This window comes from Sorex fumeus, unplaced genomic scaffold, assembly GCF_029834395.1.
Source record: "Sorex fumeus unplaced genomic scaffold, SorFum_2.1 ptg000034l, whole genome shotgun sequence".
In the NCBI taxonomy this organism is placed as follows: Eukaryota; Metazoa; Chordata; class Mammalia; order Eulipotyphla; family Soricidae; genus Sorex; species Sorex fumeus.
Window position 1 is genome coordinate 25,501,244 of NW_026606091.1, and position 136,563 is coordinate 25,637,806.

Consider the following 136,563-nt stretch of genomic DNA (forward strand, 5'->3'; position numbering starts at 1 on the left):
CCCAAACTTAATGGAAACAAAGAATGTGAGAACTGGTATTCTGTAGGAAACATACCACTTGAGGGGCTGAGGAATTAGACAGAGAGGGGGTAACATCTATGGTAGAGTGAAGCATTCAACTTGGAGAAGGAAGTAGTGCTGAAAGATGGTAAAGCACAATGTACGAGACCAAATAAGCAATAGTATTGTAAGCCACAGTGAAAACACACACACACACACACACACACACACATATATATATATATACATATATATATATATATATATATATAAAGAGCATCTTATAGAGGCAAACTGTCAGGTGGGAGGCAAATGGGGTTGGGACTGGGCATTGGTGGAGGAAAGTGGACACCAGTGAAAGGATGGATGTTGAAACAGTGTATGCCTGAAATCCAATAATGAATAACTTTGCAATTTCATGGTGACTAAATTTTTTAAGTAAAATGAAATTTATGATACTTATCTTTGATTTATTTGATTTATTATCAGCATAATACCTTCAGATTCATTTATGTTGTTAAAAATGGCAAGATTTCATGTCTTCTGGTTGAGTAGTATTGTGTGTGTGTGTGTGTGTCTGGGAGAGAGAGAGAGAGAGAGAGAGAGAGAGAGAGAGAGAGAGAATCATCTGTCCATGGGCACTTAGATTACTTTCTTGGCTCCTATAAACATAGGAGTACATAATCCTTACCATTGTGTTTTATTTTCTCTGAATAAATACTCAAAGTGGAATTGTCAGATCATATGACAGTTCATTTTGAATTTTTTAGTGAACTGCCATACCATTTTCTACAGTGGCCAACTTATATCTTATACCTTGCCAACAGGGTATAGGGATTCCTCTTTCTCTACATCCTCACCAGAACTTGTTATTTCTCATCTTTTGAGTAATCGCCATTGGACAAGTGTGAGGTTGTGGTTTTGATTTGCATTTACCTCACGATTTATCATGTCAAGCATCTTTTCATGTGCATATAGGTTTTCAGTCTTCTGTATTCTTCTTTGGGGGAAAAAAAGTCTATTTAGACTTACTGCCTATTTTTTTTTGTTTTGTTTAGGGGCCATGCCCAGCAGTGCTCAGGGGTTACTAATGAAGTAATGAATCATTCCTGGCAATCCTGCACATTTTAATCAGATTGTTTATTTTTTTAACACTGGGCTCTATGAGTTCTTTATATTTTTGCATATTAATTCTTTATCATTTTGTGACTATCTTCTCCCATTCTATAGATTTTCTTTTTGTTTTGTGGATGGCTTTCTTTACCATAAAGAAGACTTTTGATATGATTGTTCTTTTAATTTTTGTCTTTGTTGCTCTTTCCTTTGGAATTATATTTAAAAAATTATTAAGGATCAAGGGATGTGGTTCAATGATAAGAGTGCATACCTCAAATGTGTGAGAACACTGAGTTCTATTCCCAATACTGAAAAAAAATTCACTAAGACCCATGCCTAGAGCTTACTTTCTTATGTTTCCTTACTTTCTATGTTTTCTTGTAGTATTTTCATGGTTTCAGGTTTTACATTCAGTGTAATTTTTGTGTATAGTATAGTGGTCCAGTTTCATTCTTTGTATGTTCCTGTTCAGTCTCTCAAGCACATTTATTAAAGAGACTGCTCTTTCACATTGTTTATGCTTATGTAGTCTTGTCTCCTCTGTCATGAATTAACTCACTATGCATAAGTTGGTTTGTTTCTGGCCTTTGTGTTCTGTTTTAGGGACATATGGGTCTGTTTATATGCCATACCATGCTGTTTTGATTACTAATATAAAATGGATTTATTGTAAATCATTTTAAATACAGAAAACATCATGCTTTCTGTTTTGCTTTATTTTTCAGAATGGCTCAGAATATTTGATATGTTTTGTGGTGCCACAAAATTTAATAATTGATCTTTTTATTTCTTTGAAGATTTTTTCATTGGAGTTTTGATGGGGATTCCATTAAATACATTGATTTCTTTGGGGGAATATAGACATTAGGGAGTGAGAGCCACATCCAGTGATGCTCCAAGTTACTATTGGCTCTGAACTCAGGAATTACTCCTGGTGTTGCTCGGGGGACCAGATGGGATGGTAAGGATCAAATCTGAGTCAGTCATATGCAAAGTAAATGTTCCACCCATTGTACTATCACTCTGGTCTCTGGGGAATATATACGTTTTAGCACTATTGCTTTTTCCATTCCATGAGCATGGGGGGAGATTCATTTCTTTATATTTTTTTCGATTTTTTTCATCAGTGTTATAGATTTGGGCATACAGGTATCCTTAGTCAAATTTATTTCCTGGCCTCTCCTTCTTTTGATGCAGTTGTTAGTAAGATTATTTTCTTGATTTCCCTTTTTTACAGTTCATTGATAGCTATTCTAGTTGAGGTAAGGTGATATTTCACTGTAGTTTTGATTTGCATTTTCCTAATAATTAGTGATAATCACCATCTTTGTGTGTTTTTTGACAATTTGTGTACCATCTTTGGATGCTTCCATTTCAAATTCTCTCTTGCATTCATATGGATAGTGAAAGCAGAAGATACATATTTAAGTTTTGGTAAATTGCTGAGTCAGAAAGTGAAGACCACAGTCTAATGTCCCTAAGACTGCAATTGTATTTTCTCTGTGGATGCAATTCTAAGACCAGGTTAATTTAAACCTCTGTAGTTGTTACTGGCTTTCTTTCAAACATAGGTGACAATTTGCCCCCAAGCACATGCCATTCAATTCTTTGTCAATTGCAGGGTTATCTAAAGCAGCAAAAGGGGGGAAGTGACTGTTGTGTATACTTAAAATTAATTTGCAAGGGGGAAAGTGATTGCTGTGTATACTTAAAATTAATTTGCAGAGTTTCAGTTGATATAATTGATATAAGAGTCTTGACTTTTAAGTATGTTTTTGGGGGGCTCAAGTAGTAGAGATATGGCTGGCATATGCAGGGGCCTGAGTTTTATCCCTGCACCATGTGGCCCTAGAGCACCACTGGGTGTGGCTCTGGTGGTATCTGAGCATTCACTGTGAACTCAAGCACCAAACCATAAACCTGTAGTGCCAGGAATGAGCCTGAACCTCTAAGCACTACTGGGTATGGTCTCTACGAAAAGAAAGAAAGAAAGAAAGAAAGAAAGAAAGGAAGGAAGGAAGGAAGGAAGGAAGGAAGGAAGGAGGAGGGAGGGAGGGATTGAAGAAGGGAGGGAAAAATATGGAAGCATTAAATTAAAAAGTGGAAAATTTTGAAAATCATCTGAAAGCCAGACAATGTACTAGTCATAAGCAGGAAGAACAGATCCTGGAAATCAAATGAAAATCAAATGACAGATGTCTCTGTCTAATCAGTGCTATTTATAGATTAAAGCTGAGCCATGTGTCTGCATATCTTGTGTCTTCAGAAAGTTCCAGGAAGAAAGAGACTCCCTTCAACTGTCTCTATCGTGAAACTGGATACCTCAGACACTCACAGCACTTGACCCTGTCTGTTGAGGCCCCAGGGTATAGTCACCAGGCTCTAGTTCTTCTTTGCACAGCAAGTTTCTATTACAATATGATTTTCCACACAGCAGTCTCATTGCAGTTCTGGCCAACTGTATGTGTGTGTGTGGGGGGGGGGCACGGATGGAGGGTATTGGATACAGTGCACACCTGGCAGTGCTCAGGACTTAATCCTAGCTCTATGTTCAGGGATTGCTTTTGGCTAGGCTTGAAGGACCATATGTAGTGCCATGAAGAAACGCCCTTCTCCAGCCCCAGTTTTCTTTCTTTTTTTTTTCTTTCTTTTAAAATTTTTTTTTTTATTGAATCACCATGAGCTACAGTTACAAAACTTTCATGTTTGAGTTTTAGTCATATAATGATCGAACACCCATCCCTCCACCAGTGTACATTTTCCACCACCAATATCCACAGTATACCTCCCTCCCCTGTTCCACCCCTCTCCCTGCCTCTGGCAGACAATTTCCCTCTTACTCTTGCTCTACTTATGTCCAGTTCCAGTTTTCTTATCTCCTTAACAGAATGCTTTATTTTTTACCTTTTCTCTCTCTTTCTCTCTCTCTCTCTCTCTCTCTCTCTCTCTCTATATATATATATATATATATATATATATATATATATATATTTGGAGGCCATACTCAGCAGTGCTCAGGAACTATTCCTGGCTCTGTGCTCAGGGATCACATTTGGTGGTGTTCAGAGGACCATGTGGTGCTGGAGAGCAATCCAACCACCTATAGTGTACAAGGCCTTCACCCTGGACTATGTATCTGGCAGAACAGGTGTGTTTTTGGTTGTTGTTTATTTGTTGGGTTGGAGCGATAGCACAGCAGTAGGGCGTTTGCCTTGCGCGGCAGACTTGACCGACCTGGGTTCAATTCCTCTGCCCCTCTCCGAGAGCCCGGCAAGCTACCAAGAGTATCTCGCCCGCACAGCAAAGCCTGGCAAGCTACCCGTGATGTATTCGATATGCCAAAAACAGTAACAAGTCTCACAATGGGGACGTTCCTGGTGCCCACTCAAGCAAATCGATGAACAGCAGGAGGACAGTGCTACAGTGTTTATTTGTTTGTTTGTTTGTTTGTTTTTGCTTTTTGGATCACACCCGGTGATGCTCAGGGGTTACTCCCAGCTCAGCACTCAGTAATTACTTCTGGCAGTACTCAGGGGACCATATGGTATGCTGAGGATCGAACCCAGATTGTCCACTGGTTGGCTGTGTGCAAGGCAAATGCCCAACCCATTGTAATATCGTTCTGGCCCCTCTTGCAGAACAGTTTTATTTCTTATTATATCTTGTCTGTTTGATACATCTGGACTTGGTAAGTTTGTTTACTGTGAATCTACCTCACCTATCTCACCCTCTTTGAATAATCTGACTGAATTGAATTTCTGGAACTGTGTTTTGGAATATGCCCCACAGCATCTCCAGAAGTCTGATCTGCAGAGCAGGCCTTGTGTGGTTTCTCCTGTAGCCATAGTGTTGTCCACACCACAGCACTCACACAGGTAATTTAATTCAGGCTCACTGTTGGAGCCTGCTCCTAAACCACACCCGAAGTCGGGGTTGGTAGGCCTTAAATCACATGCCAGCCAGTACCACACACCAACACATGTAAAGATATCCAGCCTCCCGGAATACCCAAAACCACCCCATGGATCATGGTAATTTTAGTGCCTGAGATTAGGAACACCAAAGGTACTCTTAGGATGCCCCAAACAACTTGGGGTCAGTCAGCCTAACACAGCCAGAGTGCTAGTTAAAAATATAAGTTTCTAGAAACTGGAGTGATAGTATAGTAGGTAAGATGCATTTGCCTTGCACACAGCCTATCCAGGTCCAATCCCCGGCACCACATATAGTTCCCAGAGAACCTCCAGAAGTGATCCTTACATGAAGAGTCAGGAGTAAACTTCAAGCATAGCCAAATGTGGTCCCCAAACCAAAAAAAAAGTAAAATTCCGAGTTGGGGTTGGAGTGATAATACAGAAGGTAAAGCACATGCAAGCATGCAGCTGACCTGAGTTTGATCTCTTGTAGCACATATGGCCCCTTAAGTACCATCCACAGGAGTGAGTCCTGAGCACAGGGTCATGAATACACCCTGAGCACTACTGGGTGTCTCCCAAAACAAAAACACAGATTCTTGTGCTTTTGTCTTGGGCAACACTCCTGTTCTACTGAATCAGGATCCTTGGGAATGGGACCTAGCAATCTGTGTGTGAGTGAGTGAGTGAGTGAGTGAGTGAGTGAGTGAATGTGTGTGTGTGTGTACACATGTTCTCTCTGTGTTTTAACATGCCCTCCAGATTATTCTGATGCATGCATGAATATCTGAGAAGCCAATGTCTTTCTAGACTTTTCCTAAGATTGGAGTCCCAGTGTTTCCTTTGCAGGAATCTTAGAGTAGAGAGGTTATTTCTTACTAATGTTCAAGGTAGATGCCTTAAATTCCTCGACTCTGAATCCAGCTTCTTTCCTACTCCTTGCTGGCCGTAAGCCCTGAACTTTTCTAAGCCTTAGTCTAACTTCTGCTGACCTACCCTGGGTCACTAAATGCTGAGGCATTTCGTTCTCTCCTGCCACCAGTGAATCTCCTTCCTATCCTTAGGATCCATGCCCGGTAGGTTCTCACATGAAGCAGATAGACCCCTGGTTGCAAATACCCCCGACTCAGTCCATTTCAAGCTCTGGAGTTAGAGCATGGCAGTTGGGAGGAGATGTACAGGTTCATTGAGCAGTTCCAGCAGCCTTAGCACACACGGAGCTCAGATTAGCTGCACCTGCAGCACTGTCCTGCCTCCCACGGACTTTCCCTAAAGGTTTTCCCTCTAGTGTTCTCTCTTTCACATCTTCTTATTCTCTTCTCACCCAATCCTTCTCCTGCCATTAGGGAGGCCTTTCACAGAGGGCAGAGCCAGGCCTCCTCTGTATATTTCTGCTTTCTAGAGGTCCACACTCAGCCATCATTTGATGAATGAAGACAACTCACTCTCTGGTCCCCTTCCTGTTCTGGATCTCATTCTGTCCTTGACTCTCACGAAGTCTGAAACCACATACACAGATAATGGGAAGTTGATAGGACAGTGACTTAGACAGATGTTGAAAGAGGATGAGAAAAGAGATGGTAGGTCTCTCCAAAGAGCCTTGTTCAATGAGTTAACATTTAGAGGGAGAACATGACTTCTACGGGGACACTACCCTCCCCCCCCCCACACACACACAGAACACTGCATCATCAGAGATTGGGAAGAATGGGGATGGAACAGGAAAAGAAAATCTGGGTGTATATGAATGGGTTGTGTGATCACGGACCAGCTGCTCTGTGCATAGGTGTGTGGCTTTTGGAGAGAAGGAAGGGAGACAAGGAGGGAGGGGGCAAGCAGCGAGTCTCCTCCAGAGCCCTCACATAATTGGATCTTGGGGATATCATCCCAGAGGAGATAAACTTTTTAAACTAAGTACAACTCACTTTCCAAACTTTTAAATGACTTTGGGGATGGAAGTGATCCCAAAGAGCAAACTGGAGTTTAAATGATCTTCTAAAGGGGTGACTGGTCCTTTCGTGCTTGTCCCTGAGCACGCAGGCAGGTGGAGGGGAACAGGCTGGTGGGCACTCCTCACCCACTGCGCCCATCACACACTCTGCTCCCTCATGAATCCTGCAGACCTGGGCTTGCTCTCTGACTTGCGGCCTATCATCTCTCTCTCTTAGGAAATGGCTCACTCTTGGTCCCCTTGTGTCTGAGAAAGGTGAGTGTGAATTTTGATCCTGCCAACATCTCACAATTGAGTTTGTACCATATGACTTGACTGGAGTAGGTTGGGAGCTTATAAAAGATATGTAGCCCTATCATTGGCCTGGTTTTTTTTTTCCCGAGTCTAGCGAACTCATCAAGCAACAAGGGTTTCTGCCATCAGCTGCTTTGGACAGAGGGGAAAGGGCTTGCTCAGGATCACATAACTCATAACCATGAGTGCTATTTCCTTTACCAGTGCAGTTATTTCCATACAGATTTTGAAACTGGTATGTCCTTTCTCCCTTCATACTTGAATCTAAAATCCAACAATTATTAATGAACACTGTGACTGGATCCACCAAAATGAGATGGAGGAAAGTTTCTTCTCTGATCCTCGCTCTTGGGAGAGGTTAGCAGACTGGTCAACAGGGAGTGAAGTCCCAGCTTGAGGCTGATCGTCCCCAGCAAACCTCAGATGGACTCCAGGAGCCACCATCAAGCATGCTGGGGTGACAGAGTGTGTGTGTGTGTGTGTGTGTGTGTGTGTGTGTGTGTGTGTGCGCGCGCTTGTGTGGCGTGTGTTGCTTTCAGTACTTACTGATCTCTGCAATTAATTTCTGTACGGTATATTTGCCTCTCAGAGATATATTGTTGAGTTGTGAAGGTCCTGGAAGAAAAATGGGAGTGTGATCTTTATTTACCTTCATGTTGAAGTGAAACTGTTACTACATCTTTGGAGGCCTGCGGTATGAAAGAGGCATTAAAATCTCAAAGGAGCAGATTTCTACTCAATATAAAAGAGAACCTCTAGGATGAAAAGCTACTCTGCCAGAGGTATGGAGCCCCACATTACTGAGGGAGCCAGGCCTGGGCTGGAGATCCATGAGGCGTGTAGCAGGGGCTCTCTGCATTGGAACGTGAGAGCAGTGAGCGATAGATGCAAGGCGGTTTCAGTAGCATTCAGGTAATGTTTAGGATTCACAAAGAGGGCACAGCCAGCAATGCTCAGGGCTTACTCTTGGTTCTGCATTCAGGGATCACTCCTGGTGGGCTTAGGGGACTATATGGGATGACAGAAATTGAACCTGGGTGGACTGAGAGCAAGGCAAGCGCCCTCCCTGCTGTACCATTTCTCTGGGCTCTTTACTCATTTTTGTTGTTATTGTTGTTGTTGTTGTTCTCCTACTGCCTTCCTTTCCCCAACCCTGTAGGATTCTGAGCTCCTGAAGCCAGGGGCTATACCTTTTCTTGCTGTGTCCTAGCATCTAAAATGATCCCTGGTGCAGAGCCAATATTCAATAACTTCCAATCAGAATAAAATGGTGATGGCACTGACTTGGTCACTGCTCCAAAGCTAAGCTCCAATAGAGGAGATGCTCTGAGTCCCCAGGCAGGAAGCACCCCTGTTCCCAGAGGAAGTGGCTGGATTAGAGAGAGCTCCCGGAGAGGTGCATATCTGAGAAGTCCAAGACTATTACAGATACACTGGGACTGGAAATTGTACAGAAGGTAAAGCATTTCCCTGTTGTAGGACCGACTCTGATTATTATATATCCCTCAGCACCACATTTAGAGGCCTGTTCTCTTGCACTCTTTCTTTATTCCACGTATGAGTGAGATTGATCATTCAGTATTTGTCTTTCTCCTTCTGATTTATTTCACTTAGCATAATTCCTGCAACAATATGCAAGGTTTTATCTGTTCTTAGAGCTGAGTGGTATCCTTTTGTGCATTTATCACAGTTTATCCATTCATTTGTCATCAAACACTTTGGTTATTTCTTGATCTTGGCTACTATAAATAGTGCTACAATGCAAGCAAATGGACGTGTATCTGTTCAAGTGAGCACTTGAAATGGATACCTAGGAGTGGAATTTCTGGATTCCATGTTTGTTACATTTTTAAATTTTTTTGTTTTCCAGAGAGGATGAACAAATTAGATCCCCGCCAACACACTGAGGAATCTTTTTTTTTCCTCCATACCAGCACTTGCCATTTCTGGCCTAAAAAAGGCCATACCTCTTTGTCCTTACAAGTATGAATGGATAGCTCATTGTTTTTATTACCATTTTCCTGATAGTCAGTGGTGGTGAGAACTTTTACATATGCCTGCTGCCCATCTGTCAGTCTTCTTTGGAGAAATATCTGTTCTCATTTTTGATGTTTTCCTTTCATTTCTGAGCTTTATGAGTTTCTTTTATATCTTGGATATATGCCCTTTGTCAGATGTTTGGTATATGAATATTTTCTCCCATTCAGTACAGTGGTTTTATTTTAGTGATAATTTATTTCACTGTGCAAAAGTGATTTCATTTGCTATAAATCCTTTTGCTTATTTTTCCTTTCTGTTTCCCTTGCCCCTGGAGTCAAATCACTGAAGACACCATTGAAGTCAATATCTTGGAGTGTTTCACCTATTTTTTTTTCAAGCTATTTTATGGTTTCGCGGGTTAAGATCTATGTCTTAAACATAGATCTTAAACCTGCAAAACATTTTGAGTTCATTTGTGCTTGGTGTGAGATAATGATGCACTTTCATTATTTTGTATATGCCATCTAGTTTCCCCAGCACCATTTGCTGAAGAGACCCTTCTTTTTCCATTTTATAGAGTTGGCACCTTAGTCCAAAAGTGACTGTCCATGTCATGAAGATTTAGTTCTGGGATCTCAGTTCTATTCTATTGGTCCGTGAGTCTGATTCATTCCATGAGGCACCAGAATAAATGCAGACACACCAATGGCTTTTTGTTTTTTGATATGTTCCAATGTTTTATTTGCAAAACACCTTGTAGGTATGACTTAGAGATTGGGATGGTTTTGTCCCTTTTTAAAGTGGGTTTATGTTTGCTTATATTAGATATGTGGCAACACCAAAAATCAGGAAACACTGTAATGCAATTTTTTTTTGGGTGGGGGAGCCATGGCTAGCAGAGCTTAAGGCTTACTTCTGACTCTGCGCTCAGGGATCAGCCCCAGAGGTGCTCAGGGTATCATAGGGATGCTGGGAATTGAAACCAGGTCAGCAACGTGGAAAACAAATGCCCAACCTGCTATATTATTGCTCTGGCCTTGCCATAATGCAATTTTAAAGCTTGAGACAGTTGAAGGTGGATTACAAAACTTGCAAAAGCGTATTTCTTTCTTATTTACTTATTCCTCTGGCACTGCCCTTTGATGTCCCCTCCCAATGAAACGAGTTTGTTGGGGAATACTTCAAAGTGGACCTCATGCTTCAAAACATTTCCCCACTTCCCCGAGTGATCAGTTGGACTTCCTAGACTCCCAGTGGCCACCTTCAGAAACCCAGGGTGCAGGTGCCCCAAGGGGAAGGTTCTGAAATATTACTTCAAATAATGGATTTACTTCTCCAAGTTCCTCTTCTTTTCCAGAATCATGAGCTATGACTCCTCACTGTCTATTTCAACAATGTTTTACATTGGTGTTTTATATAATTTCCCCCAGTTATTCTCCTGCAAGGGAATTCATCCAAATTAACTTGTTCATTCTCACTGGAAGCAGAAGTTAAATGTTTATCTCTACTACATATCTACCTGACATTTCAGGGATGGCCAAATGATCCTGAGCTTTTCTTCAGTTGCTTGGCCACGTAGACACTTTAGTCTGGATGCCCTATAAAGATTGCTCAAAGGTAACCTCAGTTTCTTCAAGTGACAGAGCATATGCACCATGGACAGGTCCAATTGGACTGCTTCTGGGTTAGGGTTCATTCTCCTGGGTCTCTCAGCCCACCCCAAACTAGAGAAAACACTCTTTGTGCTCATCCTGCTGATGTACCTGGTGATTCTGTTGGGCAATGGGGTCCTCATCCTGGTGACCATCTTTGATTCCCGCCTCCACACACCCATGTACTTCTTCCTGGGGAACCTCTCCTTCCTGGACATCTGCTACACCAGCTCCTCTGTTCCCCTCATTCTGGACAGCTTCCTGACCCCCAGGAAGACCATCCCTTTCTCAGCCTGTGCCTTGCAGATGTTCCTCTCCTTTGCCATGGGAGCAACCGAGTGTGTGCTCCTGAGCATGATGGCATTTGACCGCTACGTGGCCATCTGTAACCCCCTAAGGTACCCTGTGGTCATGAGCAAGGCTGTCTATGTGCCTATGGCTATCAGCTCCTGGACAGCTGGTATCATTAACTCTACAATTCAGACATCTCTAGCGATGAGACTGCCCTTCTGCGGGGACAATGTCATCAACCACTTCACCTGTGAGATTCTGGCAGTCCTGAAGTTGGCCTGTGCCGACATCTCCATCAACGTCATCAGCATGGTGGTGGCCAATATGATCTTTCTTGTGGTCCCAGTCCTGTTTATCTTTGTCTCCTATGTGTTCATCATTGTCACCATCCTGAGGATTCCCTCAGCTGAGGGGCGGCGAAAGGCCTTTTCTACCTGCTCTGCCCACCTCACAGTCGTGGTGGTCTTCTACGGAACCATCCTCTTCATGTATGGGAAGCCCAAGTCCAAGGACCCCCTCGGGGCTGACAAACAAGACCTTTCAGACAAGCTCATCTCCCTCTTCTATGGGGTGGTGACCCCCATGCTCAACCCCATCATCTATAGCCTGAGGAACAAGGATGTGAAGGCCGCAGTGAGGAACCTGGTGAGTCAGAAGCACCTGACTGAGTGATTTTCATGGATCCCAGATTCCCAGAACACAGAAACCCTAAATTCTTCATCATACTCCTGGGAAACTAGAAAACCAGAGTAGAGAAAGGATGCTCCTCTTGTGTGACAAGAACTGAGAAAGGGAACTGGCTTCCTACCCACTTTACGTGTGCCTATGGAGGCCAGGCTATGAAGGTCTTCTATTTAAGACCCTAGAAGGAAAGAGCTTTCACATTTCTTGAGCTACTGTCTAGTGATTGTCTTTGGGCAGAGCTGCAGAGATATCATATAAAGCTATTTTAGGCTGCCAAATTGTAGCTCTTCCGCCACCAGAAGCTGATCTCTATTGTTGAAGAGACATTCAAGTTGGAAAATTTAGAGACAAATAAAGAACTCAATTTGGGCACCTTGGAGTGTACTGCTGTGCCATATGGTGTGGAGTTGCTGATTGCTAGAGGTGCTTTGGTATTACCCTAGAAGCAAGTGTTGAGTAAGAATAATGTGAAAGGAGGAAAGAGAGATAGTGCAGGGATTAAGGCCTTGCATGTGGCCAACCCCAGTTCAATCCCTAGCACCATATATGGTCCCTGAGCACCAGCAGTAATGATCCCAGAGCAGAGATAGGAGTAATCCCTGAGTGCTGCTGGATGCGGGTTCCCATGGGCTTACTCCTGGCTCTGTCCTCATGGATCACTGCTGGCTGGGTTCAGAGGACCATATGGGTTGCCAAATATTGAACTTGGGTCAGTCAAGTCAGCCAAGCATGAAAGGCAAGCTTTCTGTACTATCTCTGTACTATCTCTCTATACCCCACACCCATTAAAAAATAGAATAAAGTGGATTTATGAGAAAGTGGGGCTCATCTCCTACCTGGCCAATGAGACTCCATCTTCTTTGCTCAGAAATTCTGGAATCTTTGCTCTTCCTCTGTCAGCTTTGTTCTCAGGCAGATTTTTTTTCTCAGGCTGGCTGCTGCAAACTACCATTTCAGTCCCCCCTGCACTTATTGGGGAGAAACTATTAGCTCACACAGCCAGAGAACAAGTTTCTGAACATTTGCTCCAACTGGCTGAATGCAAACCAGGGACCCATCTCAGAGTCTGGGGAAATTATATGCACAGCTTTCGAAGGCCAGGCTAGCCCCTGGCACTCCAGAGAGGGTCAGTTTCACTTAAACTTAATGCTGCTCCAGGAACTAAGGTCTGAAACTGTTCAGAAAGGGGGTAGGGTAGGTGTCAGGAACCAGGTGTCAAATCTCACCACTGCCCATCATTTGGGGGGTGAGGTGGGAGTGAGGCTGGCTAAGACATCCTGACTCAAAGTCTCTAGGGGTTCAGTAGTCACTGCCTGATGGAGATAGGACATTCCCCTCAGCGTGGAGGCTTGCTGCAGACCTAAGGTTATTAAAGCAGGTAAGTATACAGCTACTTCTTGCACGTCTGAGTTTCAGTCGATCCTCGACTCCACGACTTTAGATGTGCTGTTGTGTTGCTACCTGTCTCAGTAGCGAGAACAGTCTCTGGATTCTTTGCACGTTGAGGTTAATCACACCTCTCCCTGGCTTTGTAATTTAAGATTCTTTTGGGTTTCTTATTTTTTAAGAATCTATTTTATTTTAAGCAATGAAGTTTATTAAACTTAAGACTGTCTTTAGTAAGGTTTTATACATGGCACATTCCCACAGCACCCCTTCCATCTGTGTCCACTTAGCCTCCACCATTGTCCCAGTGCGGTTCTCCCAACCCCTGCCAGGGTGAAATTCCCACCAGAGCCCAGTGCTCAGTTTCTACTGCCTTTGGGTATTTGTCATTCCCCTGCTATGATTCTTTGTATCCTAGATATGAGAGATATAATTCTGTTTTGCCCTCTCTATCTGGCTAACTTCATTCAGCATGATTCATCCGTGTTGCAGCCCACTGCATGATTTTAACTTTTTTCTTAGGGAAGGGGGCACACCACGCAGTACTCCTGAGCTCATCCTGGCTCTGCACTCAGGGATTACTCCTGTTGGGATGCAGGGGACCATTTGGGATGACAGGGATGGAACCTAGGTTGGCAGCATGCAAGCAAGTGCCCTGCTGTCTTATCTCTCCAGCCCAGTTTCATTGCTCTCTTTTCATCTATCAAAGCTGAAAGGGTTAGGGGAAAACACAGTTATACAAACATCGGCTTCCATGGACCCCTAAAGTATTCTCATTTATCACCACCATCTCACCTCCCAGGCCCTGGAATTCAATGTGTTATAGGACACTGTGATTATCATTATTTCCACATGTAGACTTTGATTCCCTGAGTGCAAACCTCTGTGAGCAGATCTCTGAACCTTTGTCTTGGGCATCCCCAAATGTAGGTCTAGACTGTCAATCACACATGGAGGAGTCAGCTCATTCCCCGATTCTGGGTGGTGGCAGAAACCCTTTTCATGGAAGATTGCCCGAAGAATGCCAGCCTATGCCAGGGATGTGTCTGGGTAGCACAGAACTTTGTGGGTGAGGGCCTGGTGTCAAATCTCACCATTGCAAAAAAAATTTTTTTAAATCCCATTAAAAAGTGGGAGAAGACTTAAGTGACTACAGAACATGTGCTCTGCATGCCAGGAGACCCAGGCTTAATCCGCAGGACCCCATGTGCCCTGAGAATCCAGCTAGGAATAGCCCCAGCACTGCCTGGTCTGGCCCCAAGCCCCCAAACAGAACTATATGCAAAGCTTAGGGCTTTTTCTGAACTTTCCTAGGAGTAGAGGGGAAGAAAGAAGAAAAGCATGCCATATTGTTTGTTTCAGGTTCAGGGTGAATGAGATGGGGTTTGTTAGGACTTTCCTCGCTGGAAACCTTTAAGATTGGGTTCTGCTTTTGACTTGACCACACTCCAACCTTTCTTTCCATCCAGAGTTGGGTAGAGCCTGTACCAAGAAGAAATTGACTGTTCCCCAGGAGATATAAGCAGGGATGCACAGGGGAGATCTGGGTCCTTTGTGAGTGTTTCTGCTTCTATCCCATTCTCTGTGCTATTTTGCCCAGCACTGGCCTTCATTTTATGGTCTCCAACTCATCTGACTCACTACCTTAACCATGTGGTATGAGCAAGTTTTATGAATAATTGATAAATAATGGGTGGAGTTCATGATATTACAGCCCTTTGCTTTACTTGGCCTGCTTGAGCAAATCGATGAACAATGGGAGGACAGTGCTACAATGCAGTGCTTCCTCCACCACCTTCCCCAGATTTTTAAAAATTTCCTCAGTCTGGACATTCATAGATCAGACTCAGTCTATTCAACTCCATTAAGACCCAAGCTTTAGGTGCTTTCTTCCCTCAATCTAAATTAATCCGCACTTCTGAAAACAAAAAATGGTTAATACTAATTTTACTTGCAGTTGTATGCGTAAATCTTTGTTCTTCCAAGAGCAAAATGAAAAAGGTCAGGATGAAAGTGTGTTGAGGAGAAAGTGGCTTCTAGGTCCATGTTTGCCAAAGCCTTGGGGCCCATTAAGATTCTCAAGGGTCCTTTAAGAGACCAGGACTAGTCCTGGTTGTTCCCAATTAAGAGGAATGTTTAGTTTCCTTGGGGAGTTAAGTCCAGGAGCCTGAGTACTGTGAAAATCCCATTAACATTCCAAATTGAATTATTGCAATAGAGCCTTCTAGCATGCCCAAAGAAAACAAGATGGATGTTTCCAGAGCATTTTAGTGGGGGATTGTGGGGGCAAGGAAGGCCGAAAAAGCGAACTGGCACAGACAGGCTGTGCCAGCCGCCTTGTCCCTGTGCAAAGGGCTCAGTGCACGCCAGGAAGTACGATACCTGCCACCCTATTCTAGGCTACTGCCTAGCCATCTGCTAGTGGTTAGCTCTTTGTTCCATTTCTTTGAAACTCTCAGACTCCTTTGCAAAACGAAGATGTATCTGCCCATGCCTCTCTTTAGAGAGATCTGTGAAATCTGCATAACCACTGCCTAGAGGTCTCCTCTGGGCTTCCTCCCTTCCTGACCATTCGTGCTTCCACCAGCTTCCCTGCCCCCCAACCTTGCTCAGGCACTTTTGAAGGAGTCTGGGAGGTTGCCTTGAGCTCTAGCTGTCAGTGTCTGCTGCAAAGCTGCCATCTGGTGGGAAGTTCTGAAAGTTGCTGAAATCCAAACTGCCCCCAACTTGAAAATGCTCCTGAATCCCTGGATAAGAGGACTGTGAAAAATGCAGGTTTGAACTTAATGACGCTGAGGGAGGGCTTGAAATTCACCTCTCTGAAAGGTTCCCAGGTGAGGCCCACAGGGAGGAAGTGGCCCTGCCACGTGCCAAGTTCCCCAGCACCAACAAAGACTCCAGGTTCCCTGGTGACCTTCCTAGGACGGATCTAAGATGTGTCGTATTTAGCAGGTGCTTCAGCATTTCACATGGTGGTTCAGAGTAGTAGCTTTCCAGATGTTTTCAAACCAGATCAAAAAACCAGTCATTAGATTCCTAAAATTTATTCAGAGATAAAAGGCTAACAGTAAAATCAATTCACAAAAGTTAGAGCAAGAAATAAGTTCTCAAAGATCAATATTATGCCTATGCAAGTATCAACTAATTTGGAATATAACTCCAGACCTGGCAGTTAGGGGAAAATCTGAGTGTTGTCAGAATAGAAACAATGATGAGCAACTTCGCAGAGGCCTGAAAAAAAAGCAATTAAAATCCCTAACTGACCAAGGTGGAATATCTAGAACTGTAACAAATAGAAGAATGTCTTTATTATGCATTTTTTGGGTTGTGCCTCCAAAGATTTAAATTTCTGTATGCCTGGACAAAAGCCAGGAGGAAACTTCAGATTAGAAGCAAAGTTATTTAGTGTTTTAAATCACCCACAGATATTCTACTCATCTACATAAAAGCATAGTGAAGGTCAATAGTAAAAGACAAGGATCTTTCAAAGCTAACAGTGTCCGATTCTGCCCCACCAAGGTGAGCTTATTACAAAATAACAATTACTTAACCACACACCATTGATTTTTATTTAAGTATTATGAGATCACTGGCTAATGAGAGCTACCAGAAAATTAACTTCAAGTGTAAAAATTTAATGAGGGGCTGGAACGATAGTATAGCAGGTGGGTCACTTGCCTTGTAGCACTTGGCCAACCCAGGTTCGATCCCCAACTCCAATATGGTTCTCCAAACCCCACCAAGAGTGATCCCTGAGCACCAGAGCCAGGCATAAGCCCTAAGCATAGCCAGGTTTGACCCTCCCCCAAACAAACAAAAATAATTAACATTTAATGAATTTTGTCATCTGAAACTAAGCATGAATAAATTGCTGTTTAATAAAAAGCGGTAAAGCAACAACATTCAACTGAGTGAAGTCGAATTCAACTCTGTGCCTTTGATCCACACACCACACCATATGCTGCCACAAAGTTCAGCTGGATCAGAATTAAACAAATGCAGCCATGATTACAAAATGGGAGGAAGAAAAAAGAGAGGGAGGGAGAGACCAGGATGACATATTTATTCCAGCTGTGGAAAGAGAGAGTACTTCATTATTTTTGAAGAGAAATAGGACATCAGAATTAAAATAGACATGGCCAAACGTAAGTTATACAAAACACTAGAATTAGAACATCTGATCAAAGAATCTCCCACGGGAAATTTGTCAAGTTCAACAAGTGTTTGATTTGAGTTTTAGATTTTTGTTGTTGCTGCTATTGCTGTTTTTGGGTTTCAGGCCACATGCCTAGTGCTCAGGACTTACTTTTGGTGCTGTGCTCAGGGAACACTGCTAGAGGTGCTCAGGGAACCATATGTGGTGCCAGGGATAGAATCTGGATTGGTTGCATGCAAGATAAGCACCTTGCCTGCTATGCTCTCTCTCTCTCTCTCTCTCTCTCTCTCTCTCTCTCTCTCTCTCTTTCTTTCTCCTTCTATGTCCCCTGCCTTGAGATTTTTTTAAAAAAAGAAACATACATATATATGTAAATTTTAAAACTAAATATGTTTATTTAGTATGTATGTGTAGTACTTATTTATACTAAATATACATACTAGATAATATAATAAGCAGTAAAACAAAGCACATACAAACGTGTTACATTTTACTTTGGGTGACACATTGGAGTGTTGAGGGGGCTACATTTGGCAGTGATCGAGGACCATGTAGTGTCAGGGATTGAACCCAGAATTCTGCATGCTAAGCATGTGTTCCAGCCCTCTGAACCATCATCCAGGTCCACACTTTACTTATGGAGATTGCTACCCCTTTACCATGTGTGCTAGCAAATTGATTCCCTTTTGAGTAGACCTGGAAATACCTCTTTACTTATCATCTCTGTGAATGTATCTTGATCTTCTTGAAATGTGCCCTTGATTATAAACAGTGTAGTTCTGTGCTGATCTTTTCTTTACTTCCAGCCTAAGTACATCTGTTCGCAGATGCTCATCTGCTCATACCACGGAGCATACATGTGGACTGTTCTCAATTAAATGTTGAGCAAGTTTCAGAATCATCTACTTTGTGCATGTTCTCAGTGTGGTGTCATAGCCAATTGCACAATCACAGTGGATATGTAGTTGGTCATGCATTAATAATGCCACAGAATAAATAGTATTGAGTTGAGCCATGAATTTAGGGTGTTATTCCTATGATTTTATACATATGGTAAGGAATGATAAGAGCAAGTTATCTAATCTTATTAGCGAATCATCATTTTCTCCTGATTTTTTATGTCTAACTGGCATTTTTTCATGAGTATATTTTAGGCTATTGATTAGCTTTTCTTGTTGTTTTGGTGTCACACCCTAGGGAGCTCAGGTTTATTCCTGGCTTCATGCTCAGGAATTACTCCTGGCCATACTCAGAAGGCCATATGGAGTGCCAGCGATTGAACCCAGGTCAGCTGCCTACGGTATAGTTGAGTAGAAGAATATACAGCTCCCCTCTATAACTCTATGTCTTGATAGCTTGTTTTGTGGTCATCAAACTTTCTGAATTCTTACTCATTATCAGTGAACCAATTTATAAATCTTAAAACATAATTGTTGCAATAAAACACAGTCTTATTTCTTATTCTATATAGAAGAACATTGTAAGATTTTGCTGGAATAGGGAGTCCACTGCTAAAAAGATTATTTCTAATGGTTTAAAATTTGAAAAATTACTAAACAGCAAAGAAGCATACAAAATGGGGGCAATTTCATACTCTCAAACTCTTCTCTTTAGAGGGCTCAGTGAAAGTGATCATAAAAACACAAACTTGGTGGGTTGAGGATGGGGTGATTGGGTGATTGGGCCTCAACTGACTACTCAGAGACCATTCCTGGTAGTGCCCAGGGGGACACATGTGGTGCAGAGGATCAAACCAGGGTCAATTGCATGCAAGGCAAATGCTTTAACCCCTGTGCTATCTCTCCGACCCCAACACAGTGCTGAATTTTATAAGCACAGAGAACATAGGTACTTTGGGGGTGAAACTTCTCTACCTTCTCTGAGATCTCACTCACTTGATGGTGGGGGGGCATTGGGTTATCCAGATATACAGGGTTGGCTCCCAAGGTACAGGGATCCTCGGGTTCCCAAAGTCAGGCTCCAGTTCTTAAATGAATAGTGAACCTGAGAACAAGTCGCATTCCTCTGAAGGGACAGTTACTTCCAAGCAATAACTTCTAGAAGGATGGGATGAACCTATGACAGCCAGCTAGCTAGCTAGCTATCTCTTGCAAGCCCCCCTCCTGCAGAATGACAATTTCAGCTGACAGTTCAGCAAGATCTCAGTCTAGCCATGGCCTCTCACCCACTTCCTCCTTAGTTTTGAGAGAAATACGCAAAGCCAATCCTACCCGCTGGGATAAAGATAGAACATCTGGTCCTCAGTTGTCATCACTGGACACCTGCAATTTCTTAGGGTATTCGGTAGTACACAACATACAAATAACAGTGACAACCTCCTTGTCCATTGTTCATTTGGTTGTTTGGATTTGGGGTTTTTTTGGGTGTGTGTGGAGGGGTCACAACAGTAGTTATCAGGGGCTACTTCCTGCTCCATTCCAGGGATTCCCTCTGAAAGGTGCTCAGGAGACCTCGGCTGCTCAGATTGACCCAGGCCTCCTTCATGCAAAGCCTATTTAAAGGTAAAGGTAAAGGCCCTCCCATTGATCGTCGATTTGCTCGAGCGGGCCCAGTAACGTCTCCATTGGAGACTTTGTTGTTACTGTGTTTGGCATATCGAATACTCTTGGTAGCTTGCTGGGCTCTCCGAGAAGGGCAGAGGAATCGAACTCGGGTCGGCCATGTTGGCCGCTTGTAAGGCAAACACCCTACCGCTGTGCTGTCGCTCCAGCCCTAACGCCTATTTATGCTCAGTATATTGAGCTATTCCCAGGCCCTCCTTGCTATCTCAAGGTCTCTTTGAAATCTCAACTCTCCCTCCAACCTTGCTTTCTCCCTTTGAAGGGCATAGATCATTCAGCTTCTCCTCTGCAATATTCCAACAGGAACAGGACACGCCTATAGCTATGTCTCTTTTCACACCACACAGAGCACAGACAAACTGCGAGGCCGGTCACTTCCCTGAGTTCTACAGGAAATGAGACTTGGATCCATCCATATTCTCAAGCCTTTCTAGTTTTCTATGTCCCATCCTACTGCACCCCTTACAAAGGATCCATTATTTTCTCAGAGACTCATCTCCTGCCTCATCAGAATGATTCAAATTGTTTGGGAACTAACAGCAACAGGAAGCACTGTTCCTTACTGATCACAGTATTCTACCAAGTCTATTATAGTTAGACACAGTATATATCATACTATCTAAATATATACTTCTGCCTTTGTGTCTAGGTTCTCATACCTCAAAAGCTTTTGCTTTTTGCTTTTTTTGAGTAGCCGAAGTAATAGGCACTTGACTTGCATGCTGCCAATCTGGGTTTGATCCCTGGCATCCCACAAGGTCCCCTTCACTGCCAGGAATGATGCTGAATATAGAGTCAGAAGCAACCCCTGAGCATCACCAGGTGTGGCCCAAAAACAAACAAAAAGTCTTTTGCTCTTAGAGTTATTGTTTCTGCCTGGAATTTGAATGGAAGGATTAATTCGAAATGAGTCTTAGCTAAGGAACAGCACAGATTCAATGTAGAACCTACAAAATACTCATAACTTTTAAAAGATATAGACTAAATACTGTTGAAATGTATATGAAGAAATATCTTACCCAACCCCCACCCCCAATAGCCAAAGCCACTAGAAAAAAAGAATATGGGAGGATGCTTTCATCCCAACTTTAAATTAGACTATAAAGCTGTAGTAATTGAGACACGGAACCCGGCTTGCTCGCATGGTTGTCCTTCGTCTAGTGTTCTGCCAATCCTATTTAGGATGACTCGAGTGAACAACTTGTAGATGACAGACAATAGGCAGATGGGGCGATAGTTGCCAATGTCATGGATGTCTCCCTTCTTGAACAGTAGTACGGTCCTGCTGGTTTTCTATTGGGATGGAACCTTGCATTCAGACAGTGTGTGAAGAGCCGAGCCAGTGTATTGATGAGTACTGATGGCAGGTTCTTCAGGTGTTTAGGTCTGACCTTGTCTGGGTCGGGAGCTGTTTGTTTCTTTACCGACAAAATGGTGTGTCGGATTTCGGAAGGGAGAGTGTTGGGAACAACATATCCATCCTGTGGAATTTGGTATGTCGGCAAGTGGACATGGCTATCGAAGAGATTTGAGTAGAAGTCATGGATAATCTTCTCCATTGTCGTTCTGGAGGATGTGATGGATCCATCAGGACGTCAGAGGGCAGTCATCTTGGTCTTGTAGTTGGCAAAGGACAGGCGGGCGTTACAAATACTTTTCCCCGCTTCTGCCACATCTACCAGCACTTCTGCTCTTCTCTCTTTGAGTCTTCCTTGATCGCATCTCTGCACTGCTTTGCGAGCTCGGACATTAGCTTGCGGTTGCCTGAGGCATGCGCCAAACTGTTGGGTAACATTGCTTTGTCCTTCAAGAAGCTTAGGTTTATCTGGTTACACCCATCACAGTGCTCCTGAAGCACTTCCACTTCCATTGTGTTTATCTGTAAACATCTTCCCTATGCTCTCCTCCTCATCCAGTTAATCAGCCTTCCCCTTAATCAGACTTTGTTAATTTGTAAGATCAGTTTCCCAGAAATCTATGATTTTATATTTATGAGTGAAATATTGCCTTTCTCCTCACCTTATGCCTTATGAATAGTTTACCTTAAAGTAATATCCTTTTTGTATAGATACAGGAAGACCGTTAACATTATGCTTTGTAATTCAGGATTTAATTGGCCTTGAATATTATTCACTCCTGGGCATCTTTCTCGACTTAAGCCTCAGTTGCCCTTAGTTCCTAACACCCCAAAAGCAGGGTCCCGACGAGGGACTGAATGGACCCAGGGCAAGCAGTGAGCTACCCTGGCAGCGAAATGGGCCAGGCCAAAGTGCCACGATTCTTAACTATAAGTTAAGAGTTTGATCATGGACAAATGCTGTCATGATCCAAGGTAACGACAAGACTAGGATCCTGCTAGGGGTGGGAAAGACTATCTGGCCTGAGCACCGTAGTCTGAGATCAAGATGGCCCTAGGAGAGCAATTCTATAAGTTTAAGATATTTCTTACTGTATCCATACAAAATGATTTATATTATATTCTTGTACGCTTGTCAGACAAGGAGAGGAGAGGCACGCCCATGGGATTCTGCTCTACGGTGGGTCCTCCTGCTGAGGAAAGATCTGTCCTAGGAGCGGTCTTCCCTGAGGCTAAGATTTCTACCCCTGTTGATCTCCACCCCTATTGATTGTGACCGCACCTATGTGTAATTGTTCCCCCAATTCCTCATGGAGAGAGGATTTAACTGTACTGTAGGAGTGGGGCAGGGGGCAAAAAGAAGGAAGAAGAGAGTTCAGAGAGGATCAGAACCCAGACTCCAGAGAAGGAGGATGAAGGGGAATGGAGAAGGAGAATGAAGTAGCTGGGGGAGGAAGAATGGGGGTAGAGATAGAGAGACAGATGAGGAGAGAATCAGAATAAACTACGACTAATACCTACCAGCCTGGCCCTCGTTCCTTCCTCTGCCTGACCATCACCATCGACCTCTCCGGGGTGGGAGAAGGGTGAGACTACCGAACGCAGGCGGCGGGAGAGATAGAGCCGCCACCGTGTGGGTGCCGTGCCCCCCACCTTGTGTGAGTTTACACACCAAACCATGCTGGCGAATAAGCTCAAGAGTTTTCGAAGACAGGCATTTTTTTTGTGGCTATCTCTCTCTTGGCATTCCTCGCACATTTATGGAGGTGCTGAACCAGTCGATCGTATTCCTCGTCAATGTTGTCAACAATGGCATCTTCCCATGTTGCCGCAATAGTGCCAAAGAGCTCCCAGTTGGTGGTCGTTCTGGGAGTTCTTTTTTTAAACTTTGCAGCCCTTTCTCCCCGCTGTGTGAAGTAGAATTTTGCACGAAGGAGACGGTGGTCCGATCCCGTTCGGAATTTTGGGACAACAGTGACATCGGTCAGGCAAAACCGTTGATTGAATATGATGTGGTCTATTTCGTTGTGGAATCATCCACCGGGAGACTCCCATGTCCAACGTTTAGATTCTGCCTTTTGGAACTGTGAGTTACCATGGAAGGTCTTGGTCGACATGATGAACTCAGACAGTCTCTCACCCTGTTCGTTCCATTCTAGGCCATGGGTCCCGATGTGAAGTGCTTCAGCTGATCTTCTCGGTCCTATCTTGGCATTAAAATCACCCACAATGATCTTGTAGAAGGTGTGGTCTTCTTTATAGAACTTCTCCAGCTCCATGTAGAACTTCTCAATTTCTCTTTCATCATAATGAGATGTTGGTGCGTAGACAACGAAGATAGAAACTGCCAGCAGTGAGCCACATTTATTCAAATGTAAATGTTCGATTCAGGTTATTAGGCAATGGATTCAGCACCATCGACCATATCCACACGATAACCAAGCTCATTGAGGTTTCTCGGGAGTTCAAGATGCCGCTCTGTTTAACGTTCATTGATTTAAAGAAGACCTTTGATTCTGTTGAGACGGAAGCGGTCATTGAAGCCCTAGCCAATCAGGGCATTCAAGCCCAATACATCAAGATCCTCCGTGAGCTGTATTGCGGATTCACTACCAGGATCTCACCATTCTACAAAGAAGTAATCACTGATGTCAAGAGAGGGGTTCGGCAGGGTGATACCATTTCACCGAAACTCTTCAGTGCCACCCTCGAGAACATCATGCGATGACTGGAATGGGAAGGAATGGGAGTGAAGATAGATGGTCGGCAACTACACCACCTCCGCTTTGCTGATGACATTGTTTTAATAACACCAAACATCAGCCAAGCGGCACAAATGCTGGCCGACTTTGACCGTGAGTGTGGAAAGGTAGGACTACAGCTGAATCTTACGAAGACAATGTTTATGAGAAACAGCCTCGTTCCTGATGCCCCATTCGCTCTCAACGGAACGACCATCTCCGAATGCAACAGCTATGTGTACCTAGGTCAAGAAGTCAACATGACAAATGACCTGGCACCCGAGCTGCGCAGGAGGAAGAGAGCGGCTTGGATTGCCTTCAAGAACGTTGAAGAAATAGCTAAGAGGATGAAGAACCTCCGGCTCCGGGCACATCTCTTTGATTCCACTGTTCTTCCTGCATTAACATATGCCTCAGAGACCTGGGCCCTATGCAAACAGAATGAGAACGCTATTCAGGTCTCCCAAAGAAGAATTGAAAGAGCTTTGCTTGGATTATCACTCAAATGAGAGAAAGAATCCGGAGTTCCGACATCCGTCGACGATCAAGAATCAGGGACGCTGTCTCATTTGCCAAGGTGTCAAAAATCAGATGGGCTGGTCACACAATGAAATTTAAAGATGACCACTGGATTAGAGCTGTTACCAACTGGATTCCACGGAATGTCAAAAGACCGCGTGGCTGCCCACCTACCAGATGGTCAGACTTCTTCATCAAGACCATGAACGATCGGTTTGAGGCTCTTCATGTTCCCAGAGCGAACAGATGCCATTGGGCTACACTAGCATGCGACAGGGACAAATGGAGACGTTACTGGCGCCCGCTCGAGCAAATTGACGACTAACGGGAAGTTAAGTGATTAAGTGAAGAATTGAGACACGGTTGTACTGGGAAAAGAAAAGACAGAGTCTCAGATAAAGAATAAAACGGAGAACCCAGAGGCAGATCTGCAGGTATATAGATAGCTAATCTTTAACAAAGGAGCTAAGAATACGAAGTGGAATAAACAAAATCTCTTAAACAAATGGTGTCGAAATAAATGGTCAGTCACAGGTTTAAAAAAAAAGGAGGAAAAAATGAACTCAGACCTCTTTCTAAACTATGCACAGAAGTCAATTCATAACAGATTTTGATATCATTCCTGAATCAGAAATTATAATGAGGAAAACAGAGGCAGAACCTTTTATGACATTGAATCTAGAAGATTTCAATGACTCAATGCTATTAGCCAAGCAATTGCAAGCAAAGATAAACAAATACAGCTACATCAAATAAAGAAATCTCTCAATTACAAAAGAAATGATGAGCAGAGTAAAAAGACAACCCAAAGACTGGGAGAAAATATTTGTTGACCACTTGTACGACAAGGGTTTAATACTTAAGGTCCATTTTTAAGACCAAAAAAAAGCAGCCAAGTAACCCTCTGTCTACTTTTCTATTCAAAAGATCACCCCTGTAGACATGAAGGTAGATGTTCATCTACCCTCATGTTTTAGTTCATTGAAGAAATTACTGTCAATATAAAACATATTAATATATTTTAAAAGGTTTTCTACATACATATGAGACCAGATGCAATAAAGAAGAGTGAAAAAAAAATACACCTTCCTTACCAAAACTGATCAGCTTATTATGATAAAATACGTTTAGGGCTGGAGTGATAGTACAGTGGGTAGTGTGTTTGCCTTGCATGCAGCTGACCCAGGTTCAATTCTCAGCATCCCATATGGTCCCCTGAGCACTGCCAGTAGTAATTACTGAGTGAAAAGTCAGGAGTAACCCCTGTGTATCACTGGGTGTGACCCAAAAAGCATATATATATATATGTGTGTGTGTGTGTGTGCGCGCGCACATATATATTATATATAATATATTGTGTCTAGGTTCTCATACCTCAAAGCTTTTGCTTTTTGGGGAGCTGGAGTAACAGGCACTTGACTTGCATGATGCCAATCTGGGTTTGATCTAAATATATATATATCTTTTCTTTTATGAGGTCATAATCTTTCTTTTTTTCCCTTTTTTAAAATTTTTATTAGTGAAACACCATGAGGTACAGTTGTAGACCCACAAACTTCCATGCTTGGATTTCAATCATACAATGATCAAACACCCATCCCTCCACCCGTGCCCACCCTCCAACCACCACGGGTCCCAGTATCCCTCCCACCCCCCATAGCCCCCATCCCACCCTGCCTCTGTGGCAGAGCATTCCCCCTTGTTCTCTCTCTCCTTTTGGGTGCTGTGGTCTGCAAAAGAGGCATTGAGTAGCAATCATGTTTGGTCTATAGTCTATTTTCAGCATATATATTTAGACTTGGCCTGATATGGGAGTAGGCTTAAGGGGTTGTTGGGAAAAATTGAAGATAATGGTGAAAGGAAGGTGTAATGATGGTGGGATTAGTGTTAGAATATTGAATGTCTGTAACAAATCATCAAGAACAGCTCTGTGAGCCACAGTGTTTATATAAAGTGTAAGAAAACATATTTTTAAATGTATTTAGTCTTTTTTAAAGTTAAAAGCCAGAATTTTTTCCACTAAAGATTAATGGAAACAATGTCTGGGGTCCTAGTTAATTTTTCAAGCCAACAAAACTTGCCATATTCTTAACCAAAAAAACTTCTCTCCTTTAGAGATTCAGATTCTGCTGCAGGAAAAAAATTAAGGGGAAAAAAGAGTCTTAAACAAAAGGCCCTGCTCAAATAGAGCAGGAAGCCAGATGAAGAAGAACAGCAGAAAGGTCAATGCAATGGGTGAGAGGGTGATAATGACATTTAAAAAAGTGAAACAAGAAAAGAATGCAGAGTGAGGTGGGGTTGTCATTTTAGGAAAAGGAGGAAAGACAATTGAGGAAGATCTTAAAAAGTTGAGATCTTATAGAAGACTGAGAATTATGCAACTATCTAGAAGAGGAGTTTAGACAAGAGGACCTATAAGTACGGGATGCTGAGGCTGGAGGCACATTCAAAAGTTAAGGGAGGCATAGAACAAGGGGCTGGAGCCCATCAATGATGAAGCTAGTAGCAAATGATTTCAGGGAGACACAAAGATGAAAACACTTTGCAGGAACAGGTCAAAGTGATGAAAAGATGGCTAGCATGCAGGAGTCCCTGAGCTTGATCCCTATACCACCTCATTCCAACCCCTGGCCTCCAGGATACCCAAACACAGCATGTGGTCCTTGGCTCCACGCTGGTGGTATCCAACATTGCTTGGAATACTTCCTCCATCTTCCCTCTATCCCCTGCAAAATAATGAAGATTAAAAACCTTATAATAAATTTGACCTGTTTTGAGCAGAGATCCTCTGCCTGCTTCCCCAGTCTCCGGTGACCCAGGGGTCATACCCATAAGCCACTCCCTGCCAGTGCCAGATAATCTCCTCATCAGCCACCCTCCAGAACTCACAGCTGCTTCTCCAGAAGGGAGCATAAAACAAGGCTCCCATAACCATGCCACTAGACTCCAAGCCAGGCTGTTTACACTCTGGGCGCCCCAGAGGAGGGTGGGTGAGAGCCCTCCTTGCCCCAAGGGACCTGGCCCCGGCAGGCAACCTCCACTATCCAACCGCTGCCATGCTCCAGGCCGCTTTCCAAATGTGCACACATTATAAGACACTTCCTACCCATTTAACATAATTAACACACCATGTCTTATGGGGATCAGACAGTAGGCAACAACATCATCAACAAATATATATATATATGTATATATATATATATATATATCACTGTCACTGTCCTCTAGTTGTTCATCAATTTGCTTGAGCGGACCCAGTAACATTGTGAGACTTGTTACTGTGTTTGGCATATTGAATACATCACAGGTAGCTTGCCAGGCTTTTCCATGCAGGCGAGAAACTCTCGGTAGCTTGCCAGGTTCTCTGAGAGGGGTGGAGGAATCGAAGGCAGAGGAATCTGGTCGGCCGTGTGCAAGGCAAACACCCTACTCGCTGTGCTATTGCTCCAGCCTATATATATACACTCAGCTCCTGGGAGAGAACAAGGCAGAGTCTCCTACCCTGTGCCTGACTGTCTCCACCAGGGCCCAACAGCTGAAGACCACTGGGGCCCAGCCAAGGCCATGCTGGGACCACTCTCCGCACACTTGGATGAGCCTCACGCATAAAAGAACTGGCAGAGGAACCCAGGTTGTGGGACCTGGGGCTGAGATCTCCAAGCCTGCACGGTTTGGGACTGGACCTGCCAGTAACTAGACAGTTATACCCACCAACTGCCGTGTAACTCCAACAACGGCCAGGATCCAGAGATTATCACACTCAGCTCCTGGGAGAGAACAAGACAGAGTCTCCTACCCTGTGCCTGACTGTCTCTACCAGGGCCCAACAGCTGAAGACCACCGGGGCCCAGCCAAGGCCATGCTGGGACCACTCTCCACACACTTGGATGAGCCTCACGCATAAAAGAACTGGCAGAGGAACCCAGGTGTGTGGGACCCGGGGCTGAGATCTCCAAGCCTACATGGTTTGGGACTAGATCTGCCAGTAACTAGACAGTTACACCCACCAACTGCCGTGTAACTCCAACAATGGCCAGGATCCAGAGATTATCACACTCAGCTCCTGGAAGCGTGCGGCCGCATTTGCGGCCATGCGACATCTTATCATCTCATTCCTACTTTGGACAAACTGGCAGGCTACCAGATGTAACCTGCCCACACGGCAGAGTCTGGCAAACTCCCCGTGGTATAACCAATATGCCAAATACCAGTAACAGTGATGGGTCTCATTCTCCTAACCCTGAAAAAGCCTTGAATATGGCACTTAAAAAAAAAATCTCAGGGCTAGGACGAAGAAGACGTTACTGGCACCTGCTCGAGGCAATCGACGAACAACAGGGTGGTCATGATCGTGATCGTGATATATCAGAGAGCCCGGCAAGCTACCAAGAATATCCCGCCCACACAGGCAGAGCCTGGCAAGCTCCCCATGGTGTATTCGATATGCCAAAAACAGTAACTATAACTCATTCCCCTGACCCTGAAAAAGCTTCCAATCATTGGGGAAAACGAGTAGGGAGAGGCTGCTAAAATCTCAGGGCTGGGACAAATAGAGATGTTACTGGTGCCCATTTGAGTAAATCGATGAACAACGGGATGACAGTGACAATGACAGTTTGAGTGATTTGGAAGACTTTGGAGAATTCCGAGGGCAGCAATGATATAAATGGAATCACATTTTTATAGCTCACTGATGGGTCATGGCTCATTGTTGAAGCACCTGACCCGAGACCAAGAATTCAATCCTCGGCATCACCCCACACAAGGAGTGCAAGCCCAGCGGCTCTGGGGTTTGTCATCTGCCACAGTTCAACAAGAAGGGTGATTTCCAGCGAGCACTATAACCATGAGATGGCTTCCCTTGTTTTCAACAACAAGGGAAGGGAAGGTGGGAAAACCAAAATAAAACTTGAAAGATAAATGAATGAAAGGATCCCCCTAATTGGCTGTAGGGAGTGAAAGGTGAAGAAGAGGAGACCCATGTATAATATTGAAGGCAGGAGACAGTGGTCTGCACTCGTATGTTATCAACAGACTCATGCAACTATCTGGGAAAAGAGGAATCCAGACAAAAGTTCCTATAAGTACAGGATGCTGGGCCTGGAGGCGCTTGAAACAGTTCTGTAAGGCTATTGTTACGAGTGGCTGTGGTAATTTCTGATGAAATGAATGCCCCAACAGTTACATAATTTTCATATATTTAATGTCATTTTCTCCCCTCCAACCAATTTTAGGATTTTATCTTTAATTTCCAGCAGCGTGGATCTTAGGTTAAAGTTTTCTTTGTATCTACCCTATTTGGGGTTCTAAGCTCATGGGATTAAAAACATGGCTGTTTTTATCGAATTTAGAAATTTCAATTCTTCTTCTTTCCATTATTTTCTGCTTCATTCTTTTTTTCTATCTTCCTGGGAATCTGATAAAACATACTTATTGTCCCACAAATCACTAGAGATCAGTTCTTTTTTCCCTCCCCCACACTTTTGATTTGACAAATTTTGTTAACCTAGCTTCAAGTTACAGGTCTCATTCCCCTGACCCTGAAAGAGCCTCCAATCATTGGGAAGGGTGAGTAAGGAGAGGCTGCTAAAATCTCAGGGCTGGGAGGAATAGAGGTGTTACTGGTGCCCACTTGAGTAAATCAACTAACAATGGGATGACAGTGATACAGTGATACAGCTTCAAGTTAGTGAAATCCATTTCCAGGGTGTGAAATCTTGAATTTATATATTGCGCTTTATTTATGGGTCTATAATTTTCTTTTGTTCTTCCCCCTCCCCCTCCCCCTCCATAGATTCCATTTTAGCAGCCATTCCTCAGCAGTAGGGATCATGTCTGTATAAAGGAGTATGGTCTATTCCCAGTAAAAAGTGGAACTTCATGAGGCTGGAGAGATAATATAGAGGGTTAGGTGCTTGTCTTGCACACAGTTCACCAAAGTTCAATCCCTAGCACTCAATATGGTCCCCTGATCCCTGCCAGGTGTGATTCCTGAGTGCAGAGCCAGGAGTAAGTCCTGTGCACAACCAGAGATGGCAAAAAAAGAGGAGAAGGGAACTTCACTAGAGGTGGAAAAAAGGCAGAAATGTAACCAGTTATAAGGGTTAAAGTCAGTCTACAGGGAACATCCCCAAGATCATCCAGAGGATGGAATTAGAAGGCAAGGAGTTTAAAGGCCACACAGCTTGTTAATGGTATTGCGCAGACTGGACCCAAGTGCCTTCTTTTTTTTTTTTTCTTTTTGGGTCACACCCAGCAATGCACAGGGGTTACTCCTGGCTCTGCACTCAGGAGTTACTTCTGGCAGTGCTCAGGGGACCATATGGGATGCTGGGAATCGAACCTGGGTCGGCCAGGTGCAAGGCAAACACCCTACCTGCTGTGCTATCTCTCCAGCCCGTGCCTTCTTTTTTTAAAATTTTTATTATTATTTTTTTAATTTTGTTTGTTTGGGGTCTGGAGTGATAGCACAGCAGGTAGGGCGGTTGGCTTACACACAGCCACCGGCTGCGCCAGGGTTCCATTCCTCCACTCCTCTCGGAGAGTCCGGCAAGCAACCGAGAGTATCGCGCCCACATAGCAAAGCCTGGCAAGCTACCTGTGACGGATTGGATATGCCAAACACAGTAACAAGTTTCACAATGGAGACATTACTGGGCCCGCTCGAGCAAATCGATGAACAACAGGAGGACAGTGCTCCAGTGCTCCCGTTTGTTTTGGGTCACACCCCACAGTGCTCAGGGCTGACACCTGGCACTGCACTGAGAAATCACTCCTGGCGGGCTCAAGGGACCATATGAGATGTCAAGGATTGAACCTGGGCCAGCCTTGTGCAAGGCAAGTGCCTACTCGATATAATATCTCTTCAGCCCCTCAAGTGTCTCTTAAGTCCCTGCTCTTTCTACAAGTTGCATTGCTCCTCTCTGTTGGGGGACACTGTTTCTGGAGGTCTGGCAGAGGAACCCAGAAATAAACTATTGACTTCATGAAACGGATGTGTTCTTTGTTCAAGCTGACAGACTATGTCTGAGGCCACTTGCCTCAATAGACAGCATTCCATTAAAATCTCCAGATCCTGTTTATTTTGTACACACCCCTCACGGGAAGGCTAAAAGCCCAAACAATGGGTAAGGGAATGTTTGGTCAAGAAGGACTTCAATCTCCATGTTTCCCAACTTCACCAAAGGATACACAATTCTAGTCATCAGATGTCTGTCATTCTTCTAACAGTCCCAGTTAATCATCTGGGTGATAAATTTTATCTATTACCCAAGACACTCAGCCTCACCAATATAACAGCACTGATTTGCTGATCTAGAACAACTTGCCTGGAAATAAAGTTATTTGTGACTTTATTGCTGAGAGATATCCAAGCACTCAAGCATTTACTTTGTACATAAAACTGTAGATCATCTCTGTGAGTCAGAGTTGAATTCAACTCTCTGGTTATTGGGAAACTTTATCACCAGTACTTTATCTTTTTCTCCTCATCTTCTCCTTCAGTGTCAATGATTCTGGAAGATGAAGAAGGTGGACGGTCTTTCATTTAGGAACTATTAAAGGTTGAATTGTGTCTCCAGTTAAATAATATTCCAACTTTAAGAAAAGGTGGAATGTTGCCATTTACTCAAGCATGATTAGAACTGAGGGTATTATATGAAATGAAGTAAAACAGAAGGAGAAAGACAAATACCAGATGATCTCATTTGCCTATGTTATGTAAAGTAACTAAGCAAGAAAATAGATAATGTCCCAAGAAAAGAAACCCTTAGACTCTGACAACATAACCGAGGTTATCAAGGGGCGTGGAAATGAAGAGGAAGACCAGAAGAGGCTTAGAGACAGCAGTTGTGATATTTTTAGCACTTTAGGGGTGAATACAACAGAGTAATATTTATATCTAAAACATAAGCACATTGCAAATCACATTAACTTAGTAATTATATGTTAAACAAAAAGAAATTGTGATTTCAACTCCCTCAGATACTAATCCCCTGTACCTCAGAATTTAGAAACAGGTTCATTGCCGATGGAATTACTTAAAATAGGATAAAACTGAGTGGAGTGAGTTCCTAAATCAGAGACTGGTGTCTTTATAAGAAGAAAATTTTGGCCGTAAGAGCCTGTACACACACAGTAAAGTTGAAAGTAGAAATAAAGGTGATGTACTTACAAGCAAAAGAATATTGAAGATCACCAGCCAACCAGCACAAGCTAGCAGTGAGGCATGAATCATAGCTTCAGAAGGTACTGGACCTGCTAGATATTTGATTGAGATTTCTGACTTAAAGGATTACAAGACAAATTTTTGATGTTTTAGCCACCCAACCTGTGGCAGTTTGTTGACTTCAGATACTAATGCTAAGATTCTAATGATCGGACAATCCACCCCTGAGGTCTATAGAAATCTGTTCATAATTGGGTTTATCTGGAGGTAGCAACTCTATGACCAATTTTTTTCATACAGAAGCACCTTTCTAGGCCTCCTTTCTGGTATTTTATAAGTTAGACAGAGCTAACATCGAGATTTTCATTTTAAAATGGTTCCACAGTAGACAGAACCCACTTCCTACTCTGATCCCTCCAGGGTGCAGATGAGACCAGAGCAATCATCTAAGTGCCCTTGGTTAAGCCAGGTTCTCAAAGGAATTGGGAGGTAGGGAATGTTTCTGGACACATGTTGTGACAAGAGGGGTGGAAGGTAACTGCAAAGTTCTGGAACAAACTAAGAGGTTCTGAAAATGAAAGTACTGATATGACACTTGAAAGCTACTGATAGATACTTTTTCATAAAATAAGTACTGATTTTTTTAGGTACTTTAGAATGGAAGTGCTGTTGAGGACTTCTTTTCATATCCTTCATTGTGAAAGGTGCTGATATGAAGGATATCAGGAGGTCTGCCAGATGGATGTGGAGATGCTGTCAGAGATAAGAATGGGGTCCAGGTGCTAAGAATCCAGGATCCGTATGAAATGTTCATCATTCTATGCTTTGAGAGAAGAGATCTCCTGGAGAGTTTGAAACAAAAGTCCTCCTCAGAGTAGATGGTCACAACTGATTCAAACTTTCCTTTTGTAAACTTAGAAGACAAAGTAGATACTAAGAGACTGTAGAGGGCCTGGAGCAATAGTACAGTAGTTAGGGTGTTTATGTTGTATGACACTGGTAGGGTTTTGATTCCCAGCATTCCATATGGTTCTGGAAACCCCTGAGAATCTCTGAATGTGGCCAAAAAGCAAAATAACTAGAGAGAGAGAGAGACAGAGACAGAGACAGAGACAGAAAAGAGAGAGAAAGACAGAGATATAGACATAGAGACAGAGAGACGTTAGAGACAGATAAACCAACTTCTATTTAGGGAATTCGGTTTATGAAAAACTAGTGAGAATAAGGATAGTGAGACAATAAGGAAAATGTAGACAAAATATTTCTTTTAAATCTGCAATTATGGCCGACTGTTAGTACAGCAGGTAGGTGTTTTCCTTGCACATGACTGACCCGGGGTTCGGTCCCCAGCATCCCATATGGTCCCCAAGGACCGCCAGGAGTGTTTCCTTAGCGTAGAGCCTGGAGTAACCCCTGAGCATCGCCGGTTGTGCCCCCCCCAAAATGAATTAAAGAAAATCTCCGATTATGCTTTTTTTTTTTTAAACAAGGGAAGAGGAAAGTATTCACTAGAGAGGGAGAGCTATAACAGGGGATCCTCACAATTTTCCTAAGTAACTGAGGGGCGTGGAGTCGCGTCGCATCTCCAGCTTCGCTTTAGGCGGTGCTCAGGGCTTACACCCGGTTCCGTGTTCAGTGGACCATGCACTGCCCGGGAACCAAACCTGGTAGGCAGCACTCTCACTGGCCCTCCGACTGGCCCTTTAGGGTATAAACTCCGTCTGATTTCCAAGGCCCGTATCTAAAACTCTCCCCTGTGTTGGAACAACTGCATTCCTCTCCTGCTTCTTCCCGGGGAGGAATTGGAGCTGAGAACATATCAAAGACACCTGGAGGATGGGCTGTTCCGAGGGAATTCGGTGGTGAACCCATGCCTGGGCCCTGCTCAGCAGCTCTGGGCTGACACGGTCTCAAAAGGATCCCCGAAGGAAGCAAGTCCCAAGTCCCTGGGCTAGCCCCAGGTTAACCCGCGCGCTACCAGCGCGGTCCGGGCAGTCCCCACTGCACAGCGCGGCGGTGGTCGAGACTTGCTAGGTCCTTTTCCAGCGCTGACAACCTCTGACTCCCCTTTTAGGAGAACCGGGCTGCGGAGAAACTGCCCGAGAAGCGGACGCCCCGCTGGGCCATAACAAAGGGCAAAGCTGGGAGGTTGGGGAGGGGTGGGTGGAGGGGGGGTGTTCCCGGGACGTTCCCGCCCCCTGGAGGTTTTTTGGAATCTCCGTGCTGCCGGGGGCGGGGCCTAGGCGCGCCTCAGCCAATCATCGGGAGGCCCAGGGCTCCGGGCGGGGCCTGCGGGAGCGGCCGCGGCTGCCAGGCTGGGTCCGAGCATCCCGCGCCGCTCCGGACCCGCCCGGCCTGGCCATGGCGACCGTGCGGGCGTCGGCGCGCGGCGTCCTGCTGCTCCTCGTGGCCGTGGCAAGGGTCGCGGCGGTGGCAGGGGCGCTGGCCCCGGGCAGTGCGGGTGAGTAGCCGTGGCAGCAGCGGTTCGGGCCGGTGCGGAGCGGCCGTCTCGGCGCTCCAAGATGGCGCGGGGCAGGGGGGACGGGGGGTGGGTGTGCGCGACCCCCCAGACCCATCCCAGGGCCGGGGACCCTGAGGCCAGAGCGTCCGTGCAGGCGGGCCGGGGTGCCGGGGCGGGACGGCCGAGGGCCCAGTCTCGGACCCTCGCGCCGGCCCGCTTTGGAGGTCGGCTGAGCTGGGAGCGGGGACCCGGGTTCGAGGCCTTTGCTGTCATCCCCTGGGCGAGCACCCCCAACTTGGCCCTGACTCGCCTCTCCCGTCGGCCTAGAGAGAAACACACACACCCTCGTTTCGAGCTCCCCGGTCGCCACGCGTGTTCGATGGCATTTCCGAAGTGCAGCCGCCTTCCCGCCGCCCCGGGTCGGGGTGTCCCTTGTTCCTCGACCCTCGGCTCCCGGAGGCCGACCTCGGGCGGCGAGCTGTACTGGGGGGAGCGGGGGGTGTCTCCTCGGCCTGCCTGAGCCGTGGTCTGCGCCTGCCGCTGGGGTGGGGGTGGGGTAGGGTTGCGCTGCGTGCGCTCGAGACCCCGTCGGCTTGTGGGGGGCGCTGCGGGACGGCAGCGGGCAGAGCCGCGCGGGCTGTGGGTGCCCCCGAGGGAGGGAGAGGTTGTGCATCCTGCCCCGGGTGGGAGGAAAATAGAGCTCCGAGTATAGTAAGCATTCCCGGGGTGATGTTCCATGCAAAAACGGAGACGGAGGGGCCTGCTTGAAAGGGCAAAACCACCCTTCAATCTCAAGGTTTATCCTGTTCCGACTACTTGGCAACAAAGTATTAAGGAGCTGGGTTAGGAACCTGCAATTAGATAGCTCGTTGTGATTAGGTTCTAGATGTAGCTGTCAGGGGATCCAGAGAGATAGTACTAGGGTTAAGTCCTTGCATGCAATTGACCCGGTGTTCAATCCCCAGCACCGCACACTGTCCTCCAACCATCCTTTCCACTTCCCCGACCCCCACCACGAGTGATCCCTGAGTGCAGAACCCAGAGTAAGCCCTGAGCACTGCCCAAAACAAAGAGAAACAACAACAATAATAAATTAGCTTCCATAAGATGGAAATCCAAGGGGAGATAATGCAGTGCTGTGATTTGTTGGCCAAATCAGTTTGCCTTGCTTCAGTTTAAGAGGTTGAATTATTGTGGGCCATGGATTTTAGTTGTTGATTCTAATTCCACAGCTACTCACGTCAGTGGAAGATAGTAGTTGCAAGTAGTTAAGAATCCTAAAGGTTACTCATCCCAGCCCTGTGTGTGCAGGCCTGCACATAGTTGCTTTAGTATCCATAGTTATCATTATTGTATCTTCTTGTACATGTTATTGCCGAAATTGAGGTAATCTCTGTGTAGCCTTTAGAATAGTATATAGTAAGCACTGAAATGTGCACATTGTATTTGCCTTTGAGATCTGAGGATATTTTAAGATCTTTTATTAAGGAGACAGTACAGGGGATAAGGCGCTTGCTTTGCATACAGCTGCCCCTGGGTTCATCCCAGATTCCATCCCTGCCAAGTAAGATTCCCCCACTCACTGCTAGGAGTGATTCCCTGAGCACAGAGCCAAGAATAAGCCCTGAATACTGCCTGGCTCAAACCCCCGACCCAAAAGATTCTTACTGATTTAACATTGGTCGGTTCATTATATAGGTTTCAGGCACAGGGCTTGATAATCCAACATCTCTTTATACTACATTAATTGTTACCATGAAGTCATCTACATCTTCCACCAACAATTGATTCCATTTACCCAATTTACACCCTTTTTCTCTCTCTGATAATAACCGTTTTGTTTTTAACATTCTGAGTGTGCTTTTCTTGTGCTTTATTTCTGTATCTTCCTCATTTTAGTGAAATGATATATTTGTCTTCCTCCTCCTCTGAGTTACTTCACTTAGCGCTAGCTGCCCTAGTCTGCTTCTGAATTCCCTGAATCCCTTAGACTCACAGCAAAGGTTCCAGCTATTCCTATGGTGAAGAAACTTGCGGGGTGCAAGGAAATGACAGCTAATGGATATGGGGTTTCTCTTTAGGGTGATGAAATATTCAGAATTCCAGTAGTGGTATAGTTGCACAAATATGTGGGTAGATTTTTTTAAAAAAAAACTGAATTGAACACTTGAAAGTATGAGTTTTGTGGCATGTGATTATTCAAAGATCAACAGGGATATTAGAAATTTTATGTCTATTTGAATGAACAAAATATATAATATGCAACTTTCATAGTACTGTATTGCATCTTTGAGAATTGCTTATAGGGTAGATCTTAAAAGTTCTCATTGGGGAGCACTTTATTCAGAATTACCCTCATCTGCCTCTTCTTTGCTTTTTTCTTTTCTTTTGTAGCTGGGTCTCTCTCTTCTCTCTCTGTCACTCTCCCTGCCCCATCACTCTTTCCCTCTCTTCTCTCTACTCTCCCTCTTCCCTTCTCTGTCCTCTCTTCATTTTTCTATTTTCTAAGTAAGCTATTTACTTCAAAAGTTCTCATCACACACTCAAATTTTTTTATTTCTGTGTCATCATTTCACAGTGTGTACAAAAGTGATGCTGTACAGTTGCATCTAATACAGTGTTAAATGACAGACATACCTGATTTGAAAAGAGGGTGGGAAAGATAGTACAGGGGATAAGGCACTTGCCTTCTAGGCAGCTGACTCCGATTAGATTCCCGCCACCACACATGATCCTCACCACCAGAAATAAGCCCTAGACACCTTTGGGGTGGCCAAAAAAAAAAAAAGACAAAAAATTACTTGGTCAAAAATCAACTTCAATGGGGCAGCACCTAGCTGGAAGTAGCAGGAGTTATGAAAAGGACTTCATGGAGAAGAGGGAGCAAAGCAAGGAAAATAACTGGTTATAGCTAAAGCTGTTCCCTTGTTTGCGTGGATGGCTGTGATCGGTCATTCTTAGGTTTCGGTTTCTTTTATGGGGGTCATTCCTGTCCAAGAAGGACAGGGAGGGGTGCCTGGGCCCTGTTTTCAATTTCTCTCTCTCTCTCTCTCTCTCTCTCTCTCTCTCTCTCTCTCTCTCTCTCTCTGACCTTGCAGGGAATTGAGCCCAAGCCCTCACACAAGTCAGTTCTCTCCCACTGAGCTCCATCCCAGGCCCTTTTCCTCTTAACTTTGACACACTATAGGCTAGGTTTGGGTATGCTTAATTAGGCTTCAACTAAAGTATTAAAGCCATCTCAGTCTAATGGCCACACATTATTTTGTTATTTTAACTTGATCTATTTCTCAGTGAAGTTTGTCAATGAGATTACCCTAAGAGTTAGGATCGGTACTGGGCCATAGGACAGTGTATCCCAGCATTCTGCTCTGAGTCCTATATCCATCAATTTAAATGTTTTTTCCTTAACTTATTTTTCACCATGTGAGTTGATACCTAGGAGGTGATTTTTGTCTAGTATAAATGTGATTTTTTAGAGGGGTTTGTTCAAAAGCATTGGATGTTTATTATGTCAGACTTTATTCTAGGGACAAATTTGCTGCTCCTAAAAAACATACACTTTGAGAAGAGCAATAGGGGCTGGAGAGATAGCACAGCAGGTAGGGTGTTTGCCTTGCAGCCGACCTGGGTTCAGTTCCCAGCATTCCATATGGTTCCCTGAGCACCGCCAGGAGTAACTTCTGAGTGCAGAGCCAGGAAAACCCATGTGCATAGCCGGGTGTGACCCAAAAAAAAGCAAAAAAAAAAAAAAAACAATAGACAATAAGCAGATAAATAAAATGGTTTCTGGTAGTAGTATTGAGTGTGCTGTAAAGAAAGTCATATGATAACAGAATTTATGATCAGAGGGATACTGTTTCTTTACATAGAGATGACAGGGAGGCTTCTTTTTTTTGTTTTTTCTTGGGGGGGGAGGGGTTGGGGTTGGGTACATCCAGCTATGCTAGTGGCTTACTGCTAGGTCTGTGCCCAGGGATCATTCATGGCACTGCTTAGGAGACCATATGGCATGCTCAGGATCAAACCTGGGTTGGCCATGTGAAAGGCAAGCATCCTATCCACTGTACCCTTGCTCCAGCCCCTAGAGATGTTTCTTTGAGATAAAAGGTTTAGAACTTTGATCTGAATGTTATCCTTAGGAAAGATAGAGTAGGAATGTGAAATGCAAAGAACCTACCCACTGCAAGAAGCAACAGGAGGTCAGCGTGGTTGCAACAGACAGAGCAAGAACATGGGCTAGAGCTGCCTGGATCTTGGCCTTATAAGAAGTCGTGTGAAGAGTATGGGTTTTAGTCCATGTACAGATAGAAACCAGTAGACTTTTAGGTATGAGATGTGCTCTTTGATTTATAGCTTACATTATGGTTTTCAACAACCGATCCAAGGACAGCTTTAGAAAGTTGAAAACCACTGGTCTGCCTCTGTGGTTGTTAAGACTGGGCCCTGGGTGAGTAGCAATCGAGGTAGTAATCCAAGTAGGAGATAACAGTGACTCAGGGGTGTGAAGACAGAAGAGAGACCCAAAGTATTGAATGGTGATGTGGGAAGTGAGGAAGAAGTAAAGATAATCCATAGATTATGCTTCAAGCAGTGTAGTCTAAAAAGGGATGTCATTGGGGCTGGAACAACAGTACAGTAGGCAGGGCACTGTTCTCCCTAGATACAATTCCCAGGACCCCATGTGATACCTTGAGCAACACCAGGAGGATCCCTGAGCACAGAGCCAGGAGTAAGCCTTGAGCACTGTTGGGTGTGGCCCCCAAACAAAACAAAACAAAAGGGTGGGGTGCTATTTACAGAGGGAAACTGAAGAAGAAAAGTTAGAGGAGGACTGGCAGTGAACCAGGGAGAAATGGGGTTCGTGCAGGTACGGGGGTATACCTGGCCATTTTTAGGGGTTACTCCTGGCTCTACACTCAGGAATTACTTCTGGAGGGGCTTGAGTTACCATATAGGGTATCAGGGATCCAGCCCTGGTGCAAGGCAAGTGCCCTACCCACTATGCTATCACTTGAGCCCCTGCGGTTTTTTTTTTTTTTTCCTTTTTGGGTCACACAGGGCAATTTTTTTTTCTTTTTGGCTCTGCACTCAGGAATTACTCCTGGCTATGCTCTGGAGACCATATGGGATGCCGGGAATTGAACCAAGGTCAGCTGCGTGTTAGGCAAATGCCCTGCCTCTGTTCTATTGCTCCAGCCCCCACCTGGAGTTCATTTTTATGTATATTTAAGATGGTTATTAGGAAAATCAACCCCAGGCCCACTGCTAATGGAACTGAATCTCATATCTGTCGGTTATCCATTTAGCAGATCTTTGTTGGGCTATAATAGTGCCAGCACCAGAATAGGGCCTTGCTATAAAATATTAAGGCAAAAAATGGCCATATTTTCTATCTTCTTAGGATTTATGGCTTTGTGGGGAATTTGGACATTCACTATCACTCTCAAAATATATAGTATCTGCATGGCAGAAATCATTGTTATTTTGCCACATATCCATTTATTGTCTAAATAAGATTGTGTTTGGAGAAAAGTCATGTGATTTAGTCATGTATATTGCAAATAAACTGATGACTGCTATGAACTGCACCTCAAACATATGAAGATGACTTCCAGAAAAGATGCCTAAAACAGTAACAAGTCTGGGACTGGAGTGATAGCACAGTGGGTAGGGAGTTTGCCTTGCACGCGGCCGACCTGGGTTCGATTCCTAGCATCCCATATGGTCCCCTGAGCACCGCCAGGAGTAACTCCTGAGTGGAGAGCCAGGAGTAACCCCTGTGCATCTCTGGGTGTGACCCAAAAAAGCAAAAAAAAAAAAAAAAAAAAAAGTAACAAGTCTCACGATGAAGGTGTTACTGGTGCCCATTCGAGAAAATCGATGAACAATGAGAGGAGAGGACAGTGCCACAGTGCTACAGTGGTGAGAGAAACATTCTGGAGGGCCAGGAAGATGGCCCAGTGACCAACACTGCATGGTCCTCTGAGCACAGAGCCCGGTATAGCAGCCGATCCCTACCGGTGTGGCTCAAAAACAGAGAGAAATACTTCGAATACAGGAGGGATTGTGCCATTAGGAGTGACAGTCATCTTTTTCCATCCCTTGTTTTATAGATTGGAGGATCTGCAGCCTGGTATGGGGAATCTGAGAACACTAGCTATTAGCATTGAGGGGGAGGACTTCAGAAGAGCAATTTGTTATGCTGTCATTTCACAATCATGAATACGTTAAGGCTCTTTTTGGTTTTTCCCCAAAGGAATAAATACTAAGATAGCTCAGGAATGGGCTATTTCCATAGCATCTAACCGAGAAGTGTATAGAAATCTCCAGGTAATGCCACCTCTCAGCTGCTGTGGGAGTCACTCACCTGCCAGGACCCAAGACCCCTTTAAGAGTCCCTCTCTGCCTCTCTCTGCGTCTCTGTGTGTCTTCTGATACCAACAGTTAGCTTCTTACTTATGCTTTCTGTACCACCTTAAAATTTCAGCTTTTCTAGCCCCAACTCTTTCTGACATGATACTGAGGTCAGTTGTGTGTGACCACCAACTGACAGCATACCTGGGTGCCTGAATATAGGACTGGATCTGATTTATCTTTTGACTGAAGTCTGAAGCTTGCTACATTAAAGGTTGGTCATATATACTATGTTATTGGACAATAAAGAAATAAAAATTTTGGTACATTTTATTATGAAAAGGACATTTTATTCTATTTTTATTTTTTGGATCATACACAGCAATGCCCAGGGGTTATTCTTTGCTCTGCACTCAGGAATTACTCCTGGTGGTGCTCTGGGGACCATATGGGATGCCAGGGATCAAACCTGGGTTGGCCATGTGCAAGGTAAATGTCCTACCCATTGCACTATCACTCCAGCCCAGAAGAGGACATTTCAAAGAAATTGCTTATTAATTAAAATTTCTTTATCAGAGCACTGTGCTAAATGGGCATAAGAAGTTTATACTAGTACAGCAGGTAAGGCGCCTGCCTGCTTTGCATGAGGCCAATCTGGGTTCAATCCCCCATATGCTCCACATATGTTCACCTGAGAAGTGCTTGTTATGATCCCTGAGTATTTAATGCATATGGAATGATGAGAAAAAAGTTAAGTACTGAAGTTTCTAGGTTAGACTAGATTAGCAGAGTACTAGATAACTGAAAAAATCAACATGATTTGGAATTGTCAGGAAAGAAAGCGCTGTGAAGAATTGAGAAGGGATATGGACCTTGGAAGATGTTTAGATTGTCAGGAAGGTTCAGTGTTGCTAGCAGAAAGCCATATTCAAAGTTAATGTAAGTGTTCCTTGTTAAAAGCAATTAAGGAAGTTTAGGGAAGGAGCGGTCAAAAGAGAAGACTTGGAAAATTGGAATTAGAATAGCATGAAGATATTGTGGGCCCTTCAGTCGAAGTGTGAAATCACAAAAGGTCTTTTTAAAAATAGGCAGTCATATTTGAAATTGAATAAAGTGAACATCATTTTCTCTTTCATTAGCTTGGAATGAAGCTAACAGTGGAGAAAATATAGCGAGTAACCTGCTAGTAATTCAGGAAAAATAAGCAGAGCAAGGAATATGGCAAAAGGTAAGCCAAGTTAAATGTAGATAGGGCTTTGTGGGTAACCATTTAACTGTTCAGCTCTTCCTTGGCTGGTGATGTGTGTGTGTGTGTGCGCGCGCGCACACACACACACACACACACACACTTTTTATTATTGTTTGGCAGACCTCCCAAACAATGCTGGGGTCCTCTCCAAAGATACTTGGCTAAGCAGACCAGACAGTTTTGTGTTCAAGCACAAGAGTCCTGGGACCACTGAGGCCACCCAGTGATGTTCACTCCTTGGTGGTGGGGTACTGAGGTGGTGGGTATTAGAATTCCAGGCTTGGTGCATGTAGGTATGTACTCCAGCCTATTGAGCTATCTCCCCAGCCCACAAACAGATATTTTTAGCAGGATAAATTTAATCATTGAAGAATGTGTTTTGGAGAATAGAGAAATAGTACAGGGGATAAGACACTCACCTTGCATGAGACCAACCCAAATTTGTTCCCCAGCACCACAGTGTGATCCCCTGAGTACCACTAGGAAAGACCCCTCAACACAGAGCCAGGAATAAGCCTTCAGCCCCACTGTGGTCCAAAAAACAAAAAAAGAAAATGCATTTTGTAAGTTAATGTTTTAAAAGTGATGTCATTTTTTAGCCTGTTTTGAAAATGATATTTTGATTTAAAATAAGATTTCACAAATAATAAAAGTAAAACCAGAACTTTTAAATTAGCATACTTTTTCTTTTGTTTTTTTAGAATACTTTTTTCTAGAATCAGTTCAGATTTAATTTTATCAGTGAATATATAGTGCATGTGTGTGTGTGTATATACTGTTTTAGTACTCCATTAGGAAGACATTAAAGGAACTCTATATTTTCTTTAGGGAAAAAATACCAAGAATGGCTCTTAACTAAATTAAATTACAGCTTTTGGGTGCCTTCTGTGGCAAAAATCTCTCCTAACTTCAAAAAACCCTATACTTCCGTGACTATTTCTTAGTTTTACATTAGGGTGTGTATGTTTTTTTAAGTTGGTTGGTCTTAGAGGTCACAATTTTCTGGTGTTGCTGGTGCATGTACTTCTTGCTCATTATTTCAATCTTTAGTACATATGATCCAACCCAGCAGCCATATTTGATATTTTTGATTATTGGACAAGCTATCATGTGTATTTCTCAGTTACATAAGTGCTGCATGAACTCAAATATCCATGACCTTTAGAAGTCAGCTTTTTAAAATTAATTTTATAATTTTGGACTTTGAATAAGAATGCATAATATTGCATCATGTCTTTAATGATAATAACAGCTGTGCCTTTTATTTTATTCATTCAGTTTCATTCTTCTTTGAACCATTTTTACCTTTATCAGTTCAATTCCATTTTTATGAGAATAAGCAGAGCTTCAAACTTTTTAAAGATAATGTTAGAATCAAATGACCAAAACTAAACATTTCTTATGGGGAAGTCTACAGGGAAAAAGCAGAAATAAGGTATATTGGAAACTTTAGTCAGTTTTGCTGTGAACCTGAAGCTTCTTTGAAACCAATAGTCTCTTGATTTGGGGGGAAAAAAACAATTTTTTTCTTTAAATAAAAACAAGACATAACTACAATTCATTGACTTCTCCTGTGGAATACATTAGGCTTTGTATAGTGTTTTTGCACTGTAAGAGATCAATGACCCAATTAATCCATTTTCTAGTTCATAAAAGAGAGAGAAAAAGACTTTTAATTGCCACATTAATTATATTTTAGTTCCTTCCTCCCATTTCTTTCTTTTTTCCCCCTCAAACAACTAAGCCAGATGATGGTTCAGTGCAAGGGCTTGAGGATGTGATGGTCCTCGAACCCATAGGTGGATGCTGGAGGTTTCCGGGGCTGCACCCCGGGTGCCCCTCCTCCTTTTCTTGTTTTCTTTGGGGGCAGGCCACAGGCAGGGCTTCTGTCAGGCTCTGTGCTCAGGGATCACTCTGGGTGGTGCTTGGGAGACCAGGTGTGGTGCTGGGGATCAAACCTGGTTTGGCTGTGTGCAAGGCAAGGACTCTACCAACTGTATGATCTCTCCCCCACCCCTTCTTCCCTTACTTAATAAAAGTATTTCAGTTGCTAGGCCAGAGCGATAGTACAGTGGGTAGGGAGTTTGCTTGGTTGGCATGCGGCCGACCCAAGTTCAATCCTCGGCATCCCATATGGTCCTCCAAGCACTGCTAGGAGTAATTCCTGAGTGCAAAGCCAGGAGTAACCGCTGAGCATCACTAAGTGTGACCCTCCCTCTCCACCCCCCCCCCCAAAAAAGAAAGAAAGAACCCTAGTAAACCCCAGTGGCCCTGGAATTTCTGGGCCCAAGCAGCTGTGCATTGCCCTGCCCCAATCTGAAACTGAGTATGGATGAAAGCATCAGTTGTGCTTTGCTTCTCTGAGTCTACCAGAGTGGCCACTGGACTATGCTGCTTACTTCCCTCCCACCCCCCCAGAAAAATACATATAAAAGTATTTCTATTGCTGTTTATTTGCAGACTCCTTTTTCTTTGTTTTGGGGCCACACTCCACAGTGCTTGGGGTTACTCCTGGCCTTGTGCTGGGGGTTGCTCCCAGCAGTGCCCAGGAGACCGTGCTGTGCTAGGGATCAGACCTGTTCCCCCTGATTGCAAAGTTTAGGTGTAGCCCATTGAGTTATTTCTCCGACCTTATCGACATTTGTTTCTTGAAAAATATGCAAAGCTAAAAATTCTGTTAAAGTTTATTTGTTACAAAGAAAGAAAAAAGAAATGTGTACCAGTTATAAAATGACAAAGGTTAAGAAGATACGGAAAATGTGATGGCGCTTCAGCCTGCTAGGGAGGGTGGCCGTGGTCTAGAAGGAGGAAATGTGCTATTACAGAGGAATGCTTGGCTGGGAGGGGGCAGGGAGTTACTACCAGAGAACTTTCCGCTGTCCTCTCTAATTCTGTTTTGTTAGAACTCTTAGAAGGCCTTGGAAGAGAGGGGATGGGAGGGGGGAGTGGGGGTTAAGAATGCCAAAATGTCAACACAGTTTCTGGCAGGCCACTGGGGTTGGAGATCACTTTTTTTCTTCTGTAGTTCAGAGTAAAAGTGTGTGTGTGTGTGTGTGTGTGTGTGTGTGTGTGTGTGTGTGTGTGTGTGTTTGTAAGAAAAATATTTCTTTATAAAAATTTGTATTGGGGGCATTACCCCTGGCCATCACCATTAAATTGAGAAGAATTATATAGGCTTCTCTCTTTCAACAAAACCTTTAGTACTATAGTTTCAGCTGTAACGTGCTTTCTGGTATTTGTTCTAAATAGACCTTTGCTCCAAGAAACTGTTTTTCAAATATTCCTCGGCCCGAATCAGGGCCTCGTCTGCTAGGTTGTTTGCCCTTTTGCCTGTGCTTATTGGGACCACATGTTACCCTCAGTAATCTTTGCACAATATCAGCGGGATTCTCTGCCCTCCCGTGACCTTTGTATCAGAGGGCGGGTGGCAGCGGCGGTCAAGGGGCCTTCAGAAGAGCACATCGAGCCCTTTCTCCCCACTGCCTGCCCTTCCCAGTCAAAATAGTATTTATTTATTTTCCTCATCCTTTCTCCTTTGTTGCTGTTGTGGGGATCACACACGTGCTAGCCGTGTGCCAGAGAGCAAGCCCTGGGGTGTGGTGCCAGGGATCCCAAAAACCAGTGCTGCCTGGATGGTGCCACAAGTTGGGGGGGGGGCCTGGGATTCCACGCAAGGCCCCTTATCTGCAAGGCCAATGCTTTATCACTGAGCTACCCTGCCCCAGGGTCCCAGACCACTTTCCCTAGTGTCATAAGCCTGGGAACAGAACTGAATCTTCGACGGTGGGAATAGCCTGTGTGGCATGGCATGACAGAAGGGGCACTTTGAGAAAGCCTCAGAGCCGATGTGGCTCTGCCTCAAATTAGGAGTTGCTAGACAGTAACTATAGCCTTACAAGTAAGGAGCTCTTTTTTCCCCCCCTCTCCCTTCCAAAACTTAGTGGAAATTTTATATGATCTAGTTTTGCTTTTATTTCTGGGTCGAAGTTGTATTCGATTTCATTTGAAGAGATGGTTGCAGATTTGCCTATTTGAAACCATCGTGTCAAATCTTGCTGCCTAAAACGTAATATTTTCATCTCCTTTTCCCTTTTCACTTTGTAGTCTAGGCAGCCCCTGATCAACTAGCCCCCCTGCTGTCCCTTTAGAAAACATTTTTCTAGTTTGATTTACTCTAGAATAGTAATATGCCCCTGCTGGTTCTCTCTGTCACCAATTTATGAGTTTCTCTGGCTTGTAATGCTGCTTGGCAACATCTATCCCTGTCTTGAATCTGAGGTTTCTCAAACTAGCATTTTAAAATGCAGTAAGTGGCATCAAAAATGCCCTGTTCTTTGAGAAATTTATTTACTTAGATCCTTTTTAGGAAATTAATAATGCATATTAACATATTAAAGGTGTCACAAGTTCAGAAGTAAAAATTTTCTTTGACTTTCTCCAAGCTTTCCTTTCTCAACTTGTTTGAATTGAAACAATTTTTTGGAGGGATAATTATGACTAACTCATAAAAGCATTTTATAGGGCCCAAAGTTGAAACACAATTCTCCTGGTGCCTTGTCTCCCTACTCCAAGCCTTTAGAAATTCATCTAAAGTCCAAGCCCCATCTCAATTCTTTGTTTTCAAAACTAATCTCTATTTTGCTGTGAAAATGAAGGTTTTGACTTCCTTTTTTAATTGGTGAGTGGCTTCCTGTCCTTTGGTCTTGTTTAGACTTTGTCCCACCATCAAACTATCATCTGGATAATGTCAGAGAGCATAACATTTGCGCCCTCACCTCAAACACAGGCCTTTATACTGAACCTCCATCTCTTTTATTTAGCCATTTAATTTCTTTGTGCTCTGATTCAACCGCATCTGAGTGTACAAACAACTCCTTTGTGGTAGTGACTACCCTGAGTTAGACACCAGAGTTAAGGGACATGGTCCTCAATAAGACGGGTCATACCCACATTTCAATAACATTTGTCGGGGGGAGGACTTCCCAGGCCCACACTTCCTACCAACTTGCACTAAATCCTGAGGTTTCCTTCCATAGCTGGGTGATTGGCCTTGAGGTTGAACTCAGTCTCCAATCCCCCATTCTATTGGAGTTGCGTGTCAGGCCCATCTCCTGTGGCAGAAACCCAGTGCATGTGAGCTGTGATGCAGATGGGGGAGTACGGAGAGGTCATGGATTTGATCCCTGGCACCATGTACCTGCCCCCAACATTACTGGGTATGCCTGGTGCTTATTTTCTTGCAGTGTCAGGGAGCACTTGTGTGAGGCTTGTGCTACAACCCCTGAGCCACAGCTCCTCTTTCAGTTTGGGTTTTGTTTTTGTTTTTTTTGTTTTTAGTTTTGTTTTATTTTTTGTTCCATCTCTTGAATCACACGACTGACCTTTCGGGCATGGCCAATCCCCAGACTGAGCTAAGTGGGTAAGAAGGGGCAGGATAGCAGAGACACTTCTGATGCTCTGGATGGTCTAAGGATTTAGAGCCCTTCAAGCCAGGGACGGACCAATCAAAAATGACTGATGGTGTGGGAAGGAGGGCAAAGATCAAAATAGTAGAGACATAGGGACAATGGTGGAGGGCCATGGGCACAGTGGTGGTCCTGGGGTATAGTCATTTTGTATATTGATACCATAAACTTGAACACTATTATAACTACCCACATTGTAATAATTTTTTGGTGAGTAATAAAAAAAAAAAACTTTCCTTGACCCTGCATCCTTCTTTTTTAAAATCTCTCTTAGTAATATTCTCTCCCATTTGTTGCCATGACATGAGCCCATATAAATATAGAGCCTATATTTACTGTGTTTGCTATGATTTTATTCACTTCTGCCAGCTCCATACATAGTACCCATTAGTCTGGGGGATAGCTCTCATAGGTCTGGAACAGATGCTTTGCTTGTGGGAGCCCTGGAGTCAATCCATGGCATGGTCCCAGAGCATGTGGATCGGATGTGGCCCAAATACCACCCTCCCCCCCACATACACCCCACACAAATAAGTACCTTGTAAAGGTCACTGAGTGGCCTCCAATTAGTAAATCCATTTTATTTTTCAATCTTCAGCCTAACCTGACTCTACTGCATGCCACTCCTGTGATTAACCTTCTTCTCTGTCTGTTCAAGCTTAACATTCTTGTTTAAAACTTTCCTCCATCTCAGTCACTCATTTTTTCCCGTGTCCCAGATGGTGTTCCTTAGAAAAAGTGGTGCTCCGCTCACTCTCACTGGAAACTCTCCCTAAGCAGTGCCGTTCATTTCCTCATAGCTTTTCACATGAATGATGCCACAGCTGGATTCACATGGGATTTTATCTGTAATGCAGGCTCTCAATTCTGGCTTCACTAGAATTGGCACCTGGTCGTACTATAGGCATCATGTCCAAAGTAAAACTCCTGACTTTTTGTGTCATTTAACTTTGTATTTAGGAATGATAATAGAATTCAGTCCATACGGTAACATTGAAAGGATTGAGTGAGATCAAGCATGATGCTCTGGCACTGGACCATGGATGTGGTTCAAGACACCTCAAGTTGCATCCCTGGAACCACATGGCCCATTAGCCACTGTCAGGTGATAACTAAGCACTGCCAGGCTTGTTCCCCTGCAGCAGTAAAATAACAATATTCTGGCATATAAAAAGTAGCTATTATCATGTGAGTCTTTTCTGTTGCAGCTTCTTGAAGGCAGGAGTCATGTCCCCAAAGGAATCAGTGTCAGTGTCCTTGGGTTATAATAGTGTCCTTGGGTTATAACAGTAAAGGTTGATCGTGACCAGTAATGATGTTTTATAGTTTAGCTTAAGAAGCATCTTGCTGAACAATCAGCAACATCACGTGTTTGTTTTTTCTCCCTAGGTGCACTGTGTTGTAGTCATTCAAAAGACAACCAGATGTGCCGTGATGTATGTGAACAGGTAAGCTTATATAATACTTTTAGAGATTATGATTCCTGTATGTGTTTGTTATGGAAAATCTTAACCAAGTGACTAGGATTCACAGTAGCAATAAGGAAGCAACGAAGCACACATTTGCTGCCATGACATGAGGAAAGGAAAATATGTCATGTAGGATTTCTGCCCAAAGTACAAAATCTAAATCATGAGGAAACAACAGGGTAAGCCTAAATTGAGGAATACTGTTCCTCAAAGCAATAGCCCAAGTCTTCCAAAAATGTCAGTATTGTAAAAAAAAAAGGCTACAAAACTTCCAGGCCAAGGAAAACTACAGACTCTTAGGTAGTCAGAGAGCTCAGTGGAACCTCCAAATGTTAAGTGGCCACAAGCCTGAGCTCAGCCACCGACTGAGACACACAGGACAGATTTTTCATAGTTTTATTCACACACCAAAACACACTCATACAAGGGACCCAGTGCTAAAGGCACTCAAACAAGAGATTCAGCACTGAGGGGTCACAAGCCTAAAAGACTTGGAACCTGAGCATTAGAGAATCAGCACTGAGGGTTCATATGCCTAAGAGACTTGAAACCAGGATTGCCATCCGGAAAAGGTTTTTTTTTTTTCTTTTTGGGCCACACCCAGCGATGCACAGGGGTTATTCCTCATTCTGCACTCAGTAACTACTCCTAGCGGTGCTCAGGGGATCATATGGGATGCTGGGGGATCAAACCCGGGTCAACTGCATGCAAGGCAAACGCCCTACCCTCTATACTATTGCTCCAGCCCCAGCTGGGAGAGATTTTTAAGCCCTATGCCCTCCTGCCTACATGCCTGGATGCATGCCTGCATGTCTGAGAGCCCCCTGCCAGGTGCATTCTCATAACTTTGAGCAAGCAAGCAGAGGGTACAGAAGCAAAACAGTGGTTAACACATCTTGTTACATTTCTTGAATTATCCATGGTCAGATGTATGGGCTTTTAAGACCATGCCCTTGGGATCTGGTATGTTTTTCTTATGAGGTTGTAAACTCATGACCCTGAGGCATAAAATGGAGTCTGGCTTTCCAAAACGGAGTTGCAGTGGTTCTTTCAAGACACCACAACTAAATGCAATATGCAGTCCTGACTGAATCGTAGAACTTAAACAATTGCTATGAAGAGTGGTATTGGGATAAAGAGGTCCCTCTGCATGACTCAGTGGCAAAAGCACCACTCTGCAGGTATGAGACCACAAGTTTGACCCCCAATGCTTCCCATAGGCACTGAACTCAGTCCCAGGACTTCTCCTGTTTGGGACTCCTGGCACTGCAAGACTCTGTGCCATGCTGTGGCCAGGTTTGTGTAAGCACTACACAAAAGTGTGTGACCTTCCAGAGGAGCACCACAGCTGAAAGCAGTGAGCCATGGGCAGGTGTGAGACTCTCAGAATACATGAGTACAAGCACTTTACCTGAAAGTGTGTGTCGTACCCCCCTTCCCCCCCTCCCCAAACACTGTAGCTGGCTGTGTGGGCACTGCAAGTACATGTTCATCCTCCAGCACAAACCAAAACCAGCATGTGCAACCTTGGCCATAGAAACAGTAGGTAAAGGGAGATGGGAAGGGAAATGAACAAAAGAAGAGTGGGCAGGAGAGACAGTGCAGCAGGTAGGGCACTAGCCTTGCACTCGTTTGATCCAGGTTCTCTCCCCAGCCCCCATAGATTCCCTGAACCCTGCCAGGAGAGACCCCTGAGCGGAGTCACAAGCCCTGCGCACAGGCGGAGGTAACCCTCCAAAACAAAAAAGCTAAAAATAAAAAGAAACAGTCTATTAATGGGATGAGTTGGCAAAATACAGATGTGGACTGTGTAATCACTTAATGCTTCAGTGCTGTAATCCTGTATTTGGTCATTGTACTAAGGGGGTGGGGAGTGGGTAGGAGGGTGTACTTCTTCATAGGGGGTACAAGCTAGGATTTAGACATGATCCTGTCTGCAACAAATTCTAAAACGTTTCCTCGAAATAATGGCAATAGTACTGTGTGTTTATGTAGAGAGAGAGTTTGAACAGAATGTTTTGAAGGGCTGAATCTGGATGCAAACTCTGTGGGTAGTCATTATACTGCGTGGGAAACTTGCCCGTAGGTCTGAATTCTTCTGACTCAGCCTTTTTAAGCAAGTTCTACGGTGACTGTACTTGTTCATAAGGGCTTTCTTTCATCATCTTGGGGGTGCAGTCTTAGCCCGGGCACTTGAGAATTAATGGCCTCAATCACCATTTGGAGGAGTTTTCAAGAATAGCCTTGATTTTGCCCTAAAACTAAGAATGCTGCCTAACTGGGATTAAAGCTTTTCCCAGGTAATGCTATGAACCCGTAAAGATTTGCAAGATGCTCTTTAATTATAAAGCAAGATGGTGACTCAGCTCATTTAAATAACTGCTAGAGCTCTCAGGACTATACCAAATTAATTTTCTGCAAATGTACTGCCACAGCAGTAGCAAAATTGAGGTATTACAAGGCCTAAAGGCACCGGTCTTGCACACAATCAACCCATCGCAGCACTGCAGATAGTCCTTTCAGCACCACCAGAAGAGTGAGCCCTGAGCACCATGTGAGAGTGAGGCGTAGGCACCACGGAGTGTGGACCCCTATACACACACACACACACAAGTACACCACACACACACACGCATATCAAACACACAATTCACAGCAAAAAAAGTTGACCACTGAAACATTAAATAGATACTACAGAGTAGCAGGTTGGGTGATTGCCTTGCATGCAGCCAACCCAGTGCCATCTCTAAAACCATGTATAGTCCCCCAAGTCCCACCATGAGTGACCCCTGAGCATAGAGCCAGGAGTAAGCCCTGCATGCCATGGGGTGCAATCCCAAAACAAAAACAATCCAAAAAATGATCCTTGAATGTCATCATGAGGGAGTTTCAGTGTTGCCGTGATGGAAGCACTGTTATCCCCACCCGTGGCTTTCCTCTCTACTATTCCATGGGGGACCAGCAACAGAAAAGGTTTGTCTTAAAATCTGAAAAGTTAGGACTCCTATTAAGTAAATGCTATGCTAGTGATCCTCTGTTGAATGAACTCTTCCCTGACCATCGTCTTAACGAATTGAGAAATAAGACAAAGGAATAAGATGGATAGTATCCCAAATGTTCCTTGTATTACTAGTTACACAAATAAGAAATAGCTTTTATCACCAGAAGCACACTAAACTGCAGAATTAGGGACTGGAGTGATAACACAGCAGGTAGGGCATTTGCCTTGCACGTGGCTGACCCAGTTTCGATTCCCAGCATCCCATATGGTACCCTGAGCTCCGCCAGGGGTAATTCCTGAGTGCAGAACCAGGAGTAATCCCTGTGCATAGCCGGGTGTGACTCAAAAAGCAAAAAAAAAAAAAAAAAAAAAGGGCTTCCTGTTGTCAGGGGCTGGGAGGCCGCCACCACTGCATCGGGAGCAAAGCTGAGGGGCTGCCTCGGCTCTGAGCACCCCTTACCACCTCCCGACTCCCTGTGCACTGGGCACCTTTTCATGTGAAGATGGAGATTTTGACTGGGAGATGGAACATTTTCTTCAGAATGCAGAAATGGCTGAGTGACAGATTCCTCAGGTGGCTCTGGAGGCTGAACCTGCATCTCCTGCTGGACTGAAGGTTCATCCTCATTACTGAACTCTGTAGACATGGAAAATGTCACACCCATAGGTTTAGCAGTGACATGGGACAAATTTAAGCTTGGAGCTTCATTCTGACTTGGAGATGGAATATTTTCTTCGGGACGCAGAGTGGTTAAGCGACAGGTTCCTCAGGTGGCTCAGAAGGTTGATCCAGGATCTCCTGTGGTACTAGAGAAGGTTCAACCTCATTACTCACTTCTGAAAGTATGGAAAATGACACACCCAAAGATTTAGCAGTGACAAGAGGCAAGTTTAAGTATGGAGCATCATTCTGACTTGGAGTTGCAACATTTTCCTCAGGATGCAGAAATGGTTGCGCTTCCAACTTCATAGAGGATTCAGGAGGCTGAGCTAGGGATTCCTGCTGGACTGAAGATTGAGTCACCTCAGGGATCTTTGGAGCTTGAGCCACTGCCTCCTGCTGATTGGCAGAATCACCCTCAGGGCTCTCTAGAGGCTGAAACTGGGCCTGAGTTTGGGCTAGAGATTGCTCATTCTCTTCAAGGCTCTCTGCAGTGTGAGTTAGATTTAGGGTTTCTAGCTGGGTTGAAGTTTCACCCTCATTGGTGACCCTTGGAGTTCTGGTAATCTGCAGTTGGCAGGTTTGATGGTGACAGTAGATGCATTTGAAAGATGGGCTTCTTTCTGGATTGGAGACAGTTCACTTTCCTGATGATGCAGTAAAAACTGCGCTACAAGTTCCATATCTGACTATGAAGGCTGAGCTTCCACCTCCTGAGGCACTGAAGATCCCCTTTCCTCAGCAGCCAATATAGGCTGAACTAGGGTTTCTCACAGGACTGAAGCAGTATCACCCTCTTCAGGGGTACTTAACAGCAAATCTGAGTCCTGAACTAAAGAAGATTTCAATTTCTCGGGTGATCCTGAAGTGCAGCTGGACTCTGTTGTGGGCTTGCTAAAACTTCAGCTTCTGGGGCCTTAAAGGGAATCTTGTTCTATCTCTTCAAAGGGTTCTGGATGCTGAGGCTGGGGTGAAAAGGATTCAGTTTCATGAGGGATCTGTGGATGCTGCTCTGAATCTCCCAGAACCTCCAAAGGTTCACTCCCCTCAGGATAAAAGATATGCATACTGGAATCTGAGTAATCATCCTGCATCTATTGTGGTAGACGATGAGGTCTCAGATTTTCTGGGAGTTCCAACAACTTTAGCAATATGGTGACGGCCAACTAAACTCTTCCTCTGGTTTTCAGGTGAAATAATGAACTTTCATTAAATTTTGGAATCTGTCCACCTAGACGTGGAGTAGGCACTTCAAATGAGTGATCTTCGGGTTGATCTAGACCTAGCTGAAATTGTACTTGACTCTCTAGGAGGCAAAGCTAGAGTCTCTGATCCTAAGTCCAATGTATCATTGGATCAACTGGGAGCCTCTGATGTGTTCTTGGCTTGTCATTCAAACCCTGGTGTAGAACGGCAAATCGATGTGGCCCAGAAGGCAACTCTTTATCTGAATCCTCATCAAGGGCAGGAACCAAACTCTTAGACAACTTCTGAGGCGGGAACAACAGTCAAGGTATGCAGGTGATGAATGAACCAGGCTTGGCCCAGGGTTGAAGGGCAAGGGATGATTCAGGTGGAAGATTAGAGGAATGTGAAGGTCAGGGCTTGGGGGGCCCTTGGGTAAGAGGGAGGTCAGCAGGACTGGGTGCAGGACCCACTCCGGGGAACTAAGCTCCCTGCACAGCAGCCGCATTGGTCGCACCTGAGGAGAAGTAGAGTCCAGAGTAGCAGCCAAGACATGACATGCGTAGGCTGCGAGGTGCTGCAATCCAGGCCAGTAGGGTGCAGGTGCCCTGAGGGGAGCCAAGCCATTATGGCAGCACCGTTATTGCAGCCCGTGCGCCCCTCCCCCGCAGTACGTTTTTGCCGCCTTTAAGCCACCTTTATTGAGGCCCAGCTGGCACATCATAACTAGCAGGACCCAGGCTTTCCTTCTTCCCGTGAAGGCACCGAAGTCGTCCAACCAGGTCCTCTTCTTCCTGCCCCTGCCCCCAGACTCCCCTCCCCACCCCTGCCAGCCAAACAGGACTGGGACTGCAGACTAGTGTGGGCTGAGCCCCGGGTTTGAAGGGCGGGAAGGAACAGCGTGTCCCTGGGCTTGGCACGTTGGTGAATTCAATAGTACTAGTCCAATTGTGGCGGTCTAAGTGCTTCCTCCTCACTACTGAAATCCGAGAGACATTCTTCTCCCCTTGGCCATCCTGCTTCCAAGAAAGATAGCTGATCTACAAAAGGACCACTACTTAGAGTAGATGGGGGTTCCCAAATCTTGTCATTTCCTTTAAACTCTTAGTCTCTCTGATTTTTTATCACTCTCCTAGAGAGGAGATAGCATCGAATCACTCACCCAAAATTTTCTGAAGGAGGGCTCTGGGGCCATAAACAGTTTATTCTTGGAGACCGTTCTTAAACTGAATGAATAGCCATATGCACTTCTTTACACTGGCCTGGGGGAAATTCCCCTTTCTTGCATGGAGCTCAACATTAATTCATAGAGAAAAAGGAGCAAGCCCCTTTCTAGACAGTTGCCCTTCTAGCACTCCTGGAGAGACCACTTAAGACATTAACCTCAGAATGTAACAAAGCTCTTTTGCAATACTTTAACTAGCACCCATTTTACTTTCTTCACAGTCCTTCTCATCAGATATAAATTCCGTGAGAAGGGGCTTCCTCCCACCGTCTACTTGAGTAGAGAGCTTTGAATGGAGTTGGTTCCAAGAGTGGCCTTTTTTAGGGATGGATGTTAGTTTTCTGAATTCTTTGGCATTAGTACTAAATGTCTTCTCACATTTCATAGCAAGATGGACATTTTTTGTTTGTTTGGGGGCCACACCTGGAGGTGTTTGATGTTGCACCTGGCAACGCTCAGTAGCAGGTATCAAACCCAGGTCTCCCTCAGCACAATCCATGCTCCAGTCTGATGAAATGTCTCAAGATCCTAAGCTAGTCTTGTTAAGACCCAATTATAGGTGTTTGAAATTTTCTTGGTGGGTTTGAGTTAAACTATTTTAAAAATTATTTTGCAGAACTAAATCAATAGTTCAAAAGATTGAGCACATGCTTTGCACAAGAAAGGTTTGAATTTGATCCCTACCATCACCTGGTCCCTTGAGCACTTCGACAAGTGATTATAACAAAGAGTCAAGCTGGGTAATTCCTGAGCACTGCCAAGTGTGAACCACACTATCTTACCCACAAATAAAATTTATTTTACAAAGGAAAAAAAAGATTTTCAATAAGAGGAATAGAATCACCTTTTCTCTTTCTTTCCCTAACTCCCTAACTTTGGAAACAAATTTTCTGACTTTGGGCCAAGTTAATTACATATATCCAACTCCAAATTTGTTCCCAATGATATGAAACACATTTTGCCACACCCCCCGCCATCTCTAGAACACACACATTTAAATAGTGTATTTATATGTTCTCCTGGAAATTAGAAAATTAATTCCTAATTTGGAATACTGTACAATTGTTGAACAGAAAGCTTCTTTCATAAAATATTTCATACAAGATATATATGAAATGCTAAGCTCTAGATATTATATCATACTTGAAAAAATGTAACTTTTCAAATGCTGTAACATAATCACACTTAAGGCCCCAAATCCCTAGATCCTGTATAAGGGGAGTTCAAAAAGGTATTTCTCTGCATCCGGACCCTGCAGTAGGTTACTGTTGCCGGGCCACCCCAGGGGGGGAAAGGGTGCTGTTCCTCTGCCTGCTCCCCCTAGGCGGCTTGGTGGCCGCCCTCTTCCAGAGGCTATTGGACAGTCAGGTTTGGGCCGTCAGTGAGGAGACATGTGGGGCCTCATGGGATGGGGTTGGAGCTGGCCCTTTCCTCCCCACCCCAACGAGACCCCAAGTAGCCTCCCACGAATGGCCTCTCTGGCTCCTAATCAAACTGCTTAATGGCCATGATCCAAGAGCCTCAGGAACAAATCTCAGAACCCAGCAGGTTTTGGCAGAAATCCCTCCAGATTTGGGATGGGTATTTGATCATTGTATAATTGAAACCCAAGCACAAAATTTGTAAGTCTACAACTGTACCTCATGGTGTTTCACTAATAAAAAAATAAATAAATAAAAAAGAAATCCCTCCAGATTTAATTGTTAAAATTTCAGAATTTCAAACTTGCGCGGCCACTACTGTGGCCACACGACATCATATGTTATTCATGACCAGCAATAGAAAACAAATTGTCTATGGTTGACTTTTCGTCAGATCTGAGTGTTGGGGTAAAATCCCAAATAATAATGGTAGGTCTGGTGTCGAAATATTGAATGTAATCAAAGTAGAGAGAGAGTAATGTGGAAATCATCTGCTCCACAGGTAGGGGGAGGGTTTGGGATGGGGATATACTGGGGTTTTTGGTGGTGGAGAATGGGCACTGATGAAGGTATGGGTGTTTCATTGTATGGCCAAGACTTAAACCCGAAAGCTTTGTAACTGCTCTCATGGTGATTCAATAAATAAAATTATAAAAAGTTTTAAAAAACTGCAAAATTAGACCTAATTCCCAGAGTAAGAGAGACCAAGAAAAGACATGGGTTTCCTGATGATTTCCGCACATCCATTCCTCCTACTGACTCGATGCTCAGGTTGTCAGTGACAGCAGAGGGTGGTCTGAGGCAGTTCAGGCCACTAAAGCCTGAACTGAAACTCGCTGAAAATTAAAGGAAATATCAGGAATGCAAGGTCATCATTTCCTCAACCTTTAGGAAATAAAAAAAAAGAGATGGAGTTATGATGACATTGAAGTTTGGTTTTGGAGTGAAAGGTAGCGTTGCTGCTGGCTACTGGAGGGATATGTGAGTTGCTGAATTATCAGTGAAAAAACAGTGGGAGATTTGCAGTTAAGACCTTTGGAATTTTAATTTAGATAAGAATTCAAGACTTGGGGGCCAAAGAAAGTACAGGGATTAAGGTTTTTGTCTTGCCTGTGACCACTCCAGTTTGGTCCCTGGCACTACATGTGGTCTCCAGAGCACAGCCAGGAGTAAGCCCTCTGCACTGCTCAGTGTAATTAAATTTTTTTTCTCAAGGCTGTTATTTTATAATAGCCCACAGAATAAGATATCAAATATGTTTACTCAGAATTCTCAGTGCTTAGAATATTGTCCAATACTCAAACTCTTGATAAATATTTCTAGATTTAACTACAGTGGTGGGGCTAAAAATCATCCTGCAAGAATTAGGAATCTGTGACTTTATTATATACTCCCTCCCGTATATGTAACTTTATGTGTAACTTATCTTCTTTGAATATAGAGATTGTGTTGCCATGTTTTCTGTGCCTAGCCCTTGCTCTCAGTAGTTGGTGAGTAAATTATGAGTTGATTAGTGAAGGAGTAAAAACAGTGAAAGGACGGGGCTGGAGCGATAGCACAGCGGATAGGGCATTTCCTTGCACATGACCGACCCGGGTTCGATTCCCAGCATCCCACATGGTCCCCTGAGCACCGCCAGGAGTAATTCCTGAATGCAGAGCCAGAAGTAATCCCTGTGCATCACCAGATGTGACCCAAAAAGGAAAAAAAAAAACAGTGAAAGGAGGAAGTAGGATATTAGCTGGAGAAGTCAGTGGAGTCATTGCAGGAGAGTGAGATTTGTTTCAGATGAGAGGCCATTGGCTTGCTTGAAGACAAAAGACTTATGACGTATGACAAAGAGAGTTCCTTGGTGAGGAATCCTCCAGACAGAAAAAGAAACTCTTTGGTCTAAGAGATCTTCCATGAATGAGGGTGCCCCCATTTGCCAGGGAACGCTTTACTCTGAGGTGGTTTATATGATCTTTAGTGTCTGCATATATGACAGTTACTCAGGATAGTCTAGCCTCTGGGTAGGTGTTCTCTTTTCTTTTTGCCTGTGACCACCATTTCTTCCATGAGAAAGCTACCAATTTTTATTTTTTGTGAGAAAAGAAGAGTGTACCTTATTTTCTGGGCTGGAGCAATAGCACAGCGGTAGGGCATTTGCCTTGCACACAGCCAACCCGGGGTTTGACTCCTCTTCCCCTCTCGGAGAGCCCGGCAAGCTACCAAGGGTATCCCACCCGCATGGCAAAGCCTGGCAAGCTACCCGTCATGTATTCTATATGCCAAAAACAGTAACAAGTCTCACAATGGAGATGTTATTGGTGCTCACTTGAGCAAATCAATGAACAATGGGAGGACAGTGCTACATTGCTACCTTATTTTCTGAACATATAGTCATGTCACCTCTTTCCTGTGTGTGTCCCAGCTTAATTCAGTCTATAGAATCTTTACTTATTTATTGGTTTGGGGCGCCACACCCAGCATGTTCAGGGCTTGCTCCTGACTTTGCACTCAGGTATCTTCCCTGATGGGACTTGGGACCATAATATGGGATGCTGGGCATGGAATCTTGGTCGGCCAAGTCAAGGCAAGTACCCTACTCACTCCAGCCTCCTATGAATGGTTTCAGACAGAAGTCACCTGATAGATTGCCTCACTCTAAGAGTTCACCAACTGTTAGTTAAACAAAAAAAACTGCAACTTGGGAGAAAGATTTTATTTTTCTCTTATATACCAGCCCTTTTACATGTATTATTTCATTTAATTGTCACATGAAATCCTTGAAGGAGATAATGTTATTAATTGCATTTGATAGAGAGGAGGTTAGCTATAGAAAATTAATTTGTCAAGCTCCCCATGCTAGGAGTTCCCACAGTGAGTAGAGGAAAATTCTGGATAAGTAACACCCTTTATTTCTACAATTAAACCTATGCAATGTTTAGAAATGCTTCTGACATGGTCATTTAATTAAAAGCAATTTATAGAATAAGTCGGTCTTTTTTTTCTTTCCTGTTTTCTTCTTTTTCTCTTCATACTCTAGAAGTTGGAATACTATTTTGGCTCATTAAGAAAAGGGTCCAGACTTGCCATTTTTCTTTGTTTTTGTGCAAACAGTGCTCAGGACTTATTCGGGCTCCGTGCTCGGGGATCACTTCTGGAAGTGTTGAGGGGTGAGGGCGACAATATACAGAGCCAGTGATCAAACTGGTGTCAGCCACTTGTGACGTAAGAACCTTAACCCCTGTCTGTATTACTTCTCTGTCTCAGACTTGCCATGTTCGGACATAAGAGAAAATTGAAAATATTCTAGGCAGCTGATAACACCAGGAGATAATAAAATGCACCTTTTGGGGCTGGAACTATAGCACAGGGGTAGGGTGTTTGCCTTGCACGCAGTCAACCCGGGTTTGATTCCCAGCATCCCATGTGGTCCCCCAAGCATCACCAGGAGTAATTCCTGAGTGCATGAGCCAGGAGTAACCCCTGTGCATCACCAGGTGTGACCCAAAAAGCAAAAAAATAAATAAAATGCACTTCTTATTTCTTTTGGAAAAGTGCCACAAAACATATATGTGCATATCATATATATGTATATATGTGTGTGTGATTTTTTTTAATTTTTTTTATTAGTGAAACACCATGAGGTACAGTTATAGACTTACAAATTTTTGTGCTTGGGTTTCAGTTATACAATGATCAAGTACCCATCCCTCCACCAGCACCCATCCTCCACCACCACAGGTCCCAGCATCCCTCCCACCCCCCATCCCCCCATCCTACTCTGCCTCTGTGGCAGGGCATTCCCCCTTGTTCTCTCTCTCTTCTTTTGGGTCCTGTGTTTTGCAAGAGAGGCATTGAGTGGCAACCATGTTTGGTCTATAGTCTACTTTCTGCATTCTTCTCCCACCCTGGGAGGATCCTCACAACACCCTTTATTTGGTGCTTTCTTCTCTATCTGAGCTTCCTTTTCCCCTAGCACATGTGGCTGGCCTCCAAGTCATGGTGCAAAATTCCTGGTACTAATCTCAGCCATTCCTGGGTGTTAGTCTCCCATTTTGTTGCTTTATGTTCCCCAGATGAATGCAATCTTTCTGTGTCTATCCCACTCTTTCTGACTCATTTCGCTTAACATGATACTTTCCATGTAGTACCACTTGTATTTCATGACTTCATCTTTTCTAACAGCTACATAGTACTCCATTGTGTAAATGTACCAAAGTTTCTTTAACCAGTCATCTGTTCTCGGGCACTCAGGCTTTTTCCAGATTCTGGCTATTGTAAAGAGTGCTGCAATGAATAAACAATTGCAGATGTCACTTCGACTATACTTTTTTGCCTCTCTGGGGTATATTCCCAGGAGTGGTATTGCTGGGTCAAATGGGAGATCAAATTCTAATTTTTTGAGAATCGCCCATACTGTTTTCCAAAAGGGTTGGACCAGTTGGCATTCCCACCAGCAGTGAAGGAGGGCCCCTTTCTCACCACATCCGTGCCAGCACCAGTTGCTTTTGTTCTTATGGATGTGGGCCAGTCTCTATGGTGTGAAATGACATCTCATTGTTGTTTTGATCTGCATCTCTGTTTTTTTTTTTTTTGGTCAGATATTCTCTTCAAAAAGTGAATCCCGACTGAAGCATCTGCTGCAGCGAGCTCCTGATTATTGCCCTGAGACAATGGTAAGTCTGGTTTAGCTTAAATATATAGAAGGTTTTATAAATAAAGCCCATAATGAGTTACATTTAGATTTGATGATTCTTCAAATGTGACTGGAGTACTTAATAAATATGAAATGTTGAATTTAACTTGGTCCTTTAAAAGATCTTGACACAAATTGATACAGTACAGTATTATCTTTGGTTTATGATATTGGTATCTTTTTGGGTTTTTTTTGGAGGGGGCGCTTTTTGGGTCACACCCAGCGATACACAGGGGTTTCTCCTGGCTCTCCACTCAGGAATTACTCCTGGCAGTAGCTCAGGGGACCATATGAGATGCTGGGAATCGAACCCGGATCAGCCGTGTGCAAGGCAAACGCCCTACCGCTGTGCTATCACTCTAGCCCCTGGTTTATGATATTATTCTAAAAACAATGTTACATATAAATGTGTTCCAGTCTTTAAATTTTATATAATATACTATTATATAAAATTCATAATAGTTGTGCTGAATATATTCGGATAATTGAATCAAATATTCAATAATTTAAACATAAAATTATTTTTATTTTGAAAAGTTAAATTTAGAATAAAGGGGAAAGTGTAGCTGTTATTATTTTCATCATCCCATTTTATAATGTAGCACTGTAGCACAACTGTAGTGTTGTTCATCAGTTTGCCCGAACAGGCACCAGTAATGTCTCAACAAATTGTGAAACTTGTTACTGTTTTTGGCATATCAAGTACATCACAGGTAGCTTGCCAAGGCTTTGCTGTGTGGGCGAGATATAGCTTGATGGGCTCTCTGAGAGAGGCAGAGGAATCGAACCCAGGTCAACTGCGTGCAAGGCAAACGCCTTACCCGCTGTGCTATCGCTCCATTTTATAATATACTATAGATAAGAGGTCCCCAGATTTTCTTGGCCTACTGCCACCTTTTCTTTTCTCTCTAATTTTGTTTTTGGGCCACACCCAACAATACTCAGGGCTCACTCTTGGCGGGACTGGGGGGATCCTATGTGGTGCCAGGGATTGAACTGGCTCTGCCGTGTGCAATGCCAGTGTCCTACCTGCTGAACTATATGGCTTCCTGCCTTGTTTTCAGAAATAACTTAATTATCCCAATAGGAATCATGGCCCAAGTATTAAAATGTCTCTAATAGTTGGGCCATAATTCCTACTGGAGATAGTTAGGGGCCAGGCAAGGCAAGAAGACTGAGCTTCCATGAGAGAGCCTCCTTACCTTATTTTAATTTTAATTTAATTGAGTTTTGGTATTTGGAGGCTACTCTAGACTGATGGGAGAGCGCCAGAGCAATAGTACAGCAGGTAGAACATTTGCGGCACACCTAGGTTCAATCCCCAGCATCCAGTATGGTCCCCTAAGCTTGCCAGGAGTGATCCCTGAGGGCAGAGCCAGGAATAAACCCTGAGCACTGCCAAGCATGGCCAAAAAAAAAGTGCTGGGCATTACGGCAGTGCTGAGGGGACCACCAGGTACAGGAATTCAAACCTGTATCTCCCGCATGCTAAATATACTCTCCAGTCTTTGGTGCCATCTCCAATGCCTAGGAAGCCTCCTTAGATTCAGTCATTTGCATTTCTGATCAAATCTCCCCTTCCTTAGACACTCAGGAACTTGGGAACAGAGCCTGGAGTCTTTGTGCTTGGAATATAATTCCAGCAAGCCTCCCAATGACTGGACAGCCTTAGTGCTCTTAGGAAAATGGGGAGAGAATAACACTTTTTCATCAGGGTCTCAGTTTGTCTTCCCTGAATGGCTGGTTTGTATTCATATAGTCCTAGAACATTATGCCTGGACATAGCATAGCCATCTGAGCCAAAAAGTATTTCCTAGAAATTATCATATGTTAGGAGCTGTTATCTGAATAAAAACCTTTTGGTAATTATTATTTGGTGATTTTAGGTGGAAATTTGGAGTTGTATGAATTCATCTTTGCCAGGTAAGCAGCAGAGTATGAAAATTTGTGCTTTGTTTTGGAAAACTTATATCCTGTGATTATAAAATCTGTCATAATCTTAGGATTTTATTTAAACCTTTGAGTTTCTGCTCTCTTCTTCCTGTTCACACACAAATTTTCAAAGGTCTTCTTTATTTTCATTCACCTCATCTTTAACTTTGTACTCTTGTCTCCACTCTTCTATCTGCTGAAACTGGTCTTCGGAAGATCACCCGCTTCTCTTGTTCGGAGCTCGTATGGCTTTTTCTCATTATTTAGTTGCTATCACTTGTCTGCAACACTGGATGCTACTGGTTATTTCCTCCTTGTGACTCCATCTTGACCTTATGAGCTTGCCTTCTCTTCCCTTTTTCCTCTTCTTCCCCAAAGGACCATGATTACCGTTGTGTGCAGTCTCTTCCCTTTCCTCGCCACACTCACCCTGTAATTTCAGTTCTTCTCATGAATCGGCTTTGGGAAGATAACTTTCGAATCCAGGCTATTCAGACTCTGTATGTTCCAATCCAGTCAGCATCTGAAGTGCTAATCCAAAACCAAACTCAGAGCCAACTGCCTCTTTTCAGTGACTATAAACTGAAAATTTGGGGGTTATCTTTGATTGCTTTTCTTTTGAGCTCCATTAATTTGCCCCTTGTAAAATCTTGGCATCTGTTGTTTTGACTCCAAGTCCAAGCCATCATTATTAGCATCTTGGGATAAAATATTTTATTGACCTGATAAATGGTGTTTTAATACATCATAGCTATCCTCCCCACCCTCCTCAAAAAGAAAATCTCTCAAAGGATATCCACTTCTATTAAGAAAAAGTCCAAACTCACTAGTCTGGCATTCACAGTCTCCTAGGATTGAAGCTCAATTTCCAGTCCTGGGTAAAGCCAGTGTTAGGAATAAGGGAATGTATCTTACGTACCTCTGGACTCTAAAGGTTTTCATCTTGTCTGAAGTTTGCCTTTCAAGCAAACACCATTATTTGCCATCCTGAAATTGTGTACATACTTGCCCATTTTCTTTATTCTATCTATACCCAATATCCTGGAATTGTTTACACCTATATAAGCATAGATTATAAATTCTCTGTATACCTACACATTATACATTATTCCTACCAAACTGTGATCACCATAGTAGGACCAATTATATGTTTCATCTAGCTCATATTCTGCATAATAGCTAGTAGAGTGCTTCGTGCATAAGTAGGGTCTTATTAACTGTAAAGACTTGCTGAACTATTTAATTTTTCCTAAGAGGTCAACTCTCATGTGGTAACAGCAATACGCTGTTTTATGGTATAAAAGTTCACAGATGACTTATTGATTCCATTCAAAATTCATTTCTGTGTGAGAGTAATTTTGAATAGCAGCAACAAAAATTTAGAGAAACTTTTTCAGGCAATGCAACTGCCTGGGTATCTCTTTGTATTCGTATAGGACAGCAGAATCTTATGAAATGCAGCATTTTTAGCAAGGTATAATAATTTAGTGACTTATATTTTGAGAGTTTTATCTGTGAGTTATTTTGTTTCCTTTTCTTGTTATGTCTTTTTTTTTATTAACAGCATAAAGCCTCTATTATAGTCTTAGTTTCATTTGGAGAACAATTTCCTATATTGCCTTAAGTACCTGGCACTTTTTCCAAATGTAAATAATAATTTAATGCAGATATGGATTTGCAGATCCATGTAGTGCATGTGAGTCTCAGAAAGCATTTTTTGAAGAACTAAGGAAGAATTTGTAGGATACCTAAAAGCATTAATCTTTAATCTTTTCGTGATTATCATGTGTCTCTTAGAAACAATTCTTTTATTTTGTAAATGATAATATTTACAAAAAGTGATCTTAAAATGCATTAGGACACTTTTTGTAATTTTGTCATCTTTTGGTACTGCAGTGGTTGGTTGGAGAAATAGCTGCAGTCCAGAAATTGAGCCAGAAAATTTTTTGCCCTCATATTTCAGTGATTCCATCTGAGTCCTGGCTCACAGAAGATGAGCCTGTCAGTCTGCTGAGCATCAGTTTTCAAGCATCACATTAAATTTAATGCTGTTCTAGAAACTTCACATTTTAATCAAATGATGCTTTTTAAATCACATTGAATAAATGTTTACTAAATAATCACACTTAATCAAATGAAACTTCTGCCCATTTTTTTTTTTTTGCATGTTCAGTCAAATCGAAATCTTTACCTCTGATACCTCTGATTCTCTCTAAAGGCAGGAAAGTTCTCACCTTCCCAAGAGTGAGAATGTCCTAAAAAGAGCTTAGGGTAGGCAGGGAGAAGGCAGCAAAAAAAAAAAAAAAAGGAAAAGTGGAGGAATCTGTCCAAGGCTGTAGCCTGGGGAACAGGGCGAGAGGCTATCTCACAGTTCCATCTCTGCAATCAGAGCCCATTTTCCTGTCAACCCCTGCCTTGACTTTCAGTGGCCTCTGCCCCTGTCTGTGTGTGACCCCACTGCTGACCAAAAACATGTGAACATTTTGTTTTTAAGGTGTGTTTAAGAAGTCTGATGGCTGGGTTGGCTTGGGCTGCTGTGAACTGGCCATTACCTTGGAGTGCCGACAGGCATGCAAGCAGGTAACGGGGTGAGGAGGCACTGCAGCCCCTGCAGGAGGTGCAGTCCGACTTCTGACCATTGGAAAGGGTGACCCATAAAAGCTCCCCATTTGGCATTTCCTGCACAGACCCCTTTTCTTTCGGATGGCATTTTCAGTTATGGATGCCAACACGTAGGACCCTCTGTCTCACTCTTTCTTACCTCCTCTCTGCTGCATCAAGGAAGACTGTTCTCAGATTCCAGGCCCTCTGCGCCCCACCTGTCACTGCGTAGTTAGTGTTGTCCACCCACCCAGGTGGGCATGTTCACTCAGGGCAGAGTTGGTAAGGGCAGTTCACACAGTGGCTTGTCTTGCCCTTCACCACTCCTTTGCTCTTCAGTCCTGGGGTTTGCCCTGAGGATGTCCTGGCGCCCCCACCCTCCTGCGGTGGGCATGCCTCTGCAGTGAGGTGGGACTGCTCTTGGATTCCCTCTGTCTCAGGCTCCAGTTCCAGTTCGGCTCCGTTTCTTCTCACTGCATTTATTTATTTTCATCGTGATTCCTCCATAGGGAGCTTTGGGAGGGGGAAACATACCTCCCAGCTCCTCTACCCAAAGGCAAAGAATAGACTGCCTGGGGGAAACACGGACAGACCGGAAACCGGAAACAGCTGGAACGACTTCTCTTGCTTTCCTTCCAGTGACTGGTCTCTCGGTATCCCCCTCACTCCATGCCACTGTGTGCGTTTCCAGAGTGGTCCTCTAGGCAGTACACAGCCTGGCTTGCCAGTGGTTGTGCAGGCCCAGGAATGAAGCCTAGCCGTGGCGTATCTAGTGGGACACAAAGCATTTCTGTCAGTTCTGCCTCTTCTCTTCCTGTCCTCAGCAGCTGACCTGTTAGCACAGGAAGGAACTGGAACAAAGACCCCCGGCCCCCTGTGACTCTGGAACCTCTTCTCTATGTGGGGTGTGGCACAATGTGGAACACAAACCACGTCCCAGCAGCTTTGCTTGGGCGTGTTTCCTAGAGAAACCCACACTTGAATGAGAAAAAACTTGCTCTTTCTCTGAGCGTCTGTTTTCTCATCTGTGGGGAGGATGATACCATCTTCATAAACTTGATTAAGAGAATGGCATGAGAAATAGTCTGTTAACTGTCCATCATAACCATTCCCTGTTCAGTGCCCTCTCTGTGATAGATGGATCTTTGTGGGGGAAATTAGGTCCTGTATTAGTAGAGGAACAGAATCAGAAGGATTATAAAAAACAGTGAAATAGAATGTCCTGGCTGGACTTCAGAACAAAATTTACTGTGGCAGAACTTCCAAGAAAATTTGCTACAGTGGAATTCAGCTAAAAAAAAGGTTTTTTTTTATTTTTGATTTACATTTCCTTCAAAGTCATCTAGTTTCTGAAATAACAAAAGAACTGTTATTATGTCAGATTAAATTCACAAAGTTAAATTGAACTTCTAGCAAATCAGGTAGGTTTGGGGCTGATTTTTTTTAATTGTATTAAACTTGCTTGTTTTATTTAAGGAACATTCAAGTATTTAAACCTAAGATTTTTTTCTTGATAAGGCAAAAAATACTATACCATCAATTAATATGTATTAATTTGTGTTATTTCATGTCCTGTGATAAATAGCATGTATAATAAATTAATGAAAAAATTTGTTATCTTTTAGGCATCTTCAAAAAATGACATTTCCAAAGTTTGCAGAAAAGAATATGAGGTATGCATTTTATCTAACAAATTTGGATAAACAATTAAGATGTTATCAGAATTGATTAGATCATTTAAATGTTTTAAATGAACTCATTCTTACATATATTTTTTTACTTAAAAGAAAATATAGTCTGTACAAAAATGTCATTTACCTCGTTTCGAATTTCTCTGACTTTCTCTTGGAGAAATTTAGCATTGGTTTAAAAGAAAAGCCTGAATCACAAATGTAGAGAATAAAACCTATAATGTTTTCATAATGGTTGTATATAAGATCCTTTTTTAGGCTCCTTGTCCATTGACCCTTTTTCTATCTTTGACCTTCTTCTAAACTAACTCCCTCTCATCAAAGAAGCAGTATAAGTGTAAGTAGCTACATACTTTCCTAGCGTCTGATGTCTAGGAGAAAGGCTCTAAATCAGGAAGGTCCAGTTAAATAAATCTGCTGGAGTCGGGCCAGAGCAGTAGTAAAGCAGATAGGATGCCTCTGTTGCACATAGCTGACATGGGTTTGAACCCCAGCACTCCATATGGTCCCCAAGCCCCACCTCGAAGAGTAATCCCTGAGCACAGATCCATGCTCTATGCTCTATACACTGGGTGTGACTCAAAAACAAAATTTGAAGGACTCATTTCTCCCTCTGATGAAACATCTGCATATCTAGGTGGGAAATTATTGGAGCAGAGGAGATAGTTCACATCATGAAATTTGTAAGATTGTCCCTAATGTGAAAATGCACTGGGATACTTTGTTCTGTTTCTAAGCCTCCGCTGGTTTTTGTGGTTGGGTTTTTGGGAAGGTTTTTTTGGTTGTTTTTGTTGCTCTTGTTTTGGGGCCACACTTGGCAATGCTCAGGGGTTATTCCTGGCTTTGTGCTCAGGAATCACTCCTGATATTGCTCAGGGGACCAGATGGAGTACCAAGGATCGAACCCGGTTTGGCTGTGTGAAAAGCAAGTCCTTACCCACTGTACTATCTCTCTGGCCCCTGACTAAGCCTCTGTTGTTAAATGTGACTATTTTTGTTTTTCATAGTGTCACACCATAGAATTAGGATACTTAACTGTATGTTCCCTGTTCCCCATTTTCACACACGAGTGTTGGAATCCCTCTTCCTTATTCTCAGAAGTGTTCTCTTGTAGAAGGAACAACTCTCTTAACTACCTCTGGATTATAGTTCTGATTTTTTCCTTTTCTCGACACATAAATATATCTGTTGATTAATGTTCCTAGATTAGACAATCTTTTGAATCCTTTACCCTTTGTCCTGTTTGCTAAGTTTAATCTGTTCCTCTGAAAACAAATTTTTTAATTAACTAAACTCTTCCTCTTAAAGGACCTTGCTACAAAGAACAGCTCTCCCCCCAACCCACCTTTGGAATGACTAGCTTGAGTTTCTCTTGAACGGAGTGTCTTAACTGTGACAATTCCTTCTTTTCTCCCACATGCTGTCCCTCCCTGTCCGTCTCCTGTAGCCTGTCCTCCGCTGTCTTAGTGTGCTTCCTTCTCTACTCTGGATTTCCGCATTGCCCTACAAGTCTGCCTGTGTGTGTGGAAGGTCGGGACAGGAAAGGTAAGAGAGAGAAACATTGCCCTGTGAAAGCAATACAGAGATGGACTTGGAGATAGTGCAGTGGCTAAGGTGCTTGTCTGGCATCTGGCAGACCCCAGTGTGATCCCTGGCACTACATATGGTCCCCCAAGTACCACTGGGAAGAACCACTGAGCACAGAACTTGGAGTCACCCCTGAGCACCACTGATCAAAAAACAAGAAAGAAGAATAGTTTGTCCATTCTGTTTTCCCTTATTTGACCTAGAATTCAACAACTATTTTCCAAAATCTTACATATCAACAGGATATATATATAATATATTTATTTTGGAGTTATATATATATATATATATATAGGAGTTCAACAATTTTTAAGTAGAGAGAAATGATGAACAGTCTTTGCTAGATGACCACCTTAACAATTAACTTCTTCAGGATCTTAAAAATTTTAATTTATTGTTTGCAGAGACTGAGTTTGAGATATCCCAACCCCTCTAACTTAAATAAAACAGTTAAGGCCCCCAAATAGAATAGCAAAAGGGTCATGTATGCAAGAGTAAGCTGGAGGTTTGAAGGCAGAGCCATCAACAGGATATGTTGTGAAGGAATGATTACAGGAGATGATGTTTGAGGAAATAGAAAATACAACTTGTGAATCAGAAGAAGTAAATGCAGTTATGTGGAAAAGCAGAAAAGTGTGATAGGGTTTTGTGGTTTTTGGTTTTTAATTGAATCACCATGAGATACACAGTTACAGAGTTGTTCATGATTGGGTTTCAGTCATACAGTGTTCCAACACTGACCCCAGTTACCCTCCCGACACACCCCCCCACACCCCACTCCTGCTTCCGTCCCTCCAAGGTAGGCACTTAATTGGAACATTAGAAAAGGAAAGAGAATGAGGCAGAGGCAATGATTAAAGAAGCCCAGTGAATCCCTAGAAAAATTTTTGTTTTAAACCATACATTGGTGCCAGGGAAATAGCATAAAAGGTCGAACATGATTTTTGTTTGCAGAAGATTGGGTTCAATCCCCAGGTCTTCATGGTTCCCCATGCACTCTCAGGGAGCACAAAGCCCTGAGCACAAAGCCAGGAATAACTCTAAGTACAACCAGGTGTGACCCCACCCCAAATCCATACACTGTAAATACCCCTCTTTTAAGATCTTACAAGTAAAATGGGTCATGGTTTCAATAGAGACCAACCTCTGATATCTCCATAGCAGCAGAGAAAGGCAGCTGAGTGATGCCTGAACTTTTCAGAAAGATAAGAGCAATCAACCTAAAATTCCATATCCAGCAAAAAATATTCTTTAACAAAGAAGGCAAAATTGATATTTTCAGACGACAAAATCAGAAAATCATCATTACTGGGCCTTTTGTAGGAGACCTCTGGTAAAAGAAGTTCTGAAGTGTCTATATTTGAGATGCAGAAGAAAATAAGCATGATGCAAATGCAAAGTTCTACATACAGATTCTATGAAGTATTCTGATATTGATATGTATAATAACTATACTCTTACTGAGTTTTAAAAAAGAGAGAAAATGAGCATCACTGATAGTGTATATGTTTGGAAGGGAGTTTAAAGAAGTGAAAGCATACTGAGTGATGTCATTTTAAATGTAATGACCCCTATCTCAGACATAGTTAAAAATACAGGACCAAAAGAGGGCTGGAGAGATAGTACAAGGGGTAAGGAATTTGCCCAGCTCATAGCTGACCTTGGTTCAATCCTCAGCATCGTGTCCTCCACCTCCACCCCAGCACTGCTGGGTCAGCCCTGGAGGCCTCCAGCATTGCCACAGGGTCCGAGCAGTGCTGTGATCTTGGACCCTCCCATTGAACCTCTAGCCCAGATGACTGAGAACCGCTGGGAGGGGTCCTAGAGCCTCCTGAGTACTGCTTGAGAGGGCCCCACTCCTCACACAAAACTAGAAAAGACAGAGTGAATACAGGACCGGAGCAGAGGAGAAATCCCAGGCCCAAGTGAACTCCGAAGTAGCCCTTGGACCTTGGAAGAAAGCACTTTGGAAGAAAAAGCTTAGGGGAAAAGCAGAGAGCTAGATTTTCAAAATTGCTTATGTAGGACCCAGAACGGGAGGAGCCAGATATTGGCCCGGCAGTTCAGTAGCAGAACATCCTTCGCATTCAAACCAAAATGAGAAATTCCTGTATTTGAAATGTTCAGGCAGGAGCTGATGGGGTTTATCTATCGTGGAGAAAATTTCTGCAGTGAACAGGAGATAGCAGTCTTTCAGCTCTGGTATATTCTTACAAAACCGATGCCTAAGAACAAGTAGTTCCTTCAGTACTTAGGAGTACTTCTTTCAGACTCACACCTGTAGACAGGAGTTATCATTCAGAACCCATCAGTGGTTAGATAGCTTTGCATGGCATGTGCACGTGCCATGGGCATGCTTGCTTCTGGCCCCTCCATGCACGTTTATGGGCTGGAGCATTGGTCTGGCAGAGGGGCTCCTGGCAGTGTAATGGTAGAACCAGAGGAGATATTACAAATACTCAGCTGCTGTGATATCACAGGCACCAACAGACCGGATGCTTGCTACAGAGCATATGTCTCCACATGCTCCTGCACACGCGCTGTTCAGACAGAAGAAAAGGCACACTCATTTCTCACGACACAGCATGCAATGTAGTTCTTTTTTGAAGATTCTTTGTTTGCAAGTTGACTGAAAATTTATTTTTTGCTGACAACCAAAATAATTATTTAAAAAAAAAGCAAAAAAAAAAACCCACAAAAACCTAGCTGTTTTTTTTTCTTTCTTAAATGTCAGGATGCATATTAGGGTGATATGAGACTCGTGAATTTTCAGACCAGAAATGACTGTGAACTGATGAGACAGATTTTAGTCTGAGCTCATAATCTACTCCACATCTCCCACCTTTCTCTTAACAAAATGACTGTAAACTGACACCCGTTCATTGCCACTGAAGTAAGATGCCACACATTTGACTTCAGGCTTACACATTTTTACTTGTTTCTATTTTCTTTTAATAATACCCTACTCTCTACTTTTTTGTTATTCCTTCCAGAGTGTTATTTTTGGCTTTTTTTCCTAGAGTTTTTCAGTCCAGTTATTGATATTATTTTACCAAGATGCTTGAGAAACTAGGTAGGTGATATTTTAATGAGGACTCGCCTTTTTTATAAAGGAAAATAGGCTTAAGGCATGCAAGTTTTAAATTTGTTGAACATATTAATGTTCTTTCTTGTGATTCTAGCTCTATGAGAAAGCTGTGATAAACTTAAGAACCTGAGGGGCTGGAGAGATAGTGCAGTGGGTTGGGCACTACCCTTGCATGTGGCCCAGCCAGGTTGAATCCACAGTACCACATCTGGTCCTCGAGCCCACCAGGAGTGATCCCTGAGCACTGCCAGGTGCAGCAATAAATAAACAAACAAACAAAGCAACAAACAAATAAATAAAGATCTGTAGAAAGAGGCTTGAGACCCACAGATGGTCAGACTTGTGAATTCAGGCTCAGTTCTGCCAGCACTATCGTATCAGCACAGCTAAGATTAGAAGGTAAGATTGCAGATGGGTGTTCAGCTTCGGGTTTTTTTTTTTTAACTATTCAAATGTTCAAAATTCACCCTAGTATATAATAAACCTTTATACACCCTTTCCTGACTTTTGAGCTACTACTTACCAAAGCTTCTGTGAATATTTTATGCATATGAAAGAAAATGAATCTCCAGTGCTCCTCAACCCCTGTGGCCACTTACCCAGATCCCCGTAGCTTTTGTGTTTCCTCCACAGTCTAGATAGTCTTCTCAGGCAATGCCACTATAAAATGCTTTCAAGATCCCCATGTATTATTATTTTTTTTCCTTTCCTCTCAAGTTAGCCTCGATTCTAGATTTACTACCAGAACATAAAGGAAAAGGGATGGGGTCGGAGTGGGGGTGGAGGGACAAAACTCACATTTAGAAGTAAAAGACAAGGATGTCAGGGCCAGCAGACTCCTCTGGGTGCCCGGCGGCCTGTACCTTCTGTGTGCTTGTCTCTGTCTGCAGGTGCTCTTAGAACAGAGGCCAGTCCGGGCTGTGGGTGTCGGCTTTGTGTTTTTAAGGCAAATGGTCACATGCTCCTTTTCCCCAGCCAAAGATCAAAATATAAGGCTTAAAAAAGTAGGTAATACTAAGGAAGCTCCAAATATTGCTGGGGTGCAGTGTGCAGTCTCCAGTTACCAGCCTTGTGCACAGTGCCACGTTCTGCCAGGAAAGTGCCCCATTCTAGCCGTTACCTGCAGCTGATGAGCTCCAAAAAGAGCGAAACCTACTAGGTCCTGCAGTACTGGCTTAGGGGAACACTGAGCCTTCATTATGTCCCACTTGTGTGCTGTGTTGCTTTGCCATTTATGTCACAGTTCAGGCATGGAATAACTCCTGTTCGGTTCCCTTAGGTTCATCTATTTACTTTTTTCCTCCTTTCTTCTCAGAAGTTACCTGAATGAAACCACTCCAGAAGGGAAATCTGATTAAGTTAGGTGGTGACCTGGTCTGAAAGAAATGACCGTGTTCTTTTTTTCCCCCTGGTCAGTCCCATCTCTCATCTGCTCCCACGCTTTATGCCCTCTACAAGATGACAACTCTAGACTGGTCTTTGCTAACCTTGTTTTCTGAGCTCTTGAAAAATGGGTGTTTTTGATGCTCAGCCAGCATTTCAAATTAGCCAGCTGCTAATTTTTAAAGGCCTCCTGACCTTTTTCACCTCCCCTCCCGTTCACCTTCCAAACACACACACACACACACACACACACACACACACACACACCCCGCAATCTAATTCTCCTAGACTCATAAACTAAAAGCTTCTGTGTTACTTTTTTGTCTGCCCTTTCCTCTTTTCTTGTCCCACAAATCAAAGGTTGTCAGGCTCTATAAAGATTTGCCTCTGAGTCCCTTCTGCCTTGCTCAGACGTATTTTATACCACTTTTCCGACTACTACAATAATTGCCCAAGTAGATCCAATTTCTTTTTTTTACCCACTATCTCACCTCTTAAAATGTGCTCACTCTCCTCCTGTCATGCTCCTCAGGGGCTCCACAATAGGATCACAGTCCTCATCCTGGTGTTCCCTGTCTTTCTCCAGCTCACCCCATCTTGCTCCTTCAACTATCAGTAGTGTACTGCTTGCAGTTTCCAAGATTAACTGTGTGTTTTGTTGTCAGCACATGAACTCCCTCCCTTGAGCTTCCTCCTGCTGAATCAGCCCTAGCACATGCCCTTCCTCCAGCCATATGCTAGAGCCAGATCATGCTAACTAGGGGGCATTAATAATGCTAGATATAAATATTATGCAATCTGGCAAGCCACTTTCTAACTGGAAAATAGCCACGATGGAGATATTTGCACCAGGGACAAACACTACAAATCAGGTCACACCCCACCCCATCCCCCAGCCCACCCCAGGCCAACTGGCAGCCTTCAGCCTCAGTTTCTGGCTTAATAAATGATTTCGCCTTAAAACCTTTCCTGCCTTGCTCTCTTCCACGCACATATCTAAATTTTATTGCTGCTTCTAAATTCTTTTATGATCTATCATAGCATTTGTCTTCGTACAGTCTAATTCCATACTGTAGTCCATGACTTAATTGTGTTCACATTTGTCATTCATTCGTTCAAGTCAACATTGATAGAACTGATGCAGTCAAAATGATACACTGAATGTATCAGGCGCTCTTCCTATGGTTCAGAGATGAAAGGTTTCAGTCAGCTCTGCAGGAAGCATAGAGTCTCATCTGCCACTTCTTAAACTGGAGGTCATGAGCCCATCTGGGATTATGTAACTTGGGGGTGGGAGGCTTTTTGGGTCATACCCCATGATACTCAGAGGTTACTCCTAGCTCTGCACTCAGGACTGGCGCTGCTTGAGGGACCATATGGGATGCTGGGGATCGAACCCAGGTCAGCTGTGTGCAAGGCAAATGTCCTACCCGCTGTACTCTCACTGTCCTCCCTTTGTTCATTGATTTGCTTGAGCGGGCCCAGTAACATCTCTATCATGAGACTTGTTGTTACTGTGTTTGGCATATTGAATACGTCATGAGGAGCTTGCCAGGCTTTGTCGTGCAGGCGAGATACTCTTGGTAGCTTGCCGGTCTCTCCGAGAGGGGCGGAGGAATGGAACCAGGCTCGGCAGGACCGGCTGCACACAAGGCAAACGCCCTACCACCGTGCTATCGCTCCAGTCAGCTGTACTCTCACTCCAGCTCAATCATGTAACTTTTTACAACCATTTTTTAGAGGCCAGAGAAATAATTCAAGGAACTGAGCACATGGGAGGTCCAGGCTCAATCCTGGAGCCACATGATCCCCCAGGAATAGAGCCAAGAGTAGCCCCAGAGCATGACCAGGCCTAGCCCCCCAAATTAAATAAGGAAAAGCTTATTTTAAAATACAGTTTTTATGATGTCCTATCAGTCAGTGATATGCCTATACTTGGAGTCATGTAAAAACTTCTCTGGAGTCACAAGTAAAAACAGTTTAAGAAGGTCTTGAGCTCATACATAGAAAAAGAGATATTCTCATAGCCAGTGGACGAGAACCTGCAAAGCCTGTGACTGGGGCCTGCAGGGAAAAACCTTGCCTGGGGGAGTGGGGAAGTCTTCACAGCAGGTTAGAGGTCAAGGATGAACAAAGAATTGCTGCCTGTAAATAGGTGCTCCAACTAGTATTTTTCTAAGTTTAGCTGTTTTCATGGAAATTTTGTTCATTCTGAACTACACAAGGTTCTTTGTTTCAGCGTAAATAGCAGTTTTGTGTGGAGACCCTGTATAAATGTGGATGAATTAAGCATTCTTTGAGTAAGTAGAAAAAGCACTGAATACTCTGCCTGTATCACAGAAATATGTAGAAAACCATCCTCAAACTCCATAGCCTAAAACAACAATTTATTGTTTCTTATGAATCTAACGGGCCTGCCTGGCAGTTGTAGTACGGCCAGGCTTAGCTAATCCTGGCTGGGCTCATTCCTGCATATATAATCATCTGGTAGCAAGAGGATAGGGTGAGGGGATCCCCAGTTGCCCAGCCAGCTGCCCTAGGATGCCCTGAGTCAGCTCAGCTCTCCTCCCTGAGTCCTCCCTCCCCTCCAGGCGGCAAGTGTAGGACTGTTTCCACGGTGGTGGCAACATAGGAGAGGAAACAGAAGCATGTCGGTGTCAAGCCAGCCTCGTCCTCCAAGCCTGCTTTGGTCCAGTTGCCCAAAGCACCATAGTTTTCACCAGGTTTCAGTTCAGAGTCAGTGTGAGGGATGTGGAGGGAAGTGTGAAATTTGGAGGCATCCCTGCAGACGGGAACAGGGGCTCTGTTCCTGACTTTGTGCTTTGATGCTTGGGAACTCACTGTCCACAGGCTGGCCTGCTCCAATGGCTAATAAGCAAACAGTGAGCACTGTAGAGGAGCATTTCTCACCTATTGGGTATCCCACAGCAGCCACAGATGACAGTCACAAAAATAGTGGGGCCACAGCTCAAGACAAGGGGACCACCAGCAGGATGGGGCCATAAAAAGGACACAACATTGGAAAGGAGGTAACAGAAGGGGAGGGAAGGCTGAGGAAAAGTGATCTAGAATTTCTGTCTTCAGTGTGGGGTGCCAATGTTAATTCTGCTGTCAAAATGACATTTGGTGCTCTCATACCACGATAGTAAACCTTTTACGTAAACTAGTCACAGAGACTTTTTGACTGGTGCTATCCACAACTTGGTGAAATTCTTGTAGAGAATGGTTTGCAAGTGTGCCCGTTTTTTTTTTTTTCGAAGGTCGGTTCTTCATTTCTCTATCTTAGCATTTAATGAGCTAGATGCCTCCTTAGGACCTTGAAGATCTCCTAGGACCCTGTCAACACCATTCCCTGATTTGGCCTCTGAACTCTGAGGTGTGGTAGAGCCACACTCGTGTAACCTTCGTTTTGATCCAAAGGCCCCTTTGGTTCTAGTTTGGAAGGCCAAAGGGCTGAAGAGGCGCCACTGAGGCCAATCTCAGTTATTTCCTGATCCTGCCACTAGATGGCGCTCAGACATTTGAAAAACTTGAAGAACTAAAACTCCAATTGTTAACTGTCAAGAAATCAACAACAAATTAATATTGTAACTCATATGCATATCTGAAGCCCTGTCAGAACAATCAACAGTAGCGTAAGAAGCGAAAATATAGTCACCTAGGTCTGTATTTTGCATTTAAAATTAGTAATCTTTTTCTAAAAAGTGATTCCTTGGTCCCTCTCGGAGAGCCCGGCAAACTACCGAGAGTATCCCACCAGCACAGCAGAGCCTGGCAAGCTCCCCGTGGCATATTTGATATGCCAAAAACAGTAACAACAAGTCTCACAGTGGAGACGTTCCTGGTGCCCGCTGGAGCAAATCGATGAACAATGGGAGGACAGTGCTACAGTGCTAATCTTTTCTAAAAAAGAGGGGAGCTTGAATATAATCATGAACATGAAATCAGGCTGAGTATAAAGTTAGCAGCAGAAAAGTGAAGTCCTCAAATACAGGTATACAGTATATGCCACTAATATCCTCTAGCCACTTTTCTTTGCATGATTTTATTTATCCATGATCAAAAACGGCCCAAAAATATTGTGTACAAGGGTCTGGAGGCATTAGCATGGTGAATAGGGCACTTGCCTTGCACACAGCCAACCCAGGTTCGATCCCTGGTATCCTCAAGCACTGGCAGGTGTAACTCCTGAGTGCAGAGTAATGATTATGTAAACCCTGAACGTTGCTGAGTGTGACCTCCAAAGATAAAAATTAAAACAACTTGTGTTCGGTAAGATAACTTTATTAGTGTTCTTTACTAAGTGATTTGTATTGACTTCTCACTGATTTATACTATGATAGCATTTCATAGGTGCAGCTTCACCCCCCCCCACACACACTGCTGACTTACGAGTATGTGAAAGCATGCAGCAACCACCACCAAAGTTCTAGCATCATCTCCCTTTCAAACAGAGCTCTGCACCCGTCTTCCCACCCCGTTCACCCTTCTGTTAATCACCATAATTTTCACCAAGTCTAAGAGTTTTTTGAGGGTGGTTTTTTTTTTTTTTTTTTTTGGCCAGCTCGCCCTCATTGATAGGAACAAAAGTATCCTTCCTTTCTTCGCTTCCTTACTTCACTTAGTATTATAACTGCCTGTTCCAAACATTTTGTCTCAAAAGGCATGCTTTCCTCTTCTTTATTTTTGTATGTTTTGGGGTCACATCTGGTTGGATTTAGGGCTTCCTCCTGGCTCTGTGCTCATGGATCATTCCCACCAGTTTTCGGGAGACTATATGCGGTGCTTGGGACAGAAACCAGGGGGCACATGCAAAGCAAGTGCCCTACTTACTGTTCTGTCGTTCTTGCCCCACCTTTTTTGACAACAGGGTTGAATCCCTTGAGCATATCTAAAGAAGCACAGCCTTCTTTATTTGGTTTTTCTGTTGATGTACAAAATTGAGGTTGATTTCATATTTTGGTTTACAATAAGAGATTAGAGAGAGGGAGAGGGAGAAAGAGAAAGAAAGAGAGACCCCATTTTATGTAACTTTTCGTTACAAAAACAGGCAAGGTTTGGCCTGTGTGCCACAGTTTCCTGCCACCCATCTGGATGAGAACTAGGATTCGTGAGTATTTTTCCCTTCCAGACCTGTCTTTGGCCCTGCCAAATAAAGACAGTATATATCTCAGGCATTTTTCACTGCCATGTTCTTTAAGTACATAGAAGGATGACGCAGAGTGATGTTTCTTTTGTTTATAAGGTCAATTTAAAAAAAATTAACTTGAGCAATTGTGAATATTTTGACAATGGAGTTTCTCAATCATGATACCACAGATGTTTGAGGCTGCCTGGTCTCTGTTGAAGGGGAGCTGGTCATTTACTTTATGGAAGGTTTCAAGATATCTCTGGTTCCTCTGTCCACTAAATGCCAATGACACATAGATTGCTCTCTTCTCTCCACCCATTATGGCAACCAAATATATCTCCAGATGTTATCACGTGTGCCCCAGGAAGCAGAATCAGCCCTGGCTGGGAACACTGCTATAGATACTTTATGAGGAACTAGGAGAATATAATGATGAAAACCAGGCATGCAACCCAGAATAGCCATCAAGATTATAAGTACGTTCTTCAGGTTCAAGTGAAAACAAAAAAAGAAGAACGGCCAGTTTACTAGAAAGAGGAAGGCAGTAAGACTGCTGTTCAGCCCCTCAGAACAGGCTGGAAAGTTGGTGACAGATTCCTTTCTAATATTGGACCAGAGAGATCGTACAGCGGGAAGGGCTTTTGCATTGCCGGCGGCTGACGCAGTTTCAATCCCTGGCATCCCATATGGTCCCTTGAGTTATGCCAGGACTGATCTCTGAGCACAGAGCCAGAAATAAGCACTGAACACAGCTGGGTGTGGTCCCCCCCAAAATAGGCAGGGGGAAGGGGTGGGAAGAAGTGTACCTGTCTAGGAAGCTGGTTGCAGAGTGGAAAGGAACCTGGTGACATTGCTGGAGGGAAGTTGAAACAAGTTCTGGGATTGGAGTGGAACATTGTATGCCTGAAACCCGATTATAAGTAACTTTGTAAATCATGATGCTTTAATAAAAAAGAATTAAATGAATCTTGGATTTCTGTCTTTTGCTCCCAGCCTCAAGTTTTGCAATCTAGGGTAAGACTAGGGAATGTGGACAGCTATGGTGCATGAACATGTTTAAGAATTATTAGAGATGATGCCTTTGGTCCTTTCATAGAAAATGTATATTTTCCTAAATATTTTGCATTGAATTCTTTCCTGGTAGCTTATTTTTTAATATTCCACAACAAACTGAGATTCATTATAGGCTGACACTCATTGATATATGTAAACTTGGTTCCATAATCTTGATCTGCTCTAGCAGGTCAACTTATGGCTCTGGCCTTCCCAATATGTGTTAGGAGACACTTTCCCTTTCCACTGTATGTCACTTCATAGTTTCTTTGTTTTAAGATTTAGCTTTCAAGAGCAATGAAATCATTTGATATCCTGATTTCTATGTAATCATGAAGTGGAATAAAAGTCAGCTTGCTGGATGGTTAATTTGTTTTTCTTTAATTTACAGAACGCTCTTTTCAGTTGCATTAGCAGAAATGAATGTAAGTATGTTATCCATGATTATACAAGCTGTCCAGAGAGCAAAACACGGTTTCTAGAATGTGACTTAGCTTTTATAAATATGGCTCCAAGCCTGGCCTTAGGAAGCGGCTGATCGGGAAACCCCTGAGTCACTGAGAGCATGTGCACTGTCAAGTCTGTGAGGCTCTTTGTGTTCAGACCACATATAGGTCTCAACAGTCCCCATGGCCTGCTGGCATTTACACAGCAGGTCACACATGCGGGATGTGGAAGGTGAGGGAGCCCTGCTTGAATAAACACAGTGAGGTGGAAGCGGTCCCTGCTGTGAGCTGCCTCTTCACTCACTTGACCTCATGCCTGCTCACTCTGGGCCAGGCAGACGCACAGCTGTGAGGACAGTCTAGACGTGGGGCCTTGGGGACAGTGTCCCTGATGAAATCCTCCGAAAGGAAGAAGGGAACCCCACCAGCGGTGTGCCCAGAAGATGTGGGTCCTGGGCTCAGCCTGGGAGGGAAGGGTGAGAGCCCTCAGGAGGAAAAGACACAGAGGGGTGACAGGCGTTTCCCTCAGCTGTGCAGCCAGGCGTGTCAAAGAAGCATTGACTGTTGGTGCTTTCTCCCCTCCCCTCTCTATTTGGGGTTCGACCTCGTGTTCCCCAGTTACGGGCATGCAAGTTTCCATTCACCCACACTGGGGAGGGAGTCCCACGTAACATCCTCACCCTGTTCTTCTTCACTGCTTCTGTCTTCCACATAGTCCCCCCCACACACACACACACACAACATAGCCTCCTGGGGGAGACCCTCAATTGTGGGTATTAATTAAATCAGACTTTGTGATGAAAACAATTCAGCAGAGAGCACAATTACCTTTGGTGGGAATTACAAATCAGAAGCAGGTGACACAATATGTAGCAAAAGGTTCCGGGCTCAGGACATTGAAGTTAGTCCTGCTCTAGCTCAGCCCTGATATAGTTTCCAGCCGGAGCAACAGTGCAGCAGGTGTGTGTTTGCTTTACACGTGGGCTGACCTGGCTTCTGTTTCCAGCACCACACACAATCACCCCAAGTCCCGCCAAGAGTGATCCCTGACCACAGAGCCAGTCAGAATAAATTTGAAATATTAATAATGTGCATATGATTCTGTCATTTCTGGAAGTCACCTAGATTCCCTGCTCACTCCCTGGTGTGTGGATGAAATTCACCATAGCCTGATTCTGGTTCCTCCGTGCCATCTCTCCTTATTGCCAGGGACCCTGTCCTGGCCACACCCTCCCGGTTCCCGTGGGCCTCCTACAGATCTCTGCCCTCCTCTGAGTGTTTCTTGTTCTCCAGTATAGGTCCCACATCTATACCACCCCTGTCATTAACTCTGCCCATTCGCCTCACATGATAGCCTCCCTTGACTTTTTTTTGTCTTGAATGTGAATTTTTATTGTGGGATCTAGACAGGCAAGTTAGCATAATTCATATTACGTAACTTGCATAGCAATATTTTGCCTGTTAGAATGTTAGAAAGACCCTTGCAGGAGGGCTTTTGTTTGTTTTTTTGTGGTTGCTTGGACTCAGGTTTCTTACTTGTGTGTTCAGAAACGGACTTTTCACTTCTATTTTGCTCCTTTGTAGTACTAGAGCACGTTGACTTTTTGTCTTTGAAACTCTTCATTTTCCATTTCTTTACACCATTGATTTGCTGTGGGTCTCTTTGTTCATTCAACTGATAACTCTTCCTGATGCCTTATGAAGTTTACAGCAATTAATAAAGCAGACAATTCCCTGCTTTTATGCCTCCCTTGCTTTTTAAAGAGACATCAAGACCAGAATTGTGTTTCTTTCCAGGGTATTTTTTCTTTTTTTACTTTGCAGTATTGAAGCATCCAGAGCAATAGTAAGGTGAAGACTTAATTCAGACATATTCTCAGAAATGGTCAAGTGTATTATTATTATCATCATCATCACCATCATTATTTTACTGATCCTATTTCATGTATGAAACCAAATGCAAGGCACTTGGGATTTGGGTTTTTATTTGTTTTGTTTTGCTTTGCTTGTAAATTGCTACAAATTTACCAGAGAAATGAGCTGTTCAAGGGCTCCCCACAGAGGCACAGTGATCATTCTGGGAGAGAGCTCTGTTGTAGGAGACTGTCCTGTGTTTTGTGGGGCATTTAACAGCATTTGCCCCCAGCACTCGATCCCAGCCGTCTTTCCCAAGTCATGCTGAGTGGCAGAAACCCTGCTCCATGCTTCCCAATTCATCCCTGGGGATAGAACTTCTGCTGAGAACTGCTGGCCTGAGTCTTGAAGTGGCAGCTAAATGTTCCCATGGCTTTTCCCCCAGTGGTGTTAATTTTTTATTTTTGCTTCTTTTGGTGGGGGGGTTACATCGGGTGATGCTTAGGGGTTACTCTTGGCTCTGCAGTGCTAGGCGGATCGAGTGGGATGCCAGGGTTAGTTTCGTGCAAGGCAAATGCCCTACCCACTGTAACTACTACTCCAGCCCCTGGTGTTGATTTTAAATGCTCAGCTTCTAAATAAAGAATACTTTGTTTCTCAAATTCAAGAAGACAGGGATGCATCACTGTTGTGCTGGTCTCGCACTCACATGGGCCGTTCCCATTTCTGTGTCCTCTTCTCTGCACAGTGGGCTCCGTGTGCTGCAGCTACGCGGGCCATCACACCAACTGTCACGAGTACTGCCAGGCCATCTTCCGAACAGACTCCTCCCCCGGACCATCTCAGATCAAAGCTGTGGAGAACTACTGTGCCTCAATTAGCCCACAGCTCATCCACTGTGTGAACAATTACACCCAGTCTTACCCAATGAGGAACCCAACAGATAGTAAGTTGAACAACCGTACTATTCTTATTTCTCTCAACGATGGATGAAAAACACAGTGATAATCAATAAAAATGTAAGCAGTCCTTGGAGAGCTCTTCAGTCTGCGTCATTTAGGACATCACCAGACTTCCCTGGTGTGTAGATGACTCAGCTTGGATGTTGCTGTCACAGCTGTCATGTGCCAAGAGAGATGGACTTGTTGAGGGAGCGATGCTTTCTGTTCTGAGAGCAGAAGAATTCACGGGTATAGAGACTGTTGGGATGTGGGCTGTATGACTATGAACAGATCAAATAATCATACCTTTTGATTTAGAAATTCCCCTTCTCAGAATTAGTGCTGCAAGAAAATTTACAAAGATGTATTTGTGCATAGAAACAACATTTACTCCATTCATGTACTAAAGAAAATAGAAATAACCCAAATCTCTGAGGATAGTATTGATTTAAGTAAATCATGCCTAGATAATAGTAACAGTATGTAACCAATATTTTTTTAAAAATTTATGTAGATGTGATAAAATAAAGCAAGTTATTAGGCTAAAACTATAGGATGATAAGGGGCTTCTCCTGCCATGGTGCCCAAGATTGATCATAAGCCTCCTACATGGAAAACTTGGTCTCAGCTCACTGAACTATCTCTCTGCCCCCTGCACTTATTTTAAAGGCAAATCCGCCTTGACTGACATGTAGGCCATACAGAGGGGCTGCTAGAGCTCAGAATGCCACAGCAAGAAAAAAGAGTCACAAGCAGAGATGCCTGAAAGCTTCCTGCCGAATCAAAGACAGGGCCAGGGATGTGGCTTCACGGTGTGTGCAGGCCTCAAGTGTGGGAATCCCCAGCCTGAATCCCCAACACCACAGAAAGTAAAGTCAAAGACACCTGGGAGAAAAGTTTCCAATAAACCTTTCTGAATTTTCATCTGCTTGAAAATTCTCTTTCAATTTCTATAGAAAACTTAAGGCAAAAGTAAATTAATATCTTATCCATCTTTTGCTATTGTATTATTTAAATTTTGACTTAGATTACTTATACTAATATATGAAGGCTTTCTATTGCAGAATGTAATGAAATCTGGTGTTTTTGATTATTAAATTTGGTCAGTTTTAATGGGACAGAGTGATGGTACAACGGATTGGATGCTTGCCTTGCACGCAACCAACCTGGGTTCTATCCCTGGCATCCCAGGTCCCCAAAGCACTGCCAGGAGTGATTCCTGAGCACAGAGCCAGAAGTAACCCCTGAGCATTCAAAAGTGTATTCCCCCATAAAACAAATTAAAAAATAAAATTGGTCAACCAATGGTAAATTAAGTAAAATTTGATTCTTAACAAATGGAAAATACAATTAGTCATCTCTCTATGTTAAGAGCACATATTCCTTTATGCAGTCTTTTTTAGCATGAACTAATATCTGTTGTCCCGTACTTTTTTTTTTTTATTTACCTAGGGACAGTACTTTTTTTGTTTACCTAGATGGTACCAGACTGGGGACAGTAGTGGTTTCTGATGCTACAAGGCTTGTCCACCTTCAGCTCCTTGCCTCTGAGCTACACTGTTAGTTGCAAAGTAACAGAGAAACAGCTGGTAGAGCCTATGTGCAGTGTCTGTCGACAGCTGACTCTGATATAATAGTTTTCCACACACACTCTGTGATGTTCTGAGCAATGCATGACCTGTGATCTGCCTGTTAAAGCTCCTTATATTCCGGACATGTAGGTTTATATTGCTGTGACAGAGCCGAAGACCATGCCTGCCAAACTGCCTGCAAGCGAATTCTGATGTCCAAGAAAACCGAGATGGAGATTGTTGATGGCCTCATCGAGGGTTGCAAGAACCAGCCCTTGCCTCAGGATCCTCTTTGGCAGTGTTTCCTTGAAAGCTCACAGTCTGTTCACCCTGGAGTTACCTTACACCCACCTCCCTCTACTGGCCTGGATGGGGCTAAATTGCATTGTTGTTCTAAAGCAAACACTTCAACTTGTAGGTCAGTATCTCATTTTCCATTGGTAATGCCAAAAAAAAAAAATAGTATTGTAGTTACACTGCAAATCTGGCAATTGTGCGTAATATTCTTGCACTGTATAGACTTCAAAGTTCGAGAGGTACAAAATATTTTATGTTTTCAACCATTACATATTTCTTTAGTATTACTTGAGGTTTAGAAGACTGTTATTAGCAGGACAGTAAACATTTTAAGATACTGGGGCCTGGAGAGACGATAGTACAGCAGTAAGGTGCCTGCCGTGCATGCAGCCAACCTGGGTTTGATCCCTGAACACCCCTGTGGTTCTCCTGAGTCCCTCTGGGAGTGATCCCTGAGCACACAGCCCTGACCCAAATATCACCTGGTGTGGCCTAAAATTAAAAATTAATGATCATGCAAAATGGAGTCTGTCTTCAAGGAGATCATTCAATAAGATACTTGATCTGACATCTTAGATATAATCTCTTTGTTAAATTGTGAAACTTTGAACTTAACACTAGATTGCACATGTACCCAAGTTAGATGCTGTATTGCCATTATTTGGGTAATAAATTTATTTATTTTTATTTTTTTGATTTTTGAGTCATACCTAGCGATGCACAGGGGTTACTTCTGGCTCATGCACTCAGGAATTACTCCTGGCAGTGCTCGGGGGACCATGTGGGATGCTGGGAAACGAACCCAGGTTGGCCCCTTCAAGGCCAATGCCCTACCCACTGTGCTATCACTCCAGCCCCAATAAATTTATTTTTTAGGAATAAAAACTTGACAATGCAATGGATCTGAGGAAACAATGTAGATATGAGAGTAAATATAGATGAGTAATGTTCAGGTAGATCACAGGTGAAATTTACAATTTGTTCAATAGAGATAGTTTGGGTAGAAGGAGCCACATATTAATAGATGATCTGGAAATCAGTATCGCATACTAGTATTAAAACAATATTTCCCATAGTATCTCAATTGGATTATACCTTTACCCCTGCCCCCAAAAAGGTGCCTAGAATAGCTTCTCAGACTTTACCAAAGATAGGAAATATCTGGAAAATATCCAATGTAATTGAACTGAAGACTTTCAAGAAAAAATGCCGTTGATTTGTATGAAGGAAATTGAATTTCAAAATTCTATTATTTACGGGTGGGATGCTGAGAACTTCTTTGACTGTCTGCAGAAGAGTTGATGTCCTAAAGCCACAGGAGATTATGAAGTCTGTGTCACTCCAGAGTAGCCTTAGGAAGAAATACTCTCTTACCTTCACCTGAGGTTTTATAGTTTGCTGCTTACACTCTTAATCACTTAATCACTTAACTTCCCGTTAGTCGTCGATTTGCTCGCGCGGGCGCCAGTAACGTCTCCATTTGTCCCTGTTGCGTGCTAGTGTAGCCCAATGGCATCTGTTCACTCTGGGAACATGAAGAGCCTCAAACCGATCATTCATGATCTTGACGAAGAAGTCTGACCATCTGGTAGGTGTGCAGCCACGTGGTCTTTTGACATCCCATGGAATCCAGTCGGTAACAGCTCTAGTCCAGTGGTCGTCTTTAAATCTAATTACGTGACCAGCCCATCTGATTTTTGACACCTTGGCAAATGAGACAGCGTCCCTGATTCTTGATCGTCGACAGATGTCGGAACTCCGGATTCTTTCTCTCATTTGAGTGAAACGTGATATTCCAAGCATATCTCTTTCAATTCTTCTTTGGGAGACCTGAATAGCATTCTCATCCTGTTTGCGTAGGGCCCAGGTCTCTGAGGCATATGTTAATGCAGGAAGAACAGTGGAATCAAAGAGATGTGCCCGGAGCAGGAGGTTCTTCATCCTCTTAGCTATTTCTTCGACGTTCTTGAAGGCGTTCCAAGCCGCTCTCTTCCTCCTGCGCAGCTCGGGTGCCAGGTCATTTGTCATGTTGACTTCTTGACCTAGGTATACATAGCTGTTGCATTCGGAGATGGTCGTTCCATTGAGAGCTAATGGGGCATCAGGAACGAGGCTGTTTCTCATAAACATTGTCTTCGTAAGATTCAGCTGTAGTCCTACCTTTCCACACTCATGGTCAAAGTCGGCCAGCATTTGTGCCGCTTGGCTGATGTTTGGTGTTATTAAAACAATATCATCAGCAAAGCGGAGGTGGTGTAGTTGCCGACCATCTATCTTCACTCCCATTCCTTCCCATTCCAGTCATCGCATGATGTTCTCGAGGGTGGCACTGAAGAGTTTTGGTGAAATGGTATCACCCTGCCGAACCCCTCTCTTGACATCAATGATCACTTCTTTGTAGAATGGTGAGACCCTGGTAGTGAATCCGCAATACAGCTCACGGAGGATCTTGATGTATTGGGCTTGAATGCCCTGATTGGCTAGGGCTTCAATGACCGCTTCCGTCTCAACAGAATCAAAGGCCTTCTTTAAATCAATGAACGTTAAGCAGAGCGGCATCTTGAACTCCCGAGAAACCTCAATGAGCTTGGTTATTGTGTGGATATGGTCGATGGTGCTGAATCCTTTGCAGAACCCTGCTTGCTCGCATGGTTGTCCTTCATCTAGTGTTCTGCCAATCCTATTTAGGATGACTCGAGTGAACGACTTGTAGATGACAGACAATAGGCAGATCGAGCGATAGTTGCCAATGTCATAGATGTCTCCCTTCTTGAACAGTAGTACGGTCCTGCTGGTTTTCCATTGGGACGGAACCTTGCATTCAGACAGGTAGCGAGTGAAGAGCCGAGCCAGTGTATTGATGAGTACTGATGGCAGGTTCTTCAGGTGTTCGGGTCTGACCTTGTCTGGGCCGGGTGCTTACACTCAGTCTCATTTCAGCCTCATATGAAATGGCTGGTATCATCTTATGATTTGTATTGATTTGTAAAACTCATTTATATATAGAAAATTAACTCTGGAATGTTTTTTAAAATATGTCAGAGAGCATAGAGAGAAAGAATTGCTTTTCTAATGGAAGTACCTGCTATAACTTTATCTCCAACCTCGTCCCCCTGATGCATAATTTCAATCAAAAGCAGGGACTTGTCGCTTTGATTTTTCCACAGCACATCCAGTGTCTTTCACATTGGTAAAAGAATGAACAGGCTTGTAAAAATAAAAATACCTCTTCATGGGGCTGGAGCTGTAGTACAGTGGGTAGGGTACTTGCCTTGCAAGCAGCCAACCTGGGTTCAATCCCTGACACCACGTATGGTGCCCCAAACTCTACCAGGAATGATCCCTGAGCACAGAGCCAAGAGTAAGCCCTGAGCACCACTGAGTGTGGCCCCAAAACAAAAATATCCATCCTTAGGGTAACAATGAGACTCCAATATATTTGGGGCAAAAAATTTTACTTGGAAAAATGGTTTTAAAATTTCATATCGTGAATATGTATTACATTTATATATAAAAATTAGATTAACGAGTACAGTATGTGAAAGTACTTTAGAAGTAGTACGGATAGTAGTTTAGCTATACTTGCTTAAGTTGCATTTTGTTTTGTTTCGGGTATTTGTTTGGTTGGTTGCTTTTGGTTTGGGTGCCACACCTGACGGTGCTCAGGGCTTACTCTTGGCTCTGTGCCCAGGGATCTCTCATGTGGGGCTCGGTGGACCATATGGGGTTCCAGGGATCGAACTCAGGTTGCACACATGCAAGGTAAATGCCCTATCCATTGTTCTATTGCTCCAGCCTCGCTTAAGTTGCTTTGTAGTCATCAAGTACTAAAAATAACAATGTTCTTTATTAACTGTAATAGAACTTAGAAGCTTTGAAATCTTCACAAGATTTGATATGTAGTTTGTCTTGATATAGCTTAAGGAATATTTTGGGATAGTTTTTCAGGGAGAAACTAGTGAAGTCAAGTCTATAAAGTGGTTTGAGGACAAATGTTGGTTTTACCATTGGTGATTAGAACATGAATATAGTGGTATATATCTTCATGAGGACAAAACCATATGCTTAACCTGACTTTAAGTAAAAGAGGTCAGAAATACAGGGCGAAGTAATTATGCCAAGAGTAATGATCTGAAAATATGTAATTAAACATTGAACATTAAATAATCATTAAACATTAAATATGTCATTAAACACTAAGTTACATACTGACCTTTCAAACAACTGTGGTCCCAAGGAAAGAGAAAAGAGGGGTGACTCTTTCTCATAGTAAAGAGCACTTTTTCTTGGCTCTGTATTATAGGAGCCAGATCTCATTTCTTTATTTTTCCCCCCTTGTTCTGAAGTATAGTTCACAGAGTTCAGGTTTTCTACAATGTGGATAGTTTTTCATATGGATCATCCCTACTTATATATTTGTTCTTTTTGTTTCAGAGAACTGTGCACTAAACTTTATAGCATGAGCTGGGGCAGTACCCAGAGTTGGCAGGAGTTTGATCGCTTCTGTGAATATAATCCCATGGAAGTGGCCATGCTGACCTGTTTAGCAGATGTTCGAGAACCTTGCCAGTTGGGCTGTAGAAACCTTACTTACTGTACTAATTTTAACAACAGGTAGGAACCCATGGAATTGTTATACACGGAATAGAAATGTTTTATCATGTGACTCTGATCTTGTTCTTGGTAAATTCAAATGACATAGTGTTTCTTTATGACTTGGTCTCTAAGTGCCATTTTCCATCCAGTGAATTACCTAATGAGAAAGGAAAACACAGCAGCCAAGCCCTTCAGAACTAGAGACTCTTTTAGCTCCTAGATTAAAAAACCCTTCCTGCCTTCAGTCTACCATTTTCCCCAGCTTCTTCCTACCACACAACCAGAGGGGGCAGAGTTTCCCATCGTTCACATCCAGTCATCCCAGTGCCGTCCTGTGGGCAGTTTACTCTGAAGGGTCTTCAGGATGGCTGGGGGTACTCACCGTGAGTCCCCTGTTCCACACAAGAAACATTTTTTTGCTGAATCAATCCAAATAGCTGGGAGTTTTTGTTGTTTTGGTCTTGGCTTCGCTGCCATACTAAATAGTGCTCATGAGCTGCTCCCTTCTGCTCCCAGTGTGGGGCTCAGGGGGTTCTCCTGGGATTGTTCAGGGAGTTGTGCAGTGCCAAGGGTCGAACCCAGGACTCCTGCATACACACACGCAGTCCAGGCCACAAGCCATCTCCCCAACCTTTACTCTGTCATGTGCAATAAGAAACATGAGGAACCAGGAACAAAGCCATGGACTGAAGAAACAGTAAATAAGGCAGTGAAATAGCTTCCAGAGCCATAAAGAACCTCTCATTAAAGGAGCCTGGGAGGAAACTTCTACAGAAGAGATGGTTTTAGGAGCTGCAGTCTGGGAGTCAAGGACAAAGGCATAAGGATGCTTTATACCAGCCAGAAAGAAGTTCAGTGGCGGCTCACCTCCAGCTGACATGCATCCTCTTGAATGTATTCAGATTAGTGGGTGGTGGGAAATATGGGTGGTGGGAAATGTACACTGGTGAAGGAATGGGTGTTGGCAAAAAAAGGTGGGGGGGGGAAGTATTCAGATTAGGGACAGGAGGAGAGAAAGCGTGGGAACTGGGCTAAAGGATTTGCATGTGTGCTCAGACTCCATCCCTTGCTCTGTCTGGTCCCCAGGCACCAAGCACCAAGCTGGGAGTAGCCCATACTTCCAGGCCTGGCCCCAATAAACAAAGAGTTTTTATGTGGCAAGTATGGGCATCCTGCTGGGTAGAGAAGATAGGAGAACTGAAGCACTGAGGCTAAATAGGAATGAAGTGCCTGAAAATTGCAAACTGCATAGTTGGGTCTGGTACCTCTGAGGGTCTTGTACTCAGAGGAGACACTACTTAAACCCAAGAGGGCAGCAGTGGCAGTATCCTGCTCATCTGAAGAATGTCGCAATCCAATAAGTGTACTATTTTAAAGAGAAGTTTTTTAGGGACAGGAGAATAGTTTTTCTAGGGATAGTACAAGCTTAAAGCATTTGCCTTGCATCTGGCTGACCCTGGCTCAGATCCCTGGTACTCCATCTGGTCCCCTGAGCACCACCAAGGATCACTGCTGAGCACAGAGCCAGGAATAGCCCCTGAGCACTACTGGGTATTCTCAAAAAGTTTGAGAACCAGGGGGCTGGAGTGATAGCACAGCAGGTAGGGCATTTGCCTTGCATGCAGCTGACCCGGGTTCGATTCCCAGTATCCCATATGGTCCCCCGAGCACCGCCAGGAGTAATTCCTGAGTGTAAAGCCAGGAGTTACCCCTGTGCATCGTCGGGTGTGACCCAAAAAGCAAAAAAAAAAGTTTGAGAACCATTTGGGAAAACAAATTGTGACCTATTTATTAATGGAATCCTATTCAACCACAAAAAAATGGTTTATATGCACAGCAACATGCATGGGTGAGTCTCAAAGTATCATTCAGCTGAAAACTCCAGACCCCAGGGAGTACATGTAGTGTGGCTCCATTGATATTAATTCCTACAACAGGCAACATTAAGCTCTGAGTGTGTACATAGGAATGGTGGTGACCAGGGAGAATCAGCAGCAAGAACATTAACTGGGCACACAGGGGAACTGCCTCGGATGACAGAAATTCTTCTTTATCAGTTTGGACCTGCCTGCATAGATAGATGCATTTATCAAGGCTAAAATGGATTTAGCCTTTTGTTTTTATGAATTGTCCCTCTAATTTAATCTAGATATGATGGTCCTATTCAGAGCTTGTTGAAGTTCTATTTTAAATGCTCAAAAAAAAATTGTACTTGTAAGGAAAAAAAAAACCTACGACATGCGATCAGTGTCTTGACTTTCACTAAGACCTCCACTGACGCTTTGTTCTTGGAGGCCTTTGATAAGTGTCTTCTTTATGGATATCAACTTTCCCTGGTGCGTGAGTAGGTAAAGATCTTCCCCATTGCTTTTCTCTAGAAAAATAATCGCCTCGACTCCACCTGGCCTTTTGTCTCTCCAGGCCAACAGAGCTTTTCAGGAGTTGTAATGCCCAGTCAGACCAAGGAGCTATGAATGACATGAAGTTGTGGGGCAAAGGAAGCATCAAGATGCCGTTTATCAGCATTCCTGTTCTTGACATTAAAAAGTGCCAGCCAGAAATGTGGAAGGCAATCGCCTGTTCCCTGCAGATCAAGCCGTGCCATAGTAAATCCCGGGGAAATATTATCTGCAAGTAAGTTTCTTTCATCATCATGACTCTCTGCTGTGGGATCCAGATCCCCCGGGATCTCCACCCACAGTATACCTTTAGGTTTTTCTCTTCCCACCTCTTCCCTTGGCCATCATTCCCACTTTTGCGATCCTTTCCCACTTTTTCTTCCTCTCGTTAAAATACTCTTACTGCCCCATCACCATTTGCCCCTGGCCTATTGTTGGCCCTACAGAGAGTCAGGGGATCAATTTGGAGACATGTGTCATTAGACTTCTTGATCCTTGTGCAAATAAAGTCTACGGATGCAAATCTAGGCAGGGTGAGCTGCTTCTCACCGAGCCTTGTCACTGAGCTCAGTGCTTCTCACCGAGCCTGGTCACCATTGCTTGTTGAATGCATCACTGACCAACATGTTAAGTGATGCATGCCTAACAGTGCCCATCATTCCTGTGAAATGCCCTTTAATTTCTCCAATTGCTAGCAATTTCTCTTGACCAAGATTTCTACATACCTTTACTTGCTTTTTTTTCTTAACTTGCTTTTCTCTTGCAGAACTTTAATCCAAGGGCCGCTGAGTACCATTAGTGCACGATTCTTTTTGTTTGTTTGTTTGTTTGTTTGTTTGTTTGAATCAGCTTAAGATACAGTTACAAAGTTGTTCATTTTGGGGTTTCAGTCATGCAATGTTCCAACACCCTTCCCTTCACTCTATATAGTTCCCACCACCAATGCCCCTGGTTTCCCTCCACACTCCACCTGCCTTTAAGGCAGGCACTTTTCTTCTCTCTCTCTCTCTCTCTCTCTCTCTCTCTCTCTCTCTCTCTCTCTCTCTCTCTCGCTTTCTCTCTCTTTCTCTTTCTCTCTCTTTCTCTTTCTCTTTCTCTTTCTCTCCTCCCCACCTTTTTGGGCATTAATGTTTGCAATACAAGTGCTGAAAGGTTATCATATATATATCCCTTTACCTACTTTCAACACTCAGTTCTTGTCCAGAGATCATTTCTAATTATTATAGTCATACTGGCTCCTTCTCTATCCTAACTGCTCTTTGCTGCCACACAGTTTTAGCACACAATTCTATCCTGTATATTTTAATATGTGTCCTTTGTCTTACATTCTTCTAGACACTACTCTCCCTGCATAATCTATTTTTCACGATGCTTCTTTCTTCTTATATCTTCTTTCCTCTCTTTCTGCCTCTCAGGGATAGCATACTCCTGATATGCAATAAATATTTGCTTGATATGTGGAATGAGTAAAATCACTGAGGCTTATTCCTAATAAGTATTTTGTGAATGGTTTGCCTAGGAGATCTAAACTAAAGTTAGGATGAAATTTACTATTAAGTACATAAAAAATCGGTATTAGTTGCTCTTCAAATATCTTCCATTTTTTCAAAAAGTTTTTTTCCAAAGCAAGTTTATATCTAGACCTTATGCTGTTGGTAGAGTCCCAGTGCTGCTGGGTACTTGACTAAAGATCATTTCAACCTCAGTCTGAATCTGGACCTGCTTTCTGACGTGGTTTCAAGATAATCTGAGTAGGGGAGCAATGAAAAGTAACTTAAGCAAAAGCAAGAGGCAGTGAAAGGTAAGCATATAGACTTAGCACAAAAAAGCCTAAAGAACCTTTTCTATAAGCAAATTCCTATGAAGACTAGTGAAAAAATGAAGTAGCAGACTTCCCAGTCGTTAGAAGCCAAATATAATTATTGGTCACTAAACAGATTTTTTTTGTAAAAGAAAGCACAGGTTCTAAGAAGGAAGAGAGCAAGCAAGTAAGCTGTTCTATAAAAAAATATTTAAGGGGCTGGAGAGACAACTCAGTAGGCTCTGAACACACTTTGTATGCAGGAGAATAGGGTTAAGTCCCAGATACCTTGTGGTCCTGCAAGCATTGCCAATATACATATATATGTATATATATATGAACAAAACACTAGTCAAGTTTAATTTCCTTTCAAAGATAGAAAAATAGCTACACTAGTAGTCATAACAGCATAACAATAATTACAAGAAAAAAAGTTGAGCAAGGTTTTTGATGTCAGAAGAGTGTTAAGGATGCCTTCTATCTAAAGTTTAGCTTCTTACGATTGTGGGTTCTGAACATGAGGGCCATGATCATTTTTGCTTTTAAATAAATGTATGATTTGTTATCTGTAAATGTTGGGTTTGTATACCTATCTCAGATCTGAGGTTGTGTAAGAAAGTTTAAGGATCTTTGTTCTAGAAGCTCTTTTCTCTTTGGCCATGCCTATCCAACTGGGAAACATCATAAACTCATGAAGTCTTGCTTTCCAGAAAACTTTAGGAAACCTTGGTGTTGATTAGATAAGTGAGGTTCCTCAAGGCCTACATTTCTGTGTGTTTCCATTTTCAAGATCAGACTGTGTAGAAATTCTCAAGAAATGTGGGGACCAGAACAAATTTCCAGAAGACCACACAGCAGAAAGTATCTGTGAGCTTCTCTCGCCTACAGATGACCTGGAGAGCTGTATACCCTTGGACACATACCTCAGTGAGTGTTGCGGGCCCTTGAATCATGACATTTCTTTCATCGTTGTTTCCTTATAACCAGATGAGAAAAGGGAAATCAGAGCCAGGACTGATCATTGAGTCTTATTCACAGAGCTGGTTTCATTCCACTTCTCTTCTTTTCTAAGAACTTATTACAGTGTCAAGTGAAGCCTTAACTTTACTTTGTGAAATTTTTTCCATACTAATTGAATTTTTTTGGCTTACTGTGGGTTCCAATATGGCTGAAGTTGCTGTTTAGAATTGCAGGGCTCTGTTAAGATTTTAAACATTTCTTAGGCCAGAGAGATAGTGTGGTGGGTAGAGTGCTTACCTCGCACATAGCCTACCCCAGTTCGATCCCTGGCAACCCATAAGGTCCCCTGAGCACTGCCAGAAGTAATTCCTGAGTGTAGAGCCAGGAGTAGCCTTGAGCATCCCAAAGCAAACAACAAAAACAAAACAAAATAAAACAAAAAAAACAAACAAAAGATTTTAGATATTTCTCTCTTCCATTTCTGCCCTTCACATTTGTTTTAGGTGAGCAATTATGTTTAAAATACGTGGTTTTGGGGCTGGAGCGATAGCACAGCAGGTAGGGCGTTTGCCTTGCATACGGCCAACCCGGGTTCGATTCCCAGCATCTCATATGGTCCCCTGAGCACCACCAGGAATAATTCCTGAGTGCAGAGCCAGGAGTAACTCTGTGCATCGCCAGGTGTGACCCAAAAAGAAAAAAAAAGAAAAGAAAAGAATATGTGGTTTAATGATGCTGTGTCAGTCACAGACTTTTACTTGCTTGGCCTTTAGAGCTGGGGAAGAATTAAGGTTTTAATTTATGTAAGTGGAGCTTATTATCTTATCAGGCAGAGGAGGAGGTGAGCCAAGTAGGAACTCAGAGCTGTGAGTCAGGGCAAGTAGTCTCAGATAACCAATTCCTCCTCCCTCCTCTTTCCTGGTCATGATTTACACAGGAAGGCAGAATTTCCCAGGGAGTCTCAGCTTTTTGTCAGCAGGACTTCAGTGAACTTGAGCCTGGCATTGTCTTGAACTACCCCTCCAAATAGAGAACCGGGACTGGTGGTTTGGGTTAGGGCATCAAAATGGAAATTTTCGGGACTGGAGCAATAGCACACCAGGTAGGGCATTTGCCTTGCACGTGACTGATCCAAGTTCAATCCCCAGCAACTCATATGGTCCCCCAAGCACTGCCAGTGGTAATTCCTGAGTGCAGAGCCAGGAATAAACCCTGAGCATAGCTGGGTGTGACCCCAAAAAGCAAAAATGGAAGCTTTCCCTTTTTTGGGGGGGGGGTATTTGTTTTTGCACTGTGAGGGACACAGGGAATACTATTTGTGGGCCCTGGGCCACCCAAAGCAGAACTGGGGTTCTGTTAACTGGGAGCAAGAGTGGCTGCTGGATCTGTAGCCAGTAACATCAGCCGCATTTTGTCAAGACCCACAAACCATGTCCTCTAGCCCTGGTGAGTTGGAAAGCTGCTGAGAGAGCCTGGGCTGAGCCTCAGAACCTCAGAGCCCTTGCACAGAGCCTGCCCTGTGCCCTCCAGGGCCTGTCCAGAGACCAGCCATGCTCCTACCTCCAAGCCCTAGTCTGGCCTGAGTACTACGCATGCTTGAGCGTCAGTAGTCTCATGATGTATCACACGTTTTTCTGTAGTGTTCATGCCACACCTGATGTGCTCAGGGACTACACTGGTGCAGTGTTGGGAAGGAGTATCACTCTCCAGGTGTGCTCCCGGGACCACATGGTGTCAGGGATTGAACCCAGGGATCCACATGCAAAGCATGTGCACCAGCCCTGTGAGTCATCTGTCCAGTCCTTACATACTCTTTGTAAGAAGTGGAACCCTCGCTTGGCCATTATTCTATAAGTTAACAAATGTAATCATGGTCTAGAGTCCACCCAACCTTAATAAATGTTCACCTTTATGGGTAAAATGTGCTAAATTGCCCCTCTTACTTTAAGTGCTTATGTAACCCCCGTAGCCAAAGTGTACCTGTCTACCCTCATACTGCCTATCACACACACATACACACACAGTTACACACACAGATATACAGACACACATTCAGAAGACACACACAGACACACACAAATACCCCCCACTGGCTATTCCCTGACCATAAAGTAAAATCTGTATTTGAGATTTGTCTCTGTTGTTGACATCTGTCCTTAGGATCTTGTCCACCGGATTTTAAGCACCCAGCAGATAAATCAGAACATCTTTATGTGTGCTAAATTCACAAATGGTCAGAGAATCTTTGTTACGAGCTTCCTTCTTGCAGCCTGCCCGGCAGCTCTTACTACTTCATATTTCACTCTGGGGTTGGTTCAATAAATCTGCTGTTGGGGCAGAAGCGATGGCACAGCAGGTAGGGCATTTGCCAACCCGGGTTCGATTCCCAGCAACCCATAGGGTCCCCTGAGCATCGCCAGGAGTAATTCCTGAGTGCAGAACCAGGAGTAACCCCTGTGCATCGCCAGGTGTGACCCAAAAAGTAAAATAAATAAATAAATAAATAAATAAAATGAATAGTAAAATATTTTAAAAATAAATCACTTGATCAGTTGATCACTTGACATCCTGTTATTCATCGATTTGCTCGAGTGGGCACCAGTAACGTCTCCATTCATCCCCGTCACGTGCTACTGTAGCCCAGTGGCATCTGCTCACTCCAGGAACCCAAAGAGCTTCAAACCATTCGTTCAGGGTCTTGACAAAGAAGTCTGACCATCTCGTAGGTAAATAAATCAATCAATCTGTTGTTGGCTTTTTCAGGACCAAGCACCTTAGGTAACATTGTGGAAGAGGTGACTCACCCCTGTAACCCAAACCCTTGCCCTGCTAACGAGCTCTGTGAGGTGAACCGGAGAGGGTGCCTGACTGGGGATCCCTGTCTTCCCTACTCCTGCGTTCAAGGTAAGAGGGAGGAGGGCGTGGCTGAGGGAGGAGCAGGGACATAGTTCTTCGGGGCCTTCCTTACAGTCCTCAACAGCTTTGTAATCAGATTACAAAGGACCCTTTTCTTTCTTTTTGCTTTGTTTTATTTTTATTTTTTGGGTCACACCCTGTGATGCTCAGGGATTCCTCCTGGCTCTGCACTGAGGAATTATTCCTGGCGGTAGTGCTTGTGCTCAGGGAACCATATGGGATATGGGAGTAGGGGTGGGGGATTGAACTCTGGTTGCCAGGTGCAAGGCCTACCCAGTCCAACCCCTAAAGGACTTTTTATATAGTTGTCTGTTTTCTCAATGAGCACTTTAATATTTCTAACATTTTCCCAATAGCCAGCAGACAGAAAAAAGACAAATGCAGCTTTTAGTTTGGTTAGCAAACTAACCCAAAGTCTGACTTTATTTATTTTTATGTTTTTTAATTGAATTCCAGTAAGATACACAGTTGCCAGGTTTTCACGACTAGATTTCAGTCATATAATGTTCCAACACCCGCCCCTTCACCACTGTGCATTTCTCACCACCCATCACAGTCTGACTTTAATAATGATGTAGAGGGGCTGGAGTGATAGCACAGTGGGTAGGGCGTTTGCCTTGAACGTGGCCAACCTGGGTTCGATTCCCAGCATCCCATGTGGTTCCCCAATTCCTGAGTGCAGAGCCAGGAGTAATCCCTACGCATAGCCAGGTGTGACCCAAAAAGCAGGGGGGAAAAATAATGTAGAGCAGTGGTTTGCAGCTCCAGGCTGCAGTTCAGTCAGTCTCTAAGTGGTGGAAGGTTGATTAATAGAGTTCTTAACAAAAAAAAAGGGGGAACCTTGGTTTTCTAGGGCCACACTTGGTGCTCAGGGGTCGTTCCAAGCTTTTCATCTCTCTGCTAATTTTCTCTTGCCCAGGTTGCAAGTTGGGAGAAGCTTCTGATTTCATCGTCCGTCAAGGGACACTAATCCAGGTGCCCTCATCTGCAGGGGAAGTCGGTTGTTACAAAATTTGCTCATGCGGACAAAGTGGGCTTTTAGAAAACTGTATGGAGATGCACTGCATTGACCTCCAGAAGTCTTGTATTGTTGGAGGGAAGAGAAAAAGTGAGTTTTGAACTGTTTTATTTGTTTCTTGTGTTTTAATCTGAAGTTTCTAAAATTTGCTTATTTATTTATTATTATTCATTTTGACCACACCTGGAGTGCTCAGGGGGTTTTCCTGGCTCTGTACTCAGGGATCACTTCTGGTAGTGCTCCAGTATCAAACCAGGGTGGACCACATGCATGGCAAGCACTTTAACCCCTGGACTGTCTCTCTGGCCCCTTTAAGAATCTTTAGCTTATCTCCTTAACAATGGTTTTATGTCAGTATTTGACCTCTAATCTGTAAAAAAAATTAATAAATAAAATCAACTTTTAGACATGCCCTCCACCCCCACCCCCTATACAGATTTCAGTACCACTTTTAGTTTTTTACAGAGCCAAAATGCAGTGAGGAGTTGAGATCATGCTTTTTAAAAGATCGGAGAGAATTTGAACCGCAAAAAGGACAGAGCCGGAGAAACAATACAGGGGTTAAAGCTTGCCTCGCACGTGTTCAACACCAGTTAGATCCCCAGTACCACAAATGGTCCCCTGAGCCCTAGCCAGGAGTGAACACTGAGGCCCTTTGGGTGTGGCCCAAAAGCCAAAAGAATAGATTAAATGCTCTTCAAGGATGAAGGGCTATCTGGAGCCTTTGATCCAAAGCCTTACAGCTGGTCATAGAAAGAAGGAAAGTTCTAGAAGGAGCCGAGGAGTCCTTAAGGCAGAAGAGGCAGCCAAAGATACTGTCAGAAACTCGGACTAGTCTGGTGAGACCAGCATATTGGGGGCATGGAGGGACAGGGAGGGAGGTCAATAGATTGTTCAGAGGTCATCTTTCCAGAATGTCCAAGTTTTCTGGCTCTACGCTATTAAATCATTTGCATGCTCTCTTTCCCTCTCTCCCCCTCTCCTTCTCTCCCTCTCTCTCCCTCTCCCCCTCTCCCTCTCCATCCCCCCCCACCCCACCCCCCGCCCAGGCCACGGAGCATCCTTCAGTATTGACTGCAACGTCTGCTCTTGTTTCGCCGGCAATCTGGTGTGCTCCACGCGCCTGTGCCTGAGCGAGCACAGCTCAGAGGACGACCGGCGCACCTTCACAGGTACTGCTCCGGGGCATCCCACACACCTTGTCCCTGTGTCCCCTGCCCTGCAGGCCCGTGGCTTCTGCTCTCACCTTATCTGTATGTTTGCTCTGTAAAATAAATTCATCAGGACCGGCACAACAGTACAGCAGGTAGGGTGCGATAGGATGGTCCTGGGTGTGATAATAGCCTAGTGTAAGTGAGGGGTGCTTTCAGTTTATTTACTTAATCAAAGACCAGCTTGCACACGACCGACCGGAGTTCCATCCCCAGCACCCTGTATGTTCTCCTGAGACCACCAGGAGTAATCCCTGAGCATCGCTGGATGAATAGATATACCCAAATTCATCATCCTGGAGTAAAAGCTTTCTCTCTGGATAGTACTTTCCTCTGCAGATGGAAGGAGTTAGACCAAACAACTACTTAGCACTCTTCCAGTACTGATGCTCTGGAATTTCATGAGTCAGAAGGCAAAGGACCTATGTCAGGAATATTTTTAGTTAAGTGGGATTTTGGAATTTTTCTCCCTGCTAAAATGCCCCACAGAGCCTTATATCCTGGTCTAAAATGCCCATGTGTTTTCTAAATTTGTTTCTGCTACTATGTTTCTCTCAGTCTTCTGTCTTGGCCTGCCTTAGCTTTCTGGTTCATGTAGTCGCCCACGAGCAGTACTATCCAAGAATAGTATTTTCCTGACACCTCTATGTTCCAGGCTGCTGTGCACAGCTAGATGAGCTGGGCTGTTCTACACAGACTCCGCAATTGCCAGTAGCGTCAGCACAGTCTTCTGGCACTTGCTGGTGTCTGTTCTGTACAGGGTTTGAAAACAGCCTTGGTTTGGAGGGAAGAGGCAGCAGGCCTCTGCTCATCCCATTTCCTACTGCCATGGCAACCTCATCCTTTCCCAGAGACAGAGAGTACCACGTGTGGAGTGGGTGGAGAAGAACAGGGTAGGGGTCACCAGCTCAGTTTGCCCAAAGTGTGTGGGGGGAGGTGGGGGGGGAAGTGCTAGAACAATCAAGTGCAATTTTGAGGTTCTCTGTTCACTGAAAGAAGGTTGATTTCGGGACCAGAGAGACTCACCGTGCATGTACCCTACCTGGACTCCATCCCATGGGCAACTCATATAGGTCACCAGTCCTGCCCAGGAGTGATCCCTAAGCACAGAGCCCTGAGCACTTGCCAGGTGTGCCTAAAAACAACCCCCTAAAAAAGTAGATTTCCAGGACAGCAAGAAGTGAGTCTTGTTTTGTTTTCTGAAAAGGAAATGGTAGGCCATATAAGTATGAGAACCTCTGCTCTACTCCATTGGGAATAAAAAGATCAAGAAGTGACTGGAAGACTGATGGGGAAGTAGAAACAGGACTAAATCCACCCCATCCTCTCTCCACTGTAATGAATAGTGGCCTTCACTGTGCCCTTCTCATTGTCATCATTGCTGCCTGCCCTTGGATGATTCATTCTGCTTAAGAACACCACAGAACCATACAGGGATAAAGCTTAAGCTAGAAATTTACACAGAAGAGGGGCCAGACAACAGTACAGCCGATGGGGCACTTTCCTTACGTGCAGCTGGTTCAATCCCCAGCGCCACAAATGGTCCCCTAAGCACAGAGCCAGGAATAACCCTCAAGCACCATTAGATGTGATCCAAAAAGCCCCCCAAAAGAAAAAAAATACATATTTTCATAGAAATACTTTTTAAATATTTAAGTTTTTTCCCACTTACATCTAAATGTTTTTGGAGGATAAACTCTGTAACTAACCTTTTACAGACCCTGTGTCCTATACAAATAAAAATTTTCAGTATTCTAATATTCTTTTTTCATGTCCTAGGATTAATAAGTTCATGACTATTTAATGAACAGACTCATAGATATTTTGCCACATCTTTAGGACTCAGATAAAGTCCAGTCTACACATGACTTGGAGATGTTTGTAAAAATTCATGTCTTGATTTTTCTATGTTACTACAATTTCCTGTGCTATCTTCTTGATTCCCTCTGCCCTTCTCAAGAAAAGAGAGCTGAATGAACCTAGGTGAGGTGTTTACAACTTTCATTTTTGTCCTGTTTCTTCACGTTAACGCTTTAAGTTCTGGAAATTCCCTAAAACCAAACTTCAGACATCTGAGTACTAGATTTTATGTATGAGCTTGGGAGAAACATTCCCACCTGGGACGTAATTTACAGGACCTTCTGCCTCTGGAATCCAGGTCTAAAGACCCTCGACTAGCTGATCATTAATGATATAAAGGAAAGTCATCCTACGGATGATGGCCTTTAAGAGCCTTGCTCACCCTGAAAATATGCCTCTGTGCGTGTGAGACAGTTCACACGTCCTTGTTACCCTGAGATTTCTGTGTGATTGTGTGTGTGATGGAGCCCTGGCGGAGGAGGGTTGCGGCAAGGCCGGTGCCCATTGTTTTGCTTGTTTGCTCTCTCTTCAGGCCTGCCCTGTAACTGTGCAGATCAGTTTGTGCCCGTGTGCGGGCAGAACGGACGCACCTACCCCAGCGCCTGCATCGCTCGCTGCGTGGGCCTCCAGGACCATCAGTTTGAATTTGGCTCATGCATCTCAAAGGATCCATGTAATCCTAACCCCTGCCCCAAAAACCAAAGGTAGGCCAATTATACTGTATCTTTTCCAGCCATAGACCAGCCCTTGCCCATCATCTCCTTGAAATCAGACAATGAAAATACAAAGATGAATTCAGAAGGCCTTTGCCTGAAGCGTTTGGGTCCTGGTGGGATAGAAGCCACATAAAGCTGCTTGGGTGGCCCAGAGCAACGGCCTCAGACTAAGAGAGGTCTGGGAGAACATGCCCCCCTCCGCTCTGAAGGAGAGCGCAGGAAGACTGGTGCTCAGGAGGCAGAGAGTGACAGTAGCCAGAACTCTTGGCTGCTGGCACCGAGGAGCTGGTCTATTCCGGGATCAGTGGCACATCTGTAGACTGAAGCTCAGTGTGAGACCAGGAGGGGAAGCAGATGGCATGAGAGAAATGGGTGTATTCTTACACTTAGCTCCACAGTTCTGACAGTAATGGGAAATTTTCTTAGACCTGTCTAGCTCCATTGTAGGAGTTGAAAATAGGAAATCTCTAGAAATGCCACTAAAGTACTATTTGAAATTTCCAAGCTTATTTGGCCTACTTCCTCCCTTTTTGGGGGGAGTGGGGGTGGGGAATCACTCCATGGCCCTCTGGAAATCTTTCTTCATTGAGTGAACAAAACGAAAGCACCCTACATTTGCACCGAGGCTATTATTACACCCAGGACCATTCCAGGGCCTCTGATGGGGGGGGGAAAAAAGACCATGGCATGGTCTAACCCCATTTTGGGAAAGGCTAGTCTAGAGGTTCCTACACTTTCCTCACAAGCTTAGTGTCTAGGTTGACCAAGACTCAGTGAGATGAGATGGTGAAGACAGGTCAGCTGTACATGGTGGCCTCTGGACAAGTGTCCTGCTGACCCCCTGAGACTTCAGATTCCTGGGACTGGGGTTTTTACAGAGCAGAACACCTCCAGGCCTACAGCCCTTTCCTCACAAGAGATGTGATAGTGAATGAGCAGTTGCTTCTGCTTCCTAGAAATCCTGGTATGGTATGGAGGGAAGGAAGAGTTTTTTATGAATTTAAAAGTGAAAAGAATTGTTCACCCATCTGGCAAAGCTTATGCCATAAAGGAAAATCCTCAAAAGTTCCTATGGAAAGAAGTCAAGTTTCCGTACATTTAAATGATAGGGAGCAGGGAGAGGAGAGATGGTACAGTGGGTAGGGAACTTGCCTAGGGAACTTGCCTTGCATGCTGCCAACCCATGCTCAATCCCCGGCATCCTGTATGAGTCTACCTGGAGTGATCCCTGAGTGCAGAATCAAGAGTAAGCCCTGAGCGCCACTGGGTGTGACTCAGAAGTTAAAAAAAGAATTTTTTTTGTTAGGTAAAGGTAAAGGCCCTCCCGTTATTCGTTGATTTGCTCGAGTGGGCCCAGTAACGTCTCCATTGGAGACTTTGTTGTTACTGTGTCTGGCATATCGAATACGTCACGGGGAGCTTGCCAGGTTCTGCCTTGCAGGCGAGATACTCTCGGTAGCTTGCCGGGCTCTCTGAGAGGGGAGGAGGAATCGAACTCGGGTCAGCCATGTTGGCTGCGTGCAAGGCAAACGCCCTACCACTGTGCTAAAAAAAATAAATAACATGAGGTGTTTGCCTTGCATGCTGTTTATTTCAGTTTGATCCTCAGCACCACATGTGGTCTGCCAAGCACCGCCAGGAGTCACTCCTAAACACAAAGCCAGGAATAGCCTCTGAACACCATGAATGTGGCCCAGAAACCTCTATATATTATATTTAAAGCCTACATCATATAGCACTGCACTGTAGCACTCTCCTCCTGTTGTACATCAATTTGCTCGAGCAGACACCAATAATGTCTCCATTGTGAGACTTGTTACTGTTTTTGGCATATTGAATATGCTATGGGGAGCTTGCCAGGCTCTGCCGTGTGGGCGGGATACTCTCGGTAGCTTGCCAGACTCTCTGAGAGGGATGGAGGAATTAAACCCAAGTCAGCCTCATGCAAGGCAAACGCCCTACCCGCTGAACTATCACTCCAGCCCTATATTATATATATTTATATAAACACATTGATATAATGATATGTATGTAAATATATATCCTACTAGAAAAATAACTGGCCAAGGACATAAATAGGACATAAATATAGAACAGGACAAAAAATGGATTTGGCTTTTGGGGATCAGTTTGTTTGTGCCACCCATGCTAGTGCTCAGAAGTTCCAGGGGCCACTCCTGGTAACACTCAGCCAACCAGTCCAGATGGTTCGGGGCTTGGGCCCAGAGTGCTAGGTGTCACCAGAGCTACTCCCAGTGATGCCTTGGGGTGGCACTCAGTGCCAGAGATGAAATCCAGGGCCTCATCCATGCAAGGTATGTGTTCTAGCCCTTTAAAATAATATTTTTAGATGGTTTTTAAACACTTGGACTAAAAGAGGGGCTTTTATTAGTTAGGGCAAGTAAATCTTACTGTTGTGCACAAATCCCAGATATGAGTTAGCACTTTGTCATCATCAAGATTCAAATATGGCCCATCTGAGCTAGTGCCTTTCCAGGGGCCTCGCACTCAGGCCCCTCCTGCCCTCCTGCCTCACATCCCCTGCATCTTCCACAGCCTCCTGCCAGCAGATACGAGAAGGGGGATGATGGAGCAATCGTGTTTTTCAGATGCATACCCAAACCACAGGTCTGCCTGACAACTTTCGAGAAGTTCGGGTGTAGCCAGTATGAGTGTTTGCCAAGACAGCTCACCTGCGACCAGGTCCGAGATCCTGTTTGCGATACGAACCACGTGGAACACAACAACCTCTGCACTTTGTACCAGAGAGGGAAAAGTCTCCTATACAAAGGCCCCTGCCAGGTAATGTGGTTTGGCTGGCCAGCCCAGGGCCATCAAGCACCAAGCACAGAATCAGGTTATGGTTTTTTGAGTTTTTGGTTTTTTGGGGTTTTGGGGGGGTTTTTTTTGCTTTTTGGGTCACACCTGGTGATGCACAGGGGTTACTCCTGGCTCATGCACTCAGGAATTATTCCTGGGAGTGCTCAGGGGACCATATGGGATTCTGGGAATCGAACCCGGGTTGGCCGCGTGGAAGGCAAATGCCCTACCCACTGTGATATCACTCCAGCCCCGGGTTATGGTCTTCTATAGATGAATATGCATGAGCAAACAAGACTCTTTTGTGAATTTTGTCCCATATAGAGGACTTAGTCTGAAGCCTTCCCATGACCGGCTGGGCCTCCTGCCTCTAGAGGGTTCTCTTGTGCGTACCTGTGCACCAACATCAGGCTTCTGAGCCCGCTCTGGAGGAGCAAGTGTGGAACCAAACCCCCTACAAAAGTCAGCACCACTTCACTCCCTGTAGCCCTGTGCACCCTCACTAGTCAGCAGGTTGGAAGGGAAAGATGGGAGTCCAGTCAACCAAAAAGCGTTCCTTTCCCACTCTCCCCCCATGTTTTATCTTCCCACCAGAGTCCTGCCCGCAGAACAGAAAGTAGGTGAAAATTCCTCTGAGACGCTCGTCTTCAGTTATCTTTCTTTCTTTTTTTTTTTTATTAGTGAAACACTATGAGGTACAGTTGTAGACTTGCAAACTTTCGTGCTTGGGTTTCAGTTATACAGTAATCAAATACCCATCCCTCCACCAGTGCCCATTCTCCACCGCCAATGATCCTAGTAGCCCTCCCACTCCCACACCCCATTCCCTCCCACCCCACCCCCCGCCTCTGTGGCAGGACATTCCCTTTTGCTCACTCTTTCCCTTAGGGTATTGTAGTTTGCAATAGAGGTTTTGAGTGTCCATTGTGTTCGGTCTACAGTCTACTTTCAGCACGCATCTCGCATCGGAGCGAGTCCTCCAAACATCCTTTACTTGCTGTTCCCTTCTCTATCTGAGCTGCCTTCCTTCCCCCCTCCCCCCCAACATGTGAGGCCAGCTTCCAAGCCCTGGAGCAGACCTCCTGGTACTTATATCAATTATTCTTGGGTGTTCAACTATCATTCTGTTACTTTATTCCCCAGATGAGTGCAGTCTTTCTACGTCTATCCCTTTCTTTCTGGCTCATTTCAACCTTCGAGGGTTATGAAATCTGAATTAGTATCAAAAAATAGCTCCAAAGACAGCCCCACCAAGGCTTCCCACATGCTCCACTGATGATGGCCTTCTTCCTGGAGACATCCCAGCATCTGCCACCACAGTCAGCCAGCTCTGGCCATGGTCACCTCTTATTCCCTGGCCTGTGCCAAGACTCTGTCTCACTCCTGTCTGTGCCTTGATTATGTCTCACTCTGCTCTGTACCATGATTTTGTCTTACTCCCTTGTCAGGAAAATCTTCCTGGGCTTAGATTCCAGTAGCGTCAATCAGTGCCTGCTTTTCTGAACCCCCTGTCTTCCCTTCCCACCAAGCCCTCGTCCTGGCCTTATTTCTCTCTCACACTCCACACCGACCTGACAGAGTCGTTCACTCTGCCTGCTGAGCTCTCCCTGCTCCCCTCGCTACCTAGCCAGAGCCCACTTTGAAATGCTCAGGCCTTCATTTTCACTGCTGCGTGAAGTTTGGGCTTGTTTTTTTTCCAACAGACTCTTCTGAAGTACCTAGTCTGGAGGGGCAGAGAGGGTTTGTGCTTCATGGGACGAGCACCTTAGTCTCAGAGAAGTAGTCAAAAGCAATGTCTCCTGTTCCCCTGGGGTCCATGTATTGTCTGCAGCAATGAGCCCGGTGAGCCCTGCTCAGAGCGGTGCAATGGAGTAGATCCCTGTCTTCTTCTGTCCCCGTCTCTTTACCTTCCTGAGGACAGGGATACCTCCTCGGTACTGCTGGTGAAGAAAGGTGTGTCATGGAGATCTCCAGGATAAATGTGACTTGTTCGCCCTCAGCCCTTCTGCAGAGCCACAGAACCCGTCTGCGGGCACAACGGGGAGACGTACTCCAGCGTGTGCGCGGCCTACTCAGACCGGGTGGCCGTCGACTACTACGGGCCGTGCCAGGCTGTGGGGGTCCTGTCGGAGCACAGCTCCGTGGCTGAGTGCGCTGCCGTGAAGTGCCCGGCGCTCTCAGCGGCCGACTGCAAGCCCGTCATCCCACCAGGTAGGCTGCACCTGGGTGGGTGCTGGGCAGGGCGGGGACAGGAAGGATGTGCTGATGCCCCTCCAGAGGGTGGCCACTGGGGAGAAGGGACAAGGCCCAGGAGTTGGCATTTTTTAAAAACTCCAAACTCTACCCACTGCATGCTCTGGGTCAACCTTAAAAGACTGTGGATCGACCCAGAGAGATAATACAGGGGTTAAGGCACTTGCCTTACTAAGCCTGAAAACCAACAAACAAGCTCTAAATTGCCTTGGACTTCATCTGGTTCTGTGGTTGTTGTGTCTTGATCGAGTGATCAGTCGGAGGTGCAGAGGCAAGCCAAGAAAGCGGAATGCAGAAACATGGAGGACCATAGCTCTCCCCAGGCTTGTCAGCCAAGAGCAGCTGTTGGAGGCTGTTTTTATTTGCTTTCCTATCGTAAACCTCTCCAGAGAATTCAGCAAAGCAGAAAAAATCATTAACAAAAGAATGTTGGGGCACAGACTAAACATATCTCACAAGGACACCAAAGCATGCATTGTCCTGCCGTGTCCATGAAATAGCAAATGACTCCTATTTCCAGGAAGAAATGCAATGTCCAAGTGTGCAGGCTCTGCACCTCCATAGGTCATGACCTCCTCACACCTGGGGTCTGGAACAAGCTGGAGGGCTGTTTAGGAGGGCTGTCAGGAGTTAATATATGACCAAAACAGATGTAGGAAGACCTGTTAACCCTTTCCAGATCAATCAGACTCACAAGCTTCAGCTTGCCAACTTATTTCAACGTGGGGTCCTGGTTCTGCTTCCTGCTTGCAGGGTAGCATCCGAGGACTAGTCCTAATGATCTGGCTAGGCACCAGCACGTCCCCCGTCCCCCTTTTTGTTTATAATGGATCTTGGCCATCATCATCATCACAACCTGGGCTGCCTGTTTCTGTTGACTCTTCAATCTTATATTTCTGGAAGCTGTAATAGAAAATAAGGCACAAGGACCACTAATATCAGCAGCAAAATGCCCATTCCCACAGGTCCTCCAACCAATCCCTTGATGCTAATAATGGGGTGAAGAGAGATTAAACCACTGGAGATCCCTTGCCATATTTCTGGAGATCCCAGATTAGGCAGGTGATCTTTGAATGTGTGCTACAAATTTTATTTTGTAGTTCTAATATTTCAGATAGCTTATTTTTCACATTTGTCAGCAGAGACAACTGGTCTCCCAGTGATGAACAGTTTGTGTAACATCAGCTAATTCAGCCTGTATCTCAGAGTCAATTTGTCTTTGAGCAGTCCACAGTTTTTGGGCATTTTCATGCCATATCTGAATGAATTATGCAGTCTGGGTTTCTTGCTTCAACACCGTTCCTGTTGCCATTGCTGTCACTGTGATGAGTTTCATGATCACGGCAATGAGCAGGCCTAGGAGCCTCTTGGTCCATTGGGAGAGATGGGTGAGCCGCTGGAAAAGCGCCCCCATTCTCAGACTCTCCTCCCAATGTCGATGAAGAGTCACTGGCATCCAGACACCTATTCGGACCCTGGGAAAATATAAACTCTCTCCTTCTAGGAGCCTTGCAGATGAGTCAACACAAGTATACATGGAGCATTGTTTGTAAGAAATAATACCTTCTTGTCTATCCCAGTTAATTTTTCCTTTCAAGACCACATACGGGAGAGGCACAACAGGCCATGACATTACAGGTCAGATTTTTTTCTAAAATATAGCATTTCAAAATACTGTTTTTCCTAAGATTACCTTGCAATGAGGCAAGAGCACTCAGGGCAGAGCCAGTTTTCCACAGGTGAGTCTGTGTAGGGAAGCCTTGCTTGAATGGTGCTGGAGGGGTAAATTCCTTATTTTCCCGAGCAATAGCACAGCGGTAGGGCATTTGCCTTGCACACAGCCAACATGACCGACCCAAGTTCGATTCCTCTGCCCCTCTCAGAGAGCCCGGCAAGCTACCGAGAGTACGTCACCCGCACAGCAAAGCCTGGCAAGCTCCCCATGACATATTCAATATGCCAAACACAGTAACAACAAGTCTCACAATGGAGGTGTTACTGGGCCTGCTCGAGCAAATCGATGAACAACGGGAGGACCGTGACCGTGATAATGATATTCCATTGTTTGGGTATTAGGGCTAAATTTGGAAACCCTGGTTGTAAAGGCCCTATAGGCTCCATGCATTCATTAACTTTCCTTAAATCAGTCAGCATTCTCCATTTTCCTGTCTTTTTCTTGATAACGAACACCGGGAAATTCCAAGGACTAGAGATGGGGACAATATGCCCTAAATCCAATTGTTTTCAAATTAATTCCTGTAAGGTTTCAAGATTTTCTTGTTTCAAGGGCCATTGCTCAACCCAGACAGGTTCAATCTATTTCCATGCTATTGGGAGAGCTGTAGGACTTTTGGTTTCACAAGCAGAGGCCCCAACTAAAAGTGCGATAGATTGAGTCCTGTTCATCAGTTGTAACCTTAGTCATTTTTATCTTCATCTTCTGTTGCATGTCCCTTTCCCATAATGTAACAGCAATGGGGGCATTATAAGGTTGGATGGTTACAGTGTCTCCATCTGGGTCTGTACATTTCAGAGCTTTAACACTCTGTTGTAAGTTTAATTTCCCGTATTGATGACACCCAGACCCTGAAAAGCTTGCATCTGTGGAGCCCTTTCTCCATTTTACTGGCCAGTAATGAGAAGCTATAATGGTCACATCTGCTCCAGAATCTAGCATGCCCTCTAATTTTGTCCCCTCTTCACACGTTGCAATCATGGTAGGTATTTTATCTGTAATCAGTTGTTCCCAAAATACCTTGCCATTGGTACTCCCAAAGTTACCTTCTCTCTTTTTGGTACTGCTCTTTCCCTGAATACAGGGGAGCATAAGCAATTGGGCAATCCATTCCCCTTTAAAAATCTTTGTTTCAGTTTGGTGACTGCAAGCATGATCTCTTTCACAAAGTCACTGTCAATCACCCCCCTCTTAACATTGACGCCTTGGCATGTCATGCTGCTCCTTCCCAGAACCATTCCCACAGTGCCTTTTGGAAGGGCACCATAAACATTGGTTGGTATTTTATATATATTGTTAGGCATTAAAAACAAATCTTGCACTGCTAGAATATCAGCAGCTGCACTTCCCTCAGTTTCCCACATGAGGTCAGTGTAGGACAATTATTCACTTGAATTTCCTTGTTTCTCAATTAAGACCACTAAGGGCGAGGGGGGATATCCCAACGTTTTTTGTTGGTTCAGTGTTTAATTTCCCGTATTGTTGGTAGGGCCCCAAGTTGGGTCCTTCCCCCTGTTTCCCAGCTTCTCCAGGAGATTACCAAATTTGTCCCTTTTTGAATAGCACTCATTAGTCCAATGTCCTCCTTTTCCACATCTCTGGCATGGGTCAGGCAGCTCTTTTCTGTTTCTCCCCTTGGATTTTGTACAGTCAGGTTTAAAGTGGCCAATTGCCCCACAACCCTAATATCTTGTTTGAGCGGCCTGTTTTAAAACAGCTGATGCTAGGGCTGGAGCAATAGCACAGCGGGTAGGGCGTTTGCCTTGCACGCAGCCGACCTGGATTCGATTCCCAGCATCCCATATGGTCCCCTGAGCACCACCAGGGATGATTCCTGAGTGCAGAACCAGGAGTCACCCCTGTGTATCGCCGGGTGTGACCCAAAAAGCAAAAAAAATTAAAAAATAAAACAGCTGATATTATTCGAGCCTGGTGTGTAGTGGTTCCCACTTCCCTACGATCACGACCATCCTGTTGTTTGTCGATTGCCTCGAGCAGGCCCCAGTAACGTCTCCTTCATCCTAGCCCTGAGAATTTTTTAAAAAGTGCCACATTCAAGGCTCTTTCATGGTTAGGAGAATGAGACCCATCATTGTTACTGGTATTTGGCATATTGGGTACGCCACAGGGAGTTTGCGAGACTCTGCCGTGTGGGCAGGTTACATTCAGTAGCCTGCCAGTTTGTCCACTTCCCTACATGCTCTGATAAAGTCATCCTTACCTTAGAAGCTTGAATAGCTTTTCGGCAGTCCATTGTAGCGTTTTCTACTGCCAACCTTGACATACGCATTTCCCTAAGGCTTTCATCAGTTACAGCTTTCTCGAGGGAGTCCTGAAGTCTAGCAGTGAAGTCAGTATAAGGCTCACTGGCTTCTTGAAGAACTATAGGGAAGGGCATGGAGCATTTTGTTGAAGTCTCTAGATACCGCCAGGCTTTCAGACAAGTCTTATTAATGACCTCTAAGGTTTCATTCGACAAGCAAATCTGTTCGTTCACATGAACCCAATTACCAGTACCTGTAACCCTACTATTTTTTTTTCCTTTTTGGTCAGACCTGGCGATGCACAGGGGTTATTCTGGCTCTGCACTCAGGAATTACTCCTGGCGGTGCTCAGGGGACCATATGGGATGCTGGGAATCAAACCCAGGTTGGCTGCGTGCAAGGCAAATGCCCTTCCCACTGTGCTATTGCTCCAGCCCCTGTAACCCTACAATTATACTATTGATAGTAGTATCAATTGCTGTGGGGGGTGGGGGGGAGGGAATGGGTTCTTTTAGCAAACTTTTCGGCCTCCTCTTCCCACCAGATTTAAATTGTACATATTGCAGATTTTCCAACACCACTTTAGCAATGGTCTGCCAATCAATCGGGAGCAAGGTATTGGCCTCAGTAAAATTTTCAAGAAGGACCAGCATATAATTGGCAGTGACACCATAGCTTGCTTAAGCATAGAAAGAAATTTAAAGGCGATTGCTTTATGTTCTCCCCCAATTGCGGGAGCAGATGGCTCCGTTTCAAAAGCGGGAGGACTGGAAGGGAGAAGAATAGGAGGTGCTGGAGGGGGAAGCAGACAACCAGGCTGGTGCTGAGGAGCCTCCTCTGACTCAGAGTCGGGCTGAAAAGGAGTCAGGGCTGTGGTAATTACACCATACATTCCCTGTTCATCTGTAGGGATCAAGTCCCCTTTCTGATGCACACGACGCAACTCTTTTCCTACCTTTTTCCTTAACTGTAGGTGAAACTGATCTCTGCTTCTCGGCTCGAACCAGTAGCAATACTTGTGGACCCTCTCGAGGAGGTGCCACATGACCTGTTCCTTCAATGGCAGACCAGCTGCCCTTGTCAGAGAATTTAGAAGGTCAAGATATGCATCCTCTTACAACGGTGAATTGCCCATAACTGTTGGTTGCCAGCTCCGGCTACCGGGAAAATATGCAGGCCCGGTGCAACATTAACTTGCCCGGTTCCCCTCATACTCCGTACTTACCTTCGGACCCAGGCGTTCGGGCGCCAGGTGTTGTTTCTGGATCAAGTGATCAGTCAGAGATGCAGAGGCAAGCCAAGCGAGTGGAATGCAGAAGCACGGAGGACTGCAGCTCTTCCTAGGCTTGTCAGTCAAGAGCAGCTTTTGCAGTCTCTTTTTATTTGCTTTCTTATCGTAAATCTCTCTAAGGCAGAAAAAAATCATTAACAAAGGAATAGTGGGGCACAGACTAAACATATCTCACAAGGACACCAAAGAATACATTGTCCTGCCATGTCCACGAAGCAAATGGCTGCAATCTCCAGGGAGGTATGCAAGGTCCAGCGTGAAGACTCTGCACCTCCATAGATCACATCTCCTCACACCTGGAGTGAGATAATCAGGAGAGTTGTTTTCTTGTGCTGCTGGGAGTTAATATATGACAAGCAAATGTAGGATGGCTTGTTAACCCTTTCCAGACCAACCAGACTCAAGCTTCAGCTTGCCCACTTAGTTCAAAGTGGAGTCCTGGTTCTGCTTCCTGCTTGCAGGGCAGTGTCCAAGGTCTCATCCTAATGATCTTGCTAGGCACCACAATAGGTGATCCTAAAACCATGTGGCAAAATTTTTTCAGGCAGATCAGTACATCGAACACCAATGTATAAAACACCAAGTATGCAATATTTAATCACTAAAAGTATGGTTATTCAAAAGCTTAAGGTTTGCTTGTTATAAAGGTAATGGACAAAGAATCAGTCGTGAGTGAATCAATGAGACCGTTTTTGATGAACAGAAACATTTGAGATCTTAAGCAACAGAAGAGAACCATAGATCTAACTTAGCATTTCGCGTAAAATGTTTTTGTTGCATGTCATCAAGGAAATTCTGTTCTGCTGACACAGCTACAATGGAACCATTTGGTAAACCACTGACAGGACAATCTCAGACCCTTCAGTTCACAGAAGGGACAAAAGAGATTCTATCCCAGGTCTGCATAGAACACCTCAGGAGTAAATTCACCCAGTGTTTGTTGGGTGTTGTAGACACCAACTTCCCAAACCTGAACCATGTCCCCCGACCACCACCTTCTGATATTTTGTTACTGTTTTTTAAAAAAAAAGTTTAAAATAATTCTAAAGAATAAATTGGATTTGGGCTGTAGTAATAGTACAGCAGGTATGGCACTTGTCTTGTATGGAGCCAACCTGAATTTGATCCCCAGCATCCTAAATGTCAACCAAGGACTTCTCAGGGGTGATCCCTGAGTGCCGAGCCAGGAGTAACTCCTGAACATCATCATGTGTGGTCCCCAAACCAAAAATAAATCAATTAGATTCAAATTGTTGGGATCCCTAAAATAACTGCTGCCTTGTTTTACAAACAGGAAAACACCAACAAGTGTTTGCAGAGAGGCTCCCCATGTAGGGGGAGCAGGGGGCCCACTGAGACCCCAAGTCACCAAAAGGGGCAAATCCAGGCCCCATGTAACTTGCTCTGTCCTGACCGACAGACACCCCTGCTGCCTCCAGGAAAGGGGCAGGGAAGGAAAAGCAGGCCAGAAAGGGCTGAAGTTGTGCTGGGGTTGGGGTGGGGCTGGGTCCTCAGGCAGGGGGCCTGCACTTGTCCTAGCATCGTGGGTGGTTGTGTCTCACGCTCCTATTTCCAACTCATGAACCCCAAGAATGGTTTCTGTCACACAGGTGCTTGTTGCCCGTTGTGTGCTGGGATGTTGCGAGTTTTATTTGACAGAGAAAAACTGGACACTATTGCTAAGGTGAGTGCACTTCACAGGGCAGATGCTGTTGGAAGAATGCTCATCACAGACCCCTTAGTAATCCTACCATGGAGACCCCGTCTATAGTGAAGAAGGAAATTTGCGGGAACACAGCTTGCTCGAGGCACATCGCGTAGCCGTGTCCTGTACTGCGTATCCAGTACAACTAGACTTGGACCCAGGTGTTCCTCCTTCCACCCTGGGCTCCGCATCTTCCCCCACACCCCTGCACCCCGGCTGTGGAATGACCGGCTCAGCCATTACAGACAGCCTGTGCCTGGCTTTAAAATCACCTACTGTCGGAACCTGAGAGATAAGATGGGGGAAGGCACTTGGCTTGCTCGTGGCCGACCCCAGATCCATCCCCAGCATCACATGGTCCCAGGAACACAGCCAGGAGTAGCCCTGAGCAGCACCACGTGGTGCCCAAGCCCCACTCCCCAAAAAAGTGCCTTCTGGCCCACTAATGAGGCTCTAGAAATGGTGCTGAAGAAATGCTGCCACCACTTCCTAGAAGGTTTTGCCCCATCCATTCTGCTTTGTTTGGGGACCACACTTAAGAGGGCTCGGGGCCATGCAGTGCTGGGACTGAGTCTAGGCCTCCCCCCACAGGAAAAGCATGTGCTCCAGTTCCCCCCCATTCTCCCTCTCCTCTCCCTCCCTCCCTCCCTCTCTGTCTCTCTCTCCTCTCTCTCCTCTCCTCTCCTCTCCTCTCCTCTCCCTCTCTCTCTCTCTGTCTCTCTCTCTCTTCCCCCGCCAGTTATTCCCCATGTCATGGGGGATAGAAAGACTATTGTTTTTATTTCCAAATATTTATTCCACTTATTTATTACTTATTTATTACTCTGGAGGAACAACTGGTTCTTATTTTTCTTATTTCTGACTTGAAACAGTAGAAAGTAATAACTAAGCAGTATGTAATGACATGTTCCTCAGATCCAGTCAAAGGCCAGCAATTTGCTTCAGCAAGTCAGTAAAACTTGCTAAATATTATCAATCTTCTGTAAAATAGTGATAAGTTCCTCTTCACAGATTCACTGGTCTCACAGATTCAAGGTACACAATACAGTGTCTGACATAGGAACTAAGTTTGGTAAACAAGTGAGAGAAGAACCACTGCTATTTAAAAGTAGGATCAACCCAGCCCAGGACCTTGAGGATTTGATATTTTATTCACAGCTTCAGGCTAATACACTATTTTTCTATGGCCTCAACTCAAAACAATTACTTTTTCAAAAAACGCATCTGGAAAGAGTGTTCACCTTGACACCAAAGCTCTGAGAGCTCAGGGAATGGGTGCTGGAGATGAGAGGGGCTGGGCGCACACTCGGGGTCTCGCGTGTCTCCTTAGTAGGGTAGAAAGGCAACTAGAGCAGTCTTAAAAGAATTTGTTTCTGGGGGGCCAGAGTGATAGTGTAACGGGTAGGGCGTCTTCCTTGCACACAGGCGACTGGGTTCAATTCCTGGCATCCCATGTAGTCTGCCAAGCACCACCAAGAGTGATTCCTGAGTGAAGAGCCAGGAATAACCCCTGAGCATTGCTGGGTGTGACCCAAAAAAGCAAAAAAAAAAAAAATTTGTTTCCAGTAACAGATGTTTTTATTTTTCTAGGTAACGAGCAAAAGTCCAATAACCATCCTGGAAATACTGCAGAAAATCCGCATGCACGTGTCTGTCCCACAGTGCGATGTGTTCGGCTACTTCAGCATCGAGTCTGAGATAGTAGTCCTGATCGTTCCCGTCGATCATCACCCCAAAGCCTTGCAGGTGGGGCTCAGTCCCCATTGCCCAGCCAGCCGGTCACTCTGGGGTGGAGGGGTGCACACCTGGGCCAAAGGGAGGGCAGCCCAGCGGGTAATGCGGTGTTGGGAGCCCAATCAGGAGAGGGCTCTGAGGGGCACTATTCCAGGTGGGCACCTGTAGGTTGCTGAGGCAGGGGATCCATTTGGCAGCACATCTGAGGGATAGGACAGGAGAAAAGGGAGAGGTCGATGCTGACACTCAGGCTAGGAAGAGAAGCTCCCGCCCAGGAGGGCAGCACCCAGCACAGGCCAGGTGGTGGCCAGGCGTGTCCACACTGGGCTCTTGGGAATACCACTGGGAAGAGGCCCCTGGCGCTGGGCTTGTGACCTGGCTTTTCTCCACAATCTTGACATGAGCCTCACTCAAGTAAGGTCCAGTTTCTGTGTCAGTATTGTGAGGGCTTGAATAGAATGGTGAAGACTGGCGTCTGTGACCTGCCACGGTGAGATGTGGCTCCGGAGTAGAGCACAGGCCTGAGCTCATGGTGGCAGAGATAGAATTGGGATCAGGGACCCGAGCAACAGTACAGCAGGGAAGGTGTTTGCCTTGCATGCAGCCGATCCAGGTTTGTTCCCGGTCATTCCATACAGTCCCCTGAGCAATGCCAGAAGTGATTCCTAAGTGCAGAGCCAGGAGTAACCCCTGAGCATCACTGGGTGTGACCCCCATGCCAAAAAAAAAAAGAATTGGGGTCAGCCTCATCCAAGGCAAGTATCTTCCCTCCTATATTTTCAGCCCTGGAGAAGATATCTTATTAAGTATTTTTTATTTTGGAGAAGATGTTTTCAATGCAAATTTAAACATGAGGATGAAAGCAATTTGATTGAGTGAATAATATATTCTCCCTGTTGCAGGGTATTGAACCCAGGGCCAGGCACAATTCTACCTCTGCCACCACATAGGGTCCCCCGAGCACTGCCAGGGATCAGAGATCACTCCTGAGCACAGAGCCGGGAACAGCCCCTGAGCACAGTTGGGTGTGATCCAAGAACAGGAAAGGAGGAAGGGAGGAAAGAAATGTATTTTCCATGACTGGGTATAACCATGTAAAGATAATGTCTAAGGGCCAGGGAGATGGTATAGGGGTTAGAGCCTTGCATGCACCCTCACCGGGTCTGAGTTAAGCCCCATTGGGGTGACCCTGGTGGTCTCAGCACCACAGATCCCAAACAACACCACATCCTCGGGCCCTAGTGTTGACCAACAGCCCATGCTAGTACCACAGGCAGTGGCTCCCCCCGCCTCCCCCGCCAAAGAAAGACTGGGTAAATGGGAAACAGGCTTGTAGAGGAGACAGCTGACCCGTTGGCTCCTTTCTTTTCTGCTTTGACTCCCACTGCTGCTTTCTTAACATAGCAAATTACAAAACCCATGTGGACTTTGTCTGATTTGACCTTCTCACTGGTCCCAAGGTTTTGTATTCAAAACCGAACTTTTCTCTCCCAGATCGAGGCCTGCAATAAAGAAGCCGAGAAGATCGAATCCCTGATCAACTCTGACAGCCCCACTCTGACCTCCCACGTCCCTCTGTCTGCCCTCATCATTTCCCAGGTCCAGGTATCCAGCAGCGTGCCCTCAGCGAGCACCAGGACCACCCCCCACTGCCTCTCTCTCTCTTTCCTCCTCACCCTGGGCCTCACCTGGCTCTGGCTCTGGACACAGAACTGAGGGCCAGTAAAAAGTGCAACCATGCCTCAGTCTCCCTTTCACCTTGTGACCGACCTCCAGCACTGCTGCTTTGCAGTTGAATAATGACCAAGTACCAGCACTTGTCACCTCTGTTCACCACACAGTATTATTTCACCTGCCAAGATTAGTAAGCTGATTTGGCTTATGCACATGTTGAAATGCATCCTTCGGAATACGGATGGGAAGATAGTGTCTCCTTCTGGTGGACCCCTGCCTTAGCAATTCGTCATTTGCTCATGATTATGACCCCAACACTCGCAAACCGACTCACCATCATGGATGCAAGATCACTTTTTTTAAGAAAAGTAGCTCACTTTTCTGTGGGCTTCATGTCCCAGAAACTTCATCGCAAAGTTCTTTTACAATATGAAGGTGCCCAGGTGTGTTTGTTTTCACTCATGGGCGATTAATTACCTAGAAACTAGAGTTCAAGGGGAGACTCCCCCTCTAGGGTAGGGGATAAAGAGGACGCTTCTTCACAGTGTAAGTCAGTCATCAGTTAGTGTCCAGAAAGGTGAGCGAGGGACCCATCTGTTGTGCTGAGCAGCAGCCACTGATCCTCCCAACCTCACGGATTGTAACTGATAGTCCCAGCAGTTACTCGAGTGTGTGCAACTTTTTGTGAGAAGTCACAGCATGTCAAAGCTTCTTGCATTTCACATTCTGAATTTCACCAGGACTGGACTCTTGGGTATTCATCAAGTTAAATGTCGAGTTTTTGAACATCAAACTTTAAACCAATTGCTGCTATTTTAATTGCCAAAAAGTGAAATAATTAGTAGTTCATGTAAATAATACATGATTTTCTATTTTATTATGAAGAAGGTGAATAGCCATATTTGTAAAATGACAATCATGTTTGTTAACCCAGCCCATTCTGTTCATGAAGACACGTTTGCTTTTTTGTGATATGCACAGTGTAGATAGGTGTTCTGTCCAACTTTCTTTTTTTATATGGAATTATAAAGAATTGTGGCTTATATATTTAAAATTGTCAATAAGTGTTAAAAGTTTGCATGTTGTCTAAGAAATTGAAAACTTTGAATGTGTTTTACAGTCTGATATAAGCTATTCAATGTAATACTTCTTGTTGGTGTGCACCTAAACTTAGATTTTACATGAAGTATGTTTTTCAGTATTATATGTATCCTCTAAAATATATAAGGATATGCTTATTATACCAAAATGTTGTTTAAAAATGGGCACTTAAAGCTTTCAAAATATCTCAGTGCTGATGTAGCATATTTGTTGCAATTGCTTTTTTCTATAAATGTCTTCAATGCAATATACAGGAAAACTTTTCTATTTTAATAAAAATAATTTTATATGATTATGTGCACTTTGCAGCACTGTGGTCATTGCAGTTTAGCCCATTCATCCCTTTTACATGAACTCTGATCTCTGCTCTGGAAGAAGTGGCCATGGGTCCGAAAGAGAGACAGCAGGTAGGGCACTTGCTTGCACATGGCCAGTCCTGGTTTCATTCCCACCACCACATATGTTCCCCCAACACCACCAGGAGTGACCACTGAACACAGAGCTAGTAGTGGGCCTGGAGCACCTCTGGGTGCTACCCAAATCCACCTCCCAAGAAAAGGGAGAAGTTATAGGAGTCTAATTCTAAGCCAGGGCCCTAGAGAAGCAGGACAGCTGGAACAGAGCTATCACACCAGACTGTGACCAAAAGTCAGGTGACAGACATTTAATACAGAGTCCCCCCGTTAGAGAGCATGAGAACCCCAAGAATTAAGGGGATGACTAGCAGATCTACTCCCCCTTCTTGGACACAGTGCTCCAGCTCCCAGTGTGAGGCGAACAGACCCCTGGGTCTTTTTGAGGTCTCTGCTTAAATGTGGCACTGTAACTATACCTTAGCTCCGAGCAAGTCACATGGCTGGTTCTGAGTTCTCATGTCCAATGTGATTGTGTGTGAGAGAATATGAGTGCGTGAGAGTGTGTCTTTGTGAGTGTGCATGAGAGGGTATGAAAATATGGCACTTGCCTTGCATATAGCCAACCCGAGTTTGATCCCTGACAACATATATGATACCAGGAGTAAACCCTGAACACCATCAGGTGTAACCCAAAACAAGGTAAAGGTAAAGGTAAAGGCCCTCCCGTTGATCGTCGATTTGCTCGAGCGGGCCCAGTAACGTCTCCATTGGAGACCCAAAACAAAAGAAAGAAAAATCTTGATCAAAAGCCAGTTTCGGGGCTGGAGCAATAGCACAGCGGGTAGGGTGTTTGCCTTGCATGTGGCCAACCCGGGTTCGATCCCCAGCATCCCTTATGGTCCCCTAAGCACCGCCAGGAGTAATTCCTGAGTGCAAAGCCAGGAATAACCCAAAAAAGAAAATAAATAAATAAACAAAATAAATTGACTTCTTTTTAAAAAAAACAGTCAGTTTCAATGGAGTAGCACCTAGTGGAAAGTGTCAGGAGCTAGGAGAAAGCCTTTAGAGAGAAGAGGAAGAGAGGCAAGGAAATTAATGGGTTATAGCTAAAGAAAGGTATAACCTTGTTTGCAGTAGCATAGATGACTGTGATTGGTGATACATAGATTTCGGTTCCTTTGTTTGTTTGTTTGTTTGTTGGTCCACAGTGCTCAGGGTTTACTGCCAGCTCTGCACTTAGGAATCACTCCTGGCAGGGCTTGGGAGACCATATGAGGTGCCAATAATTGAACCCAGGTTAACCACATGCAAGGCAAGCAAGCACCTTACCCACTGTACTAACTCTAGCTTAGGTTTCAGTTTCTGTTATAGACGTCCCTCGTGTGTGTGTGTGTGTGTGTGTGTGTGAGAGAGAGAGAGAGAGAGAGAGAGCGTATGAGTGAGAGAGTTTGTGTATGTGTGTGAGAGTGTGTGTATGAGTGAGAGTTTGTGTGTGTGCGCATGTGTGTGAGAATGTGTTTATGAGTGAGTTTGTGTATGTGCATGTGTGTGTGTGAGGGAGAGAGAGAGAGAGAGAATGTAGGCTCAAGTACAGTGGGAAGTAGATGGGGAGGCTCTAAGTAGAGACGGTTTGTATTAATACGGTCTCCCACATAGGCTCTTTCTCATTGGACAACAACCAGAGCTGATAGGCTTTTTATTAGAATGCAATAGAAGTATCATGGTCTGGGAAGAAAACAGAAACGAGAGAGGTGCTTGTGTTTGGAGTGGCAGTGTGTCAGGGAGACAATGACGTGAAGATTGGACTGCTCTGAGGACACAGACCGGGACAGTGACACTGGCTGCCCGCAAACCCAGCTCAGGTGCGGTGGGTTCTGGGAGAGGAGCGCCTCATGGACCAGCAGCCTCCAGGACAGGCTGGAGCAGTTTCCAGGCACAGAGACGCTGGGACTCGCCTTTCAGAAAGCTCTGCAGCTTTCTTTGAATCTAGATCCCAGGGAACATCGCTGAGGGAGGCTAAGTAGGAAGTGACACAGCAGGCTCCTGCCAATAGAATTCTGCCAAGGAAGGCTTGGAAATCCAGGAGAAAGCATCTCCCTAGGAGGAAGATGCACAGGGCCAGGGAAACTTGCCTTGCATGCAGCCAACCTCGGTTTAATTCCTGGCATCTCATATGATCCTCCAAACACAAACTAGCAGAGATCCCTGAGCACAGATTAAAAAAAAAAAAAAAGCAAGATAGACAAGAAGAAAAAAAAAACAGTTTCAGAGGTTGCTATGTCCAAAGGTAGTGAAATCAAGATACTCAGAAAACATGAAATAACTCCCCACCAACCCTCAGCTCTGGAAAGGGGCACGGTACCCTGAGCAATAAGTTTCCTCTCTGCAAGGCAAGTGCCTGACCTCAGCTCACACTGCCTGACTGCCACCTCCAAGAAGTGGTCACTTCGCACTGGGCTTACACATGCTGGCCACACAACCGGACTTCAAGTCAGGCTGCCTCTGCCAGGAAGATGCCTTTGTCAAAGGGATCATGGATGGTTTCAGTTTGGGCCGCCTCTTTTCACTTTCCTTCTTTCTAGCTTTGGTTTCTTTCCTGCTTTTGTTAGAGATTCACCAATAGAGTGTGAGCCTGGAAAACCTATGGTCCTTGACCTGGAAGCCAGGCAAAACAGCACCCAGCTTAAAAGGAAAATAATATAGCACCAAAGAGGAAAGACTATAGTACAGAAAATTTAAGTCCAGGGCTAGGGAGATAGTGCAGGGGGTAAGGTGCTTATTTTATACTCATTTGACCTGGGTTCAATTCCCAGCACCAAAGATGGTCCCTGAGCACAGAGCCAGAAGTAGGCTTTGAGGAAAGGAAGGAAGGAAGGAAGGAAGGAAGGAAGGAAGGAAGGAAGGAAGGAAGGAAGGAAAGAAGGAAGGAAGGAAGGGAGGAAGGAAGGAAGGAAGGAAGAAGGAAGAGAGGGAGGGAGGGAACTCTGCAGCTGAGATGCATCCAAGGGAGGGAGGGAGGGAGGGAGGGAGGGAAGGAAGGAGGGAAGGAGGGACAGAAGGGAGAGGGCATATAAGGAGGAAAGGAAAGGAAGGGAAGAGAAAGAAAGGGAAGGGAACATGGTAAGAGTCCTGGATCCTATCCCTGAGCCAGCTCTCAGCTTCCCCAGCAAAAGTACCAGTTCACCATATCAGTGGGTGACACTTGTGAGTTTCTCCTGAGTCATCCTTTTCTGTAGCCAGCAACAATACATTTCACTGTTGCCACCAAATTCTCACTTTATCTTTCGGAAGAGAGATCATAGCCCTGGCGTCATGGTCTCGTGGCCTCTCTCTGCTCGGGCAGGTCTTCAAGGCCTTTGCTACAAACAAGAACAGGGCTAGAAGCCACAGAGGCTTCTCCTTTGTCCTGACCTGGGCACAGATGTAGAAAGAATCCTGGGAGGCCTCTGCAGCGCCCTGTCGCCACATTCCCATCCCCGCACCAGGGATTAGCCGAGGGGAGGAGACGGCTGTGGCTTATGGTCAGGAGCCCCCTGAAACTGCTGTCCCCAAGATCAGGCAAGAAGCAGGAAGACAAAGACAGGGACTTGGATTATCGGCAGTTGCCACAAGATAAAGCTGTGTCTTTGGAAGGTTTGTTTCTGTCTTCGCTGTTTTCTGACTCAGTTTGTTATAGATGTAAATCTGAAAACAGTTTCTTTCTTTCTTTCTTTCTTTCTTTCCTTCCTTCCTTCCTTCCTTCCTTCCTTCCTTCCTTCCTTCCTTCCTTTCTTTCTTTCTTTCTTTCTTTCTTTCTTTCTTTCTTTCTTTCTTGTGGATGGGGGATTGGGGCCACAGCCAAGGCTGCTCAGGGACTATTCCTAGCTCTGTGCTCAGAAGTGACTCCCGATGGTGCTCGGGCACCCTATGTGGCACCAGGAGCCAACCACAGTTGCGGCCACCTGCAAAACAAGTGCCTTTCCCCTGTGCTCTCTCTCTAGCCCAGGAACCGCCCCTCCACCTGGGCCTGGTGCCAGGGATCCCAAGTACAGCTGGAACTATCTTGGAGGGAGAACTTTCACCCATGACCCAGCATCACCCGTGACCCTAGAGACTTTCTTTTCCTTCCTTTGATCTGCAACTTTCCCTACAGTGCTGGGTTGGTAGGAGATAAGCCCACAAGCTCCCCCAGTGGACTCAGAGAGGCCAAGGTTAAGCACCAGGAGCCTCTTCCTGTCGCCCAAGCAGACAGAGAGACAGACAGACAGAACAGAGACAGATAGACAGAGATAGAGAGACAGAGACAGAGAGAGACAGAGAGAGAGAGAGAGAGAGAGAGAGAGAGAGAACCAGGTTCAATGTCAGGTCAGACTGGCAAGACCTGGACGCAGGGTGAGACCTAACATCCAGGTCAAAGGGGCAACTGGGACCATAAACATACTTTGCACTGTGCCTCAGCACTTTCTCTGGAGGTTTCCATGGCTCTCCCACCTGCTGCTTCACTCACTCGGGTCAACATGTTGCTCCAGAGAGCAAACAAGATCCAGGATCCCTTCTAGAGCAGAACTTCGGGAGGCTGGGAAAGAGGGAGCTCAGGGGAAGCAAGTTAACACCCTACCTGCCCCGCACCCCCATTCATTTTTCAAAAATAAAGCTCACCGGATCATTTTATTATAAAAGTAATATGTAGATTCCTCAAAATATCCAAGAATATAACCCTCCCCCCCCAAAAAAAAATCACTTCTGTTCACATCTCCTTCTCCCTGATACTGCCAGACCAGTGCAGAATCCTTTTCAGAACCTCCCCTGGACAGATCTCTCTCTCTCTCTCTCTCTCTCTCTCTCTCTCTCTCTCTCTGGGGCAGGTCCCTCCTCTACCCTCACCTCACCGTGAAGGAGGTTCTGGAACATGATTTTTGTCTCAAGGGTGTTGTGTGCTGATACACAATATCCTGTTCTCTTCCAGAGGACCCCTCCCCTGTGGCACCAGCCCAGCTTTTCAAGATTCTGCTGGTGAATCGCTGTGTTCTGAAGCAGAGAAGTAAGACATTAGGTTAACCCAGTGGGAAAGTCTGAGATGCATCCAAGGGAGGAAAATCTGAGTCTTTAAAAAGAGACTATTTGCAAAGGCAAGGAAAGCAAAGGATGGGTACAGGGTGTGTGTTAATCATACCTGTCTAACACAAGTGAATCCATTTAAAAATGGGGCCAAAGGGGAGCAAGTTCACAGGAGATCTTGCTTCTGAGCACTCCACAGACCCCAGCATCACCAGGCTCAAGTATCAAATTGTCAAATTGTCCTCTTTAAACCATATGCGGGGAGGGGTGGAGCTCATAGGATTGTGAGTTAGGATAGCTAGTAGGGTGTTTTCCTTGCACACAGCCAACCCAGGTTTGATCCCTGGCATTCCATCTGGTCCCCCAAGCACTGCCAGGAATGATTCCTGAATGCAGAGCCATGAGTAACCCCTGAACATCACTGAGTGTAATCCAAAAGGCAAATAAATAAATAAATAAACAAACAAACCATACTGGGTCTTTGAAACAGGTCAAACTCAACATTCCCAGGAACTAACAAGAACAAAGGTTTCTTTCTTATCTGAGAGACTAGAGAGATAGTACAGCAGGTAGGGCAATTATCTTGTATTGAACCCAGGTTCAATCTCCGGCATCCCATCTGAGTCCTGCCAGGAGTGATCCCTGAGCACAAGCCAGGAGTAAGCCCTGAGCACTGCCAAGTGTCAGTGTCCCTAAAACAAACAAGAATATCTTGTCTGACAGGACGGATAACGTGAATATTTACTTGTGACCCAGTTGCTCATCCTTCTTGACCTCTCTCTAAAAACAAAAAACATAAATAAAAATTTAAAAAACTAGTTTGGCCCCTCCTAAAGCCATTACTTGGATTTTTCACCTGCACTGGTCATCCATTGGGTCAGAGGGTCCACTTAGAAAAGGAAACGGCATGACAAGAAGAAAGCAGCTCAGCACTGGAGAGAGCAGACATGGGGTAAGCTTCTTGCCTTGTCCGTGGATGAACCCAGTCAGTCCCTAGCACTGCATATGTAGATGTCCCCAACACGCACTGCCAAGAGGCCCTCCTGAACACAGAGCCAGGAAGAGCCGCTGAGCCCTCCTCATGGGGAAGGCATCTGGGTTACCCCCTTACAGGTACCTGCTGAAGCCTCCCGTGCTCTGGCAGCTCCACTCCTCTCCTCTGCCCCTGCACACCTACCTTCCAGAGTCTCTACCCAGGTCCCCCGGACTCCTCCCCCCACTCCCCCACAGCCCTCCAGAGTCTGAAAAGAAGAGAGGAAGGGAGGCCCCAGACCCTCCTCTTCAGACATGCAAATAAGGCTCAGGCTGTGCTGCTTATCCAGAAGACAATGAAAGTACAGACTGAGTCATCCCAGCTAGGACAGAAACTTTCTTCTGCCTGGGCTTTGCTGTCTCTGCAGTGAGGGACGAGTGTTGGGGCCCATGAGGGCAGTTTGGACTCTGCTTATGTTCCACCCCCACAGGCAGGAGGCAGGAGCCAGCAACCCTCAGCAGAGTGAGTGGTGTTTTCCTTCCTGTGTCAGCCCGGTCAGGTCACTGTGAGAAAGGGACCTGACCCCTAGGGGAACATGGATTTGGGTGGGTGTCTGGTACAATCTCTCCATACACGGTGCCTTTTAAAATGTGCTATTGAGACTAGCGAGATAGTGCAGGGCTGAAGATTCTGGCCAAGCTCATGGCTGACCCAGGTTGGATCTCCAGGGCTTATTCTTGGCCGTGTGCTCAGGGATCACTCCTGGTGATACTTGGGGGACCCTCTGCAGTGCTAGGGATCGTGTGCAAGGCAAGTAAGTCCTTTTACTATCCCTGGGGCCCCAATACCAAGTCACGGTGGTCACGGTCCCCCCGTTGTTCATCGATTTGCTCGAGCGGGCCCAGTAACGTCTCCATTGGAGACTTTGTTGTTACTGTGTCTGGCATATCGAATACGTCACGGGGAGCTTGCCGGGCTCTGCCGTGCGGGTGAGATACTCTCGGTAGCTTGCCGGGCTCTCTGAGGGGGAGGGGAGGAATCCAACTCGGGTCGGCCATGTTGGCTGCGTGCAAGGCAAATGCCCTACCGATGTGCTATCCCTCCAGCCCAATACCAAGTGTTTTATTTAAATTTTCTGGTTTGGTTTTGGGGGCCACCCCCACTTGTGCTCAGGGATCTCTCTTGGCTCTGTGCTACAGGATCACTCCCAGCAGTTCTCAGTAGATTATATTTGATCCTTGCCAATATGAAGGATCTAAAATGAATCATCTCTACTATGTGAAATCCAATAACGATAATAATAAATAAATAAATAAATAAAAATAATAAAATGAATGATCTCATGCATCTCCCACAATCTCCTAATGAGAAAATAGCATTTTTCCACTTTTTTTGGGGGGTCCACACCCAACTATGCTCAGGGATAACTCAAGGCTCATGCTCATATTTATTATGTCTTTTCCTGCGCTCTGTGCTATATAACTTTGGCCACATCCCAGATAATACTTTCTAACAGCAGTAAAGCAGAACAGGATAAAATAGGATTCTCTGCTAGGTTCTCTTTGCCCCCACTTTCCTAATTCCCAAGGTCCTTCTACCAATAAACTCTTACAATGGAATTTTTATTCAGGAACAAATCCCGAGATCCCGAGCCAAAGCCTGCCGGGCTGAAAGCAGTTTGTCACCATAGTTCCAAAGTGAGTTTGGAGAAGAATTCCTAATGTTAAAAGTGCTGGAGAGGCTGAGAGGGCTGAGTCACAGAGTGCAGCAGCACTCTGGGGAAACAAATTTAGAACAGGAACAAAATTCCCTCCTTGGGAAAAGGAGAGAGGGCAGGCAGTGACCAGCTCTCAGCCATGCAGCCTGCAGAGATTACAGCCATCAGCCGTACATTATCTTGCTCCTGACGATGGCAGCTAAGTGTGGGATGGGAGTTGGCATTCACCTCTGCTCTCCCTAAAAGCTACTGTGAAGGCCTTCGTGACTGAGTTCAGCAACCAGATATTCCTGCCAGAGAATCTGAGTCAGAAAGGGCTCACCAGAGGAGTGGGAGGGGCCCAAGCAAGCCTTGGAATCACTCGAATATCTAACCCTGTTGGGATCGGGAGTTCCCTGGCCCTGGGAGGCGCGGAGAGACCAGATAGACACAATTCCTGCAGGAGTAAAAACGGGGTTTATTTAGACCAGCATGCTGGGGCTCCGCAGCATACCCCAAAAATGGGCAGTGGCTGAGAGCCCCGAACTTCTTCAAAGGGGATCTTATATAGGCCTTCACTGGCCGTTACAGCAAAGCCCGCGCATTTCATAGCCAATAGATTTGTAACAACATATACTTTCTTAACCAATCCATTTAAAAGTACCTCACTCCTTAGCCTATAGATTCAAAGATCAGCATTTACGTACATAGATTGTCAGCACAAGCAAGGTTATAGCTGGAATCATTAAGCCTTAGGTAATCTCCCTTGACCATCCTCGTTTTGTGTTACCCAAGTCTGCAGGGTGCTTTAGTGAGACAATACATTCCAGGAAAGGGCAATTTCCCCCAACCACCAGCATCCTGAGTTAGCCTTTACCCAAATCTGCAGGGTGCTTTACTGAGACAATACATTTCAGGGACAGTAAATACACCTGAATCTTGTAGAAAGAAGTTATGCCCTGTTCACTTTGCAAGTCCCCTCTCCCCCAGGTGCAAAGCAGCCAAGCAGTTTTACAGAAAGCAATGTTGCAAGTTAGCTAAAGTACACAAAAATTTGATGCCCTAATATGGATTCTTTCATTCCCCACTTCTTTTCATGAGCATCTCTAATCCTAGAGATCGTGGGGGCGTCGGGGCCTAATTCAAGGACCCGTGGTTAAGAGTAGCTTCCCTCAGTGGGTAGAGTCCGGTATTGTTGCCCCGAATTAGGAGGATCTTCAAGACTCAAACCAATTCTCCCAGGCTTCTCCGACGTCGTTCAAGGCCTTCCCGTAGCTTGGCTATAGAGTCTCTGACAACCTCAGTGTGGTCTGCGTAGAAACAGCATCCCTCCACCAGATCAGAGCAAAGCCCTCTGTTCTTGAGGAACAACAGGTCGAAGGTCGAGTCCTCTCAGGTTTTGGGAGACTATCTCGACAGGGATGTGAGAGATTTCTCGATGAGGTCTTAAAAAGAGTTAAAGCAACAGAAACCAAAGCAACATAATGCCATACCCATCTCTATCATTAAAACAATGAAAAGGATTAGCTCTACAAACAGGTTTGGTTGATAATATAACTTCCTGTGTTCAGATTTTTCTAATGGTCACAGAAACACCAAGCCATTCTCTGGCTTTCTCAGTACAGACTGGAAAAGCTTCTGCCCATATACTGAAGCTATCAATGAGAACCAACATATATTTATACCTTGAACATATGAACATTTGATCATTTGTATAAGGTCAAGCTGCCGATTCACCTCTAAGTTCCTTGATGCTGAACAGGTGTTAGGAGAGGAGGCTCAGGATTTCCACTAGGTTCATTAATGGCACAGAAAGCACAGTTCTGAATTACTTCTATCTTACTTGCTGTTCAGTTCCTCCCCATGGAAGATGGTTCTCACTAGTGTTAAAACATAACCCTTTAATAATATTCCATTGCATTGGTTCAGGAGTTGTTAATCCCATGATGCAACAGAAATTAAGAGCTGATAATATTCTTGTTCTCTCCAAATGACTGTTCACAGAAAATGAGATGCAATAAAGTATAGAAAGAAAATTCACAGTATTTTAGAACTAGATATTAATCTACTCTAATTTGACCAGTTTAGATGCCTTTCTCGACACTTTGGCCAATTCAGACCGGGGGAAAGCAATTCTGCACTTTGAGATGAGCTTCACCCTAGTAAAGCTCTGGCTTTCAATGCTCGTATCAGACTAGTGGCAGCATGTATAATATTGAGTTCCCTTTACAGATTAGGCTGTTTTACCTACAGACAGTAAACTAAGTTTTATCTAAATTTCCCCAAAGGGGGTACCTTTTAGATCAAGATTAGAATACATTTATTCAATCACCTCTGTAGAATTAGAATCTGATTCTTACAAAAAGCAAGTTACAGAAACACGGTTTTCTCTCCACCTTCATTTTAAAACGTTGCAAGATAGTTTAACAAACCTGGCTTGTTCTTTTGCATAAACACAGTAAGATTAGAGAACTCTCCATTTGGGATACCCAATTATTTACTGAGAAGTCCTGGGGATCAGCTAAAGACAGGAGACACAACAATAGTGGCATTAATCTTCATTAATCTTATCTGGCACGTCAGAGCTACCCAGGCCTGGCCAGAAGATGTCCCGCGATGTCTCGAGCCCTTGGGTTGTGGCTTTGGTCCTCGTTTTCCACAGAGATGTCCTGGCAGAAAGGAATCCATCCCATCCCTTCTTCAGGGCTGGGAGAAATCCTGGTTTCCAGGTTTTTCCTTGACGCTGAGAGTAGGCCCAGACTGAGTTAGTCATTGCAGAGTCCTAGATTCCTCATTCTCCATAGCAGTGATGGTTTCCAGTCTTTTCTCGAGCCAGCCTGCCTCTAGGGTCGCTCTGAGGTTTGTAGGGTTCTTGAAACAGTACCTGTTAAATCCCTGCTCCTGTCATTTAGACAGATCCCCTGACTGTTTCCCTGGAAGAGGGCTTTGGGGTCCCATGGCTGGTTTTTCCTGTCTGCATGAGGGGTAGACCCTATTACAGAGAGGAAAGACTTATCTGGATTTATGCAAACCAACATAGTGCCATGAAACATCAAAAAACATACTGAAGGTACAAAAGAAGAGAAAAGCAAGTATTTCACTTTACTCACAGAGATGTAATACACCTGTTTGCTGTGGGTCCTAGTCAGAGAAGCTAAAATCTGTAGAGATAAAGCATACCGTTTAACATGTTTTTAATCCCATGTCAAAACCCTTGATTTCTGCAACTTTTGAAAAATTCAATGATCTTAAGAGCACTGTAACAGGAGTCCAGATAATCCATCAATCATCTTTAACATAGATCTTACCACAAAGGTGCTAGAAGAATTCTGCATGTGACTTAAAGCGTTTCTTATAACAGTTTGACCAGTTCCTTTTCTTTAGAACAACCTCAAACCTTCTACACATTCCTTTACATACATTCTGTAACTTTCATTCATTTAAAAATCAATTTCACTTTAACAGAATTCCTTTCCTTTCTTCCCACTGACGATATCTCCATCCATTATCTTTCTGACTTATGGCATACATCTATAGTAGTACAATGTACAATGTGATCTCCCAAATTTAGACACAAGTTACCAACCATCTCACTTAACATGACAAAACTGTACTCTGCAGTACTATTTCAAAAGCATTAGATCAGTTCCATAGATATTCAAAATGCTTAGAAATGCTCACAATTAAAGCTTTTACAAGGTATATCCACTGGGCAAAAGATCACTTTACATTAGAAACTAACCAGGAGACATCTTAAAATTCTGATTTAGAGGAAAACACAAATACAAAAAGATTAAAACACTCATATATTACCATGAAACAGAAAGCATCTCAGGTCAGGGCTAGGTTGATACCTGGAGACAAACCTTGGCATAAAATAAAATTATCAAAATAATAGCATGCACTTTCAAGCACTAGACAAGCAATGCTATGGCTTCAAATTGTCAGGCTGACATCTGAGACTAATTCAATACAACTTATTACTAAGTAGCCCTAGAAATTTTAGTTACCAAGAGTCTCAGAGATCAGATAGAGCACTGGTAGGACAAACTTTGTAACCAATTTTATAACTCTAGAAACTCATGATTAAACTAAACCATTACTTTTAAACCAGTTTTAATGTGTCATAGTTATTTTAACTCTTTCTAGGTCAAATATTCTAATCCAATGCAGATACAAATATGTACATTAACATAACAGCATAAGACCTATAAACAATCAATTTTTATAAAACATGATAAAACCTTCTTTGGCTTAATTTCAATAGTTCTTGTACCTTAATTATTTAAAATCATGAGCTTTCTACACCAGATACTTTTTAACAATTCCACAGAAATACAAACATGCTTTCAGACACAGAAAAAGCCCTTTGGATTTTTTTTAACCAAACTTTGATATCAGCATAAGAAAATATTTGAATTGTTGTGTGAGCACAAAAAGGATGGCAACAATCTATCTTTCCCACCACCAGCGTTCTGTAGTTTCCCCCACTCCAGGGAGGTAGATGGAGATGGGCAGGAAAAGGAAGGAAACCTTATGGCCAGGCTGCTTGATCTTAGTTGCAGTTTATTCCAATCCTCTCTCCACTCTCGTATCAAAGACTAGCCTGCCTAGAGCTGGGAATCTGCAACCCAAAGATCAGGCCTGGCTAGCACCTGAGATCTCCGTATCTAAGACCTGCTAGGTTCTGTGAGAAAAAGGGAAACTGCCTCTTACAAATTTTTCATAAAAGTTAGCTGAGGCTTGTAAGACAAGTTCTTGCTTTCTCTGAACTCTTATTTCACTTTAGTTTCAGGCTCTAGTTCCATAGCTCTTCTAGACAGTACAAGATTCTTAAGTTCAAAAAGGATTTCAACTGTTAATAATATAATCAATGTTCTTCTAACAAGAAATTTAGATTGAGAATTCTGCTTTCTCTGTAGGCTCAACCTTCTGATAAGGATTAACCCTTGTCTAACAGGTTCCTAAAACAACTGCATTTCTTAAATCACTGGGTTGCATGTCACTAACTTCTCTAAAATTTCTACTTCTGATTTCAGCCTGGTTCCAACACTCAAGTGTTCCACACAGACACACAGACAGACAGACAGTCAGACACAGACAGACGGACACAGACAGACAGACAGTGAACTGACGAAAACACCACACGTACATGTGCACATATCTGTAGTTGATCGATCAATCTGACCCTTCAAAAAAATGGCAGGGAGAAACTGATGGACTGAGAAAGGAAGGGACAGCTCCCAGGGCGGCTGATTGGGAACTCTGCTCCTCATTTCCCAGCCTAACTAGTCAGTCTCCCACTTGTTAAAAATGGGTCAAGAAAGCGCTTTTGTTGATATAAGCCGGCAAAATAAACTATGACAAAGATGTTACCATATTTTCGCCAAGGCTAATTCTGAGGCAGGGAACTAGTACCTTCCTATCAGACATGGGGATAGGCTTCTTTGTTTCTGATGTCAAACAGTTAATCATAAGATCTCGCATTTTCCTGCCTCCTCTGCTTTGATACTCTCCTATTTCTTTTGTTACCTGCAAAGATCTGACTGCAAAATGATCTGGTAATGCAAACTGCCATTCACTGGCTATCTTTCCCCAATATACTCAGGCCACATGGTGTTACAGAGGTCAATAAGATCTCCTTATCTAAAACTACCTAGTTAGAAGCTCCTCAGATGATTTCCTAATTGCAAGCAAGAATCTATGAAAAGGGATGGTTCCTTGGCAAAACTTTTCTCCAGGTCTATCACTTTTGCCTCTCCTAAGGGGACTCTAACCTCCCTTAAATTGGCCTTTATTCAGAGGCTCATCTCCACCTGGGTGGGCCTGGCTTTGGGCAGACCCACAGCTGTGTGCCTGAGCCGAAGTTAGTGCTGTGGTCTTAAAAACTCTGCTCCTTAAAAAAAAAACAGTTCTGCCTTCTCTCAGCTTGCTACATCTTCCCTGCTTTTGCTGGCTTGCTGCTTTTCTTAGGCTTCTTACCTGCCTTTTACCCCCTTTTTTTTTCTTTCTGCCTTACATCTGGACTGCCTTCATTAGCATTTGAATTGACCTCTAGCTGAGACTGGGTGGGGAAAAGGATTTTCTGCCTGTAAATTGATCTGCCTTAGTTTCCCAGAATCTTCTCACTAGTGGGCTTTCCTCCCATCCCCCCAATAGTGGATGGTGACGCAAGACAGACAAAGGAGGGGTGCCTCTTTGCAGAGACTATTCAGATGCTTGCCTGGAGGAGAACTTCACAGCAGATCTTCCACAGATTACCTCCTTTATCTGAGCCACAAGGTTTGGAGAGAAGGAACCTCGTGGGGGCCAATCCACACCGAAGGAAGGTCATTCTGATGAACAATAAGTGTCAAATTTACCTTTCTTGATCATCAAGCCCAGATCCTGAGCTTTCCTGTGGATCTCAGAGAAGTGATCAATTCTGACCCGTATTAAACAATCTTAATAAACAGAATTAGGAGAAAGATAATAAATACACACACTATGGATACGCGCACAGATCACACTTAGGCACTCGCTCGGACCGGTCCACTCTTTCACAAGGGTGTGCACCACACTCACCAGTCACCCTGGGACTCCCAAATATGCCCAAAGGGCATGCACATGATTTTTCACCTCCAGAGGGTTTAGTTCTTCCAAGTGAAGAGATCAGAAGTAGGGAAAGGCCAGTGCTGGCCCGGGAGTGGCAATAGAGAGTTCGGGGTTCAGGGGCAGAGAAGGAGCAGAGTAAGTGGGGGCCCCTTCTCCCCCCGGCCTGGCACTCCTGCCTAAGGCTCCTGGTCCGGGTACCCCCGGGGAGCAGGCTGGTAGATGACTCCCTTGACCTGGAAGATAAGCGGCGAGTGGAACGATCCCTCGGGGGGCCAACCAATCTGGAACATCGGCCATCCTGCAGAGCAAAAGGTCTGCCATTTAGGCTTTTTAACAATCAGAAAAGGATTCTGAGCACGAGAGCAGACCTCTGACCAGTGGGAGAGAGTGAGTGAGAGGAGTGGACGGAGATTGTCCCATGGTTCCAAAGACGGTGTCTCGGTAGAGAAAAAGGACGAGCGTGATCCAACCTACAAAAAAAAGAATGACGCAAGCACAAGGCCTTTTGGAGAGGAAAGAAGAATAGAGAAGTAATAGAGCGGCCGATGATTCCTGACACACCAGATGTAGCCTCTCCGAGGCTACCACAAAAGAGGCCTCCAGGCGTCCCTGGCCCTCATCCACCTCCGGGGCGTCCCCCAGGGCTGTGGCCCGTGTCTATTCCCGACACGTCTGTCAGACACAAGGCTCGCACACACAACAGTGTGCTGCACACCACTGTCACTGTGCTTGCACACCACTGTGCTTGTGTCACCGATCGGTAACTAGAGTAAAACGGTACCGGAGAAACAAAGAGAGAGAAAAAGGCGCCTTAACTTACCCCGCGGCTCAATCCTGCGTCCCTGGGGCAGGGTCCTCGGTGATCTCGCTGGGGCCTCCAAATGTTGGGATCGGGAGTTCCCTGGCCCTGGGAGGCGCGGAGAGACCAGATAGACACAATTCCTGCAGGAGTAAAAACGGGGTTTATTTAGACCAGCATGCTGGGGCTCCGCAGCATACCCCAAAAATGGGCAGTGGCTGAGAGCCCCGAACTTCTTCAAAGGGGATCTTATATAGGCCTTCACTGGCCGTTACAGCAAAGCCCGCGCATTTCATAGCCAATAGATTTGTAACAACATATACTTTCTTAACCAATCCATTTAAAAGTACCTCACTCCTTAGCCTATAGATTCAAAGATCAGCATTTACGTACATAGATTGTCAGCACAAGCAAGGTTATAGCTGGAATCATTAAGCCTTAGGTAATCTCCCTTGACCATCCTCGTTTTGTGTTACCCAAGTCTGCAGGGTGCTTTAGTGAGACAATACATTCCAGGAAAGGGCAATTTCCCCCAACCACCAGCATCCTGAGTTAGCCTTTACCCAAATCTGCAGGGTGCTTTACTGAGACAATACATTTCAGGGACAGTAAATACACCTGAATCTTGTAGAAAGAAGTTATGCCCTGTTCACTTTGCAAGTCCCCTCTCCCCCAGGTGCAAAGCAGCCAAGCAGTTTTACAGAAAGCAATGTTGCAAGTTAGCTAAAGTACACAAAAATTTGATGCCCTAATATGGATTCTTTCAACCCTAAGGGACTAAAGTATATGAGACTGACGTGACTACAAGTTTAAATGTTTAAACTTATCCTTAGGACCGAGAAGATCAGCTGAAGAACTTCACATCGGGACCCATGGCCTAGAATGGAACGAACAGGGTGAGAGACTGTCTGAGTTCATCATGTCGACCAAGACCATTCATGGTAACTCACAGTTCCAGAAGGCAGAATCTAAACGATGGACATGGGAGTCTCCCGGTGGACGATTCCACAACGAAATAGACCACATCATATTCAATCGACGGTTTTGCCTGACTGATGTCGCTGTTGTCCCAAAATTTTGAACGGGATCGGACCACCGTCTCCTTCGTACAAAATTCTACTTCACACAGCGGGGAGAAAGGGCTGCAAAGTTCAAAAAGAGAACTCTCAGAATGACCACCAACTGGGAACTCTTTGGTACTATTGCGGCAACATGGGAAGATGCCATTGTTGACAACATTGACGAGGAATATGATCGACTGGTTCAGCACCTCCATGAATGTGCGAGGAACGCCAAGAGAGAGATAGCCACAAAAAATCATCTATCTTCGAAAACTCTTGAGCTAATTCGCCAGCGTGGTTTGGCGCATGCCTCAGGCAACCGCAAGCTAACGTCCGAGCTCGCAAAGCAGTGCAGAGATGCGATCAAGGAAGACCTCAAAGAGAGAAGAGCAGAAGTACTGGTAGATGCGGCAGAAGCCGGGAAAAGTATTCGTAACGCCCGCCTGTCCTTCG

General features: G+C 44.5%; 2 protein-coding genes across 8 annotated transcripts; both read left to right on the top strand.

Moving 5' to 3' along the window:
- The first annotated feature begins 10,910 nt into the window (after positions 1–10,910).
- LOC130026460 (olfactory receptor 13C7) lies at positions 10,911–11,870 on the top strand. The gene has a single exon (XM_056117287.1). It carries the CDS (start codon positions 10,911–10,913, stop codon positions 11,868–11,870), a length of 960 nt encoding a protein of 319 aa, XP_055973262.1.
- A 23,217-nt stretch (positions 11,871–35,087) lies between these two features.
- On the top strand, positions 35,088–119,886 carry RECK (reversion inducing cysteine rich protein with kazal motifs). Of its 7 annotated transcripts, XM_056117208.1 has the most exons (21): positions 35,088–35,251; positions 49,709–49,767; positions 61,871–61,945; positions 63,852–63,888; positions 66,392–66,477; positions 68,124–68,171; positions 80,823–80,856; positions 83,480–83,677; positions 85,394–85,661; positions 89,975–90,154; positions 92,558–92,770; positions 95,127–95,263; positions 98,060–98,200; positions 99,132–99,320; positions 100,280–100,402; positions 102,834–103,005; positions 105,627–105,819; positions 107,838–108,048; positions 114,991–115,064; positions 116,676–116,831; positions 118,314–119,886. In XM_056117208.1, the coding sequence occupies exons 1-21, from the start codon at positions 35,152–35,154 to the stop codon at positions 118,533–118,535; spliced, it is 2,916 nt and encodes a 971-aa protein (XP_055973183.1). In that variant the 5' UTR covers positions 35,088–35,151; the 3' UTR covers positions 118,536–119,886. The 7 variants fall into 7 exon arrangements, with proteins under 7 accessions (XP_055973183.1, XP_055973185.1, XP_055973184.1 ...); XM_056117210.1 differs by lacking the exon at positions 92,558–92,770; XM_056117209.1 differs by lacking the exons at positions 63,852–63,888; positions 66,392–66,477.
- Positions 119,887–136,563: the final 16,677 nt, after the last annotated feature.

What these genes read in the sequence shown, in the direction of transcription:
- LOC130026460 (XM_056117287.1), top strand. Translation starts at nt 10,911, where the DNA reads ATGGACAGGTCCAATTGGACTGCTTCTGGGTTAGGGTTCATTCTCCTG.
- RECK (XM_056117208.1), top strand. Translation starts at nt 35,152, where the DNA reads ATGGCGACCGTGCGGGCGTCGGCGCGCGGCGTCCTGCTGCTCCTCGTG. An exon ending in AATGAGGAACCCAACAGATA is followed by an intron (nt 83,678 to 85,393) that starts GTAAGTTGAACA and finishes CCGGACATGTAG; the next exon opens with GTTTATATTGCTGTGACAGA. An exon ending in TGTTGGAGGGAAGAGAAAAA is followed by an intron (nt 99,321 to 100,279) that starts GTGAGTTTTGAA and finishes CCCCCCGCCCAG; the next exon opens with GCCACGGAGCATCCTTCAGT.